At 35.9% G+C, this 144179-nt stretch overlaps 2 protein-coding genes across 2 annotated transcripts; both read left to right on the plus strand.

Moving 5' to 3' along the window:
• Nucleotides 1–20956: 20956 nt before the first annotated feature.
• Nucleotides 20957–24245, plus strand: LOC118194634 (uncharacterized). Its single transcript, XM_085823092.1, has 3 exons — nucleotides 20957–22828; nucleotides 23949–24126; nucleotides 24226–24245. The coding sequence occupies exon 1, from the start codon at nucleotides 21896–21898 to the stop codon at nucleotides 22790–22792; it is 897 nt and encodes a 298-aa protein (XP_085679218.1). The 5' UTR covers nucleotides 20957–21895; the 3' UTR covers nucleotides 22793–22828; nucleotides 23949–24126; nucleotides 24226–24245.
• On the plus strand, nucleotides 23644–75668 carry LOC146999393 (CUB domain-containing protein 2-like). Its single transcript, XM_085823920.1, has 12 exons — nucleotides 23644–23693; nucleotides 23777–23843; nucleotides 23949–24122; nucleotides 24254–24464; nucleotides 35458–35607; nucleotides 40551–40675; nucleotides 42821–43034; nucleotides 44303–44487; nucleotides 48815–48977; nucleotides 51386–51544; nucleotides 71941–72123; nucleotides 74697–75668. Exons 1-12 carry the CDS (start codon nucleotides 23644–23646, stop codon nucleotides 74750–74752), a joined length of 1737 nt encoding a protein of 578 aa, XP_085680046.1. The 3' UTR covers nucleotides 74753–75668.
• Nucleotides 75669–144179: the final 68511 nt, after the last annotated feature.

Genomic DNA, 144179 nt, shown 5'->3' on the forward strand with positions numbered 1-144179 from the left:
CTACTGATATTTCCTTTCACTGTCATGAAAAATCTAAATAATGCGATAAAAAGTATTGTTATTCTTGAATTATACTTTTTATAGAAGCATTGGTTGTGAAGGGTTAGTTTAACAAATATATTTTGTTTTGTTATTAAAAACAATTAAAAAAGAGAATTTTTAAGACATGCAAAGATTTAAATTGTTTGTGACCTCTATAATAGGCAGTTCATGCCACCATTCTTGAGATTAAAAATTCTGTAAAATTTTATTGACCACGCCTCTCGCAGAACCTGCCTTAAGTCTTGTCTTTTCTTCCAAAATTTCTTAATACTGAGCTAATTTCGCCTCCTTCTTCGGTGGGGAAAAGCGAAAATCTTCATCAGATTTCTTTTTTAAATCGTAAGGAATATATGATTAGGAAAACAGTATGTATTTTATAAAAGTAATGTGGCGTAAAGCATACATTCCTAAATTTAAAGAATACCAATACATTATAATAATACCTTTTCTCTTTCAGGTGAGGTTCTTGGTGCACGTTGTGGCAGAACCAGAAGCTCACAAGCTAGTCGCGTTTCAAGTCCACAATTATTAGGTATTTTATTGCGTAATTTTATCTATTTTAATAAAGTTCTTAATTTAGCAATAAAGATCCATGGAAAATAATACGTTATGGGATTAATTTATTATGAATTTTGATTAAAGAACGGTTAAGCTGTTAATAATGAAAGCAAACCTGAAATAAGGAGTTACTTTGAGGCATTTATGTTTACGTTTTACTCTCGGAAAGGCATTTAGGTTAGAGTTAACTTTAAGGTCCCCCTTGTATTAATGCGAAGTTGTTGTTTTATTTATCGCCAAGTTGTTGTTTCGTTTATCGCCAAGTTGTTGTATCATTTATGGTAACCTTAGTAGTTGAATGTTATGGAAACCCTATTTTGACGTAATCGTTTTCATTATTCTGGGAAATTTTGAATCATGAGATATTTTGCAAGGGCTTTTGTGGTGTGTGTTGCTTAGGAAGTACATTGCTTGTTTCGTTGCTTAGACGATACAATGGCTGAATATAGTAGGATTAATTTGAAGTTTCTGTACGATTTGGAACGAAAGGGGAAAAGTGCATTAATTGAGTGAATTAATTGTGTTTTTAAAGAAATTTAATTTTGTGTAAATTTTAATTTGGTGATGTACATAGTTTAAAAAGTAAAGTAATAATGACCCTAAGACGAGATGAAGGTGCTTTATTAGACAGAAGTGTGTTGGATTGACTCTAGCAAGAAAGCGATGCATTAGATGGATTTGGCCGATTAACAGATGCATTCAGGGAGAATGTCGTATCTGATGAAACTGAGTCAGTATTATAATTTTTAGAAGAAATTGAGAAGCAATTTGTTTTGTACGCTGTCGTGGAGTAGCAAGAAGTTGTAAATAGTGATAGTCGTAGCAGTATTAAAATGGCAAGCTTAGAAATTGGTATTAATATTCAGGAAGGCATTAGCAAGCCTTGTCGGTACACCGAGTTGTTCATATAAAGTTTTTATGCAAACTTTGTTAAAACCATTTCCGCCGGTAAGAAGTGGGATGAAATTAGAAACAAAATTATATAGTCAATTTCAAATTACCTAAGTTTATACTAAGAAAAAGGAAATGTAGTAAGTTATTGTACAGGGATGAGCATGAGAATAATATTTTGGAGATAATAGTACCACAGTTACTACCCAGAATACAATATTGTGTAGAATTAAAGAGTCCCCAAACATTAAACGAATTATTTCATTCAGCAACTAAATATGAAAGTAAGCGTATATCGGTCGAATAAAGTCACAGACAAGTTGAATTTCATAGAAATGACGAATATAATGCTGGCGAAGAAGGCAGAAAGTTTTCATCGTTTTTTGAAAATGTTGGAAGTTGCCAAGGAGGCCAAATATTGCAGACAATGTTGTAGACAAATATTGTAGACAAATAACTGCAGACATGACGATTTGAAAACAAAAGATGGTACTGATAAAAACAGGAGAAAAGGTAGGAATACAAACTAAGAATTTACACTAAAATGGAGTGCAGGAAAGAGGAGATCAATAACAAGTCCTCTCAGATAGCGTTGAATATTATTGTACTTAAGAATGCTGAAGTACCTTACTTAACAGCTCGAAGTCAATATCGTATCAACGAGAGCTCTGCTAGATAGGGAAGTAGTGAAAGATGTCTTTTATCTGCCAGATATTTTTATAAGTACTTCCTGAAGTATAGATTATTTGATGTGTACAGTATTCTTGTGAGGCTATTTCTTACGTACAATAAACATATATGTAAGGAATAGCAGCACAGGGTGGACAATGTTCAGTGTATCATAATCTTAAATACAGTACTTATAGTTAAAAATAGAAGATCAAATGACGGTGTTGTTTGGTTTTAAAATTCTTACAAATTGGTGTTATTTTGGTGGGTGAATTTCCTGCAAAAAAGTAAACAACAAATTATCTTTAAAAAATATGACAATACTAACAGTTACAAGTGGGAGGAATATCAAAAATTCACCATTAGGCCCACCGTACTAATTGTGTAGTTCTGTTCCAATTTTAAAGAATTCCTCGGATACAATTTGAGCGTCACCCACCTCTCTTTCCTTACCTTCAAACTTTCGAGCGAACCTTTGGCTCATTGTGTATTCTAAATGTCCACTTGCCACGCGGATACTATATATACCCTTACAAATATCCTTGCTTTCTCCGGGATTTGAAGCCGGGCATATTGATACAGCAGTTAACGTGACTAACCATATATTGGCTCAGCGGTGAAAACTCTAACAATGGGTGAAATAAATGGAGCGCCTAAGGAGGCGCCAAACATAAGTTGAAACACGTGGCGAAAGGACAAAAAAGAAGATGATCCTTATATCTGTGGTTACCGATAAGCCTGGCCTGACCATATTGGAAAACAAAATTGTATTTCCTATATATTTAAAGTATACGCGAGCCCTTCAGTCCTGTGCAGAAAGAAAAACGAATGTCCAGTAACAGATTTTCAATGTTAGAAATTAGCTATTGACTGTCGTAAATTAGATAAAGCTACTAAGTACCCTGTGTATTCATTTAACTATTGTTATGTCGTGGAGCAAAAACACTTTTACTTTACACCTGACTGCCACTGGCTCCGACATAGCAATGTGAATACTCTACATCTAAAATTTTAAAACACCATTCCAGAATTTTAAATGTTTATTTAATAGAATTCTATTCATATATTTGCAAGTTATACATTATAAACACAATAAACAAAATTTGAACTTATCTGCACCAGCGTGAATAATCCTGGCATAATATTCTGAACTCGACGCAACCTTAGGGGGGAAAATACCGCAAATTCAAACACAAGATTTCATCCTTTCCAACGCAGCTAATTTTCTAAATATATTTTACTAATATCCGCAGCGGGACAGCGGATTCATTTCATTCACCCAAAACTCAAATGTTTTAACGCAATAATATCGCAAAGGAAAACATCGACTCAAAATCAAAATATTAAAATCTATAGAATATCATCCGCTGTTGCCATTCCAGCACTGCCAAGTTTTTCTTCCTGCAGCTGTTGCCAGACTTATCCTCGCCGTATGATGAGAGGTACAACATCCTCCCACCCTGATTTTCTCAAAATCAGACATTACATAAAATTTTCTAACATTATGAATAAAACAAAACAGTACTATGTATTAGTTTAGAAAACACATAAAAGAAACTCGGTTAACATACAATATATATGACAGATCATACTAAAAGGAGATCAATAAAGAATAAACTTCTAATTAAAGTCATTGCTAAAGAAAAGAGTCTTGGTAGAACGAACTAAGCGCTCCCACAATCCCCACCACCACGCAGCCGTAGGGGGGTGAATTTCCATTTTATTGGAAAACACTCGTTTTCTGTGATTTTTCTCCAATCCAGGCATCTCAGAGCATTGTCTGCTCCGGTAAAATTGGTTCCGTTATTTGAATACATTGTCGCAGGACGGCCTCGTCTGGCAATGAACCGTCTCAGAGCCTGTAGAAACGTTTCGGTACTCAGAGAGGTGACAGGCTCCAGGTGAATTGCCCAGTATACGGCGCAGGTGAACAAGACGATCCAAGCTTTACTCTTTGGTCTCAGAAGTAAAGGTCCACAGAGATCGACTCCAGTTGTATCAAAGACTGCCGAATCTCTTATTCTGTCAAGGGGTAACTGGATCGGAGGGGTAGATAAAGCCTTAGCGGTAAATCTCCTACATACTACACATCGACTTACGCAAGATCTTATATTACGTTTCGTTACGAAATGATCCAGTATCGCTCTCTTAACTTAGCAGCTAATATCTGCCCTCCCGCATGACAGTTCTTTTCATGATACTCTCTTATGAGGGATTCAGTTAAATAATGCTTGGACGGAAGCAACAGGGGATAAAGGAAGCAGAATTCATCATCACGTTCAATGATTTTAGTTTTAACTCTGAGAATTCCTTCGTTTTCTCTCACTACCAATAATCCATGGACGGAATCTCCTTTCTCTTGAAAGTGCTTCCTTTGCTCTAAACTCCACAAAAATGTTTCGGCGTTAGTTTTTTCTTCTACTGTTAAGGTATCCGAAGAACACGAGGGCTTCTTTAGGAGTTTATTAGTAAAGCGTAGAACCCAGCAGAATACTTGAACTATTTTAGAAAAACTCGAAAAACGTTTGTACCACTCAGAATCTTCTAATTTTATACTCAAACTGACAATCACTCCCTTCTTAATTTCTGCTGCAACAGAATTTTCGTCTGGAGTAAACTCAAAGTCTGGCCATTCTTTCGGAGAGCTTTTCAGAAATTCGGGGCCCTCCCACCAATTGCATTGCCGCAAATGTTCAGGCGTACAGCCACGAGATGCCACATCTGCCGGATTCAATTTCCCAGGGATATGTCTCCAACATTCCTGCTTCGAGAATTTCCGAATCTCCTTTACTCTATTATTCACAAATACTCCCCAGTTTTCCTCTCGTTGTATCCAGCTAAGAGCCACAGTAGCGTCTGTCCAGTAATATATCGGGACATCAACTAAGCACAGGGTTTCAACAGTATACCTTGCTAAGCGTGCACCTAGAACACAGGCTAGCAACTCAAAACGCGGAATAGTTATTTTCTTTAAGGGCGATACCCGTGATTTTGCCATGACGAATTTCACGAAAACTTTGTCTTCTTCCTTACTTCGTAAGTAAATGACAGTTGCATAAGCAGCTTGACTGGCATCACAAAAGACGTGTAGAGTCCATGAATCCTTAATTCCATGACCCATGCGACGAGGTAATTTAAGGCTGGAAAGACTAAACAACCTTTCGTACCATCTCTCAAATCTTGTTTGAAGTTCATCCGGTAATGGCTTATCCCAGGTCGATTTTGTTGCCAAGCCTCTTGAAGAATTAATTTCGCAGGTAATATGACGCGCACAAAGAAACCTAGCGGATCAAAAACAGCATGGATTAGAGACAATAGTCTCCTTTTTGATAAGTCTCTTTTAACGATTTCTCTTTGGACGGATATTGTAAGGCTGTCATCTCGTCGGTCCCACTGCAAGCCTAGAACTGCGGAGACTGGATCACTATCTTCAGCTGCTAGCTCTTGATCATCATATTGATTAAAAGTCCACATTCGAAGATCCATTTTGGCTTCTGCCATAATAGTAATCGACTATCTCATAAAAACCTTTAGCTCTTCGTTATCATCGACTGACGTGACACAATTGTCAACATAAAATGATTTGGCAAGTTTATTCGCAACAGCTTTGAATTCAGGTGAAACGTGGGATAAATGAAATGAAATCACAGCTGCTAATAAATAGGGGCTACTAGTTAACCCAAAAACAACCCTCTTGTGACGAAACACTTCAATTCTATTATTTACCCACCACAAAAACTTTAAGTAATTTTGATCCTCACGCTCTACTTCAATCTGTAAAAAGACCCGCCTAATATCGGATGTTACACCAATTGCCTTTTCCCTAAACCGCATTACAATGGCTGAGATTTCTTCTACAAGGTTTGAACCTTTAATCAAGCAATCATTTAGCGAAAGCGAACCAACGACTTTGCTCGACGCATCGAATACAGGCCTAATCTTGGTAGTGAGGCTACCTAATTTTATTACTGGATGGTGTGGTAAATAATGCCCTCCGTCATTCTTTACTGATTTTGGGACAATTTCTATGACATCTTCCGCTAGCCATTCGTTAAATACTGTACTATACTCATCAAATTTATTTAATTTTCTCAATTTTCTCGTAGTAGCAAAGAGCCTCTTTTCTGCAATATGCCAGTTAGAGGGAATATCAGGAGGGAATTTTAGAGCCCAAGGTAAACTCACGCAATATCTACCATCTCCGGTTCTGCGAAGGCCCCTAAGAAACTGCTCTTTCGCTGCTTGATCTTCTACGACCCTGGAAATGCTTTGCGCATCATCTGCAATGCCGATAGTTTCTAACTTCCACATAAAGGAAGGTTCCATGTCTTGAATAAGAAGATTAGTTACTAACATAGATGGGGTACCCTTAAAACTTTGGATAATCGTTCCTTTCGATTCCCCGCACAGCGTCCATCCCAGTTTAGTATTTATGGCTGTCAAACCACCCTCAAGCTGAATTACTTCACCAGTAAGTATTTGCCCATAAATATCACTCCCTATGAGGATTTCTATTTCCGGGTGACCCTCACCGACATCTGAAATCCAAATTCTGTGTCTTTTTAATTCCTTCAATAACGGTCCTTTAGGTATGCGTGGTATGTCTCCACAAATGGTATTTTGATCCAGAAAACTAAATTGGTACACTTTGTTTTTCCCAACCGGGCTTAGACCTATAGAATATCTCTAGTGAATTTTTGACTCAGTCCTTGTTCCGCCAAATAACGCATGAGTTAAAGTCTCAGAGGAAGTGCTTTTCAGATTTAAAGCTTCAAGTGTGGATTGTAAAACGTAAGATCGTTGGGATCCACAACCCAAGAGGCACCTGACCACCTTCTTTACAGTGCCTACAACTATTTCAACCATTAACGTCATAAGAATGACTTCATTCATACATAAGGGAGAGGACATTGTACTTTGTACCATTACTGACTCGTTTCGGTTTTCCTTATTGTCAGCATTGTTTTCTGATACCTCCGGGCATAAAATTATAGGGTGAGATCGAGCTGTAAAACATTCTTTGCTTTCGTGAGATTTTCCGCAAAAAACACATTTTTGTTCTTTGACAGCAACTAGACTTGCTGCGCTAGCGATTGGTTTTTTGGTCTTAACTTTTACATCTTTAGAATGTTCATTGCGCGAAGTAGAAGGAATTTCAAATCCAGTCCTGGCTAGTTTAACTCTCTGCTCTCCTTCGACCTCTTTACGCAAAAATTCCAGGAGATTTGTGAGACGTGATCCTTCTTTACTGAACAAAACGCTTCTCTGCCATACTCGAAGCATCTCAGCAGACAGACAAGACTCGACCATGGGATATAACCAGGAAACATTAGTATCCAGGGCTAAGCCTAAAGACTCTAGAGATCTGAGATGGGATTCGATTTTGTCAAACAGTGACGCCAGCGGCAACCGATCCTTCCCTTGTAAGCGTACATTTTGGATATTTAATTTTAACAATTCCCTCACATATATCTCAGTTAAAATTTCCTTGTTTCCAAAACGCTCCTCAAACGCAGAAATAGCTTTCGGGTAATTTTCAGCCGTTAAAGGATAACTATCTATCAACTCACTAGCCCGAGTTCCGGGTAACATTGATTGAGCTAAATAATGGAATTTGTCAATGTCATTAAGCTCCTTATCCTCATGGATCTTCTTAAATTGACCCCAAAATGTAAGGTAACTTAATAATTGTCCATCGAATTTTTTAATTTGAATTTTCGGCAACTTCTACCGTTTTCCATTAGAAGCACTTATGCTACTATCCGTGTTAGAACTCGTATTGACACTACGGTCAACCGCATTATCTATATTCTCTTTCACCCGACGATTAAGTGTGATAAACTCATCTGAATATTCTTCGCAGCCTATGAGCTCTGTTTCCAGATCATCTTCAGTGGCTTTTCCCTTAATCATTGAATCTAGTATTTCTGAATCGCAAGATCTCAACTCAGCAATTATCATCTGCAACTTCAAAATTTTGTCTTTCAATACATCTCTATCCGCTTGAACATCTTTACAGTTCGGTTTTTAGAATCTTAGCCGTCCTAGTAAAGGCACTGCGTGCCGTTGCACGCTTTTTCTTCAAAATACCCACATCCATTTTATCTCTAAATGCAGGCCCACTTAAAACTCAAAATCTGTAATGTTATCATCAATCCGACAAATCCTTAAAAACGTCTTTACTCAGCAATTCCAAAAATATAACTCAATATAAAAAAATAAATAACAATATGTCATAACATTCATAATACAGCAAAAATTATTTTTAATTTCACCGCAGAAGATTTAACGCATAAACTTTTCTACGTTTACACTGCAGACGATTTAACGCATAGCATTTCGATTGAAAATTGAAACTAATTCGAATACAAATACGAAATTCAACATTGCAGACGATAAAACGCATTAGGTTTCCAAATAACACTTAAATTAATATTTACTTCTACAATAATATAATATAGGAAACACAATACTTTCTCAACTATATTAATATAATAATCCCAACACATTCGAATCAGGATCGCAATCCTGGCTGGCTCGCCATTTTGTTATGTCGTGGAGCAAAAACACTTTTACTTTACACCTGACTGCCACTGGCTCCGACATAGCAATGTGAATACTCTACATCTAAAATTTTAAAACACCATTCCAGAATTTTATATGTTTATTTAATAGAATTCTATTCATATATTTGCAAGTTATACATTATAAACACAATAAACAAAATTTGAACTTATCTGCACCAGCGTGAATAAGCCTGGCATAATATTCTGAACTCGACGCAACCTTAGGGGGGGGAAATACCGCAAATTGAAACACAAGGTTTCATCCCTTCCAACGCAGCTAATTTTCTAAATATATTTTACTAATATCCGCAGCGAATTCATTTCCTTCACCCAAAACTCAAATGTTTTAACGCAATAATATCGCAAAGGAAAACATCGACTCAAAATCAAAATATTAAAATCTATGGAATATCATCCGCTGTTGCCATTCCAGCACTGCCAAGTTTTTCTTCCTGCAGCTGTTGCCAGACTTATCCTCGCTGTATGATGAGAGGTATACAACAACTATTATAGAAAACAATACGCATAATAAAACACACGCGTACAGGACTGTGTTAGATTTGATCAGCCGATACTTTAAAATAATTGTCAGGCCGAAAGATAGTGTTACTAATTTGGTATTTAAAAAGCTAATGTTGTTCAATTATAAATTAAATGGTTTTATTTCCCGCGCAGTGCAGCGCGTGGCGAATATCAAAAGAAGAAAGCTAAGCCGGAAAATTAAAAATACAAGAGCACGTGCATTTAACATTAAATATATAAATATGTATTTTTGATTTCGAGAAAGTATCAGAAAATTCTCGCACGCGATTTAAAAATCTTATAAAAGGAGGAAAACCTCTCAGTTTGTAGTAGTTACTTAGTTTGTTGTTGTTTAGAAAACTGCTCTTGTTGATTGTATGGAATTCGCGGATTAGCTTTCTTTAGCTGTTTTGAATTAAGTTATTTTGAACGTTTGAGTAGTTAAAAGATAACTACTGTGATATATTGTGATACTGCACGATTATTTGAGGACATTTAATCATATTTGTTGTTATAATAATAAATTTTTGTCCATTTTTCATCGGACTTGTGCATTCATTTCGTAACGAACCCGTACGCACGCATAAAAGCTGTACAAGAAAAGATTGAAGCAAGTCAAGACGAAATGAAAAGAGAAATAACCTGCGTAATAGAAAGTAAATATGAGGCTATGGAAGACAGAATAGCAGCTGTCAAAAATAAAGTCGGGCAAATTGAAGAAAAGGTTTCTTCTGTCAAAGATGAAATAGAAGATAGAGTGTCGACTGTGGAGCAATGAGTCGAAGGAAAAGTATCGGCCTTCCAACAACAAATTGAAGAAAGAGTTTCTGCCGTCCAAGGACATATTGAACAACAAATCGAAGACAGAATTTTTGCTGTCGTCGCCAAAGAAGTTGACACGTTAAAGAAATTCGTAGAGACTTCAGGGAGCACTTCGGATGGTTTAAATTTTCTACCCATGCCTGCTTATCCCTCTCTGAAACCATCGACATATGATGGGAAGACCTCCTGGCAGGTGTATAAGACACAATTTTCTATCGTTGCGGATGCGAATGGATGGAATTCCCAAGCTAAGGCCTGTCATCTCGCCGCTTCTTTAAAAGCAGACGCAGCGGATATCCTTCAGATTCTTCCCAATAACAAAAGGTTAGATTTCGGAGCTCTGACCGGCGCCTTGGAGCTGCGCTTTGGAGCTGAGCTTTGGGGAGAAGTGTTTAAAATACTACGGTAGGCTCCAATTAAAATCTCGTCAACAGAAGCCTACCGAAACACTTCAGGAGCTCGCCACGGATGTTGAAAGGCTGTCCCATCCCGCCTTTTCGGAATGCCCGACAGAAACAAGGGAAATCCTGTCCTTGCCATACTTTATCAATGGCATCCGGGGTCCTGAAATACAGAAAGCTATACGAATGGCGGATGTGAAGGATATAAAAAGTGTTCTGTTGTACACCATGAAATTCGAGGCAGCCCAGCTAGCAACTCATAGGGACCGCTCCCCAGTCAGAGTCCACAAGCCAGTCCATTGAGTCCACAAGCCAGTGGATCAACTGATGGCTCGTTTAGATGATCTATCCAGACAAGTCGACGCTTTGATACGGAGTAGCAGTGAGAACAAAGTGGCTCGAAGGTGTTAGAGATGGGGTTCTGAAGGTCACCTACGACGGCATTGCAGAACACCCCAGGGTATAGATAATAAACGGATGGGTTGACAAGACCAGTGAATGCCTTGAGACGGAATAGTAGTGAAAAGAGACCGACCCTAAAGTGCTGGAACTGAGGTGTTGAAGGCCACCTACGAAGGAACTGCAGAACACCCCAGAGCACGGAAAATAAGGCATACGATTTAAACAGACAATTAAATGCCATGGGAAGGAAAGGAATTGACAAGAAACCAAAGTACTGAAACTGTGGAGCTGAAGGCCACGTACGAAAGAATTGCAGAACACCCCAGGGTACGAACATTGAGACCATTTTTCAGCAACGACGCAGGAAACAAATAAGTGGCCATATCGAGGAACGGAGGTTGCCAGATAATGGAAAACCTTGTTTTAAAGCGCTCAAGATTTCTATAGTGAGTGGCACCAGTAACGGACTGTCTATCAATGGGCACATCGATGGAGTTCCTTGCAATATGATCATTGACACAGGAGCTAATGTTACCATCATTCGGAGAGATTTATCTCAACAGTTTAAAGATAAACTTATTTGGACGCCATCCTGTGTTACCCTTCAGACTGCGTCTGGTGACAAGATCGAGATAGCTGGCAAGTTAAACGTGAACATCACGTTTGGAAGTGCCGCCTACGATCACACGGCATATGTGGCGGATATTAAAGATCCATGCATACTCGGATTGGACTTTTAAGGGAATACAATTTTTGCTTAGACTTCATAAACAACAAACTGCTTTCTGCATCTGCTGACATGACTATCCATGCTCAGAAGGGATCCTCACCTGGAAATGCCGACGCCTTGTCCGAAAAACCCAGCTCAGGAAGCTGCCGAAATCATACTAGGGTGGAAAAGAAACGTAAGACTACCAACTGTTCTCCATCCCCAGATGCTCTTCGGTCGAGACCCTCATCTGCCTTGTGACCGCCTGTTTGGTGTCCCTACGGTTGCACCTTCATCGCCTGAGGAATACATCCAAGATGTCCACGCCCGGTTTGAAGAGATGCACCGTTCCGCACGAAAGCGAGTCAACTTGGCGACGGAGGAAGTGAAGACCAGATACGACACAAGAGCTACTGGACACAGATTCAAAGAAGGAGACAAGGTGTGGTTGTGGAACTCGATTCAACGAAAAGGACTCAGTCCTAAATTACAGCCACCTTCGGATGGTCCATATACAGTGCTGAACACGAATGACGTCATGGTTCGGATCCGTAAGTCTTCGAACTCTAAGCCTAAAGTCGTTCATTACGACACGTTAGCTCATTACTATGACCATAGCACGTAATGTAAATAATTGTAAATAGTATAAGACCATGGTCCTTTTTGTTTTTAAATGTGTATTTGATTCGATTTGTATTTAGTATTTGATTTGTACTTGATAGAATTTGATTTGTTATATTTATTGCATTTATTGTTCATCTTGTTTATTATTGTAATGTAATACTTATTAATGCATTTATGCAACAGTTGTAAGTTTAGCTTCCTGTCCAGGGATTGTACTGCCCGGGACGTGCAGTCCTTGGGAAGGGGGCATCGTTACGAATTTGGTATTTAAAAAGCTAATGTTAGTTCAATTATAAATTAAATGGTTTTATTTCCCGCGCAGTGCAGCGCGTGACGAATATTAAAAGAAGAAAGCTAAGCCGAAAAATTAAAAATACAAGAGCACGTGCATTTAACATTAAATAAATAAGTATGTCTTTTTGATTTCGAGAAAGTACCAGAAAATTCTCGCACGCGATTTAAAAATCTTATAAAAGGAGGAAAACCTCTCAGTTTGTAGTAGTTACTTAGTTTGTTGTTGTTTAGAAAACTGCTCTTGTTGATTGTAGCGAATTCGCGGATTAGCTTTCTTTAGCTGTTTTGAATTAAGTTCTTTTGAACGTTTGAGTAGTTAAAAGATAACTACTGTGATATAGTGTGATACTGCACGATTATTTGAGGACATTTAATCATATTTGTTGTTATAATTATAAATGTTTGTCCATTTTTCATCGGACATGTGCATTCATTTCGTAACGAACCCGTACGCACGCAACAATACTAATAAAACGGATTTCATCACAAAATCAAAGACCTCTGCATATTTACATTTGTTGCTTAGAACATCGAACAGCCCAGAAATTTTTCAGCGGGCAATGGATTTCATTCTTCGGCTTGTCTCTTCAGCTTGTCTCAGGAACTAATTGTTTTGTATACGTATGTAGATGTAAATAAAGAATCAATACAAGAGCATGTATAGGATTTCCATAAAGAATTTTCTGTTTTAAAAGGTGCAAGAATGAAAGTAAATACCGATAAATGTAAATTTGCTCATAAAGAAATAAAATATTTAGGATTTAAGATCACTCAGGAAGGCATTCAGACAGACGAGACGAAATTTCTGGAGATGAAAATCTTTCCCACTCTAAACTGCCAAACATGTTAACATCGTTCCTCAGATTACGTTCGTATTATTTAACGTTTATGAAAATTTTTAGCCGAACTAGAAAGCAAAAAAGGTTAAATATTCTAAGAGGGAATAAAAATCCTACATAGAGCCTAAATCAGGCCTTGATAAACTTTCCAGAGCCTAAAACAGGCTTAAATTACAGCACCAGTTTTAAAAGTACTTGATCCGCGAAGGGCCTTACAATTTTAGGTTAGGTTGGGCTAAGTATAAGTGTAGAGACTACCTATTATTTACTCTTAATAATAAGGCTCCTTATACTAACTTTAATGATTAATATCCTCTTCCTGGAATCCACAGTGCCGTTCTAGTACCGAAGTGCTACTGTTTACTGGCGGTGTTATCAGTTGTTCTTTTTTATATTCGGACTTGGGCAAGAGGGGCATTTACACCGCTGCCTGGTTTATACATTAAACATTGTACACACCAATTCCTAGAGCAGGAATACATTACACTGTTGCTTAAGTATCAAGTTCACCTGCTTGGGCTGGTGGGGCATTTAACTGTGTACGAAATGATTGCATGTTCATCACACATTACCAATTGTTGCGTAGAGATGCGTAAGCTAAGCCCCTTGCACTACTTATGAGTGGCTCACTCTATGGCCTGTTTTAACATGTTAGAGGCATTTATTGCTTTCCTGTGGAATTTCACGGGCAAATATTGTAATCTACATTTAATTGTTTTGTTTCGCTGTTGTTGGAGCACTTTCTTTGGTGGCTAAATAGCGCTGCATAGCTCTTGACTTCTGGCATTTTATTCCATAAGTGCTTATTTTTGATTGCATACCTCAAGAATAAAGATAAATCCTCTTCTAAATTTGACTTCTTTATATGAAGTGGTGTTCTGCTAACAGGTTGGGATAAAGATAATGTTCGGGGTAACCCATTTCTTCGCATTCGTAATAATCTGTTGAAGAGAGATTCCTTGCACAGACTTACGTGGGAAAGTGGCCGTGCTCTAGACAAAGTGTTTTGTCTGGTCTGGTAACATGAATCGGAGAAAGGTTAACTTTGAGGAAGAGGTTGTAAAATCTTCTCCCTGTAATCCCAGTGAATGCTTGTTTTCATGGCATTTATTCCCTGGGCTGCCTCTATAGCTAATAAGTTCGCCTCTTCGTTTCCCTTGTGATCAACATCGGGTTTAATTCCAAGTTACAAAGAAATGTTAGCCTTGGGCACTGGAGGACTTGCTGAAAATTTCTTCAGCTAGTGGTGATTTATTACTTGGGTTCGCGTCTTAGGTATAGCCATTGGGTTAAGGGGCAGAATCTGAAAATACTCTAGACTAACTAGTGGTCGAGCACGTAGTTTGGTAAACATGCTTCGACCTGGTTTTGTAGTTCGACTTGGGTTAAAAAGGTGAACGGGCTGTCAGCGGAGTTCAAGATTTGCATTGTGGTTTTCCTGTAGTAAGTTGACTTTGGAGGAAGTTTTTATCGTTACTTTCGAAATTTTGAATCACAGAAAGACATGTGATATAGCAAAATCGTGGCACATTTGTTGACAGACGTTGTGTGATTGGCAAAATTTTATTCACGTATGTATTATGGTAAGTGCATTTTATTTTATTTGCTTTATTTTGTAGAATGTTATGTTCATTGTTTTTTACTATGAATTTCTGTTGTTATTTGAATTGTTTGTAATTTATTTTAGGTATTTTAGTTTATTTTGTTGATTTGTGCGCAATGCCTAGATTATGCAATTTGTAGATGTTTTTTTTTTAAGTTTAAACAGAATGCTGTGTACATGGTATTTTTTTAATTTTATTGTTGTTATATTAATTTATTAAAGCGAGGTATGCGTAGTTCGTAGATTCTTTCTCTGGCTAGATTGTGCAATACGTAGATGTTTTTTAAGTTTAAACAGAATGCTGTGTGTACATGGTATTTATTGAAATTTATTGTTGTTATGTTAATTTATTAAAGCGAGGTGTGCGTAGTTCGTAGATTCTTTCGCTGCCTAGATTGTGCAATTCGTAGATTTTTTTTCTTCTTATGTTAAAAGATATCACTGTGTACATGGATTCTTGTCAAATATTTTTGGTTAGGAACTTTACGTTTTTGCTACCTAAATTTTTTGTTTTTGTTTCGGATTTTTTGCATTTGCGAAAACCGCACTTTTGGAGACATTTTAGGCTTAAAGTTCGAAATGTAGACAAAAAAATTAGATAGTAATATGTCACCGTGGAGAAATTTGGCGACCTGAAAGCGCATATAAGAGCAGTTCCGCTGCTAAATTACAAAGTGTGAAAAAAAAAAAAAAAAAAAAAAGAGAGAGACTGGTCCAATAAATCATTGTACTTACAGAATCAGTTCTCCGTGCAATCACTTTCGAAGTTGTTCCCTTCAGAATTCGGTGCTGCTATTGCAGGCAAGAGTTCTGAAACGAGGTTTTTGGAATGCCCTTCAGGAGATTCTCCGTTTTGCCTGAACCTCTTCAGCTGAGGTAAAATGGGTTCCCTTTAAGTAAGATTTAACTTTAGAAAATAAAACAAAAGTCGCGTGGACTTAAATCAGGTGACAAAAGGGGGATTCACTGTCACAGTCATGTTTTCGCTGGCCAGAAACTTTTTGACAGATAGGGCTGTGTGGGCGGGTGCATTGTCTTGGTGCAACAGCCATTCATCACTCCACATTTGTGGCCTTTTATTTCCTAATTTTTTCACGAAGTCTTTTTAGTACTTCAATGCAGTAGTGTCGATTAACAGTCTGACCATTGGGAACCCATTCAATCATGATGGGCTCCCAAGAGGGCGCCCAGCACGTTCATCATCTTCCACACTGTCCCATACCCCTGAAAACCCCTTATGCCATTCAAACACTCGTGCATGGGACAAGGTTTCATCTCCGTAGGCCTCGGTTAACATTTGAAATATTTCCTCCGTGGCTGATTTCTTAAGTTACACAAGAAACTTGATGTTGCTTCGCTGTTCGGTTTTTACATTAGACATTTTTCCGGCAGAATGCAGTTGCACGTGTTCACTCAATGACGCAGCACTCCCCACTGGGGTGGTCGGTTAAGTCGAAACTAACAGCATGGATAGAGGAGGTATGTGGCATGACGTTACCAGAACAGTTTTTGGCAACTCCCCACTGTTTTTTAGCTACATACTTGGTCTCTTTTTGTGTGTGTGTGTCACACCTCGTATTTCTTATGCTTATGAAATGTTATGTTAGCTGAATGGCTTATATAATAAATGTAAAATTACTATTAAAAGTTAAAATTTTTTGATAAGAAAAAGTTAAATTTGAACCTTCAGATACCAACTACCAACATTTATATTAATTTTCCGCAGACAAGTTCAAGAATCTCAAGTTAAATTTTTGGTAAAATGCATAATCAATTATAGCAAGTATCTAATCTTAAAGAAGAAAACTTTCGTTTAATCGTTTAATGCACGTTAGTCGATGCTGGAATATATTTCTGAATAAAATTAATAACCAATTTTTAATACTGATATTATTTTCGTTTTCAACCTCACTAGCCAAAACTTATATAACGTTTTTATACCTTGATGTAGACATTAGTCGAATATCCATGATTCCAAACTTATTTAGATATATTTGTCGATTAATAAAAATCCTTTTCAGCTTGTAACGGGCGTTACGAAGACCCCTCGGGGACGATCACTACTCCCAAATATCCAAGTGCCCTTGCTGGTGAAAGGTGTTTGTTTCGAATTACAGCACCCGCAGGGCGAAGCGTTAAGTGACTTTCAATCATTTTAACTTGCCAAGAGATGACACCACCGGCACATGCCTCAGTTACATAAAAGTAAGTCCTATTAACTCGTTAATGTAAAAATGGAGGATTGGAAATACAGACTTTCCTTAGGAAAGAAAAAGAATAGAATTGTAGTTCCCAACCTGCTTTGCTCCAAGTACGCCTTTCACACGTGCTAGAAGTTCATTCCCATCTCCTTTAGAAAACTCGAAAAATGCATATACATTTATTTAGTTTTATATAATTTTTATCATATTTTTATAAATTTCAAAAACTACAGAAAATGTTGATAAATACTAAAACTTGCATAAAATAATTTTTTACGTTCATAAATTAAATCTCTTGGGAAGGTTTTAAATCAAACCTTTTATTAATCATAACTTGAACATAAGGGCACTACTCGTGCTCTCATAAACCATCGCAACTTATGGCGACAAAGCTTAAAGTAACAGCTGAATTTAAAATTTAAAACTAACACTAGTAGCTAAAGGCTACACAAATGATTTAACACGAAGCTGTCTCAAATTTTCACCGGCGTAACAATTTAAATATCGGCAGCATTTAATGCAGACCGAAGAATACAGTCTTATCTATGCTAGCTAAACTCAAATACAACCTCGAGATGGAGAAAGACGCCATGTCATAGAATCTAACAACCCCAGTTTAAATATTCAGTCTAATTCGAATTCTGGGGGGGGGAGAGAAAGGAACAAGTGACAGTAAAGATCCTAAACACAAAATAACTGGTTCATGAAAAATAATAGTAACCTTACAGTCATAAAATTTGTTTTATTATAACATATGAACTTTCATCAAACACTGTATTATGCTTAGTACTAAATAGGTCATATATTGGAGGTTTGGAAACTGAAACCGAATATAATCACATAATTGTCGCTTCCAGGTGTACCGAGATGATAAATGTCGACAAGTTAAATCTTTCTTTTTTTAAAGTTGGTTTAATTAAGTCATGTTAGGTTGCCTGAATATGGCAAAGTACACGTGTGCTACCTACCTAAGAGATATCTTCGTAGAGAAGTTTTACGGAAGTTGGTCTGTATTCACATTACACATGGGCAAAATCACAAAAACCTCAGTTTTGAGTTGAAGACGTTTATTTAATTTTATTTTCTAGTTTATAATTTATAATTGTAGATAGATTATTACCTTACTTTTACGGATTTTTATTTATTTTACAAACGGATCGGACAGGGCTGACCACTTCTGAAGTACTGAAAATGCTACACGAATTGCTATCAGATAGTGAATTTGATACTGATTCCGGTACATGTGCAAAACATGCAATATTGGGTTGTGCTTTTTGAAAGGTGGTGTCAATTTCTTCGAAAAGTACCACCATGAAAAAAAAGACTAAAGTGTAAATATGAAATGTAAATAATGGAAATATCATATACCCAAGTTACTTTTTTTTCATTCATACGCATGTAATCATCATATAACCAAAAAAGAGCTTTTTAGGGATGTGTGTAGAGTAGCAGGTATCTCCCTGGCACATCCTGGGTAATGCTAAAGCTGCTGCGGTATTTAAAATCTAGTGTTTCTTAATCGTAGGCAAAATCTCTTACTCTTTTACGCGCTTCCCAGCAACACTTGTTTCAGCACTCTTTTCGAAGCTTTATTAAATAAGCGTACCCGCTTCGGGCACACCCACAGAATTAAAACAATAAGTGCTATCTTCGCAAAATTTTACTTGTGTACTCCTCTAGGCCTAATTAGACTGCCTACATTTTTTTTTTTTTTCGAAATTCCACATTTGAAAGGTAGCGTGCCGGAAAGGGTTAAAAAAGCATAACCTTGTCTGCGTACTGACCTTAAAATAAACTGCAACACTTTTTAGCCTTGGCCACAGTACAAAACGTACGGATTGCTTTTTGGTGCAGAGCTTATGGAATGCCTTTTATTTTCAAAATCTTATTTTTCCTCTTTACACCCTTAATTTCATCCATTGCCATCTTCTTTATAATTTTATTTGCAATATTTCTTGCTACCATAATAAAAATACATTTTCTTTTACAGTAAGATTAATTCTTAACATACACACTAGCTATCATTCATGAGAATGAAATGAATTTTTTTTATAATATGATGCTTCATGAGATTCAAATGAAATAATAAGACAAATTACTGGAATTCTTGATATCCGTTGTATTTACATTAATAATTAGAAGAGCCTGAACTTCAAAATAATATTTAAGGTGACATAAGATTATAGCAATAGCTAACACATAATTGCCTTAAGTTTGTAAGAACCACTTACTTATCTTATAAGGTATTTCTCCCACCTTCTTGGGATGCCTTTGTGGTGCGGTGGTCTGCACGCTGGGCGCGTATTCCAGAGGTCCGTAGTTCGATTCCCGGCGAAGGCGTTGCTTATTTTTCATCTTACCTGCTTCCGAAAAATACCTAACGTCTCTACAATCTTCTGAGTGACAACTTCACGTGTAGAAAGTACGTGTAGGAACTACAGAGGAGAAGGGTTAAAAGTACGCTTTATTAAACTCTTTAAAATTCATAATGCGTCAAACTTGACGCTAACACACTGAGCCTCACTCGGACGGTAACTCTAACAAGAACTAAACTAAACATTCGAAGATATTGACAAGCAGTAGAAATTACGCTGCAGGGCTCAGATAAATCCTGTTACTTAAAACCACGTCGAAATCCAGTGGCAGCAAAGTAAAAGCTGTTAAGCCACGTTAACCAGCAATAAGTGCAGAAATAGGAGCTCACGCTACGGAGGTAACGGCGATTGTCCAAACTCTCTCACTTTCCTTACTAGAAATCTGTATTTAAAATTTTTCTCCTCAAGGTAAAATTTGCATTACTTCGAGCACGCTACAAAATTTAACTATTCTGGCAATGACAATTAGGGGAATGAAGCCTTATAGGGAAGCTTAAAATTAATCTTAACTTGTTAGTTAAAATGAATAGAAATCCCTCCAAGTTGCTTAGCAAAACAAAATTGCTGTATTTTAAACTAAAAAAGGACACTAAAATAATTCCTAAGTAATTTTTTAATAAATGCCTATTTCAAGCAAGGAATTTAGAATAAGATAGTGTTTTAAAAGGCTACAAAGAACTAAGAAATATAATGAAACGTTACCAAGGAACCTCTTCGTGAAATAATATTGCAATAGCACAAATGATAAAGGCTTTTTTTTTTTTTTTTTAAATACGATAGGCTGCTTGCTTTCTTAAGAATACCATAAGGTAATTCAGTACGTAAAATCATATACTGAAAGGCAACAAATATAATTCAAAAATATGAAAGCAAAATATTTACCACATCAGAGGATTGGATTTGTATTGCTGAAAAAAGGAAATAGGATTGAAATATCAAAGGAGTTTAAATACTGTTAAGGCAAATGGCATATTTCAATAGTTACCAAATATAATATTTAGATTTAAAAATAAATTTTGCAAAGTAACTATTTATTTGTTTTATTGCAAAATATGCAAGAAAGGCTGAGAGTAAATTTTTCTCCTAATAAAACCCTTAAGGGGTCTCATACCTTGTAAATCCATCACAAAAAACGAAAACAAAATTATGACTTAATTTTATTCTGTATTGTATTCTGAACACATTAAAAAAAACCGCATTAAAAAATTCGCAATAGAACCAAAAATATAGCTAAAACAAGTTGACACACTTTACTGATAAGGCAATGTTTACATTGGAGGGGGGCGTGGCCGATGCAGCTGTTTACTACTTTCGCATCTGTTCTATTCAGCTTTATCTGTGAAAAGCGTTATCTTTGCTATGCGAAATGCTAGATAACGAGCCACACAACCATATTATTCTCTTCCCCAGCTCGCTGGAAGGAAGAAAATCCCTCAATTCTGCTTTATTTTGATCGTGAAATAATTTGAATGCTAGAAACGTGCTGATATCTTTGATCAGTATATGCATGTGCTCAGCGATATATTTGATTTTTTGATTGCTTTTTTGTATTATTATCTTTAATTTTTTAATTATTTAAATCCTTTTGAGATGGGTAAAGAGTATAATCGATCTGTCGGCTATAGATGCAAAAAACGCCGATATCATGGCCATAAGAAAAGTGATTCTGTTGTGAATGAAGGCAAGTCAGCATCTGCTAAAAAGCTGAAATTAGAGACTTCTAATCATGTGAATGATGCATATAATCACAGTAATTTGCAGGGATATCGATTTATCGATGTTAGAATTTTATTTGCAGCTCTTGCAACATCATTGTGCTGCAAAATATGCCATTCAGAAGTAAGTTTTACTGAAGAATCAATTCGTGGTAGCTCATCAGTGTTTTCTGTAAACTGTTTGAAGTGCAATTCTGTGTAAAAAATAAACAGTTGCCCTATGCAAGGATATAAGAACAGTGTGCCTGAAATTAACATTAGGTTAGTTTATGGTATGAGGTGCATAGGCCAAGGATTAGCCAGCTTGAAAACATTTTGTGGTGTTATGAATATGTTACCATCAATTGCACAAAAGAGCTTCGATGTCATCACCAAAATAATAAAAAAAGCCACCCACACTGTTGCCATGCGGTCAATGAAAACTGCTGCTGAAGAAGAAAGAGCAATTAGCGGTGCTCATGATATAAGTGTGAGTGGAGATGGTACATGGAAGACTCGTGGGCATACATCATACATCTAAAATTGGAGTATGCAGTGTGATTGGTTTGTAAAGTGGGAAAGTAATTGATGTGGAAATACTCTTTTCGTTTTGCAAAGCATGTAAAAGCTCTGCAGCATCAAATCATGATTGCAAAAAGAATCATGCTGGAGGTTCGGGTTCCATGGAGGTTATAGGTATGAAAAGAATTTTCTTACGTTCCGAAGAACCTAGGAATGTGCGATATGTCAAATATCTCGGTGATGGGGATACCAAAACCTTCATGGAAATAACGAAACTGTGCCCATATGGTAAAATTCCAGTGGAAACACTTGAATGTGTAGGCCATGTGCTAAAGCGAATGAATACACGTTTGAGAAAACCGAAACAACAGTTACGTGGCATAAAGCTGAATGATGGAAAGACTCTTAGTGGAAAAGGTCGTTTGACGGATAGCATAATTGATAAACTTATTGTTTATTATGGGAATGCTATTCCCTTAAATACCCATTCGCTACAGAGCATGAGAGAAGCTGTATGGGTTACATATTGCCATATGTCTTCTACTGATGAAGAGCCCATGCATATGTTTTGCCCACAAGGGGAAAACTCGTGGTGCAAATATGACAAACATGTGGTCTGTTCTGATTCAAATGAAGAGAGTTTCCATCATCAACCTACTGTACCTGTAGAAGTGATGAAAAAAATTAAAACTGTGTATGCAGATTTATCTGCACCATGTTTACTCAAACGGTGTCTCAGCGGTAAGACTCAAAATCAAAATGAGAGTTTCAACTCGATTGTTTGGAAATTTTGTCCGAAAACTTCTGGTTGTGGAAAGACAGTCGCAGAAGTTGCAGTTTTTGAAGCTGTCATAGCATTTAATGATGGATATAGAGGTCGCATGGATACATTAAACGAATTGGGCATAAATCCTGGTACTCTTGCATTTACTGCTTCAAATTTAGCCGAAGTAGAAAGAGTTCGAACTGCTGAAATTCGCAATGATTTCCGAACATTAGAGGCTCGCAGAAAAAAACGCTTGGAACAATTAAAAAAAATGAACAATTATTATCAGTAGAAGGTGTTTACTATCAAGCTGGTGATTTTTAGTCATGTAAGTTTAATTTTAATTTCTTTTTCATAATTATAACTTTAGTGTTTTGAGAAAATGCATCTTAATTTTCATGACGGATCGTGAAGTAAGCTGACATGGAAAGTTCAAACTGCTGAAATTCGTGCTGATTTCTAAACATTAAGGGCTTCCATAAAAAAATACTTAGAACAATTAAGAAAAAATTAACAATTATTATTAGGAGAAGGTGTTTCCTATCAATCTGGCAAATTTTAGGGATGTAAGTTTATTTTGATTTTATTTTTTCCATAACTTAACTTTAAGCTGCGTTTTCTTAAAACACTAATTTTCATGACGATCCGTAAGATTAAAAAAAAACTATTGCACGTATAAGCCCAATTTTTTTCCTGTGTATATATAGTTATATTATCTATAGAATGAATTAATATCATTTAGCTATTTACACATTTAGGTTATTTTTAATGAGTAAATAACTATAAATTTATGATATTTTTCTTTTTTCTTCAAATTTGCATAATTTATAAAACATTCATGTTAAAATAATTTTTTTATTGTTAATTCATTCTATAGAATGTAGTTTTGGGATCATTTTAAAGCAAGTTGTAAGCCAATACCTATATTCTAAATTTAGTTATCTTACGGATCATAAAGTAACATAATTTTTTTTAAAGTTATCTTATATTAAATGTATTATATTATTTTTTGTAATTAAATTAAGGGGATTATTTTATGATTTTCTTAGAATTGAAACATATCTTAAATGGCCTTTAAAGTTTTGTGTAATTTGAAAAAGTATTTAAAATCTTATGATTAGTCGAGACAGACACACTTTCAGCATGCATCACGACTCTTTAGAAGGTATGAGACCCCTTAAGTATCTTGTAATGTAAGTAAGGCAACAGTTAAGAAGTTACATTTAAAATAGTTATAGCTAGTAATTAACTATAAAATGCTTTGATATTCTTACAGGAAAATGAACTTTGTGTTGGGAAATATGGTGCTATCTAAATATATCATAATTCTTTTGTCTCCTCAAGTATTCAATATTCAGAATAATGCATTCCTCAAAAGTGCAGTGTTTTGTTACAATGCATCAAAAACGTAATGTTTTGCTTTATGTTAATCTGCTTTTTAAATACAGGTGCTTTATGCTATGCGTAATTATCGTAAGGAAATTGAAAGTTCTCCTCAGATTTGTGGAAGCTCCCTTCCTCCTGAAATGCGTTCCTATACTGACATCATTCGCATAGAATTTTTCAATCATGGACTTACAGCTGGCGAAGGTTTCTCTTTAACTTATTCAACTGAAGAGAGGGCAAGTAAGTGCTTCTTATACAATAAAAAATAATTTACTATTTGAAATGTATATTGAGTTATTTGTTTATTTGTTTAAAACTACTCTACTTGTATCATTGCAGTTTGCGGAGGAAATCTCCTTTTGCCTAGTGGAAGTATTTCCACTCATCTAGTGGAAGTATTTCCACTCCAGTGTTTCCGTTATTGAAGGATTTTTATGTGCATTGCAAATGGTCTGTGTTTGGAGACAGTTTAGTTAACCGTACTGTTGTGTTCAAATTTGATGTGCTAGATGTTCCAGGTCTCAGAATCAATAGATGTTATCATGGTGGAGTGTATGTGAAACCAGGACGGAGAAGTGGTAAATTAGATTAACTGTTCATTGTCAAAAATTACTAATTCAGTGAGAGTACTTTGAACTAGTCATTTGTTGTACTTTGAACAATAAGTCTTGTTGAAATAATTTTATGAATGAAATTAATTGATACAGTAAGACATGATCACCAGTTCTTTGTTCAGAATTGTATTAAATATAGTGAAGATGCAAAAGAAATTTAAAACCGTTTATATTTTGTAAGGATCTTAAGTTTAACTGACATTTATTTTATTTTAAAACTATGCTAGCCTCTCTTATTTTCCACTTCCGGCCAGAATAAACGCGTTAACTTGTTTATGTAACTTGTACTTGCTAACACTAATGTAGTGGCTTTTTGCCAACAGCAAAGTTAGATGGAGAGAGAGTGAGCCGCCTTGCCACTGCATTTCACGCGAGCTTGCCATCAGTTGCTGTCTTCCGTTAAGGCCAGAAGTTTTATTCCTCTCGAAAGCTTAAGACGTATTGTAGTTTTCCGCAGTTTGCGTTCTACATACGTAATAATTTAAAAGGCCAGTCTTAGTGTTAGTCATTTGTGTAAAGTATTTGTGTATTCAAAGATAGCTTTTATTTAAATTTTAGTTAGTCAGTAGTTCTTATATTTTTACGTTCAGACCACAAGTGGTTGGTCTTTGTATCCCGGAGTATGGGAGCGCCTGCAATATCGTAGAAAATAAAGGGTAATTTAACCCTTCTCATCTTGTCATCTTTGCTACATTCCATAGCACATAGTTTGTAGTCAAACTCACTGTCTAGTAATGACACGTCATGTTCGCCAAACAGATTAGTAGGAACAATAGTCCTGATAATTTTTACAGAGAAATAGATGACAAGGTAAACTATTAGTTATAACATAACTATTTAACTTCTAAATAAAAATTTTTAAATTATAGCCAGATGTAATTTGGTTATTTCTTTATAACTTTGAATCATACAGTTATTCTTAATTATTTAAATTTCTTTTAATATAACACAGGGCGATAACATTAGGTGGCAACAACTTAAAAAGTGAATCGACATTTATAGTGAACCAATGCAATATGACAAAATTAAATTAATAGTCTTTCAGAGCAAATTGCAGTCTTTGAACTAACAATTCAGTAACATTAATAAAAGTGGCATAAAATATATTTTTATACTTTATATCAGTTTTATTAATTTTATTAAATTGTTTTTGTTAGTCCAAGGAGGCTTTGCCCCTAAAAGAATATTGTTTTCGTTTGGCGATTTTGCGTCGAATCACTTTGAATGTCCGTTTCTCTTTTCAAACTGTTGCCACCAAATATTATCGTCCTGTATTACGTTTGAAGAAATTAAATAATGAAGAATCTGCATAAATGTATGTGTATTTCTTGCATTCTGATAAGCAACGGTACCTAGAGCCATCCAATTTTGAATGACGTAATCCTACTGCGAATAAGGGCATCTGGAAGCTCAAATTTGAAATTTGGAATTTGTTTTATTATGGATTTCGTATTTTGTAAACCTTTAACGAATTTTTGATTGACAAACTCAAGGATTTCAAAACGAAAATGGCAACGTTGTACAGAATTTTTTTTTTTTTTTTTTTTTTTTTTTTTTATCTCGAGCGAGGGAGTCTCTGGATCGGAAATTCTAAAGATATGGCTCATTTTAAAATTATTTTGCGATATTGTTGTTGAACTGAGTTTTATGGTATAAGTGCGAAGAATGTGATATTTAAGAAATAAATGTAACACAGAAAATATTTTAAAAAATGCCCCTTTGGACGTAATTTTAAATCTGAAATTTTTCATTTTTCAGATTTTCTTTCTCTCTCTCTCTCTCTCTTTTTTTTTTTTTTTTTTTTTTTTTTTTTTTATGTTTTTAGTCCAGAGGAGCAATTTGTCCTGAAGGACTATTCATTTCGTTTTACCATTTTTCGTCGAAACCTTTAAAAGGCTGCTTCACTTTTCTAATCGTTGCTACCATATAATTATTATTTATTAAATAAAGGTTACACACAAAATGTTAAAAAACGCCCCTTTGGACGCAATTTAAAATCTGAATCCTTTCAGACTTTTTTTTATTTACTTGCTTGCTTATTTTTATTTTTATGTATTTGTTCATATCTTTCGTGTTAAAAATGCCATTTTAATTTCGTTAAAAAATAAATGTATTGCCCTGTCAGCTGCTTGCGGATCTTTCATTCAGCTCGCATGCATTTTGAACTTGAAAACATTGAAATATTTAATTGTTTATAAATATAGGAAAGGTGCCTTTTGCATTTCAACCTGCAGTGAATAGAGGGAAATACTGAGTTTTAATTCTATTGTTCAACTTCGTAATTTCTTAAGATTAATTTCAAACTTTAATGCATTTGTCAGTTCAGAAATATGCTTTTAATTTTACTTCGACACACTTACACGAACCTTTTGATGAAGATCTACCGAGAGATGCAAAATCCATTGGCCTTTATTTTTGCACTTTTCTACTGTGATAATATGTGTATTAATATTCTTTTAAGACAGTTTTTTTCTGGGGATTTTTAAACAAGTCTCATTTACTAGCTATTTTCAAAACATTACGTATTTGCACACGTTTTAGCAACAATTCATTATTCCAATGGTATACGTGACATTAAATTTACTTTTTCTTTATGTTTAAATTCAATAAATACTTAGCATTACATTTTAATGCTACTAATGTTAACCTTCCAGCACGCGCGCTTGGCAATTTTACATGAACACGCGCGCGTCGTATTTTTTAATACATTCGTTATTTTACCGTTTTGGGCACGAAAACGACAGAAATGAGTGAATATTGATAATAAATTTGTTAAGAAATAAAATATTAATCTTATTATTGCAGAATACAAATGATATCACATTCAAATATAAGTATATTATTTTAAGATCTTATGTTAGTGAGATGGAAATGCAATGATGTATTTCATTATAGAAAATTTTAAATTTATTATTTAATAATTATATTTTAAAATCGAAGCTAATTTTAATATTCATCAAAGGCAAGTATAGACAATAAAAGAGGAAAACACTTTGGTTAGGGAAAAGGTAAGTTTAGCATTACTTACTTCTGCAAGGAAATTTACTTCTTACTAGTTACAAAAACGCAATTTAAACTAACTTTAGTATCTTTATCAGGTTCAATGTTTCTTCTAACCTTCTTCGGAAACATACAATGACCTGACTAGAACAGAGAGCTTACTAAAGCTATGTTCACTAATTGTAGTAAGTAGACAGGATACAGACGAAGGGTATACAAAACCCTTTATTTTTTCTTTATATACAATGACTTCCGTACTTCGGAATACAATGACCCTCCACTCGGGGTCTAACTTAAAAGATATCAAAATAAAACTAAACTCTAATTTAACTTTAGAATAAGATTGGCCTTATAATAACAGGAAGCGTATGTAGCACAGAGACTGTGAACACTACAATACGTTTAATTTATCAAGAGGATTAAAACCTCTGGCCTGGAAGGCAAAGTAGCAACTGCGTAACTTCTAAGGTAAGCGGCCTGCTTCGAACTCACGGCTTCCTCTCTTCTGCTTGGCAAAAAGGCCACACTTAAATACTTGGCGTTCGCCAGACAACTTTGCATAAACTCCTTCACGCTTATAATTCTGGCCGGAAGTAGAAAATAAGAAGTGATAGTAAAGATTTAAAATAAAATAAACGTTAGTAAAACTTAAGATCCTTACATACTTCCCGCCAGAGTTAATTAGTTTGAAACTGAGGTCTAAAACGACCTTGTTGAAAACTTTTAGCTCTAGAAACTAACGCGAGGCCAACCTTTTACAATCATAACTTAGCTAGAAACTAGAAAATTTTAAAAGAAAGAAATTTGTTACAATAGCAGCTCCCGGAATATACAACAATCTTTTTTCTTTTTCATCTGTACTGCATCAAAACAGGAGCTTTATTCAATTCTGGTTCCTTCCAGAGATCTGGAAGGAAAACTAGTTTAATGAAATGTTACAGAATGACATTGCAAATAACATATAGAATATACTTTTCTTAACATTCTTATTTCATTCATGACTATTTTAATTATCTCTCCCCGTGCTCTCTGACATGTGTTGTAAAAACACCAAACACGAATGTGTTTCTGTCTATGTGTTCAACACTTCCTCCTACAATCAAAACACTAACGTGTTAAAATTCAACATACCAAGACCTCGTAACACACCCTAATTTCAACTCTAAACCCTGAGGTACTATTCTGAAAGTGGCTAACTCTAAAGTGTAGCGTCAGAGAGCCTAACTACATCATTCAACCTTTAACACATATTCACCATGATTTAATCTTTACAGTCACACGAATAACAAATTTTTTAACATTACTTTCACTTTTACCATATCACGGTATTTCTAAACATTCAAAATAACAGTTCACATGTATACAAGAACATATCAAGATGCTGTTAATTTTACACATTTGAAAACATACATTAGTAGTACATTGTTAACTTCTATTCTTTTCAAAGCAAGTGCCAATTCTTTCTACATTGAAATAATACTACATTTCAAAAAGTCTTTCAGACTAAAACTTCTTTCTTGTTAGAATGTTTTAAATAAAATTTATACAATAACTTTTTACAATATTTAAGTCTTTACACAACGCTATTATACATCAACTTTAGTTTTACGCGCGAGTAATTGAAAAACATAATAAGAAAATCGGTCACAACTCATTTCTCGCCCTTTTGGCGATAAAGGTAGACCTCGCATGAGGTAAAACTTCTTGAAATCTGCCACTTGCAGTAAGAATGAAAGATTAACTTAAGTTTGTAAAGTAACATAAAATTTTACTTATCTTTGTAATATTCAGACATCCTTTTCTGGACCCAGTCTTTAAAGGTGCTGCAGACCGTAGCTTGGTTGATCCTCCTTCTTGTACGGGCTCGCCCTTCAGTGCTTTCATCTGGAAGCTTCCGTTTTTCACCACTACGGCCACCCTTGAACATCTTCCTTCTGTCCTCTGCTTGTGGTCTTGGCCGTTTGAAGGCAGCTGGTCTTGGTGGAACCGGGAAACTTCTGTCGTGATCCTGCTTGGACCTCGTTGTTGGCCGTTCGAATTTTCTTGTACTTTTTCCTCCGCCGCTGATGGCCCTTCCGCAGTTCGGCGACTTTTGCTGCGGAGTGTTCTGTCGGATGAGTCAATCTTCCGTTTCACAGCCGGGTTATAGTTGCCGTCCTTTCTCCCGGTCTTTTCCACATACGTCGTCCTTCTCCCTTCTTCATTCTGGGGGTGTTCGTGAACTCTGTTTTTTGGACGGTGGAACGGCTTCTTTTTCTTTTTACCTTCAGTTTTTCCGCGGGGCAATTTTCTTTTCACTTGCTTCTGTCTCTCATTGGCTTGCCCTTGTACTTGTCGTTTTCCCACCTCTGGAACTTGTACCTGCGGTGTCTGCCGTACCGGATCCTGCAAAAGATCTGAAAAGATTTGCATTTTATTACGATCGAAGTAGGGCTTGATTTGATCCATATTTGCGGAACAGGTTTCACCATTTCTTGCCTTTAACACTACAACAGCGTGAGTTATTTTTTCTATAACATATGGTCCTTCAAAGCGTGGAAAAAATTTGGCAGTTTTATCTTCTGGTGCTGAAGAAAGTGAATGCTTAATTTTTAAAACTTCATCCCCTACTTTATAAGTTACTCCCCGTCGTTTCAAGTCATAATACAATTTTTGTTTTCTTTGTGCTACTTCCGTATTCCTTTTTGCTTCTTTTATTAGTTTTTCTATATCACCCATTTTAAATTCTGGGGCTCTTTGTTGCACATAAAATAGTTTATCTAACGTGTTATAACCTTTCTGCCTAGAAATAACTCAGCAGGAGTTTTGCCCGTTGTATCATGTTTTGCGGTCCTAAGGGCGAAAGCAAATTCATTGACATAGTTATCCCAGCTTTTATGAAAATTTTTAACATAACTACGGATAATTTTCACTATATTTCTGTTGACCCGTTCCGCTATATTTGATTGCGGCCGATACGGGACCATTTTTAAATGACGTATGCCCAGTTTTTGGCACATGTCTTCAAATATATTACTTACTAATTGAGGACCATTATCCGATATAACTTTTAGGGGCGCCCCGTATTTTAAAATATATTTATTTAAAATAGAATCGGTAACTAATTTCGCGGAGGCTCGTTTTAAGGGAACAATTTCGGTCCATTTACTAAAATGATCAACTATAACAAGGAGATAGCGACTTTTGTTTAACTGACTTTTTGGGAAAGGGCCCAATAAATCGATGCCGATTATTTCATTTGGAAATTCGGATTTAATACTATTTAGAAACCCGGCCGGGCGGAAATTAATATAATTAACGGCTTGACATGTTGGGCAGGACTGGACATACGCCCTTGTTAACTTTTGCAGTTCAGGAAAGTAGACTGCCTCGCGTACGCGTTGAGTAGTTTTTCGAATACCAGCATGAGAAGCTAAAGGGCTGTCATGGAGCTCTTGCAGGATATTTAATCTAAGACTAGCTGGGATAACAGGTCGAAATTCGTTGTTGGAATTCGTAGTTTTTGTATAAAATAATAGACCATCTATTAGTTCGTAATGGGCCGCCCTATTTCTTATCGCCACAATATCTTGGTGGCTAAAATTTTCAGGATCCTTCAAATACTCATAAATACTTCCAAACTCAGGATCCTTACCCAGTTCGGTTATTACAGTTTCTCGGGAATTTATTGTACACGCTGTCAGCATTGCAACGTTTACGGTATTACCCTGTTCGTCTAATTTAATTCGTGATAGGGCATCTGCTACGATATTTTCCTTTCCGGGGGTATGCTTGATTACCAGATTATATTCTTGCAGCTTGAGTGCCCATCTTATTAACCTTGGGGATAAATTTTTCCCTGAGTACAATCTAGTTACCGCCGCATGATCAGAATATACTGTTATCGGCGCCTTTCCAAAATAGACTCGGAACTTTTGCACTGCTAACAGAACTGCAAGGGCCTCTCTCTCGGTCGCGGAATAGTTTCTTTGTGTTTGATTTAAAGTTCGGCTAAAAAATGCCACTGGCTGCTGATTTTGCGAAAGTACCGCTCCTACCGCATAATCCGAAGCATCCGCTGAAATTTCTAAATTTTCATCCTTTTCAGGAAATTTCAACACAGGGGCTTGCGTTAATGCTTGTTTTAATTTTTCGAAAGCACTATTGGCTTCGGCCGTCCACGAGAATCTTGCCTTTTTCCTTTTTAATTTTAACAATGGCTCAGCGATAGCCGCAAAATCTTTTATAAAGGACCTATAATATGAACAAAGTCCTAGAAAAGAAGAGAGCTTCTTTGCCGTGTTTGGAGTCGGATACTTTTGTACAGCGATTATTTTTGATTCATCTGTCTCGATCCCTTTTTGCGATATTTTGTAACCTAAATATTTTAATTCAGGGGCTGCAAATTTGCATTTTTCGACATTAACTTTTAGACCGGCCTCATTTAATAAAGAAAACACCTGTCTTAAATCCTGTACATGTTGGTCTAGATTATCACTAGTAATAATGATATCGTCTAAATAGATAAATGTGGACTTTCCGAGAACAGGTCTTAACACAATGTCCATGCATCGCTGAAATGTTGCTGGGGCGCCTGAAAGGCCAAACGGCATTCGCAAAAATGCATAAGTGCCAGACTTGGTTATAAAAGCAGTCTTAGGCACGTCCTCAGGCCTGATCCCTATTTGAAAATAACCATTCGTTAAGTCTAAAATCGTCATAAATTTGGTTGATTTTATGTTCTTTAAAATTTCTTCTATAATCGGTAACGGATATACCGGATATTTCGTTATGGAATTTAATTTACGGTAATCAATAGCGAATCTCCACCTTTTTGGATGCTCCAAAGGATAATCATTATTTTTCTTACATAAAACCACCGGACTAGCATAACTACTTGAGATAGGCGTTATGATCTTTTTACGTAGCATATCGGTAATATGCCATTCTATAATTTTTTCCTTATTCTTATCATACCGGTATGGTTTTTGACGAACCGGCAATGCATCTCCGGTGTCAATACTATGGTTAGTAACCTGGGTAAATCCTGGAATATCACTAAATAAGGAAGCAAATTCACTTACCACTTGTCGGATTCTATCTTGCTCGTCATTAGGCAGGTGGTCGAGATTTAATCTTGGCGGTTCAACCTTTTCTACACGCACTGGTTTCATCGTCAGCTTAAGAGACGCTTCATTAAAATCCAGTGTAGCTTGTGCGTCTGAAAGAAAGTCTATTCCTAGGATTAAGTGTGCTTGCAAATTCTTTACTATAAAAAACATCACCTTTACTTGTTCGTCCTTGATACGGATGTACAAAGGTACTTTACCTACGCACTTACATTGTTCTCCTTGCGCCGCTAATACTGTTGTATTATCCGCATTATATATGCGGTATTTGCGAAAATACTTTCTAAAAAAGACTTCTGCCACACAGGAACACTGCGCGCCGGTATCCAGGAGTGCGGTGGCCGGGATATTATTTACCAATACTTCAATCTTCGGAAGAGTTAAATTTTTCACCATTACTGTATTTAACTTGTAGGAAGAGGGGTTTTCGTGGCCTTCGGATTTCCGCACCCTCTCGTCAGCAGAAATCCGTTTTAGTTTAAATTATTTTTCCTTTCGGTGCTGTCCTTCTTTCTCCACTGGCCTTGAGACTTTTTTCCTGGGTTGCTATTGAACTGTCGACGTTCGCCGGCTGTTTTTGAATGCTCGAGTTTCCTTGCCCACTGATTCGCTTTTTCTCCGTAGCCATGTGCTTGAGTTTGCTGTAGTCTTGGCGTACCAAATTGGTTTCGCTGTTGATATTGGCGTCTTCTTTCGACGTCCGCCGTTCTTCTACTTTCAAACTGGATTGCTAGCTCAAATAACTTTTCCAGTGTAGTCGGATTTCTCAATTCAATAAAGTCTTGCACTTGGGGTAGTAACCTCGGCAAAATCACTTGAATTATTTCAGGTTCCGGACGGTTTCCATACAAGAGCTTGAAAACGTGAATTTTTCTTAAAATAAAACTCGAGAGGTTTTCCATTCTTTGTTGATATATACTTTAAAGTTCTGTTTCTAATTTCGCACGATCCCTTACAACAGGGAAGGCTTTTAGTAGGGCAGTCTTGAAATTTTCGTAGGTATAGGTGGGACTTCCTGCTTGACCCAAGAGACTTCTGCCGATACATTTGAACCAGTTAAGCGCTTGGCCCCTCAAAGCGCTGGTAGCTAAGGTAACTTTTTGAAACTCGTGCACGGGGTAGAGCATGAAGTGGTCATCCAATTTTTCCAAAAAACTGGTTACCTGTGAGTTTCCATTAAACGTTGCTTCTGGTTTCATCGAAGCGCGCATGGTCTGGACAATATACCCAAATCCTTCCAGGGCGGCAGCTGGCATTTCTGGATTCTGAGCTGTTTCTGCAGGCAGCACAGGTTCTTCTTGAAACTCGGCCATGGTTATTCTTCGTCGGGCGCCACTATCAGGTTCAATGTTTCTTCTAACCTTCTTCGGAAACATACAATGACCTGACTAGAACAGAGAGCTTACTAAAGCTATGTTCACTAATTGTAGTAAGTAGACAGGATACAGACGAAGGGTATACAAAACCCTTTATTTTTTCTTTATATACAATGACTTCCGTACTTCGGAATACAATGACCCTCCACTCGGGGTCTAACTTAAAAGATATCAAAATAAAACTAAACTCTAATTTAACTTTAGAATAAGATTGGCCTTATAATAACAGGAAGCGTATGTAGCACAGAGACTGTGAACACTACAATACGTTTAATTTATCAAGAGGATTAAAACCTCTGGCCTGGAAGGCAAAGTAGCAACTGCGTAACTTCTAAGGTAAGCGGCCTGCTTCGAACTCACGGCTTCCTCTCTTCTGCTTGGCAAAAAGGCCACACTTAAATACTTGGCGTTCGCCAGACAACTTTGCATAAACTCCTTCACGCTTATAATTCTGGCCGGAAGTAGAAAATAAGAAGTGATAGTAAAGATTTAAAATAAAATAAACGTTAGTAAAACTTAAGATCCTTACATCTTTATTTATTTCTAAAAAATAGAAATAAGAGAAAATAAGGAATGGAAATCGCTACTGTTCTCCCATCCAAAGGTTTCCTTGTCGTCCTTTTCTTCATCAGATAATTTTTGAAGAATGTGAGCAAAATCAGCGGATTGCACATATGTTTTTGCCATGAAAACCGATATAAAATTTACAGAACCAAATGTATTCAAATTAAAATAATACACGGCAATTAATAACACAAAATTACAAAATATTTGAGAAAAAAATATTTTCCGAATTTTCACCCGCGACCACGCGCGTGTCGTAACTTTTACGAAAAGTCTGCAACGTGGCACAAAAGCCCAGTAAAGAAAAGGCAAATGACTTCCTGTTGGCACATTCCATGATGTGGGGAAGTGTAGAAAGGACTAATAGAAATGGCCTTCAGACGTCTCAGCTTCGATATGCGAAAAATGTGCATTAAAAACTGAATTTGTCGTAAATTTTGCGCATACGTGCGTGCCGGAAGGTTAAGAAAGTATAGATTTCGTAGTATTCAATGATAGCATTTCTGCACCACATTAAAGTCGAAGTTACGTAAATCAAATCATGTATATCAGAAATTCACAGTAATTAAGCTCCCAGTAACCAGGCTGGACTTATTAATTAGTAACTTAATTTAATAAGTCCAGCCGAAAAAAACCTTCGTTTATTATTAGCTGGAAACACCGTCCTCTTTCATCGGCTTACCAACATCACACTCTGCGCATGATTCTCGAGTTTCGTATGGATGATCCCCTTGTCTTAGGGAATTGTCTGATTAGACGAAAATATTGAAGAACTTAGTTTTATTCTAAACTGGAAATTAAGAAACACAAAATATGCACTTTTGAAGACTGAGTTTAAAATTTCCTAATTTTTTTTTAAAAGTGTGTTAAATTGTTTCAAACTGTTGCTTTTTTTTTTTTTCTAAATAGGTGTACACTATCATCTCGAATATGAAATCTTTTGCGGGAACTATACGTCACCAGTAGTATTCACCACACCTTTTCGTTCCACTGATATTCATCTCACTGGCTTATTTGATAAACCCTTCCGTGGTATTCATGGAACCTATTACGTTAACAGTGAGTACACTTTTCCATATGTATTTTTGGTTGTTTTATTAACTCTGTTTTTAAGTTACAAATGTCTTTAGCAAAGTCTGCTATACTCTACTACAAGTTACTTTTTTTTTTTTTTACAAAAGATTGCCACCGTAGCGATGCTGCTTTTGTATACAATGATGATTGAAATCCCATAAGCTAATAGACTTCTGTTACTAATCCCATAAGCTAACAGCATTCCGTTAACAACTAATAACCTTCACCGTTACTAATGGCTAGGCGACCAGGGGATTGATGATTAAGGAATGAATCCCTTAAGTCAATAATAATCACTGGCTTTCACGGTTAATAATAAGCAAGGGTTTGACGATTAAAGGTGATACTACGTTTATGTCAAAGGCGCCTTTCACTTGCATTTAATTTTAACAATTATCTATATTTACTGCATTTTCCTGCGCTGGTGATTGAAAAATCATTAGGTTTTCAATAACCAGTAGTCTTGACGGTTACTGGCGTTCATTGGTTTATTTCATTAAAGACATGGTTGTTCTTCAATTTCATTTAATTCTCACCATTTGTCTAAATTCACTGCACTGTCCCATGTCAGTTACTGTATAACTTGACAATTATAAGTCCATAATTCATTGCTAAATTATGCGTAGATCACCAGTGACCAACAGCTTTGATGAGCTCTGTTGCCCTTCAGTTTAACTGTATTTTTACAATTTATCCCAACTTACTCCACTTTCTCAAGCTAACACTATGCTACCTCCAGTGACCGAATGTAGATTTCCGGAGACAATCTTGAATATTTTGTTTTTATTTTATTTCAAATATGTGTCTAATTTTACTTTTCTATCCTATATCGGTATTCCAGCCGTTGATAGAGTGCTGCAGTAACTGTCATCTCCTATGTTACTAACCACGTCTTTCATGATTGATGATTTTTAGTTGTAGTTCACTGTTGTACATTTTAAGTGGCAATAAGCCAAAATGTTAGTAAATTATTTCGAAATAGATGTTTTGATTATTGCTTCGCAGAAACTCTGAAGAAAAAGAATATTAAGAGTTGATTCTCGTGTGCCTTAATAACCTAAAATAAAAGACTGACGTCGCCTCACTCATGTATAGCAAAACATAAGAACGAGTAATATCTTTCCCTGTGAAACACGTATTTATTCCGAACTTTACTATTGTAATAGAAAATTAGATACACGCTTGGTCACAAGGAACCTACATAACACCAGTCACAAAATAACATTCACGAGTTCGTCATAGAAGAAATCAAAGGAAGTAAAATCTTGAGACTTCGCCTGTCACTGATTAAATTTCAAAGTCATGCTTGCAGAAAACTATAGTACTTAGAAGGAATAAAATATGTCTAGCGATTTTTTTAAACAAAATGCTCTGCTTCGTTGATCAAGTTCACAGGTATAAAAATAAGCTATTATATGAAGAAGCACGAAGGCTTACAGAAGTTGCAGTCTTCATTCACGCGTGCGAACGTACTAAAATACAAGAAAGAAGGAGCGAACGCGAATGCAAATAGAACTTCTTGCTGGTCTGTTGCGCGAATCACAATTTCACCAGCTCAGATGAAATGTGGGTCCTTCGGATTTTGACTTTGGGGACGTGGGGATAGAAACTTTAAAAGATGAAAGGAAAAGTGTGACTCTTTGTCACGGTGTCTGAAAACTTGTAAGAGAGGAAAGTGGTCTCTGAAAGGCAGTCAAGATCGTCTGGTGGAAGGGAGAAACCGCAGGCGTCATGTCACCGTCGTTGAAAACTAGCGAGGTATTCTACTAGAAGCTTAGCGATTAATTCCGGTCTGATCCATGGAAGATTGGACCAGTGAGGATGTTTTGCATGTCAGTGACAGAGGGACAAGAGGAAGAATTACATATTACAGAGTGCCTACGGTTCAAAACCGTTTACCTCCACATAAAAAAATCTTAAAAGTGAGGAAAACTATATGAGAAAGGTTAGATATAGGCAAAATAATTACAATTTCTGCTTCGTCGATCAAGTTCACTATAAAAATAAGCTGTTATATGAAGAAGAACGAAGGCTTACGGAAGTTGCAGCCTTCATTCACGCTTGCGAACGTACTAAAATACGAGGAAGAAGGAGCGAACGCGAATGCGAATCGAACACTTAGTTTCAAGATTTAAAATATTTTTGGTGTTTTATGTGAATGCGAATAGAACACTTATTTTCAAGATTTAAAATATTTTTTGTGTTTTAAATTTTATATATACATATTTTATATTGAGGATCTGTAGATGTGCAAGATAGCAATGATAGCATTTTTAGTTTGCAGCAGGAGTTCCGAGAGTGGCTCCCAGTCTCGGCGGCGCGGTTGCAAGAACTGAAGGGACGGAACTACGGCACTGCCTCTTTGCAGTCTGGCGGATACTGTACTCTCGTAGAATGATGGAGCGAGATCTTTTTAAGAGCTGCGAATAGCAGAACCATATGCAGATAGTTGTTATAATTCGCGGTTATCAATCTATTCAAATTTGGTAAACAAATTTTGATTTTTTTAATTAAAATATCAGTGGGTTTGTTGCGTTTAGTACTAAACGGAGAGTTTTACTTTGAAAGATTTGAATTGTATTGACATGAGTTTTGCTGCAGTAATCTAATTGGTACACGCGTATATAAAAATTTATCTGATAATAGCTGTGTAGAGTTGCGAATAGATGGCTCTTTCTGGCTAAAAGGGGAATAATTGCGATGTGACAGCTTTCATTTTATTGAGTGCAGAATCAATGTGAAGGTGCCAGTATAATTTTGAATTAAGTATCGTTCCTAGATACTTGTATGAGTTTGATCAGGGAACATATGCATAGAAAAACCTTCAAATTAATGGAAGGAGGTGAGAGGGAAGAAAGCATGGCAGCACATTTAGCGACTTTAACTTTGGTTTGCCTAGTAAGGAGCAAGTGTTCAAGGCAAAGGAAATAACTTTGAATATTGTGTAGCAGGCGTTTCAAGTGTTTATATTGTAAGAGAAAGGCCGTGTCATCCGCATAACGTGCCAGAGTGACACTAAGTGTTTTTCGAAAGTCGTTGATGAAAATGTTGAACAAGGTAGGACCAGAAATTACGTCTGTGGCCAAGATTTACCTTGATTTAAATATCCATTGAAATCCTCATTATCGTGCACTGATGACCTGTTGGTTGAGCTCTTGAAATAACTTTCAATATCTTAATTTTAAAATACATCTAAATTTAATACATTATCCCAGGCGAATGAATGATTTATTGGTTAATTCTCAGCAACCATCCATTTTGAAAGGAGACCCATATAAAATATTTCTGCCAGCCAAGGGAGTGTGGAGAAAAGTGAATTGTTATAAAATAAACAATGAATGAGCTTGACAAAGCACTTCTTATGAGCTTCATTCGTGTTGTGATAGCTTTCCTTCATTGGCTTACACGTTTTCTGAATGTTCATTCATCCTAAATCACAACGTTTAAGAGCAGTTTGTATACTTCTTCGCATCGTCGTTTCTTATTTTGAGTGGCGGATACTTAAAGAAGAAACTATGATAGTACAGGCAGTAACTCCATTTATGCATGAAGGAGAATTTTACTGCTTTTCATGAATTATCAATCGTTTTTTTCCCACCTTTCAGAAAGGGAGTTTTATAGGAGTATTATTTGCAAATACAAAATATAATATTTTCCCAAAATATAATATTTTTCCCAAGCAGCAAAATATGTAATTAGTAGAATGCTTTACAAGAAACTTTTACTTTTTTAATCAAGCCCTATATCTGTTCAAAAGTCAGTCGACGTAGCCAAGTAACAAGCATTATGACATTATCTAAGCTCGCAAATTCGTTCTTGAATACCTTCTTGAAGCAAATGTATTGAACATTTCATATTAAAATTCCTCTACATTAAACACGTCTTTGGGTACTTTAAGTTTTGAATTCTAAGGGATTGTTGTGACAGAAGACAAGTTTTGGACTTTTGATCCATTGGGATCAAATTAAAAGTTATATTTTTTACTTACAGAATCTACATATCGACGTGTTGTAACGCTTTACTTAAAATTTTTTTGAAAAGGTAGGTGACTGAGAGCAATTGCTGAAAAATATGCGGCAATTACTCTCAGTTTCACTAGCAATGAGATACATTCTGATGACCTCATTGATCACGTGACTTGTGTATACCTTTTGTAAACAAACAATGCAGATACCCTCAGAAATCACGTGACTTATGTACAGCTAATGCTAATAAGCAACGTCATTCTTCCTCTTCTTTTCTTGCAGAATGTATCTCATTGCAATTTAATTAAATACTATTATAGCTTCTCTTTGATTTATCTTATATATATTAGCTCACTTTAAAATATTAGGCAAATGAGAAGCATGCACAAGAAGTAGGATGATTAGGAATAGAAACTGCGGTTCGTGCCCAATGTGCAAGAACATTTTTATTAGGAATGATTACTCGCACAGAAGCAGCAGGGCTAGTCTGACGCTGTTCAAGTCCTAATGACGTATTTAGCGATCCTTGAACACCTTTATAATTGGCTAAATAACGCCCAAAGCTGTGTATCTTGTTTTAAGAAACTTCTGCTATGATTCATTTGCGAGACATTAATATAAAAAAATGTCACATTTTTTAAAAGTGTCCATTTGCGATACATTAATATCGAAACGTGCCACATCATCAGTGTCACACAGTTTTTTTTTAGTCTTTTCTCTTTAGCTGAAAGCAACAAATCAAATAAAAATTTCGTGGAAGTTCAACTATGTACTTTTATATTCAGTGAAAGCAATAAATCGTTGAAAATTTATCAAATAATTCACACACTATTAGGTGAAATTAGTTTAAAGGAATTATAAAGTACTACAGTTCTAATATATAAAAAAATCAATATTACAGTCCCCTTTTTCGAACATACTGCTACTGAATATTATATAGTTAATCAATAAATTTCACTTTAGACTGCGGTGGGATCATCATTGCAGACAGTAATGCAAACATTACTTCACCCGGGTATCCAGACGGTTACCCACCCAATATGGATTGTCACTGGATCATACTGCCAGGCCGTGGACAGGTAATAACGGTAAGTTTAAATTACTTTTTATCTTGACTTTGCCTATTCAAAATACAAAATATCTGCTCTGTCTAATTTACTTTCGGTTAGCAACGCAGAAGACTTAGTAATTTGCAATATATCCATTTGAAAGATTGGCTTTTCATTGCAAACAGAGTAATTTGGTCTTTAATAGCAATATTCATTAAAATGTGCATTGCGATCTCCGAGATTCATATTCGGCACCTTCCAATTGCTAACCGGACATGCTTTCTAATTACTCCATAATGGCACGTCGCAAGAAGGGAGAAAATATTTTACCTTCTCTCCAGACTAAAGTGCTAAAGGGGAGGCAGGGACCCAATCGCAGAAACTTGCTAAAAAAATTATCGTTCACCACACTTTAGGCCGAACCCAATTTGTAGAACGATTAGATTTTTCATAGCAAGATTCGTGAGAAATTAGAATTATATCACCGGAATTTGAATCCTGATCTTCCGATTGCTAACCGGATATGTGCTCTAATTACATCCCGAAGGTGCTTAGTAAGGAGGGAGAAAATACCTGACAAATCCTCGAAACTTACTATGATCATATTCTTTCTAAACTTAACGGTCACGTTATGAAACTAAGTCACGATATATGTAATCATATTTAAAATGTTTGGAACATTTAAACAGCTATGCTCTTCCCATTAAGTGACACTCTTTGTTATTCGCATGGGTTTTTCACATAGATGTATATCATGATGCATAAAAATTTAAGGGGGTTCAAACTTTCAAAATCATTCGCATCAGGAAAATTATAGTTATTAGATTTATGTTGTGTGACAACTTGAGATAATGTAGTACTACAGTAGAGTTCAACAATCGTTTTTACTGGGAGGGTATAATATAGAGATGCGAGATTTCGGCTGGTACCATAGTGATCAATCAGTTGGCAGCATAGTAGTGTAGCGCTGAAATGTCTCTTCATGTCACACTTCTTAGCAATCGCTATAGTTGCATTGCATAATAAGCGTACACCTTTTCTACAATATATGAAACTAAGTTGTCCTTTCCACTCAACATTAAACTGTTATGTCTTCTGCTTCTTGTTTCCTTTTTCCACGGCGGTATTCTGTTGATCATTCGAAATACAAAATTTGTGAAATAACAATTTATGTACGAACTGAGTTACGGATGTAAAGGGTATATCACCATGGATGAAAAGCGTACGCTAGGATAATAGCGATTAAAATTGTTCACTGTATGCCGAATCCAATGTTTCTAGCAGTCAAAAGTTATTCCATCTAGTCATGTAGTACTGTCTGTAAGATTCAGATTCTGTCAAAAGCTTAATTGTACAATTCATATAATTGTTAAACTGGCAAAGAAAAATGTGAATTTTTGCTAAAATTATTCATGACAATTACGAGTGTTTGTTGTCCAGATGTCTGAAATACAGAATATAGATAAAGTTCCCTTTCTTTTCGTGCAATTCTAATGGCGAGCACCATAAAAATCATTGCATTCAAAAGCCATTTTTCATCGATATAAATGAGATTAATCACCTTGCATACAAAACAGAAGAGGAATTTTTTATTCAGCTAGTCGATTGATTTAAACTTTAAACTTCAATTTCCATAAAACTCCTAGACTGAATCCTTAATCGGAGTTAGTAATTAATTTCCTTCCAATTTCTGAAATTGTATCAAATGTTTTTCTGCCATTTAGCACCACATAAATTATGTCAAACGATGTTTTCAGCTTTGAATGTCATTAAATCCAAATATTGTTCAACGCAGAATAACGCTGAATATGTACTACGTCTAGTAGTGTCAAATATTGTGGCAAGATTTAATTTCTTATTCAGCAATAATTACCAAAAATTGTCTCATTAAAATGTAATTTTCTTTCATTACTTTTTGTATATTTGAAACAAATCTTACAACTACTATTTATAATATGTATATTGTTTGACAAACAAATAAATTATTTTCCATTAAATATATGGGGTCAGCAAAATATCACGATGATAAAAAGGGGTCATAAAGGAAAAAGGTTTAAGAAGCGCTGCTATACAATAAGGTAATAACCAAGCATGTAAAAATCCAAACTCAATCTTATCTTCTTGTTTAGCTATGTTAATTAAATAAAAATAGTTTATGAATATTTTAATCAAACTACTCCTCAGCTAACGACAGTGGACTTTCACCTGGAGAATGATTGCGACAGGGACTATGTTTCAATATCCACCGGTTTAAAGTTTCAAAGGCTGGGCAAATTCTGTGGCGATCATAATCCACATCCAATTACAGCAACGAATGAAGATCTGATTGTAAAATTTCATTCTGATGAGTCTGGGTCTGCCCCTGGCTTTTGGCTGACAACATCAAAGATACAAAGAGGTTTGTTTCAGAAATAATTCACTTCATTTATTCCCAACTTGAAAGTATTTTATTTTCATAAATATGTGACATTATACTTGTGCTTGTATGCACACAAGCATTGTAGTCAAAATTGGCGACTGGCAATGCATTGTGATTAAAATCGGAAGAAACATGGCTTATGACAAACGGGGAAGCGTTACCGCATCTGTGAGCCATAAGACCTGGAGCACCTGAGGTAGAATTCTGACTTTTTTCCAAAGCTTCACCTGCTTGCTTTAGCTGGGCGTATGGAATGCCCTTCACCCCTAGGGTAAACTAAAGAAGATCTAGGCTCCGGACGTTCCTCACCCATTCCACTCACTGACATCCCCTCGCCACGATGGGGCAGGAAAATTAGGCTTAAGAGGCAATTTACATTTGATATAAAATAAACGATTCAACAAAGATATTTTTTATTTTCTTAAGAAATTTGCTCCCAGTTCGCAAGCAACTTCATTTCTGGAGCTACCTTCTCCGGAACTGAGTTCCAATATTCTCTTAGAAATTAGCGATAATCAGTTGGAAGTGAATTTCAAATTATTTAATATGTAGAAAAGAAGGTAAATAATTAAAATTAGCTATAATAACTATTGATATTTTGAATTGGAAAAATAGAAATAAATGCGTGCAATATTTCACATTAAATTACGCAGTTTTTTAACTTGAATGACGACAAAATATAATGGATACATGCGACGCAGTATTGAAAAAAATTAAAATGTATGTAGTATTAATTTTATTTAGCATTTATTTTTCATTACTTATTTTATTAACTTTTTTCAATAACTAGACTTCTGAACATAGCGTAACGTTTCACGAAGTTCCTAACCCGAATGTTACTGCTGATTTGTACTTTTATAATTTATTTAAAGTAAAAGCGTTCATAAATAACATTAGGTCAGCGACTATCAATACTATGAGGTTTTTCAATGGTATTCCCGAGCTAATTTTTATGAATTAATTTAAGCTTCAATAAATTGTTAGATTAGTGACTACACCATGGATGCTGGATTTAGACATCACTGTTTTGAAATTAAATTCCATTCTATGTGCATAAGCCTTCTGAACGTTGTTATGTATGCTTGAGAGTTTTGAATCATTTATCTGAGCCATTCTAGATTAGAATCTATGATCAGTATCCCAATGCTTTATGCGCTGTTACGAGTCCTTACAGTTTATATGTTGCGCAGACTAGTGAACTGATTTTAAAAACCGTTTTCTGATGCCTGACTGATTGCTTATTTTAGGTTGTGGAGGCATAATCAGTATGACAGATGGAACTATCTCATCGCCTAACTACCCATCCCACTACGGAAATAATGAAAAGTGCATCTGGATCATCGAATACTTGCCTGGCGATAATGTAAAGCTCGAATTCCTGAGCCGCTTTGACATCGAAATGAGCAATGTTTGCGATAAGGATTATTTACTGGTGAGTACGGAACATGGAAATCACACTTTGATGAAAATCAAAATATATACATGTAATATATGCATGTATACATGTAAATTCAAAATTGCTAAATTTTAACTTCCTCTTCCTATATCAAAAATGCTAATACGTGAATTAAAAATGCGTCATCTCAAAATTAATCCGTTCCGTGTTTATGTAATCATGCTGAATCGCGACGTTCTTTCAGACAATATTAAAGAAATTTTTGCCTATATCACTGCTGATATTACGTAAGCCGTTTTTCCTTTCACTACTCCGCTCGCTGCTGCTTATACCAGTCGTTTTGCCGCGCTGTTTCTCCACTATCAGTGTAGTGCCTGGTCCTCCTAAACTTTAATCTTAAAATTAAGTAGCGCCTTGTAGGTGGTGGAAAAGCTAGTTGAAAATTAGCTTAGGGAACGTTGAAGAGCAGGACGGAAAGAGATGTTGAAATTAGAGAAAACAAAACTAGAAGTTACAAAAACGTAATTGGAAATTACTAAAAATGTAGCAGAAGCTACAAATTACAACAAAGGTGTGATCGACAAGCTAATTCTAACTCGTTAGAAACCTTTAAAAGGATTAAAATGTTATTCCTAGCAGTACCGATTAAGCCTGAAATGCGGAATTCAATTTTCATCGCACTTTGAAAGAGCGTTTGAAATGAAACAGGTGAAGAAAGACTTAAAACAGAAAATTTTACTTAATTTCTCTGCCAAGGGGCGTTACCAGTTTATCTAAATGCGGTAGAAATGGAAGGCTACCGAGAAGATAAAACGATTGTTAAAGGAATTTCAACCAACCTCGGAAGTTTGTTTAGAGAATTTTCTTTCGACAAAGACGGACGAAAACTGAAAATCATGTACAGTTCGGGAGTAATTGCAAATTGGGGTTTTTATTGTGAGCATAAAAAAAAAAGAGATTTTGAAGTGTTGACTGAATTAATCGTAGCTGAGAAATTGATGCAAATAATTGATCACGAGATAGTCATGCATATAAAAGTAAGACAAAATGATAGTTGGTTAAAGCCCGTGGAAATTGGAAAGGAATTCAAAACGTTCTTGTTGTTTGACTTTTGAATTAGTTCTTTCCTTGCAAAAGAAAATCATTAACTGATTCTGGTAGCTTCTCTCAGAAAGCGCCGAATACTGGAATCAAAAATTTTTACTATGTATCGTTTCTAATGCGAAAGCCGCATGATTTCTCCCAAACGCACAAAAAGTTTTAAAAATTGTTATATTTCTAGATTTCTCCAACATATAAAGTTTATAAGAAAATTTTAAATGTTAAAAATCAAAATAAAACTGATTCTAAAAGTAGCAAGTTGCAGAAAAAATGACGTTGTTGTAGCCAGATCAACACCGAGTACACTGACAAGAAATAAGTCGAAATTCAGCCTCTGCCAATATGTGAAAATACTAGTCCAAAATAAATAAGCAGATGCTCATAAAAATCAGTTTAAATCTACATTCATTTAAGAAATAGAAGTGAAGTTAATAAAGTTATTTATATTGTTGAAAGCTGATAATACCGATATAATAAGTTACTCGGTAACATAATGGTAAACCGCACATTGAGCTGATCAATGTTACGGATTTCGCTTTCTGCGCATGTGCAATTGTGTACCTTTGGCGTGAGAGGAAATACTGGCGATTAAGGGCACAAGCAATCCTACGCAAGCCTATTCTTCATGTAGCTCTTATCGACTGTTTACAATTGTTTACAATTGCAATAGTATGGATATTTGTTTGTGCTTATTGAATTTGCTTTGTTGCACTTCATTTTGGTTTATTTTATTCATAAACATTACATTTATTCAGTTACTTATAATAATTTCTTTGACTTTATTCCAGCATTTTAAACTGGATTTATTTCTTAATTTGTTAAAGTATATACGAATAGAACGTATGGTAAATACTCAGTTGCTTTTATTCCTCAGAAGTATAATCAATAAACATTCAGCCAATACATCTTGTAATGTTTCCTGTTTTGTAATCCTCCTTAATTAAAATTTGCGTAGTTTACAATCGATATTTACACTCCAAGTAATTAAGCAACTTACAACCCAACCAAAATTAAAACCCTAACCTGTTTACGCGCAAATAACACAATAATCAACCAAATACCGTATTTAGCTTCTTTTAAAATTGCGCCAAATTCTCTTCTGGGCATGCGCAGAATGCGAAATTCGTTTAACATTGATCAACTGAATGTGCAGTCTGCCCGGTAGACATTTTGACGGCACTGACTGATTGGTTGAAAGTGAATTGTTTACTACCGGTACAGACCTTCGATTCTTGCGCAACGGATAGCGGTTTTTCAAGGGAAACAAAATTGTAAGGTGAACCGGAGAAATGTTTAGATTACGTAGAGCCAAATGCGCCTGAAATGAATATACCTTCCTCATATGAAGAAACCAAAATGCAAAATGGGGGCGATAAGTATGTCAACACGCATTAAGTTACAGTCCAATACATATGTTGGAAAATGTTCGTCAAAGTGACTTAAAACAGGGAAAAGAATATTTTATGGGAGTTTGTAATCTATTTTTTCATAAGCAATGGGAGATTCAGTTCAGCAACTAGTGATTCCAGAGAGTCGAAGAAAAGATGTTTTAACTTATCACATTAATGTGTTTTTGGGCGTCACATGGGAATAAAGAAAACAAAAAGTGAAGAAGAGATAATAATTTTTACTAATACATTATGGTTAAAACTATTACAGAATATTTCCATTCATGCTAATCGGATGAGTTTAAAAGTATCGAAAAAATGGTTACAGGCGAAAGCATCGTTGTACAATACATTGTAGGAGGAAAAAAAAAAAAAAAAAAAAACAAGGAAAAAATATCGTGGTATAAAACATTGTCGACGAAAATTAAGCTTTTTAAAAACATCGCAGTTTTAAAACTTCGTCGTAGAAAATATCGTGGTAAAAAATAAAGCACCTTTAAATCGCTGCATAACGATAACATCGCAGACTTGTGTTTTTCAGGATTTAAAGGTTATAAATGCATATTCTCATACTGTTTTGTGAGCGCTAGAAGGAATAAGGAATATATTTACTTACATATTTCACATTTTTTAATTAACTAATAAATTTTTGCTGAAAACGCAAGAAGGAAATAAGCATTCAAAAACTGAAAATGATTACTAAATTAATGCTACGCGTAGCAGTTAATAGAACTTATGTAGTTAACTATCAAAGGTTTAATTCATTTCTTTTATGAAGCTGTACTGGAATTTTTCATAAAAAGTAGAGTCTAAATATATCAAATAAACAAAGTGAAAAAAATTATTTTATAATTTGATAATTAATTAAATAGTTTTAATATAGGCAACCCCATTTAGTTAATAATTCTCCCTTTTCTAATCGTTTTTAGACTGTATTTTTTATGAAAACCTACCACAGCTTTATAAAAAAAAGATTAGTTGAATAATGGCTTTAACTACATAAATTTAAAATTCCTTCAACTATTATAACTAGCATTAAATTCGATTCATTTTCAATTTCCTACTGCTTAAGTTTTCTTCTTGTTACTTAACGAAGAAATTAATAAGTTTTTCAAAAATATAAAATATATAGGTTAAAATATTCCTCTTTCCTTCTAGCGCTCACAAACCATTATACGAATATAAATTTACAGCTTGCCTGAAATTAAAACCTGAATTAATTAAATCTTGAAAACACGACTGCTATGTTATCGTAATGGATGATTTGCAAATGCTTTATTTTTTTACCACGATATTTTCTACAACGATATTTAAAAACTGCGAAGTTTTTGAACCGATTTATTTTTGACGACCATGTTTTATACCACGATGTTTTAGAGCTGCGATGTTTTCGCTTTGCTTTCTGTTCTCCCAGGATGTATTGTACCAAGATGTTTCTATCTTGCGTTGTTTTCTCCGCAACGTTTTCTTCCGTGATGTTTTCGGCGTACACCGAAAAAATAACCAATAGAATTTCTATTACCTCAGTTCTACCTCCATTACAAAGAAACCGAACGATCAACAGATCAGTAAAGCCAAATTCTAACTTTTGGCTTAATTAAAGTAAATTTCCCTTTGCAGACTTATATTCTCTAAGGAAAGCATTGCAGGCCAGAGTTCTTTTCTTTAGCACGGAGCATAAATAGGAATCTATTTCATCTTAGCCGGATGTTGATTGTTTCCATGCCGAGCTTCTAAAATCGCTAAAATGTTGTACTTTGTTTTGTCATTTCAGAAGGCATATTTTTTTTACAACACATGACTATTTATTGAAATTCATGTTTAATAGAATACGTTTATTCTGCGATTTTCAATTTTTGTAATATTTATTGCAGATCGAAGACTATGATGATAATAACGAAACGTGGGTATTCAAAGCACGGAAGTGTGGATTAACGCGACCTAATCCTATAGACAGCAAAGGATGGAAGATAAAAATTACTTTCCGTTCCGATTCTGAGATAACTGGCCATGGTTTCAATATTCAGTACTCATCAGGTGAAGATAATTTTGCGATCTTTTAGTTATCCGTTATTTTTTGTTTTTATTGCAGGTTGTACAGACATTTTGATATTAAATATAGATCTAGATAGATAGATAAAGATAGATCTAGATTTAGATCTAGATCTGGCGATGCAAAGAAAGTTTCAGTTAAGGAGTTTATGTTTATGACAGTGCACTGGAAATTCAAAAATAAAAAAGGGATAAATAAAGTGTTAATATCAAACCTTCAGGACAGAATTTAAGCTTGCCATATTAATAGAAGAAATTTTATTTCATACCCTCAAAGATTTTCAAAAAATAAAATTTGACAAAAGCAAAAACACCAATCTACTTCGAAACTGCCACTGCATTCTTTGAAAACGTAATATCCAAAGCAAGAAATGCATATGCACCTCTTTAACATATTCCTAAAAATTCCACTGACTTCAATCTATTGATTATTGTACCTTTGGTCTGCTGACAAAGAGGGTTCTGTGAGAAAACTTATCAAGATAGCTGGATTCTGTAAAATATTTAAGCGGGTAATTAAGGCACTATCCGTTGAAATTTTACTTTATTAATTTTTATGTCCTGGAAAGCACGATGTTAACTTATAATAAAATTATCAAAATGAATATTTCAACAATAAGTTTTTACATTTTAAACATTAGTTAGATGTCCCCGCATTAGGTCTAAAACGTTTTAACAATTTGTATATGCTCACATGCCGAAAAGAGAGTATCGAGGTGATCGAAATAACGAAAGTTCTTCATACTGGCAGATAGTTATAAAATGGTTAGAGCATATCATTTCATGTCATATTACGCAGCAGTTATAGTAGCATATATAGCAGTTATAGTAATAGTTTTTTTTCTATGGTCTCTTATTGTATACGATCGTGTAATGTTTGCACCCTAACTTACCAGATAAAATTTATACAAAAAAAAAAAAAAAAAAAAAAAAAAAAAAAAGGATCCACACAATGTCCGCACCCAAAAAACTAAAGAACTTCATACTTTAAAATATATTTTTTAACATCACCTTTTCCCCTTTAGTCAATAAACATCTTTAAAGAAAGAATATGCATTTGTTTTGTCTTTGGTTGGCGCCAGGATGGAAAGCAGAGACTTTCCTTGCATTCTAATGCAGCTGTTATTCAGTCATAACATCGGCGCCAGCAGTCCACTCGGCAGACGTGATAGTAAATGAAGGCAGTCCAAATAGGTTTTCACCAGACTGGCTTCCAGAAATACTATTTTGTAATGAAGCTACTTTCCTCTTCTTCCTGCTTGGAGCATTCGCATTTTCAAGCTTTCTCTTTTCGTTCAAAGTATCATTTGGAATTCGTAAAAGTTAGCTAGTAGCGTGCTTGAAATGAGAAATACAGCAGCTATACGGCGGCTTTTAAACTGAAAGTCATGGAATTTGCTCAGGAAAATGGGAAAAGAGCAGCAGCAAAAGTATATAAGGTGCACGGAAAGAGTATATAAGTGCACGTGTTGGAGCAAACAACGTGATCAACTGGCAGCAACGAACAAAGCAAGACGTCCGTTTCGTGGTTCGAATGTAAATTTCCGAACTTAGAAAAAAATTTTATTGCGTATGTGCGTGATATGCGGGCTCAAGTGTAGGCAGTAACACGAAAAAATGTGCCAAATAAGAGCGCTTGCTGCGAACCGAGAATACATTCCTACATAGCAATTCAAGGCGAGTAAAGGCTGGTTGCGGCGAATGATAAAACGCAATGGATTTTGATACAGTGCGTCAGAACAGATTCTTTTCTAAAAATAATGTGTGCAAGATATTAAAAGAACCAACGTTTATTTAATTTGTATAAAAGTAAATGTTAAAACTGCAAGTGTTGGTTAATTTTGTGCCTCTATGTTGTCTGTTGTGCTCCTGTGCGAACTAATACGTGCTGACTGTTGATCACATAAACGGGGTAATTTAATGTGGATATATGTGGATATTTAATGTGGATGTATATGTGGATGGGAGAAAGTGAGTTTGTACATTTTAGGTAGCTTATTAGACAACTTTAAATTTTATACTTTTATTACGTATGGCACTTTCTTCCACTTAGAACTTAACTTGACTGTTTGAAATGAAATTAACTCCCAAAATTACTCACGAGAAAAAGCGCGACATTTGAAGGACCCGTGTAATGTCCGCACCTGCATTTTAGCGATGTAATTTTAGTAAAAACGTGCGGACATTACGTGAGCGTATACGGTATTCTGCATTGGACTTTAATTAAGGAGACAAATTTCGTGCATATGTATATTTTTCTAGAAATATTACTCTTGATTATGAAATAAAGACTACAAGACAGAAATAAGTAAAAACGAATTATAAAACACTATATAAGTAAGAATAAAAGCTTTATGGTTTCGTGAAACTAAAATTATATTCTTTTCCTTTAGGCTGCGGGGGTAATTTTACAAAGAGCAGAGGCCAGATATTTTCTCCTTATTATCCTTACATCTACGAAAATGTCATCTGCAATTATACCATTGGGAAAGCTGGGCAGTACATAGGAATACAGTTTGATAATTATATTAGTTCCCATAATGAAGAAAAAGGTAAACATATAATTATTCATTTTTCTGTTGTCTCTTTTCATGTATAAAGCGACTGTACTTTTTATTTTCTTAATTACGTAATTTTTTTGCATACCAATTTGGTTACCAGTTAACAGCTGTTTCTCATTAATATTGTGCATAACTTAAACATACAGTATTCTAATTGCCCAGATAATTACATTAAATGATTCTATCTCCGTCTCTAAACACAACAATCGCAGCACCATTAGCCTTTACGCAGACTCACTGCTTGCTAAAGTTTATAGTCAAGATTGACTTGAGTCTGATTTTAAGAATTAAAAATCAGAACTTTAACACTACGAAGTAAGAACAATAAAATTTGGAAGATGGAATACATCAGCATTATTTTTATATGCAATATTTCTCCATCATTAACTATTTCGCATTTCAGCACTGAGAGCTCACCAGTGGCCGAACAATGAGTGAGTGAGTGAGTGAGGTTATTGGCGCAAAACCAAATATGATTATAACACGCCAAACGCGAGGTGGGATGATCAAAATTGATGAAATTAAAATACAATAAATAAAAGCAGGTGGACAAATGTACCAAATCCAGAGGATGAAGTCATATAAGAACAAGGTAAAACACTAAAATCCAAGACACAGTCTTCAAAACAAATTACATTAGGTAAATTACATTAGTTAAGCCAGTCTCCTTTAAATAATAAAATAAATTACAATTGACCTCTCTTCCGATTAAACGGTCGAGAGGTGAGCCACAGCTATTAAAATATTTCTGACGAAGACTATTAAAACATGGGCACTCAATTAAACTATGACGAACTGTTAGACAAACATTACAATTCAAACAAACAGACTCATTCTCAGCCTTCGAAAGGTAATTACGTGTCACTCTAGTGCAACCAATTCTGAGGCGAGTCAAAAGAACTTCCTCTTTACGATTTCGAGCAAAGTCCTAATGCTCAATTCTAGGGTTTACATTTCTCAACTTGTTGTGAAGCTGAACGTCCCAAATTTGCTGCCATTTTTTTCGTATCTTTCCCTTGATGACAAAGCAGATGTCTCTAAAAGGGATGAGGCGACTGGACAGTTCAACAACAGATTTTGCTGAGATATCTGCAAGCTCATTTCTCTTTATTCCCGCATGCCCAGGAACCCAGCAGTACAGAACTTCATATCCTCGAATCGTGGCCGAACAATAAACTAGCTGTATACTGGTGATTCGACTTGGTCTAAAATCCTGGCAAACAAGCTTGCTGCATGGGAGGTTTTGTGGTTTTTCTCGATGTATAACGTAAATATGATCCAATTTTCCTTAAAAGATGCTCCACGAAAATTCTCCTTAGGTAGATAATCTTAGCTTTTTCGTAATCCAAATGAATAAACTGTTTCAGAGCTGAAGATATAGCAGAGAAATTGTTCAAACTATTGGGAGTTCGTAGATACAAGAAAGCCTAGCTCATTTGTATAAACCTAGCTCCTTTTGAATGGCCTAGCTCATTTGCATCATTTGAATAAACATTTTAGTTCCCAATGTGCTGGTGAAAAAATTTAGAAGCCCGAAGAATTTTCCGAGTTAAAAAAATGTACATTATTTCCTTCATAATAAAGCCACGGATGTATTATTTCAGACAGAATGTGGACATCCTCACATCATGGTATTTTCCATATGCCTGTATTTGTGCATCATTCGTTCTTTTTTTCAGTGAGGTTTCGTAAATACTTATCACTGAATCATCTTTTATTTTCTCGCTTTTCTTACATTCAAAGCACTGCATATTAAAAGCTAAATATCTACATACAGTTTGCAGCAACATTTCGGAAAGCATTCATTTATGCTTCTAACCACATTTCAAAAATTAATTTAAATGCTGATATTAATAAATGATACATTACTTGAATGATAATTTTATAGATATGTAAGGCATTTCTCCCGCCTTCCTAGCGTGCCATCGTGGTGTAGTGGTCAGCACACTGAGTCGGTATTTCAGAGGTCCGTGGTTTGATTCTCGGCGAAGGCGTTGCTAATTTTTCCTCTCTTCTGCTTCCAAAAATTCCCTAATGTCTCTACAGATAGTTCAGAAAATTTTAAAGTTTAATACAACAAACTAATTTTAATATTATATATAAGAAAATGGAAAGAAGCCATAAAGTCAATATGAACGTATTATTTGTATAATATACATATGATTACAACATACATATGATTTCAAACTCAAAGGATAAAAACAAGGTAAATATTACAAAATATCAAATATTTCGCATTATTCATTTAATTTACAACACGTTTCAAATTATGTAATACTTAATAGGAAAATTTTTGTTTTTAGTTGAGAGTGTGTATCGCTTCGGCATAATGACTTCAGTATAAACTTTCATCTTCAGCTAATTCTAATTTTATTTATTGGATTCCTTCAACCTGCGCTTCTCAATACCCTTTTGGTTTACGGCTCATTTTTATGCAAAATGAAATGCTCAACTCCCTGGAAATCCTTAACGATACTAATTTTAAAAGTGTGCAAGAAAATAAACCAATGATGATGACAGTGCGTTATTTGTATATTAATGAAATTAAAAGTAAATACACAGTTTTTAATTAATTATATGAAGGATATGAATACGGACTAAACTAGTAGCAAAATAAATTTAGTGAAAAGGAGAGCTTTACAAATATTACAATTCTTCAAACAAAAACTCGAACAAAAATTTGTGTTCTTTTTTAAAACGTCAAGGAGCCAGTTTGCATCAAAATTTTAAAAATCATTAATTTATTCTTTTTGAATTATTATTTTTAATAAAAGGTTTCCTCTTTTTCAGATATTAAAATTAGAAGAACTATTTTAAATGCTTGCTAAACAAACTGTATATCAGTTTTAACAGAACAGTTTATTAAACCTTAATTCAAATTTAATTCAGCTTTTACAAGTTTGACAGTTTTATACTTAATGGTATTTTAAATTCAATAACATTACTGTGACATTTTACAACTTTTGAACAGTATTACCAGCTGCGACAAACTAGTTATCGAAACCCTATTAACTGTCAGTTCGCTTGTAAGGATCTTAAGTTTTACTAACGTTTATTTTATTTTAAATCTTTACTATCACTTCTTATTTTCTACTTCCGGCCAGAATTATAAGCGTTAAGGTTTTTATGCAAAGTTTGTCTGGCGAACGCCAAGTATTTAAGTTGTGGCCTTTTGCCAAGCGAGAGAGAGGAAGCAGTTGAGTCAAAGCAGGCCGCTTACCTTAGAAGTTACGCAGTTGCTGTTTGCCTTCCAGGCCAGAGGTTTTAATCCTCTTGATAACTTTTAAACGTATTGTAGTGTTCTCAGTTATCTGTACTACATACGCCTTCCTGTTAATATAAGGCCAATCTTCCACGTTTATTATTCTAAAGTTAAATTAGAGTTTAGTTTTATTTTTATACCTTTACGTTAGACCCCGAGTAGCGGGTCGGTGTATCCCGAAGTACGGAAGTTATTGTATATAGAGAAAAATAAAGGGTTTTGTATACCCTTCGTCTGTATCCTGTCTACTTACCACAATTAGTGAACATAGCTTTAGTAAGCTCTCTGTTCCGAGTCAGGTCCTTGTATGTTCCCGAAAAAGGTAAGAAGGAACATTGACCCTGATAGTGGCGCCCAACGAAGAAGAATAACCATAGCCGAGTTTCAAGAAGAACCTGTGCTGCCTGCAGAAACGGCTCAGAATCCAGAAATGCCAGCTGCCGCCCTGGAAGGATTTGGTTACATCGTCCAGACCATGCGCGCTTCGATGAAACCAGAAGCAACATTTAAGGGAAACTCACCGGTAACCAGTTTTTTGGAAAAATTGGATGACCACTTCATGCTCTACCCCGTGCACGAGTTTCAAAAAGTTACCTTAGCTACCAGCGCTTTGAGGGGCCAAGCGCTTAACTGGTTCAAATGTATAGGCAGAAGTCTCTTGGGTCAAGCAGGAAGTCTCACATATACTTACGAAAATTTCAAGACTGCCCTACTAAAAGCCTTCCCTGTTGTAAGGGATCGTGCGAAATTAGAAACGGAACTTTTCAGTATATATCAACAAAGAATCGAAAACCTCTCGAGCTTTATTTTAAGAAAAATTCACGTTTTCAAACTCTTGTATGGAAACCGTCCGGATCCTGAAATAATTCAAGTGATTTTGCCGAGGTTACTGCCCCAAGTGCAAGACTTTATTGAATTAAGAAATCCGACTACACTGGAAAAGTTATTTGAGCTAGCAATCCAGTTTGAAAGTAGAAGAACGGCGGACGTCGAAAGAAGACGCCAGTATCAACAGCGAAACCAATTTCGTACGCCAAGACTACAGCATACTCAACCACATGGCTACGGAGAAAAAGCGAATCAGTGGGCAAGGAAACCCGAGCATTCAAAAACAGCCGGCGAACGTCGACAGTTCAATAGCAACCCAGGAAAAAAGTCTCAAGGCCAGTGGAAAAAGAAGGAAAGCACGGAAAGGAAAAATAATTTAAACTAAAACGGATTTCTGCTGACGAGAGGGTGCGGAAATCCGAAGGCCACGAAAACCCCTCTTCCTACAAGTTAAATACAGTAATGGTGAAAAATTTGACTTCCGAAGATTGAAGTCTTGGTGAATAATATCCCAGCCACCGCACTCCTGGATACCGGCGCGCAGTGTTCCTGTGTGGCAGAAGTTTTTTTTAGGAAGTATTTTCGCAAATACCGCATATATAATGCGGATAATACGACAGTGTTAGCGGCGACAGGAGAAAAATATAAGTGCGTAGGTAAAGTACCTTTGTATATCCGTATCAAGGACGAACAAGTAAAGGTGATGTTTTTTATAGTAAAGAATTTGCAAGCACACTTAATCCTAGGAATAGACTTTCTTTCAGACGCACAAGCTACACTGGATTTTAATGAAGCGTCTCTTAAGCTGACGATGAAACCAGTGCGTGTAGAAAAGGTTGAACCGCCAAGGTTAAATCTCGACCACCTGCCTAATGACGAGCAAGATAGAATCCGACAAGTGGCAAGTGAATTTGCTTCCTTATTTAGTGATATTCCAGGATTTACCCAGGTTACTAACCATAGTATTGACAAAGGAGATGCAATGCCAGTTCGTCAAAAACCATACCGGTATGATAAGAATAAGGAAAAAATTATAGAATGGGATATTACCGATATGTTACGGAAAAAGATCATAACGCCCATCTCAAGTAGTTATGCTAGCCCGGTGGTTTTATGTAAGAAAAATAATGACTATCCTTTGACGCATCCAAAAAGGAGGCGTTTCGCGATTGATTATCGTAAATTAAACTCCATAACTAAATATCCGGTATATCCGTTACCTATTATTCAAGAAATTCTAAGGAACATAACGTCTTATAAATATATGACGACTTTAGACTTAACGACTGGTTATTTTCAAATAGGGGTGAGGCCTGAGGACGTGCCTAAGACTGCTTTTATAACCAAGTCTGGCACTTATGCATTTTTGCGTATGCCGTTTGGCCTTTCAGGGGCCCCGGCAACATTTCAGCGATGCATGGACATTGTGTTAAGACCTGTTCTTGGAAAGTCCACATTTATCTATTTAGACGATATCATTATTACTAGTGATAATCTCGACCAACATGTACAGGATTTAAGACAGGTGTTTTCTTTATTAAATGAGGCCGGTCTAAAAGTTAATGTTGAAAAGTACAAATTTGCAGCCCCTGAATTAAAATATTTAGGTTACAAAATATCTCAAAAAGGAATCGAGACAGACGAATCAAAAATAATCGCTGTACAAAAGTATCCGACTCAAACACGGCAAAGAAGCTCTCTTCTTTTCTAGGACTTTGTTCATATTATAGGTCCTTTATAAAAGATTTTGCGGCTATCGCTGAGCCATTGTTAAAATTAAAAAGGAAAAAGGGCAAGATTCTCGTGGACAGCCGAAGCCAATAGTGCTTTCGAAAAATTAAAACAAGCATTAACGCAAGCCCCTGTGTTGAAATTTCCTGAAAAGGATGAGAATTTAGAAATTTCAGCGGATGCTTCGGATTATGCGGTAGGAGCGGTACTTTCGCAAAATCAGCAGCCCGTGGCATTTTTTAGCCGAACTTTAAATCAAACACAAAGAAACTATTCCGCGACCGAGAGAGAGGCACTTGCAGTTCTGTTAGCAGTGCAAAAGTTCCGAGTCTATTTTGGAAAGGCGCCGATAACAGTGTACTCTGATCATGCGGCGGTAACTAGATTGTACTCAGGGAAAAATTTATCCCCAAGGTTAATAAGATGGGCACTCAAGCTGCAAGAATATAATCTGGTAATCAAGCATACCCCCGGAAAGGAAAATATCGTAGCAGATGCCCTATCAAGAATTAAAATAGACGAACAAGTAATAACCGTAAAGGTGGCAATGCTTACAGCATGTACAATAAATTCCCGAGAAACTGTAATAACCGAAATGGGTAAGGATCCTGAGTTTCGAAGCATTTATGAGTATTTGAAGGATCCTGAAAATTTTAGCCACCACGATATTGTGGCGATAAGAAATAGGGCGGCCCATTACGAACTAATAGATGGTCTATTATTCTATACAAAACTACGAATTCCAACAACGAATTTCGACCTGTTATCCCAGCTAGTCTTAGATTAAATATCCTGCAGGAGCTCCATGACAGCCCTTTAGCTTCTCATGCTGGTATTCGAAAAACTATCCAACGCGTACGCGAGGCAGTCTACTTTCCTGAACTGCAAAAGTTAACAAGGGCGTATGTCCAGTCCTGCCCAACATGTCAAGCAGTTAATTATATTAATTTCCGCCCGGCCGGGTTTCTAAATAGTATTAAATCCGAATTTCCAAATGAAATAATTGGCATCGATTTATTGGGCCCTTTCCCAAAAAGTCAGTTAAATAAAAGTCGGTATCTCCTTGTTATGGTTGATCATTTTAGTAAATGGACCGAAATTGTTCCCTTAAAACGAGCCTCCGCGAAATTAGTTACCGATTCTATTTTAAATAAATATATTTTAAAATACGGGGCGCCCCTAAAAGTTATATAGGATAATGGTCCTCAATTTGTAAGTAATATATTTGAAGACATGTGCCAAAAACTGGGCATACGTCATTTAAAAATGGTCCCGTATCGGCCGCAATCAAATATAGCGGAACGGATCAATAGAAATATAGTGAAAATTATCCGTAGTTATGTTAAAAATTTTCAAAAAAGCTGGGATTACTATGTCAATGAATTTGCTTTCGCCCTTAGGACCGCAAAACATGATACAACGGGCAAAACTCCTGCTGAGTTATTTCTAGGCAGAAAGATTATAACACCGTTAGATAAATTATTTTATGTGCAACAAAGAGCCAAAAAAGAATACGGAAGTAGCACAAAGAAAACAGAAGCTCTATTATGATTTGAAACGACGGGGAGTAACTTATAAAGTAGGAGATGAAGTTTTAAAAATTAAGCATTCACTTTTTTCAGCACCAGAAGATAAAACTGCCAAATTTTTTCCACGATTTGAAAGACCATATGTTATAGAAAAAATAACTCACGCTGTAGTAGTGTTAAAAGCCAGAAATGGTGAAACCTGTTCCGCAAACATTGATCAAATCAAGCCCTACTTCGATCGTAATAAAATGCAAATATTTTCAGATCTTTTGCAGGATCCGGCACGGCAGACACCGCAGGCACAAGCTCCAGAGGTGGAAAAACGATAAATACAAGGGCAAGCCAATAAGAGGCAGGAGCAAGTGAAAAGAAAATTGCCCCGCGGAAAAATTGAAGGTAGCAAGAAAAAGAAGCCCTTCCACCGTCCAGAAAAGAGAGTTCACGAACACCCCCAGAAGGAAGAAGGGAGAAGGACGACGTATGTGAAGAGAACCAGGAGAAATGACGGCAACTATAACCCGGCTCTAAAACGGAAGATCGACTCATCCGACAGGACTCTCTGCAGTAAATGTAGCCGAACTGCGGAAGGGCCATCAGCGGCGAAGGAAAAGTTACAAGGAAAATTTGAACGGCCAACAACGAGGTCCAAACAGGAACACGACAGAAGTTTCCCGGTTCCGCCAAGACCAGCTGCCATCAAACGGCCAAGACCACAAGCAGAGGAGAAAAAGAAGGTATTCAAGGGTGACCGAACTGGTGAAAAAAGGAAGCTTCCAGAGGAAGGCACTGAAGGGCGAGCCCGTACAAGAAGGAGGATAAATCACACAACTATCTGCAATACCTTTAAAGACTGGGCCCAGAAAAGGATGTCCGAATATCACAAAGATAAGTAAAATTTTATGTTACTTTGCAAACTTAAGTTAATCTTTCATTCTTACTGCAAGTAGCAGATTTCAAGAAGTTTTACCTCATGCGAGGTCTACCTTTATTGCCAAAAGGGCGAGAAATGAGTTGTTACCGATTTTCGTATTATGTTTTTAAATTACTCGCGCGTAAAACTAAAGTTGATGTATAATAGCGTTGTGTAAAGACTTAAATATTGTAGAAAGTTATTGTATAAATATTATTTAAAACATTCTGGCAAGAAAGAAGTTTTAGTCTGAAAGACTTTTTGAAATGTATTATTTCAATGTAGAAAGAATTGGCACTTGCTTTGAAAAGAATAGAAGTTAACAATGTACTACTAATGTATGTTTTCAAATGTGTAAAATTAACGGCATGTTAATATGTTCTGATATACAATGTGAACTGTTATTTTAAATGTTAAGAAATACCGTGATATGGTAAAAGTGAAAGTAATGTTAAATTTTTTTTTTATTCGTGTGACTGTAAAAAGACTAAATCATGGTGAATATGTGTTAAAGGTTGAATGATGTAGTTAGGCTCTCTGACGCTGCACTTCAGAGTTAGCCACTTTCAGAATAGTACCTCAGGGTTTAGAGTTGAAATTAGGGTGTGTTACGAGGTCTTGGTATGTTGAATTTTAACACGTTAGTGTTTTGATTGTAGGAGGAAGTGTTGAACACATAGACATAAACACATCCGTGTTTGGTGTTCTTTTACAACACATGTCAGAGAGCACGGGGAGAGATAACTAAAATAGTTATGAATGAAATAAGAATGTTAAGAGAAATATAATTATACATGTTACTTGCCATTTCATTGTGTAACATTTCATTAAACTAGTTTTCCTTCCAGATCTCTGGAAGGAACCAGAATTGAATAAAAGCTCCTGTTTAGATGCAGTACAGATGAAAAAAAAATTGTTGTATATCCTGGGAGCTGCTTGTGTAAAAACAAATTTCTTTCTTTTAAATTTCTAGTTTCTAGCGAAAAAATATTTGTAAAAGATTGCCCTCGCGTTAGATTCTAGAGCTAAAAGTTTTCAACAAGGTCGTTTTAGACCTCAGTTTCAAACTAATTAACTCTGGCGGGAAGTATGTAAGGATCTTAAGTTTTACTAACGTTTATTTTATTTTAAATCTTTACTATCACTTCTTATTTTCTACTTCCGGCCAGAATTATAAGCGTTAAGGTTTTTATGCAAAGTTTGTCTGGCGAACGCCAAGTATTTAAGTTGTGGCCTTTTGCCAAGCGAGAGAGAGGAAGCAGTTGAGTCAAAGCTGGCCGCTTACCTTAGAATTTACGCAGTTGCTGTTTGCCTTATTTACGTTTATTATTCTAAAGTTAAATTAGAGTTTAGTTTTATTTTTATACTTTTACGTTAGACCCCGAGTAGCGGGTCGGTGTATTCCGAAGTACGGAAGTTATTGTATATAGAGAAAAATAAAGGGTTTTGTATACCCTTCGTCTGTATCCTGTCTACTTACCACAATTAGTGAACATAGCTTTAGTAAGCTCTCTGTTCCGAGTCAGGTCCTTGTATGTTCCCGAAGAAGGTAAGAAGGAACATTGACCCTGATACGCTTAAAAATAGAGAAACTGATATCCGCTTTGCTTGTATGCGTGCTCATCACGGTTTCTATGGAAATGAAAGAGCTGGTTTCTTAGCTAAAGATGCCTTAAATTTACCCACTGATATCAACATTAGCATTCCAAAGAGCTACTGGAAGTCCTTTCATAAGAAGCTTTTAGCGAAGTGAAATGAGGAATATATTTCATCTTGTAATGCTGAGGTCACCAGAAAGTTCTTTCCTTCTATTTATCATAGACTGCATTCCGAGTCTTTCCTCTCTATAAATTTTAAGTTTCTCAATTTTTATCTGGTCACGGTAAATTTGCAAGTTACCTGTTTCGTTTTAATCTAAGATACAACAATTTATGTGAATGTTCAAAAAGAGTACCTCAGGATGTGGAACATTTGATTTTTTCATGCATTACATTTGATGTCCCTAGATTATGCTTGCAGAACTATTTGAAAATGTTCGGAGTGATTTGGCCAGTGAACTTATCTGTTTTCGTTAAGGGGGCTCATACACCTTAAAACCCATAAGATCTTCGAATAGGTGACTGTTGCAAGAATTGGGATAACTTATTTATTTTAAAAGCAATTACTTCCAACCTTTTACAGCTGACTACATAATATAGCTGCTTTCTGAAATATATTCATCAGAAAGTTTGTGTTGCCACAAATATTTTTATAATTTAATCCGCTTTGTGACAACATTTTTCGTCATCTTTCCACCTTGTGCGCACAGTTTAAAACATTCTGTTGCATAATTTAATTCCATATTTAATATATAGCTTTTAAAACATTTGGGAACTACTGTGAACCTAAAATTCTAAAAGTTTCATGTTAAATTTTTATTTTATTTTGAGTTGAGTTTATAAAATGTATTTTATTAAAACAATTTTTAATGTTTTTGGGCATAAAATTTTTCAATATTAAAATATTCATCAGATTTTTGGTTCAGTTAGAAAATAGTGCCCATATAAAGAATTCCATCCAATTTCAAGTATGTACCATTAGCCATTTTTAAAATATCATGTGCGCGAAGTGGAAACATGGCGAAATATTTGCTGTTCTCTCCAGATTGCTGTTCTCTCCTTTTGTTTGCTTTACTTATGCATGTAACTTTTAATGTTTCAGTTAACTTACTTAGCCTTCGTTATGCGAAAACAATTAACTAACTTGTAAGCCCCGTGTTGAACATATGAGGTGCACGGGGATTCTGTATGTTTTCAAACAAAAACAAAACAAAAAAAAAAAAACCTACTTTTTTGGTAGTGTAATCGTGATTGGTTTCAATACTGAGTCAAGAGATCGTGAAAAATGATTGACATTTCTTTTAACGATCTTTAGATTTCCAATCATTGAGACTACAAAAATAGACTTATCTTTATTACTCTGTATAGAACAATAGCGATTAAACAGAGTAACACGTCAATTCTTGTATTAATTGTGTAGAGACATTAAGATTTTTGTAAAGCAGAAGATATAAAAAACCAGCAATGGCCTTGCCGGGACTCGAACCACAGATCTGTCGAATACGCGCCGAGCGTGCTGACCGCTACGCCACGAAGGTATGCTAAGAAGGCAGTAGAAATACCTTATATACTCCCGATTTTTAAAGGGCGAATAGGGATTAGGGGACCCAATCGCCAAATCCTGGCAGTGTAGAATCATCAACCACCACCTCATTTAGTTCGGGCGCCATTGTAGAGACATTAGGATTTTTCTGAAAGCAGGAGATGTGAAAAATGAGCAATGCCCTCGCCGGGACTCGAACCATGGACCTCTCAAATACACGCCGAGATTGCTGACCATATATATATATATATATATATATTGAAAAAGAAATTGTAAAGTTAACAAGTAATTAGACGTAAGACCCTATTTTGTCTTAAAAATTTTTGCGCATAATGCTGCAAAAAGATATCTACCTGCTACTATCTACTGCTAAGATATCTACCGCAAAAGTTTCTACCTGCTATTATTATAATATATATATATCCACTCTGTTACTCGGCTCAGTGAGCTCAATTTCTTTATTCTCATATGCTTTATTCTCATATTGTAAATTGGGCATTAATTATTAAATTATGTTGTTCTTATCTTACGGTTAAGCTTTTTATGCCTTTAGTAAATCTGCATGCAGTATTTGTAGAATTATCAACAATTTAAAAGTTGTTTGCATTCCTAGCATGTTTTTTCCATTTTTTATACATATTTCTAAATATCTGCTCTATTTCTGAGAGAATACTGTAAACATAAAAATGCATGTGTTTGGTGTAAGTACGAGAAATTATGTCTAATAATTTTTACGATATCGGTGTCATATTTGTTTACATTTGTAACTTAGTAGAAAAGCGGGTTTGTTGCCAATCTAGAGAAACTAATCTTCGCAACAAAAAAGATAACGCCTTCTTTTATTATTGCGAATTAAATCATGCTTAATCCATTCTGGAGTTTATTCGAGGAAATAAGTGTTTAAGATTTACTTTTAAGGGTTTCAGATTAATTTGCAAATTGTAATATAGATATTTTGAGTTTATGTATTTTTGCCTTGTCGCAAAGGGAGTCTGTTGTGGTTTATGCGCTATCGACTAAGCAGATTTAATTATGTCCAATAAGTTTAAATGAAATGCAAGAAAAAATGCGTATAATTTAATATTCTGTACAAGGAAATCATGTGATGTACACATCTGATATTTTAAGTAAAGCAATAAAAGCTCTTAAATGAGATATTGGGCATATTCTTTTATTTTATATTTTCTTCACACTACTTTCTAGCATGTTTACACCAGTGTTTGTATATATATATATGATGTACCAGCTTTTGTCCTAAATAAATAGATTGCTGAAGAAATACAAATGTAGTCGTAGCTTAAATTATGAGACGATAAGTTTAGAAAACATGATCCATTTATTATTATTCAGGAGAAATAGCAGTTACAGAATCAGATATCCGGAGTAAATAAAAAGAATTACTAATAACTTTTTGTATGAAGTTTACTGCATCGAGACATTTAAGAAAAAGCCCCCGATATTCTTTTGCGAGTCCTTTTATAGCCTCTGGAAAGGCGCAGCTTCCAAGAAATGACGTGAGCCTCGTCAACCAATCCAGTTCGCTTTACATATTTCCAGAACATTCTATAACTGTACGTGTAGAAAAGGCGGGAAAAACAACTTGACTACGGGGATGTGGATTTAATTCCACGTACTTTCAAATAAGAGACCATCGCCATTAAAAAATGAAAAGAACATGCAGTTAGAATTTTAAGTGTATTCTTGACTATGGAATTTTATTATTACATATATATATATATCAATTTTATACCAACTGATCTTTTTACACTTCTATATGCCCTTGGTTATTTCCCTAAAATGTTTTAAATGTCAAGAGTAAAGTTTGCAAATTTCCAAAATTCACTTCATATTACGTTATCAGGTTCAGTGTTCCGCCTTACTTGCTTTGGGAACATTCAAGAACCTTACTCGGAACAGGGAGCTTACTAAAGCTATGTTCAATAAATGTGGGAAGTAGACAAGATACACAGGAAGGGTATACGAAACCCTTTATTTTTCACTCTTTACAATAATTTCCGGACTTCGGAATACAGAGACCAACCACTTGTGGTCTGAACGTAAGAATATAAAAATATTAACTAAAGTCTAACTTAACTTTGGAATAATAAACAAGGGCCTACGTGGAAGATTGGCCGTATATTAACAGGAAGCCGTATGTAGTACAGAGAACTGTTAACACTACAATACATTTAAAATTATTAAGAGGATTAAACCTCTGGCCTGGAAGGCAACAAGCAACCGAGTAAAAACTGCTAAGGCAAGCGGCCTGCTTCGACTAACTCCTTCCTCTCCTTGCTTGGCAAAAAGCCACAACTTAAGTACTTGGCGTTCGCCAGACAAATTTGCATAAATAAGTCAAAGCTTTTAATTCTGGCCGGAAGTAGAAAATAAGAAGTGATAGTAAAGATTTAAAATAAAATAAACGTTAGTAAAACTTAAGATCCTTACATACTTCCCGCCAGAGTTAATTAGTTTGAAACTGAGGTCTAAAACGACCTTGTTGAAAACTTTTAGCTCTAGAATCTAACGCGAGGCCAATCTTTTACAAACATTTCTCACTAGAAACTAGAAATTTAAAAAATTTGTTTTTACATTATCAGGTCCATGGACAATTACTTTTCATCTGTACTGCATCTAAACAGGAGCTTTTAGTTGAAATCTGGTTCCTACCAGATATCTGATAGGAAAACTAGTTTAATGAAATGTTACACAATGAAATGGCAAGTAACATGAATATTTATATTTCTCTTAACATTCTTATTTCATTCATGACTTTATTTTAATTATCTCTCCCCGTGCTCTCTAACATGTGTTGTAAAAGAAAACATCAAACACGAATGTGTTTATGTATACGTGTTCAACACTGCCGCCTACAATCAAAACACTAACGTGTTAAAATTCAACATAACAAGTCCTCGTAACACACCTATCTTCAACTCTAAACCCTGAGGTATTATTCTGAAAGTGGCTAACTCTGAAGTGTAGCGTCAGAGAGCCTAACTACATTCATTCATGACTTTTAACACATATTCACAATACTTTTCTCTCTTTTTTTTTTTTTTTTTTTTTTTCAGTCACACGAATAAGTTTAACATTTTTGGCATTACTCTCACTTTTACCATATCACAGTATTTTTTAACATTTAAAATAACAGTTCACATTGTATATAAGAACATATTAACATGCCGTTAATTTTACGCATTTTAAAACTTACATTAGTAGTACATTGTTAACTTCTATTCTTTTCAAAGCAAGTGCCAATTCTTTCTACATTGAAATACTACATTTCAAAAAGTCTTTCAGACTAAAACTTCTTTCTTGCCAGAATGTTTTAAATAAAATTTATACAATAACTTTTACAATATTCAAGTATTTACACATTCCTATTATACATCAACTTTAGTTTTACTCGCGAGTAATTGAAAAACGTAATACCAAAATAGGTAACAACTCATTTCTCGCCTTTTTGGCGATAAAGGTAGACTTCACATGAGGTAAAACGTCTTGAAATCTGCCACTTGCAGTGAGAATGAAAGATTAACTTAAGTTTGCAATGTAACATAAAGTTTTACTTATCTTTGTGATATTCGGACATTCTTTTCTCTGCCCAGTCCTGGAAGGTAGCGAAGATTCTTGTTTGATTTATCCTTCTACCTCTAGAAGCTTTCTTTTCCCTCCAGTTCGGTCACCCTTGAAGACCTTCTTTTTCGCCTCTGCCTGTGGTCTTGGCCGTTTGATGGCCGCTGGTCTTGGCGGAACCGGGACACTTCTCTCTCGTTCCTGCTTGGACCACGTTGCTGGCCGTTCAAATTTTCCTTGTATCTTCTCCTCCGCCGCTGGTGGTCGTTCCGCAATTCGACGACATTTGCTGCGTAGAGTCCTGTCCGATGAGTATATCTTCCGTTTGGGAGCCGGGTTATAGTTGCCGTTATTTCTCTTGGCTCTCTTTGCATTCGTCGTACTTCTCCCTTTTTCATTCTGGGGGTGGTCGTGAGCTCTCTTTTCTGGACGATGGAACGGCTTCTTTTTCTTGTTACCTTCAATTTTCCAGCGGGGAAACTTTCTTTTCAATTGCTTCTGCCTCCTAATGGCTTGCCCTTGTACTTGTCGTTGTTCCACCTCTGGAGCTTGTGCCTGCCGTGCCGGATCCTGCAAAATATCTTTAAATATATACATTTTATTACGGTCATAGTATGGTTTTATTTAGTCAATATTTGCGGAGCATGTTTCACCATTCCTGGCTTTTAACACCACTACAGCGTGAGTTATTTTTTCTATGACATATGGTCCTTCAAATCGTGGAAAAAATTTGGCGGTTTTGTCTTCTGGTGCTGAAGAAAGAGAATGCTTAATTTTTAATACTTCATCTGCTACTTTTTAAGTTACTCCCCGTCGTTTCAAATCATAATAGAGCTTCTGTTTTCTTTGTGCTACTTCAGTGTTCTTTTTTGCTTCTCTAATTAATTTTTCTATATCACCCATTTTAAATTCTGCGGCTCTTTGTTGAACATAAAATAATTTATCTAACGGCGTTATAATCTTTCTGCCTAAAAATAACTCAGCAGGAGTTTTGCCCGTTGTATCATGTTTTGCGGTCGTAAAGGCGAAAGCAAATTCATTGACATAGTTATCCCAGCTTTTATGAAAATTTTTAACATAACTACGGATAAGTTTCACTATATTTCTATTGACCCGTTCCGCTATATTTGATTGCGGCCGATACGGGACCACTTTTAAATGACGTATGCCCAGTTTTTGGCACATGTCTTCAAATATATTACTTACAAATTGAGGACCACTATCCGATATAACTTTTAGGGGCGCCCCGTATTTTAAAATATATTTTTTTAAAATAGAACCAGTAACTAATATCGCGGAGGCTCGTTTTAAGGGAACAATTTCGGTCCAGTTACTAAAATGTCAACCATAACAAGGAGATACCGACTTTTATTTAACTGACTTTTTGGGAAAGGCCCAATAAATCGATACCAATTATTTCATTTGGAAAATCGGATTTAATACTATTTAGAAACCCGGCCGGGCGGAAATTAATATAATTAACTGCTTGACATGTTGGGCAGGACTGGACATACGCCCTTGTTAACTTTTGCAGTTCAGGAAAATAGACTGCCTCGCGTACGCGTTGGATAGTTTTTCGAATACCAGCATGAGAAGCTAAAGGGCTGTCATGTAACTCCTGCAGGATATTTAATCTAAGACTAGCTGGGATAACAGGTCGAAATTCGTTGTTGGAATTCGTAGTTTTTGTATAGAATAATAGACCATCTATTAGTTCGTAATGGGCCGCCCTATTTCTTATCGCCACAATATCGTGGTGGCTAAAATTTTCAGGATCCTTCAAATACTCATAAATGCTTCGAAACTCAGGATCTTTACCCATTTCGGTTATTACAGTTTCTCGGGAATTTATTGTACATGCTGTAAGCATTGCCACCTTTACGGTTATTACTTGTTCGTCTATTTTAATTCTTGATAGGGCATCTGCTACGATATTTTCCTTTCCGGGGGTATGCTTGATTACCAGATTATATTCTTGCAGCTTGAGTGCCCATCTTATTAACCTTGGGGATAAATTTTTCCCTGAGTACAATCTAGTTACCGCCGCATGATCAGAGTACACTGTTATCGGCGCCTTTCCAAAATAGACTCGGAACTTTTGCACTGCTAACAGAACTGCAAGTGCCTCTCTCTCGGTCGCGGAATAGTTTCTTTGTGTTTGATTTAAAGTTCGGCTAAAAAATGCCACGGGCTGCTGATTTTGCGAAAGTACCGCTCCTACCGCATAATCCGAAGCATCCGCTGAAATTTCTAAATTCTCATCCTTTTCAGGAAATTTCAATAGGCGCTTGCGTTAATGCTTGCTTTAATTTTTCGAAAGCACTATTGGCTTCGGCCGTCCACGAGAATCTTGCCTTTTTTCCTTTTTAATTTTAACAATGGTTCAGCAATAGCTGCAAAATCTTTTATAAAGGTCCTATAATATGAACAAAGTCCTAGAAAAGAAGAGAGCTTCTTCGCGTATTTGGCGGCGGATACTTTTGCACAGCGATTATTTTTGATTTGTCTGTCTCGATTCCTTTCTGAGATATTTTGTAACCTAAATATTTTAATTCAGGGGCTGCAAATTTGCACTTTTCGACATTAACTTTTTGACTGGCCTCATTTAATAATGAAAGCACCTGTCTTAAATCCTGTACATGTTGGTCCAGATTATCACTAGTAATAATGATAACGTCTAAATAGATAAATGTGGACTTTCCAAGAACAGGCCTTAGCACAATGTTCATACATTGCTGAAATGTTGCCGGTGCCCCTGAAAAGCCAAACGGCATACGCAGAAATGCATAAGTGCCAGACGTGGTTATAAAAGCAGTCTTAGGCATGTCCTCCGGTCTAACCCCTATTTGAAAATAACCAGTCGTTAAGTCTAAAGTCGTCATATATTTATAAGACGTTATGTTCCTTAGAATTTCTTGAATAATAGGTAACGGATATACCGGATATTTAGTTATGGAGTTTAATTTACGATAATCAATCGCGAAACGCCTCCTTTTTGGATGTGTTAATGGATAGTCATTGTTTTTCTTACATAAAACCACCAGGCTAGCATAACTACTTGAGATGGGCGTTATGATCTTTTTCCGTAACATATCTCTAATGTGCCATTCTATAATTTTTTCTTTATTCTTATCATACCGGTATGCTTTGCGGCGAACCTGCAATGAATCTCCGGTGTCGATACTATGGTTAGTAACTTCAGTAAATCTTGGAATATCACTAAATAACGAAGCAAATTCACTTACGACTTGTCGGATTCTTTGTTGCTCTTCCTTAGGCCGGTGGTCAAGGTTTAACATTGGCGGTTCCGTTTTTTCTTCTCGAACTGGTTTCATCGTCAGCTTAAGGGACGCTTCATTAAAATCCAGCGTTGCTTCTGCCTCTGAAAGAAAATCTATTCCTAAGATGATATGTGCTTGCAGATTCTTTACTATAAAAAACATAATTTTTACTTCCTAGTCCTTGATACGAACGTATAGCGGTAATTTACCTATGCACTTACATCTTTCTCCCTGCGCAGCTAACACTGTCGTATTATCCGAATTATATATGCGGTATTTCCGAAAATATTTCCTAAAAGAATCTTCTGCCACACAGGAACACTGCGCGCCTGTATCCAGGAGTGCGGTGGCTGGGATGTTATTCACCAACACTTCAATCTTCGGAAGAGTCAAATTTTTCACCATTACTGTATTTAACTTGAAGGAAGAGGGGTTTTCTTGGCCTTCGGATTTCCGCACCCTCCCGTCAGCAGAAATCCGTTTTAGTTTAAATCCTTTTTTCTTTCCATGCTTTCCTTCTTTTTCCACTGGCCTTGAGACTTTTTTCCTGGGTTGCTATTGAACTGTCGACGTTCGCCGGCTGTTTTTGGATGCTCGGGTTTCCTTGCCCACTGGTTCGCTTTGCTTCCGTAGCCGTGTGCTTGACTTTGCTGTGGTCTTGGCTCACCAAATTGGTTTCGTTTTTCATACTGGCGTCTTCTTTCAATGTCCGCCGTTCTTCGACTTTCAAACTGGATTGCTAGCTCAAATAACTTTTCCTGTGTAGTCGGATTCCTTAATTCAATAAAGTCTTGTACTTGGGGAAGTAACCTCGGCAAAATCACTTGAATTATCTCAGGACCCGGACGGTTTCCATACAAGAGTTTGAAGACGTGACTTTTTCTTAAAATAAAGCTTGAGAGATTTTCAATTGGTTTCTGGTATATGCTGAAAAGTTCCGCTTCTAATTTCGCACGATTCCTTACGACAGGGAAGGCTTTTACTAAGGCAGTCTTGAAATTTTCGTAAGTATAGGTGGGACTTCCTGCTTGACCCAAGAGACTTCTGCCTATGCATTTGAACCAATTAAGCGCTTAGCCCCTCAAAGCGCTGGTAGCTAAGGTGACTTTTTGGTACTCATGCACCTAATACATCATGAAGTGGTCATCTAGTTTTTCCAAAAAACTGGTTACCGATGAGTTTCCATTAAATGTTGCTTCTGGTTTCATCGCTGCGCGCATGGTCTGGACGATGTAACCAAATCCTTCTAGGGCGGCAGCTGGCATTTTTGGATTCTGAGCCGCTTCTGCAGGCAGCACAGGTTCTTCTTGAAACTCGGCCATGGTTATTCTTCTTCGTTGGTCGCCACTATCAGGTTCAGTGTTCCGTTTTACTTGCTTTGGGAACATTCAAGAACCTTACTCGGAACAGGGAGCTTACTAAAGCTATGTTCAATAAATGTGGGAAGTAGACAAGATACACAGGAAGGGTATACGAAACCCTTTATTTTTCACTCTTTACAATAATTTCCGGACTTCGGAATACAGAGACCAACCACTTGTGGTCTGAACGTAAGAATATAAAAATATTAACTAAAGTCTAACTTAACTTTGGAATAATAAACAAGGGCCTACGTGGAAGATTGGCTGTATATTAACAGGAAGCCGTATGTAGTACAGAGAACTGTTAACACTACAATACGTTTAAAATTATTAGGAGGATTAAACCTCTGGCCTGGAAGGCAACCAGCAACCGAGTAAAAACTGCTAAGGCAAGCGGCTTGCTTCTACTAACTCCTTCCTCTTCTTGCTTGGCAAAAAGCCACAACTTAAGGACTTGGCGTTCGCCAGACAAATTTGCATAAATAAGTTAAAGCTTTTAATTCTGGCCGGAAGTAGAAAATAAGAAGTGATAGTAAAGATTTAAAATGAAATAAACGTTAGTAAAACTTAAGATCCTTACAACGTGTTCCCTAGAAATTATTATCTCAGATTCCCTAAAAATTAGTTAACTCAACACCTTATAATTATCCTAAAACTGCTCAAGTCCTAAAATAACGATATTTTTTAGGAATAATTATTTTGTTTGCTGGCATTTGTGTTGTAATTTAGCTGATTTAATGCAGAAGTTATTAACTATTTTAATAGATGTCATTTGCACGACCGCTTATTTGGAAATATATGAGGAAGATGTAGCTGAATCTAACAAAAAGGCCAAATACTGCGATGACAACCCACCACCAAGTTATACATTACTTGGACCAGTTACGATAATATTCAAAAATGACAATTCGAGACCGCATGGATTTAAATTTATATACGAAGTTCTAGGTAAGTATAAAATTGCTTTATTCCATTTCAATAATCTAGTTTAATTATGTGTTTTAAAACAGGAACAGCATAAACAATGCTGCAGAAAACTATATGAACAAAATCATACTTTTGCATTCCTAGCATGTTTTTCCATATTTCTAAATATCTGCTCTATTTCTGAGAAAATACTGTAAACATAAAAATGCATGTGTTTGGTGTAAGCACGAGAGATTATGGCGCTGGTTCGAAGTAACGTTAACTAAGCTTACGCCACAAGAGGGTGCTACATTAAATCGAACATTCCGGCCCCTTTTGCAACATGTTTAAATAATTCTATATAAATTTACAATAAAATTCACATTTACATATGTCATTTACATTAGGTATTCTTTGGAATCAGGCAAGATGAAAAATTAGCAACGCCTTCCCCGGGAATCGAACCACGGACCTCTGGAATACCATCCCAGCGTATTACACCACGAAAGAAGAACGTAGAACTACTACACCACGAAAGCACGCTAGGAAGGCGGGAAAAATACCTTATATACTCCCCTAAAGGGTGACTAGGTTTTTTTAGGGAACCCAATCGCCAAATCCTGAGTGTCAGGAATCCTCATTCAACAACCTTTTAGTTCGGGCGCCACTGTAGAGACATTAGGTATTTTATGGAAGCAGGCAAGATGAAAAACTAGCAACGCCTTCGCCGGGAATCGGACCACGATTCGCCAGGATAACTTGTTACGCAGTAAAAATGTGAAAGCTAAATTATTAAAAATGTAAAAATCTGACTTCAGCAAAATGGTCACGTGAAACATCTTGTATCTTAAGCAATACGAATCATGCCATGTTTCATGATACATGAGATAGAATAATAACACATTTCAGTACTTCAGAAGATTTGGAAACATGTATCTGTTAACATTTGCGTTCTGAGATAAGATCTGAAAACGTTCAGGTTCAATTTTTGCAGTCCCTCGACGATCGTCCATGATCATATCCTAGTACATATGATGTTTCTCTGTGTTTTTACCATGACTGGATTGCCCTTTGTAATTTATCAAAAATATTTTACGTCCATGTTTGAAATCGGGGACCAGCATTTAAAAGTTGCAAATAAGAGGGCCTCACATTTCCTACAGTTTTCTTTCAGTAAGTTATTTTGGACAGAAGTACTGAGTCACCACTCTGATCATCTACACTTTTCTCTGATTCATTTTTGACCTGAAAACAGAGGATCCTTTTAACTGTAATGCCCGAAATAATCTCGGGCACAGCACTGGTATTCCAAAATGTCATGCCCGAGTAGAACTGTAGGAAATGTCGGGCTAATATATTTTGAGAGCATCGTATTGATACCCGAATATATATCGTGAGAAGTTTATTTCGGAGTTATTATAGTTCAACAGATGGCAGCATTTTACTGAAGGTTTCAAAGTGCGCAGCATGTTTTTGACTGCGAGGTAAACATTTCATTTTTGAAATTAAAAAAAAAATTGACAATTTATGCACCTAAATCATCAAAATAACTTGACAGTTAAAAGGTTAAGCATGTCAATTTGTAAAATTTCGCATCGTGTATTATAAAATTCTAACCTAGAATTTTACAAAATATCTGCCTAGCGCCATATATTCTCTGCGAGATTTAAAACGTTTCATTCTTGCAACTTTCATTAATAGTAAACACTCATGTATATTAATTATCATACAGAAGGTGTTTCGGGACTACTAATAATATCTTGAACAAGTGCCTGTGGAATCGATCGAAACGAAGAAGCCGATGAACTGGCTATAAAGGAAAGAAATCTCAACAACTCAATCCTCGTCACTCTTGAAGATGCTAATGACATTGCCATATATAAACTCAAAGAGAAATCGATTAAGGAATACCATCAGATATGTGATATTCATGCAAACAGAGAAATTACGAAGACCATTACTAGAATGAGAACTTGCCGTTTTAGAGGAAGGAAAATTAATGAAGACGGTATCAGATCATATAGAACTTATAGAAACTGCCCCGAAACGGAGCTTTCTTCAGAACATATCTTCACCTGTCCGGTAATACTTGCAGCTCTACATAGCTTGAGGAAATTTCCTCTCCAGGGATAGCTGTTTAGTAGAACTGGAAAAGCTGTGATTTTCACTCACGAATCCATTTGACGTCTCAAAGGACACGAGATCAACCAACCAACTATGTGCCTGAGACTCACGGTTCCACCACAACTCAAAGAATAAATTAAGATAATTTTCAGATAATTTTTAATAAACATGTGTGCAATTTGAATTTTTGTATGTTATTCTATGAAGGAATTTTTAATTAATGCTTATTTTACTTAGCCTTTTAAAAGAGAATAATACAAAATGAGGATAAATATCTGGCAAAAATCTCCGTTTACCATTTTCACCATGTTATGCGAAACGCCGATTTCTGAGAAGACCTTTCTTTATAACCTGTAATCATTTGTAATATGAACTGCAGCAGAATGTTTTCATATATATTTGTAATAGCTATTATATTGTTTGTAACTTTTGTTTCATTATGAATTATTAATTTCCTTCTTTTTCTAACATTTTGTTTTTCTTTTTAACAGATCCAGAGGAGGCGTTATCATTGTTTCATTTATATCCTAATGCTAATATAAAATGATAATGGCGCATCATTCATATTACTAAATATATCTGCGAAAATGTGATAATTTTTAAATTAAACATAATTGAATTAGTTATAATTTTCTTTGATATATTGATATATGTTACATGCCTTTGAATCTTCGATTGTCAAGACAGATGCATATATGTATTTTTTATTGTGTAAGCATGTGAATTATTATCATCGGAATACTCTGATTCGATGATAAACACATTTTCATGCGCAAAACTACCGCATTTATGGTAATATTTTAAACTTTAATTTCCTTCCGACATATTTTTCTCTCCTTCTATTACGGGGCCCACCAGCGGCCGAGCGGTAAAGTCGCTGAACACTGGTAGTTCGGTCCGAGGTTCGAATCCCGCGAATGGGCTGGCTGCATGGGCGTTTTCGTGGTTTTCCCCATGTGTAACGTGTATACGAGCCAGTTTCCCTTAGAAAGTCCTCCACGAAAGGCATCCCTCCCCTTAGGCAGATAGCCCTAGTGTGCTTTGCCATAATTAAATACACCATACACCACACCACCTTCTACTACGTCAGTGTTTCTAAAGTTTCGGATTGTTTTAAAACAAATTTTGTAATTTCTTACAACTATAGAAATAAATAAGCAGCGTTCTTAAAACAAGTGCAAGGCTCAAATTTTGCAACGTAATTCTGTATTTAAACTACTTGAGCAGGTAGATATTATATATATCTTTACGAATTTGCTTTGTTTTGTAGATGGACATTGTACACCCATTAAAAAAATTAAAAAACTAAGAATAAAGACGAGTTATGCACAATATAATATCCGTTTATTTATCATTTTTTAATTTTTCTCCATTACAATGTGTTTGCTGTTGTTAAAGGTTAGCACCGAATGATTTCACAGTTGGTTTCATTTTATCGGTGTTAGGTCTCTGTATCAATATCCTTAAACTTCCATACTTCGTAATAAAAATAAAATGCTATAAACATGTAGGCATAACAGAAATTTCCTGTAAAACACAAAGTAAAACAGAGGGTTATGTTTAAAATGTTTAAAAAATACGACCCGAGTTAAAATATTTCATGAAGTTTCGAAAATAAGTAAGTTAAACGGGAAATTCTTTGAACCTTATTTTGTTCGCAGCCTGTCGGATACATCGCTTTGTGTCTCTGTTCATAATTTTGGTAGAAAATCTTAAGAATTTATAAAACTGTTAAGGTTTCGAATTATTTATTTTAAGCAGTGAACTTCGTCTTCGCTGAATTTCTGTTCATCAATATTGGTATTTTGAAATATCTGAAGAAATTGCTTCGCTGTGTTTTATGATACAATCTGCCGCCCTTGGTGGCAATGTTTACAATACTACTCATATAGCAGGAAGATACAATTGAGTAACTGATGTCTCAGCAAGAAGTACTCGTTCTTGCTATTATGCAGCCTTCCAGTTATTACTGCTTGCATCTCCCCATTCTGAAAATTGGAAAATATACTGTGTACTATAGTTTATAAGGTATTTCTCCCACTTTCCTAGCATATCTCCGTGGTGTAGTGGTTCTGCACGCTGGGCGGGTATTCCAGAGGTCCGTAGTTCGATTCCCGGCGAAGGCGATTGCTGATGTTTCATCTTGCCTGCTTTCACACCTAATGTCTCTACAGTGGCTCCCGAACTAAAAGGATGTTGGATGAGAATTCTCCACACCCAAGATTTGGCGAATGGGTCCCCTAAAACCCCAGTCGCCCTATAAAAAGAGAGTATATAAGGTATTCCATCCACTTTCCTAGCGTGCCTTCGTGGTGTAGTGGTTCTGCACGCTAGCCCGTCCAGAGGTCCGTAGTTCGATTCCCGGCGAAGACGTGCAATTGCTAATTTTTCATCTCTTCTGCTTCCAAAAAATCCTAATGCCTCTACAAGTTAATCAGTATGATTGAAGAGATAAAAACATGTATTTCCATAAAACGAAAATCGCCACAAATATTAGACTGTTGTTCAAATGTAAGTATTGTAAATGATTAATTTGTGCTAACTAAGAGCAAATGCTTTCAATTGTTTTGCAGGGATTTTATGCAAAATAGGAGTTATATTTATTTTAGAGCCAATACTCGTTGTAATTCAGATTATTAGAATATTTTCCAAGCTCTATCTTCCTCTATTTAAGTTCTGTCTTGTAATTCTATTGAAATACCTTTCAGAAGGGATGCAAAGCAAAATCATAATTTAACTACTGTGGAGATAAAAATTACGACGGTGAAAGTAAAATGCATAACATGTCAATGATTGTGCTGTTTTATGTAAAAGGAAAGCGAAAATCTTTATTTTCTGACATCAGATCTAGAATGAAAATATGTTCTTGTGTCTATAAAACTAGTTAACGCAGGTCAATATTGTTTTGTTTTTTTACTTCCTTGTACGAAGTAAAAAGGAAGTATTGTAACCTCGAAAGGTTTCAGGCAGCATATTTCAACGAAAATATCTATTTTGACCGTTATCGAATGCAATTTAACGATGTTTTTCCTTGACATCTGTACGTAAGGAGAGAATAAAACACTCTTTTCCTCCAAAAAATTAAAAAACTGCTTTAAAATCAATTCTGAAGAGAATTTTTCGGAGTATACATACGTATACGTACGTACGTATGTATCTTGTATAACTCCAAAAGGAGTAGTCTCAGAACGTTGAAATTTTGTATATAGGACTCCTATAACATGTAGATGTGCACCTCGTATTTTGGTTGCAATCGGCCGCACCAAACGTATATGAATATATTTATATATACATCCACTCTGTTACCCGGCTCAGTTTCTTTACTCTTATATGTTTGTAAATTGTGCAGTTTTTACTTTAAAAATGATTCAATCATATTGCTCTTATCTGCCGGTTAAGGTTTTTATGCTTTAGGAAACCTGCAAGCAATATTTGTAGAATTATCAACAATTTCAAAGCTGTTTAAGTACGGTTAAGCCTAACATTTAAATAACATGGCGGACATTTGAAACAGCAGAATAGTAGATTTGTTGCCAATGTAGAGAGACTAAGCTTCGCAACAATAAAGATAACGCCTTCATTTATTATTGCGAATGAAATCATGCTTAATCCTTTCTTGCGTTGGCCGCAAGAAGGCCTTTGTTCTGGAAGCATATAATAAGTGGGTCGCCGCTGCCTCCTATGAAGAAATGAACAAATTACATCCATGGCATCTCCGGAATTCGAAACCGAGCAGTTTGTGGCAATCAGAGTCCTTATCCATTTTTCCATTCGTGCGGCTACATCTTTTATTTGAGTTACTAATTATTAAATTCCATAGGCCATTTTAGAATATTTTCAAAGAAGAATATTTTCAAAGAACAAGCTTATTTTAAAGAAATTTTAGCAGGTTGAATTTTTTTTCCTATACCTGCTTTTCGGAACAAAATGTAACAAATCGAATTTAAGACAATAGTGTAATAACTATTCTTTTTTCGGAAGTAAAAAAAAATTTTCACTTGCAAATACTTATTATGTGTTCAGAATTAAGAGAATTTCCGTATCATTTCATAAACTGATGGATGCATTTTAACGAAATGTTATAGATTTAATGTAATAATCATGTAAAACTTTCATGATCCATTTCTAAGGCTCATGCGCTATGGAAGTTCTGAAACAGAGCCTTCTATATCGAAGGAAAAAGGAGGCTAAAAGAGGATATGTTCAATTTAACAGTTCTGTAATTCTCACGACCTGACTTCACACACTAGAAATGAGGAAATTTGTGAGACACTACTGGAAATTTCTCTCACTCCTGCAGCAGTGCCGTTTCCAGGTTTTGATGCATTCTGGAAGAGGGCAGGCGAAATGAAACGGCGCCATCAAGAATGTTCCAAATATTTTCTATACGGTTTAAAAAGGTTTAGGTGAGTGAATGAGCGAGTTCACTGCTGATCCAACCACGAAGGTAAACCAAATGAAATTGTTCGCCTACAGGGAAAATATATTGTATGTCGAAACGTGGTCAAAATAATAATAATAATGCAGTAATATACAAATGATCCTAATACTTTGAACACCATAATTTCTATGTGAGAAATCTATAATACAAAAGTTACGTTGCAATATAAATTATACACAGATATCTAATACCACCGTACTAGTGTGTCTACAAACTCCGTTGCAATACATAAGTAAAATCCGCTAATATATTAAATCATATGGTACAATACACTACAAAGCCGCATTGCAAACTAGTTCAGTATGGTACATTTGAAAATGCAAAATAACAGAAAGGAATTAAAAGGAAGAGAAATTAAAGGAAAGACATCTCCATCGCTATAGACTGATAGCTTAAAGGCTGTGTTGTTGATTGTTTCATCGTGTTTGTTGTAGTTTTTCGACGAGTGTAAACGTGTTTTTACAGCTGTACTGAATATACTGGCTGATAAATTGTTTTAATTCTTCATCAAATGTTATCGTCAATCTCTCCAAATCCACGAAACCGTAAGAACCCAACAACTGATATCAGAACAACTCCATAGGCTCACGATCGACTGCTACTCCGCGGACAAGCAGGTTTTATATAGCTTTTAGGCTGCTTTTGAGAACATTCTGGGCCAAACCGGTAAGAAATTTTTCCAGAAGATTCTCCATCCTTCTATGGCATATCGCCAATTTTGCTGCCATATAGGCTTTTCTTGACAAATATGGCAGCCCTGCCTTCCTTTGCCATTTTCTGGCAACCCTAAACCCTCCTTGAGGGGACCGCGACTGAACATTTTGTAATCGTATGCAAATCAGCTCTATTAATTTAATTTAATAATAGCCTGTTAATTCTTCATTCTCAATTTTCTTTCCTCCTTATTCTAAAAATAATAATAACATTTCAGGATTGCTTCATTTCTTGATCAATCTGTGCTACAAAGCTTGCGTAACGCTGATGACATAGTTAATTGAAAACCTAAACTCTTGAGAACTGAAATTTTTGTACACCAAAACCTTCCTCTTTGGTGAGCCGCCATGTTGGATAAATGCTTACTTTCCTCGTATCTCTGTTGCTGCTTAGATGCCATTTCATTTCGCTTTTATTCTCTTCCTATCGCAGTAGTATTGAATAATGGTATATATGCTCTGGAAATAGGCACACGTGACGTGCTAAGTTTTTTGTGGCCGTAACTTGTTTACTGAAAGTAAAATGAAGATTGATTCTGAAATGAAGATTGCATTAGCAGAAATTCTTCCTCTTCAATGGGCCACCTACGTTCTACGCCCTAAAAACATTGCTATATTTTTTCTCTTTTTTCATCACACACACACATATACTCCTTACGTACAGTATGTATATATTTATATATACTTATGTGTATATATACACACACATACACATTGGTATTGCCATTTTCAGTTGGAATTTCAGTTCATATTTTTCTGGGAGTTGTACAACCAGATGTTATAAGCACTCTCATATACAAAATTTCAACGTTCTACGGCTAAGAAAATTCCACTTTTACAATACATTTATGAATAAAGAGTCCTTTATTCTATTCTATCTTTACGTACAGACGTAGAGGAAAAGAAATATTTAAGATGAATTCGAGAACGGTCGAAATAGATATTTCCGTTGAAATTTGATAGACCAAACTTTTCGCGGTTTCAGTACATCCTTTATTTCGTGCAAGGAAGTAAAAACGAAAGCTCAGGGACTTTTTTATGAAATCAGCATCGCATTAGAGATATTTTAATATTTTTCATTGAAATAAAATTGAATAATAAATCAGTCATGTTCATTTTTGTTCTAGATATGAATCATCTTTTGAAAAATCCGAGTAAATATAAAAGAAGTACACTTTAATTTTGATTTGTAAGTTTTTTATTACTTAATGAAGTTTCGGCAACTGTAAAATAAATTTGCTCTATTTAAAAAAAAAACTAATAAATTTACCGCTACAAATGAAGTCATTGAACAGTAACATAGCTTAATTATTTCAGTGTTAGAATGAATTAGACTTTGTGAGTGTAAGACTTTTAACACTAATTAAACCCTCAAGAAACATTGATTTAGATCTTCATAAAATTAGTCAAGTCTTTATATTCAAAACTCTTAATCGACTGGTTTAGTGTATGGACTCTAATGGTAAGACTCGTGGTCAGACTGAGTGAATCAGGCTTCAGACAGACTCGCGGTCAGGCTTCAGTCAGACTGAGTGAATTTATTTCTGCCAACAACCTATATCTTATTAATTAAGATTATGGACCTACGTTTCAGGCAACTCAAGGTTCTAGTTATATTGATGTTACTGTTATTAGTTCAGATCTTCTCCAGGATGTTTCGAGCTGGCGGCTATCTGAAAAAGAATCCCTTTCTGATCACATGATCATTGAATTTGAATTTTGCCTCCCTACGGTCTTACGAGACACCTCAAATGTTCCTTTTAATATCTTAACTACAAAGAAATCAAATTGGGATCGTTTTCGGCAGTTTTGCTCTTCTCGCGTCACCCACTTCATTGATATTCTTAACGATTGTACTGGCTGTTCCTGCCTAAATACTCTTATTGAGGTGTTGAGGATCTTAGTTCTGTTCTTCTCCAAGGCATCTCTAATTTCCATACCTGTTAGGAATCATGACAAGCACAAATATCCTTGGTGGTCTACTGAAACTGGTTGCATGAGAAAGGGGCTTAGTGCCTCTAGGCGTAGATTTTAGAGTTGTAGAAATCCGTCTCTTAGAGAACTGTATAAAGGTAAATATCTCGAATACAGAAAAGTGTACAATCAAATGCTTGCCTATGCTAAATGTCAGTCTTAGAAAACATTTCTTTCGTCCATGATTGTTCAGAGAGGTAAAAAGAAAAACTTGCACACTATTTCGGTCTTTTTGGATATTAAAGGCGCCTTCGACAACGCGTGGTGGCCTTTTATTCTCAATCTTCTCAAAAAAGTGGAACTTCCAATGAATACTTTTTCACTTGCTGCTGACATTTTAAATTATCGGACGGCCAAAGTGCAACTGGGCTCGGCTTCTGCAATCCGTCACTTTGTAAGGGGTTGCCCTCAAGGCTCAGTTTCAGAACTTAACGTTTTGGAATATTATTATTAATGATCTCCTATCAAAGCTGTAAAATCTTGCTTGTTGTGTGTGTCCTTGGCCGATGATGTCTTGCTTTGCTTCCAAGGTAAAGACCTTTCTGATACATTTTTCCAGGCACAAGAGACTTTAGATCTCGCTTCCAACTGGTCAAAAGGTTTTAAATTAGAGTTTAATCCTGATAAAACCAGAGTTATGATTATTGAAATGCGAAACATTTGTTATGATGCATTTCAGTTATTTCTCGACGGCACCCCTTTGACTGTGGTAAAGAAAGGGAAATATCTTGGGGTTTTTCTTGACTGTAAATTTTCTTGGAAGCTACACTTAACTTATGTACAACAGAAATGTGATAAATTACAGCGTGCATTAAGTCGTATTGCACGCGACACATATGGTATTAATTTAAACGTTCATTCGCTCATCTATAAACAAGGAATTGCACCCTTCATTATGCATGGCTCTAGAGTCTGATATATATCGCTTAAGAAGAAGATGAATTATAAATATTTACCATGCGTTCAACGGCGGGTACTTTTTTGGTTCATATGTGGATATCGTACCGTTAGCTGTGAGTCTATTTATGCAATTTCTGGCTTTCCTCCAATCGACATTGCCATTCTTCATTATATTGCCTATAGGGAAAATATTTCTTCTTTCTGCTGTCTCTCAATATGATTGTATTTTACCTCCATCTGATTTTCCTCATCCTTCAGAAAGAAATGCTGTTAATATTATTCAATTTAGCAATAAAATCGTAGATGATTCGCCTGTAACTTGTTATATTGACGGCAGCTAAATTGATTGTAAGGCTGGTCTCGCATTTGTTATCTTCAAAAATGGTCTTGAATTTCAGCACTTTCAATTTAGAATTAGATATGAATGTACCGTTTTCATAGCTGAACTTTTGTGCCTAAACTTCGCCATCAAATGGATTCTGTGAACAAAACAGTGCTGTTTCAGGCTATCTCATTTGTACTGATTCCCTATCATCCTTGGAGATCCTTAAATGTATTTATTCCTCTGATAACATCAATATCGAGATTCAAAAACAACTGAAAAACCTAAAAGATAGTACTATTTCGGTTGCATTTTCGTTTGTTCGTGGTCATACAGGTGTTGTTGGGAACGAACAAGCCGATTTCCTTGCTAAGACTGTGACTAAGGAGAAATTTGACACTTTTGGGCTCAATATCCCTAATTCCTTTTATAAGAACGTCATGTATGAAAGTATTGTGGAGTCGTGGAACCACGAATTCATTAGCTCAAATAAGGGGAACTTAACTAAGAGATTTTTCTCTTCCATCAAAATGAGATTGGTAGTGGTGGTGGTAGTAGATTTATGGCGCAAAGCTCTAATGGCCATATGCGCCAAACACAGCAAAATGAGATTGTCATGTCATCAATTCTTCACAAACTCTAAATCAATCCAATTTCTTACTGGCCATGGAAATTTCAAAAGTTATCTGAACAGATTTCAGTTGAGCTCAGAGTCTGTTTGTGATTGTAGCCTCGGTGGCAAGGAGAATGTTGAATATGTGCTTCTTCTATGTCCTAAATATGAGAGGGAAAGAAAAAGTCTTGAAACTGGGACTGAAAAATTATAATAGTAACTGACTTCCAGAATTTTACCAATTTATTTTTGAGCATATTCAGCAAGCTATGACTTTCAGCACTTGTCAGTACTGTACAGTACGCTATATAATATCATGCAAGCAAAAGTGTGGTCTTTTCATTTTAATTAATTAAAACCTCTTTTTCTTTAAAAACAGTTTTTTCCTCACATTTTCAACATACAGAGCGCATACAATAATTAATTACGTGTACGTAGACCCTTTCTTCGAAAAAAATCCAATTATCCGAATTTTTGGTTATCCGAAAAGGGTGCAGTCCCAACTGATTCGGATATTTTGAGTTCTACTGCAATTTTTTTAAGTACTACTATAGGATTCTTTTATAAATTTAGTATTATATTTAGTACTGCTAAGTCTACCAATTTTTAATTGCTATCTTTATTACAGTTTAACTGAAATTATATTATGAAATATTCGTTAGAACAATCCATGAAAAAACGAATAGTTTAAGCAAAGATTACACAAAATCAATTACTAACCAAAAGGATATTTATACGCGTATTATCATGCATCAATCATGGTGACAATATGCTTTGATGGCGTTATTACTGCAGGGATTACGACAGCATTCGTCAACTATACCTCTTTTACGAACTTCACGTTTTTCAACTGTATGATAGGCAGATAGCCCTAGTGTGCTTTGCCATAATTAAATACACCACACCACCATCAACTGTATGACTTCCACCGAAAAACCATTCCATCACTGGGCCTATTTAATGAAAAAAAAAAAAAACAGAAAAATCAGTTTTACGAATGAAGTTAGAAAATAAGTTGATGATAATTACTCTTAAATACAGATTAAGAGGAAATTATGCTTGAAAAAACAATTTTAAAATTAGAATACATATTAAACCATATCACTAATTGAAGGAATGTAGCCTAGGATCAGCATTTATTTTAAAACATAAATATTACAAAACATAAATTAACATAAATATCATGACATTAACATAAATATCATGACCTCTATATCACCCATATTTTATGTAGAATTCAAATCTAAATTCCAGATAAAATACGGATGTTTGAGATTTTAGGCTATTTTAAGCGACGGTTGTTTAAAATTTATCAGAACGAAAGCCCTCTGAAGTTGGTGCTTCTTAAAGTGGGAAAAGAGACATTCAAGCTTTACATTTCGGGATGTTAATGACTAATCCTAACGTACACCTGCATATATGTACAAGCATGGGCAGTATGCAGGTTATTAAACTGTTTTAATGGTATAATATTTCCTTCCTAATTTTTCCACCCTGGTTCTTTAGTGCATTTGTCCAATAGTTGATTTTTCTTCGTTGTCGATGGATACACAGATGTAAAAGCTAATTAGAGGATTAGCTATCATTCTAGTGGTGTTATAGATAATCTCGTTCAAAACTCGGATAAATCATACAATACTCAGACACTTTGAACATGCATTTTTTTATTACATGAAACTTGAAAAATATATTTTACTGAAATGTTCTGAAATTTTACTGAAAATTAAAAAGTTAGTTTGTAGAGGTATTAGGTTATTTGGAAGCAAGAGATTTGAAAAATGAGCAACACCGTCGCCGGAAATCGAACCGCGGACCTCCGGAATACGCGCCCAGCGTGCAGACCACTACACCACGAAAGCACGCTAAGAAGGCGGGGAGAAATACCTTATAAGCTATTAATAGAGTGTATTTTCCTCTTTTTTCCTTATTAAATATTGAATGATAATTAATTTTTTAATAGTTAATAATGCAAAAGATGCCAAAAATTCTTAAGAAACGTAAAGTTTTCCATCAGAAGAACCGCTGATGAAAGTCATCTTAGTAAGTTCAATTTTACAGTATATTAAGCTAGATTTGATTGTAGAAAAGAATGCAGAGGAATTCTAGTATCTCCAAGTTACTCAAAATTTTAACTAAATAAATTGCTTGCCTTGAAATCGGTTTTTCTTTCCCCTACGCACTAAAAAATTAAACTTGCTGCGAATTTATTTATATATTTAAAATTTTTATCTAAATAATGTAACAATAATAGGTATTGAATTAAAGAACACATTTTTGAAAAGCAATTCATTATGTATTTTAGATAGAAGAATTTGTACAGCACTTAGAATAGACAGGTGACACGACGTCCGGACTCCCTGGCGATTTGCATACACTAATAGGGTATCATCAAGTTCCCGTAACAATCTAAAGTTACACTCCGGAATCAAAATATTACATAGCCATACAATGGCAAAGTATCAGTTTTTTTCTGCATACGGAATTAAACCTTCTGGTTACATCGCATGCTAACACTCTGTTACACATACCCGTTACACTACACTGTTACGAATTTGGTATTTAAAAAGCTAATGTTAGTTCAATTATAAATTAAATGGTTTTATTTCTCGCGCAGTGCAGCGCGTGACGAATATTAAAAGAAAGCTAAGCCGGAAAATTGAAAATACAAGAGTGCGTGCATTAAATAAATAAATATCTCTTTTTGATTTCGAGAAAGTACCAGAAAATTCTAGCGCGTGATTTTAAAATCTTATAAAAGGAGGAAAACATCTCAGTTTGTAGTAGTTGCTTAGTTTGTTGTTTAGAAAACTGCTCTTGCTGATTGTAGCGAATTCGCGGATTAACGTTCTTTAGCTGTTTTGAATTACGTTTTATCGGACATTTGAGTAGTTAAAAGATAACTACTGTGAGATATTGTAATACTGCATGATAATTTGAGAAAATTTAAGCATTTTTGTTGTGATAATAATAAATTTTTGTTCATTTTTCATCGGACTTGTGCATTCATTTCATAACGAACCCGTACGCACGCAACAATTTTTGGTTTCAGAAGTGGGATTTGAATGCCAATAGCAAGAGCGATGGAAGAGCAATTAAGGCAGTTAATATCAGCCTTTGCCTCATTTAAAGAAGAAATTAAAGAGGAAATGAAATTGGGCCAGGAATCCGTTAAGGAAGAAATGAAATCGGGCCAGGAATCCGTTAAGGACGAAATGAAAGCCGTTCAAGCTGGTCAAGAAAAGATTGAAGCATGTCAAGAAGAAATGAAAAGAGAAATTACCTGCATAATAGAAAATAAATTTGAAGCTATGGAAGGCAGAATTGACACAGTTGAAAATAAAGTTGGACAAATTGAAGAAAAGGTTTCTTTCGTAAAAGATCAAATTAAAGAAAGAGTTTCTTCGGTGAAAGAAGAAATAGAAAAAAAGAGTTTCTTCTGTAAAAGAACATATAGAAGGGAGAGTTTCGGCTGTGGAGGAACGAATTGAAGGAAGAGTTTGTGCCGTCCAACAACAAATCGAACAACAAATTGATGAGAGAGTTTCTGCAGTTGCCAAAGAAATGGAAACTTTAAAGAAATTCGTAACGACGGCAGGGAGCAAGAGTGATGATTTTAAATTCTTACCGATGCCTGCTCGTCCATCTCTGAAGCTATCCACATATGATGGGAAGACATCCTGGCAAGTGTACGAGACCCAGTTTTCTATCGTTGCGGATGTGAATGGATGGGATTCCCAAGCTAAGGCCTGTCATCTCGCCGCTTCTTTAAGAGCCGACGCAGCGGATATCCTTCAGACTCTTCCCGAAAACAAAAGGTTAGATTTCGAAGTTCTATCCGGCGCCTTGGAGCTGCGCTTTGGGGAGAAGTGTTTAAAAGACTACAGCAGGCTCCAATTAAAATCCCGTCAACAGAAGCCCACAGAATCACTCCAGGGACTCGCCACCGATGTTGAAAGGCTGTCCCACCTCGCCTTTACGGAGCGTCCGAGAGAAAGGAGGGAAATTCTGTCGCTGCAATATTTCATCGATGGCATCCGGGACCCTGAAATACAGAAAGCACTGCGAATGGCGGATGTTAAAGATTTAAAAAGCGCTTTAGTGTACGCCATGAAGTTCGAGGCAGCCCAGCAAGCAACTAGTAGGGATCGCTACCCAGTTAGCCTGCTCGTCCATCTCTGAAGCTATCCACATATGATGGGAAGACATCCTGGCAAGTGTACAAGACCCAGTTTTCTATCGTTGCGGAAGCGAATGGATGGGATTCCCAAGCTAAGGCCTGTTATCTCGCGCTTCTTTAAGAGCCGACGCAGCGGATATCCTTCAGACTCTTCCCGAAAACAAAAGGTTAGATTTCGAAGTTCTATCCGCCGCCTTGGAGCTGCGCTTTGGGGAGAAGTGTTTAAAAGACTACAGCAGGCTCCAATTAAAATCCCGTCAACAGAAGCCCACAGAATCACTCCAGGAACTAGCCACCAATGTTGAAAGGCTGTCCCACCTCGCCTTTACGGAGTGTACGAGAGAAACGAGGGAAATTCTGTCGCTGCAATATTTCATCGATGGCATCCGGGACCCTGAAATACAGAAAGCTCTTCGAATGGGGATGTTAAAGATTTAAAAAGCGCTTTAGTGTACGCCATGAAGTTCGAGGCAGCCCAGCAAGTTACTAGTAGATATCGCTACCCAGTTAGAGCTGTGCGAGTCCATGAGCCAATGGATCAACTGATGGCTCGTTTGGATGATTTAGCCAGAGAATTCGAGGCTTTGATACGGAGTAGGAGCGAGAAGAAAGTGGGTCGAAGGTGTTGGAGATGTGGTAGTGAAGGTCACCTAAGACGGAATTGCAGAACACCCCAGGGTACGGAATATAAAGCAGATGATTTTACCAGACAAGTCAGTGGCTTGAGACGGAACAGAAGTGAAAAGAAACTAATTCTTAAGTGCTAGAACTGCGGAGTTGAAGGCCACATACGAAGAAACTGCAGAACACCCCGAGGTACGGAAAATAAGACCATTTCCCAGCAACGACGCAGTAAACAAATTAGTGACCATATCGAGGAACGTAGGTTGCCAGATAATGAAAAACCTTGTTTTAAAGAGCTTAAAATTTATACAGTGAGTGGCAACAGTAACGGAATGTCCATTAATGGGAATATCGATGGACTTCCTTGCAATATGATCATTGACACAGAAGCTAATATTACCATCATTAGGAAAGATTTAGCTCAACAGTTTAAAGATAAACTTATTTGGACGCCATCCTGTGTTACCCTTCAGACTGCGTCTGGTGACAAGATCGAGATAGCTGGGAAGTTAAACGTGAACATCACGTTTGGAAGTGCCGCCTACCATCACACGGCATATGTAGCGGATATTACAGATCCATGCATACTCGGATTGGACTTTTTAAGGAAATACAATTTTCCCTTAGACTTCAAAAACAACAAACTGCTTTCAGCATCTGCTGACATGACTATCCATGCTCAGAAGGGATCCTCACCTGGAAATGCCGACGCCTTGTCCGAAAAACCCAGCTCAGGAAGCTGCCGAAATCATACTAGGGTGGAAAAGAAACGTAAGACTACCAACTGTTCTCCATCCCCAGATGCTCTTCGGTCGAGACCCTCATCTGCCTTGTGACCGCCTGTTTGGTCGCCCTACGGATGCGCCTTCATCGCCTGAGGAACACATCCAAGATGTCCAGGCCCGGTTTGAAGGAATGCACCGTTCTGCACGAAAGCGAGTGAACTTGGTCACGAAGAAAGTGAAGACCAGATACAACTCGAGAGCTACTGGACATAGATCCAACAAAGGAGACAAGGCGTGGTTGTTGAACCCGATTCAACGAAAAGGACTCAGGCCTAAATTACAGTCACCTTGGGATGGTCACCACACAGTCCTAAACAGGCTGAAAGGACCTTATAGTTCGGATCCGTAAGTCTTCGAACTCTGATCCTAAAGTCGTTCTTTACGACAGGTTAAGTTAGCTCATTACTATGGCCATAGTGCGTAATGTAAATAATTGTAAATAGTATAAGACCATGGTTCTTTTTGTTTTTAAATGTGTATTTGTTTTGATTTGTATTTAGTATTTGATATGCATTTAGCATTTGATTTGTTTAAGTTAGTTATTGCATTTATTGTTCATGTTGTTTGTTATTGTAATGTAATGTTTATGCCTCAGTTGCATTTATGCCACAGTTGTAAGTTTAGCTTCCTGTCCAGGGATTGTACTGCCCGGGACGTGCAGTCCTTGGGTAGGGGGCAGTGTTACGAATTTGGTATTTAAAAAGCTAATGTTAGTTCAATTATAAATTAAATGGTTTTATTTCTCGCGCAGTGCAGCGCGTGACGAATATTGAAAGAAAGCTAAGCCGGAAAATTGAAAATACAAGAGTGCGTGCATTAAATAAATAAATATCTCTTTTTGATTTCGAGAAAGTACCAGAAAATTCTAGCGCGTGATTTTAAAATCTTATAAAAGGAGGAAAACATCTCAGTTTGTAGTAGTTACTTAGTTTGTTGTTGTTTAGAAAACTGCTCTTGTTGATTGTAGCGAATTCGCGGATTAGCGTTCTTTAGCTGTTTTGAATTACGTTCTATCGGACATTTGAGTAGTTAAAAGATAACTACTGTGAGATATTGTAATACTGCATGATAATTTGAGAAAATTTAAGCATTTTTGTTGTGATAATAATAAATTTTTGTTCATTTTTCATCGGACTTGTGCATTCATTTCATAACGAACCCGTACGCACGCAACAATACATTTTATAATATGCATTGCATTGATCATTGCACTGTACTTAAGGCACATTTACAAAACTCGCTGCTACACTTTGTATACTATCTGTTATATGCTGTATAATATGATCAACATTTCTCTTGACAATTCAGACATAATTTGATTATACAGTACATAACTTTATTATATAGGACATAGTGTTTGATACAACAGGTTAAAATAAAGAGCAAAATTACACATTGCAAACAAATTACACAATTACACGTTAGTTACTTTATGCTGTACTTATAGTACACAAAATACAGGTAACAGATTTGAGGACACAGTGCAGCCCGTGCTACTTTTGATTAAATAACACTATGCTAAAAAATCACTGTCGTATAAAGTTTGCTGTAGTTTGAAAATATACCAAAAATAACTTTGTAATTAAACATTCTCCTACTCGCATTGCAGGTCAACACACTGCTATATAGAAAACACTCAATGCACTATAATTGTTTTAATACATATTACATGGAACACTGCACTGTATTTAAGACACCTTACAAAACTCTTTTCTACACTTACTATACTCTGGGTATTAGCTACATATTACACTGGACATTACTCTTGAATATAACATAGACACTGGTAATAACTCTATTATATACAACATAATTCTTAATACAAAGAGATTTAAGAAACTGTTAAACGTGCACATTGAAAAAAAAATTACAAAATACGAAAACATCCATTCGTTACTTATTGCTGTAAATATAACGTACAAAGTACAGATGTCTTGTATGGCAACCCACAGCATTCAATATATGAAGCACAATACATTCCACACAGAGCAATATTCATAATTGCTTTGCTCAATATCTTTCATAACGTTGCTCTAGATGAACTAGATACATTATAACTGTACTTGCCATACACACTTTACTATTTATATGCTATGCTCATGAATACATTAAGTTGTAGGACTGCAGTTATAGTTACTAACTTTAGTCCTACAACAATCCTACAACTTACATGCTGCTCAAAGCATAGCTCTACATGGTATACGGGCACTTACACATTTTACGACGTACTATACGCAGTGTCCTCTACAATAGACTTCCCTATATGGTGTACAATATTCTATTTATAATATGCACATACTTACATTATTATACCCATATATTTATATACTCATTACAAACATACATAATTAAACCATTTATATTTGGATAATATTATATCATATTTATATTAGTTTTTCGTGTTCCCAGCCTAATGTTACTTTGCGAACTAACTCAAGATGGATTTCTTGCAGAAGCCACTGGAAAACAGTGCACATTGATGCCCTATCTCTGCGAAATAAAGCCAATAAGCTATATTATAGACTGCATAAATCCAGTCCTAGTGCTCTAAGTTTGTTCCTAATGCTTTTGAGCTTTCGAGCTGGGACGGCTGCTTACTGAGCTTTTATGCGCAATGTCAGTATCAGGTAGCCTCATGTGCCCTAACTCCGTGAGAGGGCAAGAACTAACATAATGATTAGGAGTACCTAGTTCATTACAGGCACATTGGTCAGTTCTTGCTATTCTCCTTTTGTAGAAATATTGCGGAAATGGTTTGTGGCCTGTCGTAAAGCGGAAGGATAACGGGCTGAGATGAGTCGATCTTGGGAAACTCTGTGGACAAAGTCCCATTGCGATATAAAGTCCCACCCTTATTGCCCTTATTGCTGAGGTTTAATGCGGCAGACTCGCTTCAGATAAGATTTGGGAAGCGGGATCTGGCAAGCCTGCTCACCGATATTCTTTCCAGCTCCCTTTGGGAGAATGTCTGCATCCTCATTGCCCTTGTGGCCCGCGTGCACTTTAATCCATAAATCTGGATATTGCAGTTAAGCGCATTTTCTTTCAGCAGGCCTTGTATATCTGCTATGATCGGCGATGGATGGAAAGGATCACGAAGAGCAAAGATTGCTGACTAACTATCTGAGGAAACGCAAAAACTTCTTGGTCAACAAAATTCATAGCCAGGAGCAAGGCTACTGCTTCTGCCTTCTGAAGATCTGCTAATTCCAAGCTATCCTTTACGTGTTTCTAAGACTTTATCATGGTGTTGAGTAATAAAAGCGAAGCCTGTCACTTCGTTGATTTTTAAGCCATCAGTGAATATGCTGAAGTCTCCTCTTGCGTCTCTTTCCCATATTTCCTGAGATATAGAGGTATGAGCACGAATGCCCAATCCATAACTAGCAAGATGAACTTTGAGGTGATAATTTTTGTTCTCAAAGTCTCATGGGAGAAATGAAGCTCCTCTAAAGGCTGTTTTGAGGCTGACTTCCTTAGAAGCGGGGCAGTTGAGACATTTGCCTCTTGTAACGCCGCTATTGGCAGGAGAGTAAGACCAACTAGAACCGCTTCCGCTGCTGTGGTCGTTTACCCGTATGTTTCCGTTACAGCAAGGACGTACAGTTGTTGAATGCTATTAAGTAAATTTAATTTCCTCGCAGACAATGGGTAGGACCCAAATAGCTGCCCTATACAAAAACATTTTTTCTACTACTGTCTTGTAAATAGTCTTAAGAATGTGGAGTCGTAATCCCCAATCTTTTGCCCTGCATAATTTTTAATTTAGTCGTATTCTTGTGGCCTTAACCCTTTGGGTTGGCAAATAAGGAATCCAAGTGAAGTTTTGATCCAAGATCAGGCCAAGGAGTTTTAGCTCTTTGACACTCTTGACCGTCACTCCTCTTAGCTTGATGCGCGGGTTCACTATGATAGTTTGTTTGGGATTGTGAAATATTAAGTATTTAGATTTATCCTGTAATATTTTATTGTGTTTTTCAGTGGAGATGTTGTCAAAAAGCGAAAAAGGTTTAAAAAAAGGTTTCTAAAGTAAAGAGATTACCTGAAGAGAATTTCTATACAGATTAGTGCGAAAAATGTTGATCGATATAGTTTGTTTCCGAATGGAGATCACAGAATAATATTGAATTCGTATTCTCGAAAACACTGGCAGGGTTCACCATTGGCTTGTAGCTAACGTAGTAGCACTTGTATTAATTAAGAATCAGAATACGTACTTTAATGAATTTTTTGTACTATTACTAAATTACGATGCAAAAATTATGCAAAACTTCATGAGAATATTAAATATATATTTTTAGATTCCGCAAATTTCTAAATTATTTACGTGAAAAATTCTTTCCGCATACCTTATGCAATAAAGTTATGATATAAAGATACTGATAAAATCATAAAACAGTATCACTGAATGGCATTTAAGAGGGGGGGAATCAAACACGAGTTCTTCTAATTTATATACTAACCGATCTCTGAAGGCAAATTGAATATGATATTAAAAGTCGCAGATTCTAGAATTTAATATCTCTTTTATCTTTTTCGCACAGGTGTCAAATTCTTGTGTGTGCTTATTTTATAAAAATACAAAATTTCCTAAATATATAGGGACCGAAGTTAAATTTCGTAATTTTTACAAAATTGATTTCTTTAAATTTGAAACTGCTCATACAGCATACATGAACCTCTGCCTTATTCAAAACAATTTTGTAACTGGATCATTTATTTTTTAATCACGTCATTCAAATATTTTTGTAATCTTTTTTGTATCTCTACGTCAAAGTTTGGGAAAATAAAGGTCGGGAAAGGACTTTTGTATTCAAGATACATATATATATATGAGCAGTTATTTGTATTCTTATTATGTCTTTTGCTTTCATTAAAGAATGCAGTCCAAAAATAAACTGAACAGAAGTTGTTGGTGACTGATTCTCACTTGTTTAACCTATAGTCAACCCAAGGCTATCAAATTCCTCGTGGCAAGGAGCGCAAGTTTTACGACTGTCGTTGGCAACAGACTTGAGCGCCTTACAGGTAGCAATGTGACTTTGCTCAGTTCCGCCCCCTATTTTTTGATGGACAGCACCTCAGTCCGAGAGTATCCCACCCCTCTTTCCCTATCACTACCTCTCGAGAGGGTTTTCGGCTCACTCCATATTTACCACGCCGCACGTACACTAAACATCCATGCCTTTTACGGGATTCGAACCCGGGTCTTTCGGTACGGCGCGCAGCAACGCGAACCACTATACTGGCTGGGTGGCTTGAGCAGAAGTTGTACGAATATATAAATCCTGCGTTCATCCATGGAATTTTTGTCTTGCAATGTGCAGAATTACTTCAGCTACTCACGTTCATTTAAATCTTTAGTGAAATAACGTTTGCTAAAATAAAGTAAGACAAATGAAAATCTGAGTTTCTTTATTCTTAGCATTCCTTAGGTTATCGAAAGAAAGAGCAACACGATTACTCAGTTTTATTTATTTATTTATTTATTTATTATTATTTTTCCAGCCCAAAGGGCGTTAGCCCAAAAGACTATTATAATCTCGTTTTGGCATTTTGTGTCAACAACTTTCAATGTACGTTCCACTTCTCAAAGTGTTGCCACCAAATATTATATCGCCATGTGTTATATTTAAAGAAATTAAATAATGAAGAATCTGCATAAATGTATGTATGTTTCTCGCATTGTCATAAAACAACGGTACCTAAAGCCATCCAATTTTGAATGTCGTCATCCTCCACCGAATATGAGCACCTGAAACCCCTAATTTGGAATTTTTTTTTATCGAATTCATATTTTGTAAAACTTTAACGAATTTTGGATTAACAAACTCAAGAATTTCAAAGCGAGCAATGGCAACGCTGTACAGAAAAAACATTTTTATCTCCAGCGCGTGAGTCTCTGTATCGGAAAATCTAAAGATATGCTCATTTAAAAATTATTTTGCGATGTTGCTGTTCAATTGAATTGTATGGTTTAAGTGCGAAGAACATAATATTCATTAAATACATTTAACATATAAACCGTTTTAAAAAACGCCCCTTTGGGCATAATATAAAATCTAAAAGCTTTCAGTTTTTAGCCCAAAGGGCGTTAGCCCAGGAGGGCTATTAATTTTGTTTTGACATTTTGCGTTAAAAACTTTAAATGTAGGTTGACTTTTCAAATTGTTGCCACCAAATACTATCACCCTGTATTTTATTTAAAGAAATTAAATAATGAAGAATCCGCATAAATGTATACATTGTTCTCGCATTGTATAAAACAACAGTACCTAGAGTACCTACAGCCATCCAATTGTGAATAACGTACGTTTCCAACTGAATTTGGGCATCTAGAAGCACAAATTTAGAATTTGGAAATTGTTTTATTATCTCTTTCATATTTCGTAAAGCATTTATGAGTTTTTGACTAAGAAACTCAACGATTTCAAAGCGAGCAATGGCAACACTTTACGGGAAAAAAAAAAAAAAAATTATCTCCAGCAGCTCGAGACTGTGTATTGGAAATTCTAATGATATGCTCATTTTAAAATTATTTTGCGATATTGCTGTTGAAATGGCTTTTATAGTTTAAGCGCAAAGAATATGATATTAATAAATAAAGGTAACACACAAAACGTTAAAAAAAAGCCCCTTTGGGCGTAATATAAAATCTGAAAACTTTCAGATTTTTTTTAATATAAGGATGCCCTATCATCGTACTTAATGTGCATTTTTGAGTTCTGCTATTACTGATTTCATATCTTTTATAACTTGTATAAGCGCGTTTCATTCTGTAAAAGAAATACACCGAAAAATACAATATAAACGTTTTGGAAAATATTTTTAATAGTGTTAGGAAATCTTAAATGCCAAATAAAGACTAAAAAAAAAGAAAAAAAAAGGAGGAAATACATTTTAAAAAATCTGAAAGGTTTGAGATTTGAACGGTCTCCCAAAAGGGTTTATTAAGGTTTTTTTACTATGTCTCTAAGCTCGCAATCTACCAGTCTGCTGTTACACTCACCCCCTATTAACACTTTTTTTTTTTTTTTTTTTTTTGTCTTTTTGGCTTTATTATTAAGGAACATTTTCTTTGCACTTACGTTATGTACACTTCAACTGCAAAATTACAACAATTTTAAGATCAGTATAGCAGATGTTTAGAATTCCCGATGCAGCGTTAAGTGTTGCCATACATTTTTCTATTTCTTTTAGTCTTTTCTCAGTTCATCATATCAATGTTCAATTTTATTCTTAAGATGGCTTGCAAAGGTTCATTTTGCCTTTTTATTATTAACGTTTTGTGTGTTTACTTTATTTATTAAATATAACATTCTTGGCGCTTGCGCTATATCAAATTTGATTCAACAGCAAAATCACAAAATATTTAAAAACAGCATATCTTCAGAATTTCTGATAGACAGTCTCGCGCGCTGGAAATAAAAATGTTTATTACTGTACAGTGTTGCCAACTGCTCGCTTTGAAATTGTTGAGTTTGTTAATAAAAAATTTATTAAAACTTTACAAAACTTGAAATAGATAACAAAACAAATTGGAAATTCAAAATTCGGGCTTCGAAGTGCTCACGTTCATGTGGAAGACCACGTTTTTCAAAATTAGATGGCTCTATATACTGTTGTTTGTTTCACAATGCGAGGAACATACCTACATTCACGCAGATTCTTCATTATTTAATTTCTTTAAATATAATACAGGGCGATAATATTTGTTGGCAACAATTTGAAAATTGATACAATGCATTTATGTGTTTCTATGCAAAATACCTTTTCAAGACTATCCGAATCGGGAATAACGTCCCTTTTGTGCTAAATAAAAGGAGAAAGAGATGCTTACCTAGAAAGCGTTTCCGTCTGCCCTGTGAAGGTGAATAATATTTTCCTTGGCAAATCTTTTGTATTCTCTTTTCGAGAGAATACCCACAACTTTGCAGAAGCTCATCATCTGGATCTAAACTGGAAAAAGTTTCTGGAGACGAATTTGGAGCAATGGTAGAACGTACTGGGCATGGATCTGGGGAAAAATTCGAGTTTTCTGGAACAATGCTGGAACTATCACGTTTACCCAAAAGAGCTCCTTCAGTCCATGAGACAAGTAGCATCAGAATTACGATGATTAAAAAAATTGATCTGACTGATGCCTGAAATATTTTAAGAACACTTAATAAATAAAGCTTGCGGTTTCTTAAACATGAAATGTTCTCTAGCAAACACAACTTACTTGGCTATTTATATCAAATTGAATGAGAGAATGAAACAAAAAAACATAAGACATCCATTGCATTTTGTTTTTATTATTATACAGGCAGAAAACTTGTGCAGGTATTATACAGATTTATTAAATAAAGAAATCGAATGGGGTAGACTTTCAAATTGGAGTAATTTCGGTCCATCTAACAAGAAAATTTTATTTGATAAGTTACCGTTTCATTGGTAATATTTTTGACGACGAAAGAGAACTGTTTTTTATACAAAAATGATCCAGTTTAAAACATTATGGAATTTATATGCCTTAAACCTCATTCGGTTGATGAAAAGAAATAGAAGAAGCATCGATTTAGCGATTGTATAAAAACTTGAATTTCGTTAAATACAAAATTTTAATCTCATGTTTTTTACTGATGATAATGATAATAAAAATACAAGTTAATCAATATATTTTCCATGTAAAAGTTGTTTTTTAGAAATTTGTACTCGAAAACGGAATATATATATTTCACCTCAGCAATACCTGCAAAAAGTGCTTAATTTCTTTAACAATGATAACTCGAATAATTTTGATTATATAAAAGCAGAATTTTTCTTTTGTTTGACTAATTCGGCTTGGAAAATAATTCTCATAATATTTTCTTTCCTATGGCCCTCAAATAAAAATGTAATTTTAATGTATTTTTACTAAAATGTCTTTTCATAAGCTTTTTCACGATTTTTCTTTTCTTCCATTTGGTCCACTAACGGCCGAGCGGAACCGTTATTTGCCGGTTCGCTGATTTCGGTTCAAATCCCGCGAACGGGCTGGCTGCATGGTCGTTTTCGTGGTTTTTCTCATGTGTAACGTGCATACGAGCCGGCTTCCCTTAGAAAGTCCTCCACGAAGGCGTCCATCCCCTTCGGCAGATAGCCTTCGGGGCTTTGCTATAATCACGTAAACCAAACCTGTCTTTCTTTTGATTTTGGTGCATGGATGCATGTGAATTATGAGCTAAATTCAAAAATCCTGAAAATTATGCTTTTCATTTTTCAACCACTTCTGAAACTTTTTCATTTTTATATATAGCAAAATTTGAAGCAATTTAAATCCCATATTTTTAAAAATTTTTTTAAAAGCAGAGAAGCAGTGTAAAAGTTTCATAAATGTTGGCTCCACGCTGCGAAATATTTGAGCTGACATAAAAAATTGTCATGAACTTTTATCCGTCTGAATAAATTGTTGCGGAAAAGAGAAAATATGAGCTCGTGTATTAAACCCGTCTTCTTACAAAACGTCTCTTACAAATCGAAAAAAAAAAAAAAAAAAAAAAAAAAAAAAAAAAAAAAACCATCTGTAAATCTTCTGTTTCAATAAAATTTTGTGAACATCTGAATGAGTAATTCCCAAGAAATCCTTGCTATTTAACCTGAACTAAATACAGCTAGTAGAACTGAAAAGGCCTTAGGTACTTTTTTGGAAGCAGGAGAAATGAAAAATGAGCAACGCCTTCGCAGGGAATTGAACCACAGAGCTCTGGAATACGTGCCCAGCGTGCAGATCACCACACCACGAAGGCATGCTAAGAAGGCGGGAGAAATACCTTATAGAACTTACTAGAACATACAGAGATTGGAGAGTCAAATGATTGAACCTGCAGAAAGCACTCTAGATTCTTTGAGCCTTTTGTTCAAAAAAGGCACATTAAATTAGACCCAGTCAGTCAAATATCAGTGTAGACAAAGTTCTTGTATGCATTCTAATGACAAAGTCAGAAATGTATAGTGCAGAAAAATAGATAAAAATACTGTAGTATCATATACAATGTTCCTTTTAATTAATCAGTTATTTTATTACTTTATGTCAACATCTACTAGAGTGCAACTTAGTTTGCAGAGTAGTATTACGTGCGTACGGGTTCCAAATGGATTTAAATGCGCACAGATCCTATGATAGCTTGGTAAAATTTACGAGTATTTTCACAAAAGGAACAATTTATAGTTCTGGTTCTTTCCGCTAAAGTACTGGTACACTTCTTGTCAGTATGACAGAGCACATTCAGTAGTTACCATTTTAAACTACTAAGACAGGCGCATGTTAAAAGTGAAGCTCGCGCAATGCTCGCTCAAAAAAAAAAAAATTAATTAAGCAACAGAGAACAACTTTTCGGTCTTGTATAGTTTTCTCCTAGCCGCCAAGAAATTCCCAGAACCTTCAAATTCTTGAATTTGCTGTAAGGTATAGTTATAATTATAGGGCTCGATTCAGTTTACAGTTACATAGGAATTAGACCAGTTACCGTTATATAGGATCTAACGAGAATGTCGACAAATGATCCCCCAGTTGGGCGACGTTTGGTAATTTTTCGCCACATTTAGCGACAAAATTAGCCGCCAAAACCGTCGCCAGCTTGGCGCTTTATCTTGCCAAATATTAAATGGATTAGCCTTTGTAACATTATCTGATACTGTTCTGTTATCAGGACCAGATTCAGGAAATGTATGGATTGATGTAATCATGGATGTGTCCATGTATGCTTGTATCTATATGAGTACGAATACATAACACATAAACGCACATACATACGTACATACGGGCAGACATTCATACATGTCTGAATTCGGTTCCGATAACTGAACAGTACTCATTACTTTTCAGGCGGAGCTTCGCTTTTGAGCTATTTAATGTTGCATTGTGCTACTATTTTCACATATAATTTCACTAAAATTATCTATACATATAATAAAAGAAAGAGTCTGTCTGTGTTTCTGTGTGTGTGTGTCTTTCGTTCGCACTGCGCGTAAGCTAATAGACCCATGGCTACGAAATTTGGTACATAGGCTAGACGAGAGCCTGTGCACCTCGAAGCGATTTTTACGAAATTCGAATTTGAATTTTTTACTTCCTTGCACGAAGTAAAAAGGAAGTATTGTAATCGCGAAAAGTTTCAGGCAGCATATTTCAACGAAAATATCCATTTTGACCGCTATCGAATACAATTTAACGATGTTTTTGCGTGATATCTGTACGTAAGGACAGAAATACTCTTTTCCTTCAAAAAAATTATAAAACTGCTTTAAAATTAATTCTGAAGAGAATTTTTAGTGGCGTCTGTATGAGCGTATGTACGTACGTGCGTACGTACGTACGTATCTCGCATAACTCAAAAACTAAAAGCCTCAGAACGTTGAAATTTGTATATAGGACTGCTATAACATGTAGATGTGCACCTCGTATTTTGGTTGCAATCGGCCTCACCAAACGTATATAAATATATTTATATATATATCCACTCTGTTACCCGGCTCAGTGATCTCAGTTTCTTTACTCTTATATGTTTGTAAATTGTACATTTTGTGCTTTAAAAATGATAGTATTATGTTGTTTTTAACTTCCGGTTAAGGTTTTTATGCCTTTAGTAAATCTGTATGCAGTATTTTTAGAATAATCAACAATTTTAAAGTTGTCTAAGTGCCGCTAAGCCTTTTTTTTTTATGGCGGCCATTGATGTTTACATTTGAAACAGGAGACTAGTGGATTTGTTGCTAATCTAGACAAACTTAGCTTCGCAACAACAAAGATAATGCATTCATTTATTATTGCCAATTAAATCATGCTTAATTCTTTCTGGAATTTTTTCGAGGAAATAAGTGTTTAAGATTTACTTCGTAATTTCTAATATAGATATTTGGAATTTTTATGTATTTTTGCCTTCTCACGAAGTGAGAACTGAATTAATTAAATGAGAAATACTCAATCGTCTGTGAAAAACTGTTTCTTTTTTGTTTTGTTTACTTAATTTCTTTTATACATCATTCTAGCTTTATTATAGTATTTGAATAGAACATGTGGCAACGATTAGATAATTCTATTCTTTAAATAAAATAAATTTTGTGCATTATGAGTTATAATATGAACGAAATATATAAGTTAACTGTTATATAATTTTTGGATTATAAAACAGTTAGCTTCCGTTATGTAATTATTATATAAGTTAACTGTTATATAATTATTAATACTGTTAAGTGAATCTAGCGCCAGAGTGTCGCTATGGTAAACAAATACTGGAGTGAATTTTAAAGAATGCATTTATTCTATTGTGGTTTATGCGCTGTCGGCGAAGTAGATTAAATTCAATCCAATAAGTTTAAATGAAATGCAAGAAAAAGTGTGTATAATTTAATATTCTTTCCAAGGAAGTCATGTGGTGTACATATCAGATTTTTTTATTTTATGTTTTGTGACGAAAGCGCGTCATTTTGAGACATAATGAGCTATAGGAAAGCGAGATTTTTACTCTACACACTCCATTTTCACATCGTCATGAAGCGTAGGTACTTAGCTATTTTACGAGCTTAAAATAAATTTCGTGTTTCAATAAATCGATTAAATACGAATTTAACAATGTGAGCTTAACACCTTTTCAACGGAATTTTTTCTAAAAACGTTTATTTTTAAAAATGTACAGTTTATTTTTCTTTGATTTTTGGGTACGTTAAATTTTCATCCTTGCTACTGCTTTTACAAAAATAATTTTGGAAAAATGATAATATTTTGTATTTTTTAAAAATTTTTAAATGATGCTTCCGAGTACACTTCTCCCATCTCACATCTTTAAAAATGTGATTTTGGCAACGATTTTCCTTTCTTATTGTTGTTGATAGATTTTTGATGAAATCGCATCATTTTGAATAGTTTCATTCTTTTAGAAATATGGGTTTGGCAATAATTTTTCATCGTACTTATGTCACTGTTTTTGAGAGATTGGCATATTTCATTGTCATTTTTTTATATATATAATACATTTTTATTGATTTTTTTTTGATAGAGTTGTTCTGCAGAGTAAAATTCTGCGCGGATTTTTTTGTTTTTTTGAGTTTCTTTCATGCTATTTTTTGCTTATTTCACTGTTTGTAAGATATTGAAAAGTTTCGTATGATTTTTTTTTCTTCAACGGAAAGTTGGTTAATTTTTTATATGTAATATATATTTTAAAAATTTGTGTTTTTTATAGAGTAAAATTCTACTCAGTTTTTTAAATTTAACATTTGGTGTTTCCTTCAGACATTTTTACGGTACCTTTAAAAGCTAGACGAAGGCTGGCAGCGTAGCTGCTAGTTTACATATATGCAAAATTCGAGTTTACATATATGCAAAAATTTGTTTTCAAAATTCATCGGAAGGAAACTTGTAGAGACATTAGGATTTTTCGGAAGCAGGCAAGAGGAAAAATTAGCAATCGCTTTCGCCGGGAATCAAACCTCGGACCTCTGGAATACCGGCTCAGCGTGCAGAACCACTACACAACGAAGGCACGCTAGAAAGGCGGGAGAAATACCTTATAAGTTTAGGGTCACTCATCCTAGTATTTCTGCAGTTTTCATTAGTTTCCCAGTAAAGAATTGCTTACTGTGATTTCTGTTAATTTGAGTCTATGTTACCGTCAGTTCGAGATGTTAGTAAACAATTTTATTTGTATTTTGCTTTAGTTGGGATACTTATACCTAAGACGTCAGATGGAAAGAAAATTCGTCTAATAATTTTTCCTCCATGAACAGACAGTTTTGCGGCGTTTGACAATCATTTAGTAGTCGCTTGTTTTAGATACAACAGCTTAACCATATAATCAAACCTTTATTTTCCATAGCATCTCGAAATTTCTTCGAAGATTTTAACATGTGCGCAATTAATTAAAGCATATCTCTTTGTAACAGTTACAAAAAAATGTTAATGTGTACATCAAATCGTGCGTAGTCTTTTCCGAAGACTATATTTGAACGCCAGCTCATAAAAAAGTGCTAAGAAGCTGGTTTCGCTGACGAATTCGTCTACTTCTATTACTTAACCACTTTTTTTCGGTGATGAACTCATCTATTTTGTTACTACTATGTTAACTTACTCGAAATACTATAAAAGGAAAATTTTGACGTTATTTCAAAACTAATGGCAACTAATGTACGCGTTTGTGCATTTCCTATTTTAAATTTAGAATTGAGTAAATGTAACGCATTGAATTTAACTACTTTAAAATTATTATGCACGAATAATAGATTTTAGAAATTAATGTAAGGAACTATGTGTTACTGATACCGCAGTAAAAGCTAAACATGTATCGTTAATGAAAATTAGTAAGATGTTATCCTCTCCAGTTAACAGTTTAAATGTAGAACACTAGGCATGGATTTTCACATAGGATGTCGTTGAGGTCTGGTGCATCTAAGAATTCAGCCATGTAAAATTTCGTTTAACCCTTTCCAGCACCTTTTCCACCTTTTAAAGTCGGAGTTGTGATATAAAAAAAGGGTAGTCAGTCTATTTAAGCGTAGAGGAGTACACAGGTAAAATTTTGTGAAGATAGCACTTATCGGGTTAATTCTGTGGGTGTGCCCAAAGTGGCACTCTGATAGAACTTGAATAGAACTTCCAAAAGAGTGCTGAAACGAGCATTGTTGTCAATGAACTTATCAGGTTTAATGTTCCGTCTTACCTTCTTCGGGAACATGCAAGGACCTGACTCGGAACAGAGAGCTTACTAAAGCTATGTTCAATCACTGTAGTAGGAAGTAGACAGGATACACAAGAAGGGTATACAAAACCCTTTATTTTTCTCTATTTACAATAACTTCCGCACTTCGGAATACACAAACCCGCTACTTGTGGTCTAATGTAAAAATATAAAAATAAAACTAAACTCTAATTTAACTTTAAAATAATAAACGTGGAAGATTGGCCTTATATTAACAGGAAGCCGTATGTAGTACAGAGAACTGTGAACACTACAATACGTTTAAAATTATCAAGAGGATTAAACCTCTGGCCTGCAAGGCAACCAGCAACTGAGTAAAACTTCTAAGGTAAGCGGCCTGCTTCGACTAACTGCTTCCTCTCTCTCGCTTGGCAAAAAGCCACAACTTAAATACTTGGCGTTCGCCAGACAAACTTTGCATAAATACTTTAACGCTTATAATTCTGGCCGGAAGTAGAAAATAAGAAGTGAGAGTAAAGATTTAAAATAAAATAAACGTTAGTAAAACTTAAGATCCTTACATACTTCCCGCCAGAGTTAATTAGTTTGAAACTGAGGTCTAAAACGACCTTGTTGAAAACTTTTAGCTCTAGAATCTAACGCGAGGCCAATCTTTTACAAACATTTTTCACTAGAAACTAGAAATTTAAAAGAAAGACATTTGTTTTTACAATAGCAGATCCCAGGACACACAATTTTTTTCATCTGCACTGCATCTAAACAGGAGCTTTTATTCAAATCTGGTTCCTTCCAGAGATCTGGAAGGAAAACTAGTTTAATGAAATGTTACACAATGAAATGGCAAGTAACATGTATAATTATATTTCTCTTAACATTCTTATTTCATTCATAACTATTTTAGTTATCTCTCCCCGTGCTCTCTGACATGTGTTGTAAAAGAACACCAAACACGAATGTGTTTATGTCTATGTGTTCAACACTTCGGTTCACACTCGAGGTGGGAATATTTATATTCAGAACCTATCACATTACCATAATTAAAAAATGTAATTCAACATTCACTGCGATCACTCCATACCGAAACGCTCCATTCAGTTGTCAAACCGAAAAATGCTGAACACTTGCTGTTAAAACAAAGAAGCTGAACTCATTGTATTTTTTTCCATCGCAATTGTTTGAAGACGGCATATGTTGACAGGCAACAAGAAACATCAGCAAGTGGCTTTAAACTTTAATTAGATATATATGTGAAAATGAAGATACTTTTGATCATTAAAAAGCATACTAGGATGTTCGTTATTCAGGTTTACTTAAAACTATGCATATGTTAAGTGAAAATATATTAGTTTAGTTTGTATACTTGTGAGACTGTCAATTTTACTTACATATACTCGTATGCAATAATTTGTTAATTGAAATTACATACATGTAATAATCAAACATGTAGCCGATAAAATAATAGTAAATTGTATATTGCGAAGCTTTGTATCGTTCTCTGTTGTGATTGGAAGCTAAAGGCCTGCAGACCCTCAAAGACAAATAGAGTTATCGCTACGTTTTTAAACTCACAAAATACTGATCCTTTTTGTGTCGGTTGTTTTTATTTAGAAGCCATTTTTGTCCGCCAGAATTTAACTAGCCATAAACAAAGGTCTTGACGACCTTGAACATTTTAAAATTCTAATATCTAATAGTATGAGCCAGCCTTTTCTACCACCTAGAAATCATTTGAGGATAATTATTAGCTTCCTGACAGTAACTCTGTGTTGAATCATTCACATTCAATAGACATTTTGGTTCTGTGCATTCCTTTTTTTTATAATTTTCTAAAGAAATCGGTTCGTATTGTTTTGTCAGTGAATACTTTAACAAAACAAAAGAATTATATATGCACGGGTAAGTCTAGATTCAGTATTCCCCCAAAAAGTCATAAAAATTGAAATCGCGCAATTCATGTCTAAAAATTCTCAATGAAAAAAAATTTCAAATGTAATAAATTTAAAATATCTATTCGAAACATTGTTATTTATTTTTGTAAAGTAATCATTTACATACAAAAATGTGCTAAAATATAAATGTAAATACAAGTAATTTACATACAAAGTTTTAAATAAAAATACATAAGTTCAACAAGATTCTAAGTAGTGTATATATGCCGGAGCTGGCGCAGAGCCATTTACCCTCCCATAAAAATCCCACCCACTTTTAGAAATGTAATGGCTCTGTTTCACCCATATAATTTTTTAAAACAATGGCTCTCAAAGCCCCCATTAAAACCGCACCCACTTTTAGAAAACAATGGCTCTCCAACCCTCCATTAAAAATCGAACCCACTTTTAGAAAACGCCGCTTTTACAAACGCCACTTTTCCTCTTCATCGCATGCTTCTTTTGCAAGGGGCATTCGTCCCCCCACATAATCCACTGGCATGGTATATTTAGTGAGGGTATTAATTTATACCATCAGTGCACCATTATGTATGGCTTCTAGAGCGTCAAAGGAGAGACAATGGGTAATTGATTAATAATACCTAGTGAATAATAAAAGCATTTAAAGAGAAGGTTTGCAGTATATAGAAAGACAAAATGGATTTTCAATCAAAAACAGTTCGACAGTTACAAGATTACTGTCGAGAAAATGATATTCGAGGATACTCGAAACTTAAAAAGGTGGAACTGATCGCCCTCATTCAATACCACAACGGCTTTTCCAGGTTCCACAATCACTTGTTTATCAAGCGAAAGAAGAAGAGGGAGCTAAAAATCAGGTGTTGCGGAAAGTTAATAAAGGAATCTAGCATAAATAAGCACTTACAAACTAAAGCTCATCAAAACTATAAGCCTAAGAAGGCCAGCCAGGAGGTTCACAGAGATGATTTTGACAATATGCAGGGGCTGCATCATATGACCATTAACCAACTACGTGAATTTTGTCGAACGCATGGTATTGCGGGCTATTCCAAGCTAGGAAGGAAGGCGGACATCATAGCATACATAGAAAGCGTATTGTTTAACCGTCACTTCGCATTTGACTCCGACCTGTTTTCAGATTCACGAGAGAGAAGGCTATATACCCCCCATGAAGTTGAGACAGCCTATGAATCTCGTTTGAAGACGTATGATATCCAAAACGAACACAATCTGATGCTTCCCAAAGACTTTCTGAACGATGTTTCATCACAGGTCCGGGGTCTGATCGCTAAACATCTGAAAAGACTGCATGGTCTCAAGGTTAATTTCCAGTTCCTCTGCGACTATCAAAAAGGGGAAGATGGAATGAGGGAAGAAATGGAGATGAACTTTAAAACAATAAATGAAGTCATCTTAGAGTCAACTGATTTGGTAGCTTATTACAGATCGGTTATCCAAAAGTTATTGACAGAAATGGAGGAGTTTGTTGCAAGGGGTTCAGGCTGGACGCTTGCCAGAATTAAAAGCCTTGAGGTGAGGATCAATAAATACAACCCACTGAGAGGCTCATCCTACATTGATTTACCGAAAAGAATTAAAGCTAAAAAAGCCGTCATAAACGTACAAAATGAGGATAATAAGTGTTTCATGTGGGCAATACTCTCTGCACTGCACCCTATGGAAAAAGATGCCCAAAGAGTCACCAAATATAAACCGTATGAGAATGAGCTAAAGTTCGAAGGCATTGAATGAAGAAGTTGAATGACATATCGGTGAGCATATACTCATACGAAGGTAATGACATTTACCCATTGAGAATCACTAAAAATAAGGAAGACAAACACGTCAATTTGCTGTACACAAGGAATAAAGAAGGAAACAGTCATTACTGTTGGATAAAAGACATGTCGAAATTAATAAGTGCTCAATTAACTAAACATGAGAAAAGAGTATATCCCTGTGAAAGGTGCCTGTTATTTTATCACTCTGAGGAGGACCTTCAAGTTCATGAGACGGATTGTAGGAAGAACACGCCAGTAAAGATTGTAATGCCTAAGGAAGACGAATCTCTGAGGTTCAAAAACTACCAAAGGTCATTGCGAGTACCCTTTGTGATGTATGGAGACTTCGAGTGCTTGACAAACAAGATAAACAGCTGTCATCCCAATGAAGACGCATCCTTCTTGCATAAGTATCAAAAGCACGAGCCTATGAGCTTCACTGTCTACATCAAGTATAAACATGCAGACTACAAGGCACCAATCACGTACAGAGGACCCAATGCCACCAAACTGTTCTTTGATACAGTGAAGGCTGAGGCGCTAGCGATAAAGAACATTTATGATAAGAAGCAACCCATTAAAATGACCACCGAAGATGAAGAGCACTTCCAAAGGACCCATGTTTGCCATATCTGTGGCGGAGACATCAGGAAGAAACCCTCCCCCTATTCACCCAAGGATGAACCAGACTTCCGAAAGGTCAGAGATTATGACCATCTTCTTGATCCGGCGAAATGTGAATCGAACTACAGAGGGCCTGCTCACAACCTTTGCAACCTAAAGTACCAAGAGCCTTCGTTCATTCCGGTGTTTATCCACAACCTCTCTGGCTACGACGCCCATCTCTTCATAAAGGAGCTCGGTGGGGAGAAAGGAGACATTGATGTCATTCCGAACAACGAGGAGAGGTACATTTCATTCAGCAAGGAGGTCGGGGCAAAGATGTTAGATGTAGGCGATGGGAAGAAAGTAAAGTTGCCTGGCATAAAGTTGAGGTTTGTCGACTCGTTCAAGTTCATGGCTGCTAGCCTAGACAGTCTTGCGAAGAACGTAAAGGAGTTCAGGGAGACAGCCAAGTACTTCCCCAAGGACAAGCTAGACCTAGTCACCCGAAAAGGCGTCTATCCATACGATTACATGGACTCGTGGGACAAATGCGAAGAGACCAAGCTGCCCCCACAAGAAGACTTTTACAACCAATTGAATGAGTCTCACATAAAGGATGAGGACTACGAGCACGCCAAAAGGGTATGGAGGGCCTTCAACATTAGGACATTGGGTGGATATTCCGATTTGTATGTGAAGACTGATGTACTCATCCTTGCCGACATCATGGAGCACTTTCGAGATGTCTGTCTAAAGACCTATAAGTTGGATCCTGCATGGTACTTCACCGCACCTGGACTCTCCTGGGATGCCATGCTCAAAACCACAGAGGTCGAGTTAGAGCTGTTGACAGACTATGACATGATACTCATGCTAGAAAAGGGGACCAGAGGAGGTGTCTCTCAGTGTTGTAACCGATATGGGAGGGCGAACAACAAGTACATGAAGGACTATGACGAGAACAAGAAGTCCAATTACCTGATGTACCTTGACGCCAACAACCTTTACGGGTGGGCCATGAGTCAATACCTACCGCATGGTGGCTTCAAGTGGAGCACTGTGTCAGATGTGACCCAAGTAGCGGATGACTCAGACACAGGATACATCGTCGATTGCGACCTACAGTACCCAGCCCATCTGCACAACCTCCATTCAGACCTACCTCTAGCACCTGAGAGCAGGATGCCCGATGGCTCAAAACAACCAAAACTACTGACGACCCTCTATGACAAAGAACATTATGTGGTTCATTACAGGGTTTTGAAGCAACTGTTGCAGTTGGGGATGAAGCTCAAAAAGGTGCACAAAGTGTTGGAGTTTCAGCAGTCTCCCTGGTTGAAGAGATACATAGACCTGAACACTGAAATGAGGACCAAGGCAACCAATAACTTTGAGAAAGACTTCTTCAAACTCATGAACAACTCGGTCTTTGGCAAGACGATGGAAAATATCAGGAAGCGACTCGATATCAGACTAGTATGTGATCCCAAGAAAGCGGAGAAGCTCATTGCTAAGCCCAACTTCAAGGGGAGGACCATTTTCGACGAAAGGTTAGCCGCCGTGCATATGAACAAGACGAAAGTGATCTTTAATAAGCCAATATACGTCGGCATGAGTATATTAGATCTATCGAAGCATCTGATGTACGACTTCCATTATAATCTTATGAAGCCTAAATACGGGGACGATATCAAGCTATTGTACATGGACACTGACAGTTACATCTATGACATACAGACCGAGGACTTTTATGAGGATATGAAAGGAATGATTGACTACTTTGATACATCTGACTATGCAGAAGGTAACAGGTATGGAATACCGCGAGTCAATAAAAAGGTATTGGGGAAGATGAAGGATGAAAATGCAGGGAAGATCTTGGAAGAGTTCGTTGGCTTAAGATCTAAGATGTATGCTTGTAAAACTGAAAAAGAGCTAATTAAAAAGTCTAAGGGTGTTAAGAAATGTGTAGTGAAAAATAGGATATCTTTCTGGGACTATAAAAGCTGTTTGTTCTCACAGGAAGTACAGTACAGGACCATGAATCTCATCAGGAGCACAAAGCATGAGATTCATTCCATACAAGTAAATAAGATTGCCCTTTCAGGAGATGATGACAAGCGGCACATATTACCAGATGGTATCCATACCTTGGCTCACGGTCACTATGCGATAAAGAGCAACCTCAAAAGTCACCTGTACAGACGCCAGGCGAAGGATCAGCATTTTGGTAAGGCCCCCAAGAAACCTCTCCTCTATAATAGCTCGGCTACGTACTGAACATTTCAAGGGTATCACCAACTGGTCCTATCCCAACTGCTGTCCTGAATCCCTCATGCCTCTTCGAACTCCGCCAATAGAGATCCGCCCAAGAAACCTCTCCTTTATAATAGCTCGGCTACGTACTGAACATTTCAAGGGTATCACCAACTGGTCCTATCCCAACTGCTGTCCTGAATCCCTCATGCCTCTTCGAACTCCGCCAATAGAGATCCGCCCAAGAAACCTCTCCTCTATAATAGCTCGGCTACGTACTGAACATTTCAAGGGTATCACCAACTGGTCCTATCCCAACTGCTGTCCTGAATCCCTCATGCCTCTTCGAACTCCGCCAATAGAGATCCGCCCAAGAAACCTCTCCTCTATAATAGCTCGGCTACGTACTGAACATTTCAAGGGTATCACCAACTGGTCCTATCCCAACTGCTGTCCTGAATCCCTCATGCCTCTTCGAACTCCGCCAATAGAGATCCGCCCAAGAAACCTCTCCTCTATAATAGCTCGGCTACGTACTGAACATTTCAAGGGTATCACCAACTGGTCCTATCCCAACTGCTGTCCTGAATCCCTCATGCCTCTTCGAACTCCGCCAATAGAGATCCGCCCAAGAAACCTCTCCTCTATAATAGCTCGGCTACGTACTGAACATTTCAAGGGTATCACCAACTGGTCCTATCCCAACTGCTGTCCTGAATCCCTCATGCCTCTTCGAACTCCGCCAATAGAGATCCGCCCAAGAAACCTCTCCTCTATAATAGCTCGGCTACGTACTGAACATTTCAAGGGTATCACCAACTGGTCCTATCCCAACTGCTGTCCTGAATCCCTCATGCCTCTTCGAACTCCGCCAATAGAGATCCGCCCAAGAAACCTCTCCTCTATAATAGCTCGGCTACGTACTGAACATTTCAAGGGTATCACCAACTGGTCCTATCCCAACTGCTGTCCTGAATCCCTCATGCCTCTTCGAACTCCGCCAATAGAGATCCGCCCAAGAAACCTCTCCTCTATAATAGCTCGGCTACGTACTGAACATTTCAAGGGTATCACCAACTGGTCCTATCCCAACTGCTGTCCTGAATCCCTCATGCCTCTTCGAACTCCGCCAATAGAGATCCGCCCAAGAAACCTCTCCTCTATAATAGCTCGGCTACGTACTGAACATTTCAAGGGTATCACCAACTGGTCCTATCCCAACTGCTGTCCTGAATCCCTCATGCCTCTTCGAACTCCGCCAATAGAGATCCGCCCAAGAAACCTCTCCTCTATAATAGCTCGGCTACGTACTGAACATTTCAAGGGTATCACCAACTGGTCCTATCCCAACTGCTGTCCTGAATCCCTCATGCCTCTTCGAACTCCGCCAATAGAGATCCGCCCAAGAAACCTCTCCTCTATAATAGCTCGGCTACGTACTGAACATTTCAAGGGTATCACCAACTGGTCCTATCCCAACTGCTGTCCTGAATCCCTCATGCCTCTTCGAACTCCGCCAATAGAGATCCGCCCAAGAAACCTCTCCTCTATAATAGCTCGGCTACGTACTGAACATTTCAAGGGTATCACCAACTGGTCCTATCCCAACTGCTGTCCTGAATCCCTCATGCCTCTTCGAACTCCGCCAATAGAGATCCGCCCAAGAAACCTCTCCTCTATAATAGCTCGGCTACGTACTGAACATTTCAAGGGTATCACCAACTGGTCCTATCCCAACTGCTGTCCTGAATCCCTCATGCCTCTTCGAACTCCGCCAATAGAGATCCGCCCAAGAAACCTCTCCTCTATAATAGCTCGGCTACGTACTGAACATTTCAAGGGTATCACCAACTGGTCCTATCCCAACTGCTGTCCTGAATCCCTCATGCCTCTTCGAACTCCGCCAATAGAGATCCGCCCAAGAAACCTCTCCTCTATAATAGCTCGGCTACGTACTGAACATTTCAAGGGTATCACCAACTGGTCCTATCCCAACTGCTGTCCTGAATCCCTCATGCCTCTTCGAACTCCGCCAATAGAGATCCGCCCAAGAAACCTCTCCTCTATAATAGCTCGGCTACGTACTGAACATTTCAAGGGTATCACCAACTGGTCCTATCCCAACTGCTGTCCTGAATCCCTCATGCCTCTTCGAACTCCGCCAATAGAGATCCGCCCAAGAAACCTCTCCTCTATAATAGCTCGGCTACGTACTGAACATTTCAAGGGTATCACCAACTGGTCCTATCCCAACTGCTGTCCTGAATCCCTCATGCCTCTTCGAACTCCGCCAATAGAGATCCGCCCAAGAAACCTCTCCTCTATAATAGCTCGGCTACGTACTGAACATTTCAAGGGTATCACCAACTGGTCCTATCCCAACTGCTGTCCTGAATCCCTCATGCCTCTTCGAACTCCGCCAATAGAGATCCGCCTCCAGAACTGGCAGCACCAAGACTTTTTGATTTTTGCACCTCATGCACTTATGTATAGACATGACAACAACATTATCAATCAATTTAAAAGGGGTTAAAAGGAAGACTTATTAAAATAAATATGGACATGACGGAAGAAATGGAGGAAATAATGAGATTGTTTAGTCCAGACACAGAAGTTTCTTCAGACTTGAAAACTAAAGAGTGTGAACACAAATATGTAATTGGTGATGACTGGTACAATTGCCAAGCATGTGGTGAAGAACTGAGATATAATCCAAATAAACCCCCTATCAAATTAGAAGATTTATATTTCGAAAAGGCGCAGACAGCTAGAATGAAAAGCAGAATGACAAATCTTTATAAATGGATAAGTAAGTATAACTTTCCTTTCGAAGAAGAGCTTATGATTGATTTGTCATCTTTTATCTCTAAATACATATAGTTGTATCCGAAGCGTAAGAACTTAATTAGCAAAGACTATATTTTATACCAAATGTTACGGAAAAGAGGTGGTTATGAGGTCCCACTTAAGCTACCTAAACTGATGACAACGCTAGCTCAGAATGAAGAAATCTGCAGAACCATCTTCGATGCATTAAATTGGAGCACAAATATGGGTGCGATGACCCCAATGAGTGAATTATAATTTTTAATAGCTTTCGTCGGCTATTAAAAATAAACTAAATCCTTCTTATCAATCCAGCTAGTCTCAGGATAGCCTAACCATTTTACTAGATATTTGTCCCCTTTCTTTTTGATGACTTTTTCAATCTTATATACGTTGTCTTTCTTATCATACTTTACCAATTCATTTTCATAAAAAGTACCTTTAACCTCTTCATTATTTAAATCCTGAACTCTATAAGTGATTGGATCAGTTTCTAATACTTCAGAAATGACAAATATTTCTTCTGTAAAAGTTGCTTGATAACCTCTTCTGAAGGCAGACTTATATATTGATATTCTTACTTTATCTCCTACTTGGTATTTAGGTTTATGTATGACCTTTTCTTTAAACAAATTGTGATACACATCACCACTGTTTTCTTTTAGACTGGCTTCAACAGGTGTCATTTTGATACTTCTGTGGTAGGAATTGTTATAATTTTTTACTAACTGACTCAATACATCTATGTATCTTTTTGTATTGTTTGCTGCTAAATATTTTCTAATTTTACCGTTTAAAGTTCTGTTGAACCTTTCCACTATGGAGCACTTGATTTCGACATTTTCAGTAGTAAACCAGTGAATATTATTCTCTTTAAACAGTTGTTGCGTCTCTTTGTTAATGAACTCGGTCCCCTTGTCTGTCTGAATTTTTTGAGGAATTCTTTCCTTAAAGATCTTTTTAAACGCTATAGTAACTTCTTCTCCCGTTTTTCTGCGAACTGGTATAGCCCAAGCATATTTGCTAAAAATGTCTATGACTGTTAGTAAGTAGTTGTTACCATCATTAGAACTTGATAATGGTTTTAAAAATAGCAAGTCTGCTTGCCATTGGTCGTCAACGTGTGATACGTAAGTTCTCCTTCTTTTGAATTTACGGATAAGTGGTTTGTGTTTGGTATAAACATCTTGCTGGTGTAAGAACTCTTCGATATCCTTTCTAGGAACATGCACCTTCCTCTGAAGCTCCTTGATGCCGCAATATCCAGTTTCAGGATCATAGTATACATCTCTCAGTCTAGGGGTGTTCTGAGTTACCCCGTCAACTTTAAAAAAGAACTTTTCCTTGATCCACACTTTTCACACTTTCCTTTCATAATAGGCCTTCCGTTGCTTGTTACCGAATTTTCAACATTTAGTGTACCTGTCTTCTTTTTACAAATCAAGCAATATGTCACAATAGCACCTAGTCCAAAAACTCTTGGTTTTTATGATAGGTCGGATGATAGCCCTAGCTTGTTTTTCTCCGAGTAGATAAAATCCGCTGTTTGGGTTTTCAATGGCATCTAAATCCTTTAAAAGCTCTTCATCTGCAACATGTCTCTGTCTAGTGTCTTTTGTTTGACTGTATGCTATGTCATGCTTCTTACATGCTTTATCTACTCTGTTAACTCCTGGATCCCCTCTAGTCAATCTTTTAGAAAGCTTTGTAAAAGGTCCACAGTACTGATAACCAGGAAGATGCATTTCTGGTGGATTGAGCTTATCTTGCATCCAACCGACTAAATCTCCACCTTTAATCTTTCTATCTTGTTTGCTCATTTATTAAGAATAGAAAATTATTTTTCGTACCCGTTCAAACCTTTCTCCTTTAAATATTTTTCCATGGGGAAGTACTTCAAGTCCTTAATAAATTCTTGCTCTTTAATCAAAGCTTCCTCCTCCGAAATAGTCTTTGCTCTCAAGCAATTTAGTAAAGACTTATAAAACTTGTAGGCAAACTTGTATTCTTCTTTCCTTTCTGCGACATGCAAGGATTTATCAATAATCTCTATGACACTGGCCACGATGCTCAAGGATGCTAAGGGAAGCAGAGCGAAAGCTGTCAAACTCGAAGTACCAAACAAGAACTTCGCAATTGTCAGAGACAGACTAACATCACTGTAGAATTTGTAGCTTTTTCTGTATACGTACAAGCATGACTCTAATTTTTGTTCCATGTTTTATTTAAAGAAGAAAAACATTTCCTATACCTCATTTCAGGGTTAACTAAATCAAGCATGAAAAAATCATGAGGTTTCGTGACACACTTTTTGTACATACTATCGAACTCCTCGCTGGTGAGACTACCATCGATTTCCCTCAGGATTTGTTTAACCTCTCTTGGTTGGAGTCTAAAGAAGATAAAGTAGTTACAGTTCTTGCGTATGTTGATGGGTGTTGAGTAATATGATTGAGATATATAGATGATGGACGCATTTTTCTTCCTACCTCTTATGAATAGGTCCTCTATGACTTTTTGCTTCTTTTCTGTCACGCAGTCATCGAATACAACTAGATTCTTAACGTTAGGATCAAGTTCATCTACTGTTATAAAATCGCCCAACTCTGACGTGAATAATGTTTCCTTCTTGAATTTGTGAAACATTTCTAAAACTTTTTCTTTATCAACCTTCTTAACTTTTTTAAGGTTATGAATATCATCTTCCTCTATATCATTAAACTGCGTGTATGTTTCTTGTAGAGATGAATACTTGGGCTCAAAGATGTCTTTAGCACATACGTAGAGATTGTCAAACTTCAACCAATCGTAGATGAAGTTAAGAAGCAAGTTCGTCTTACCACACCCTGAAGGTCCGGTGATTAAAAATCTGAAGGGATGTTTGGGTAGCAAAGGATGCTGATCAGCATAGGCAAACTCTTCAGGTTGCGTGTAATTCTTTATTCGAATCATATCTTTATTTAAGGTGAAAATATTTGCTTTAAGGCAAAAAATATTTACTTTAAGGCAAAAAATATTTACTTTAAGGCAAAAACATTTACTTTAAGGCAAAACTTTATTTGCTAAGTAATAAAGATGAATCAATTAGAAAAGGAACGCATTGAAAAGATAAAGGGGCAGATACTAGCCCAAAAAAGATTGGGTGAGTTACAAAAAGATCTTAGAAGAAAAAACGAGCAGCAGCTTCAAGAAAAATTAGGTGTTCGAGAAATGTTAACAGAGTTTCATAAGCCTGTGACAGAAGAGATGACTAAGCAGGAAGTATCTAGAAACAAACACCTTAAAGCTCTTCAGGATGCAATACAGGAAATATCCTCTCCATCGTTAGAGTCCACAACAATTCCAGAATTGGATTATGGAATAAAAGATTTGGAGCGCAGGATTTATAATTTAAACTTAAATAAGGATATCGACGAGTCTTTCATTCGGGAAGAGGGTTTTGAACTACCATCGGAATTAGTGAACAAAAGTGAGGGCGAGCTGAATGAAATCATAAAACGCGCCAACGACAGAAATAAAGAATTCGGAACTAGAAAAGGGCCTATGAAAAAAGAATGGAAGAACAGTGCAGAAGATAATGAAGATAGGAAAAACTATTTAAGAAAAGAGTTGGACAAGTTCGACTACAAAATTCAAATGATGAGGAACTATACAAAAGCACTCAAAACACTCAGGGATGGAAATTATTATTCAGGCGAGGGTATCGATAGGGTGGAGCTGCTTTCGCGACTGACGGATAAAAGATGTGGAGGGAATAAAAGTAAAACGCTCTACAATAAAATCGTTACTCTGTTGGATGCGCTTTTGAAAAAGGGTGAGCTAACTAATGATTTTGTAAAAAGCTACTACGCAAAGTTTTTGAGCTAACTAAAATTTTCTCTACATATAATAAATGAGTAACTACATTAAAACAAAAGTGCATCTGACTGATCATCAGATCAACAAGTTAAAGACTGCACACAAGAAAAAAGAGGAGGTCACTCTACAGATCAATACCTCCAAGGCGCCAAATCATGATCTATATCTTACACAAACACAGATCGAGCAACTAAAGAAGGGCAAACGCATAAAGATCAGCAAAACACAACTGGAGACAAATGGTGGATTCTTGCCTTTTCTTCTTCCCATTCTTACTACTTTAGCTACCGGTGCTCTTTCGGGGGCAGCTGGATGGGGAGCCAAAAAGATTATGGATAAAGTAAGCGGATCCGGTTGCGGGGGAAAGAAAAAAAAGGGGAAAGGCGTTCTACAAAACTGGGAATCTCGAACAAAATGATTGAGGAATGCATGAATGGTGAGAGAGGATTTCGTGGCGTCTTCACATCAGACTTGCTACCCAAAAAGATGAGAAAGTTTGAAAGTGGAATTATTAATTTAGACTTGTCGACAGGGCCTGGAACACATTGGGTGGCTTACTACAACGATCCAAAAAATAATTTTGTAGAATATTTTGATTCATTCGGAGACTACAAATATAAAGGTACTACTTTAAAGGATGACACTATCCCGGCAAACATATTTCATTACCTGAGAACATCAAACAAAGAAGTTCGGTACAATTCAAGCTTCCTGCAGAAACCCACATCTGAGCGTTGTGGCTACTTCAGTATGACATACATAAAAAAGAGAAATAGAGGACACCCTCCTTGGGACATCTTATACTCCCTAACTCAAGAACCAAGTGATCATAATGAGAAGAAAGTGCTACTTTAATGAAACATGTGTGTTATTTTAATAGGTAAAAGCCCATTAAAATAAAAAAAATAAAATGCTTATAATAAAATGACTCTGCTTATATTAAACTCAAAAGACTACCCGAAGTCAGAAGACTTTACTGTCGAATACGCTACGCCTCTGAGAATCAAGAGGGTTGCTTTGCAATCATTTTCCTTATGGGTTTCATGGTACAACATTTGCAAGGCCTATGAGAACAACATGCTTTCATTCTATGATGGAAGCCTTTGGTATGATCTAACTATTCCGGATGGAAATTATACTCTGGGGGAGCTAAACGATTACATGATGCAGTACTTCAAGGACGAAAGTCCTCCCATACAGTTTGGCGTGATATTCGCTCGACAGAGATTTGTGATAAAACTGAAAGAACACTACAAGCTTGATTTATCAAAGAGTAAGCTTCATGAGATTTTAGGATTTGAACCAAAGATTTACGAAGAAGTGAAACAAGAAGCCAAGTATGTGGCTAATATTTCTCGAAGCATCGATGATATTCATATCCATTGTGATATAATAGAGGGAGCTTATTTGAACCAATTTGCATCAGAAGTTATCCATTCTTTCACACCGGCTCAAGAGCCAGGCAGTTTGCTCTCTAAAGATTTTGACAGACCTATCTTTTTTAAGACAAAGAGTAACCACATATATAGGATCAGGATGCGTCTGACCAATCAGGATGGTGAACCTATTGAGCTCAATAATCAAAGGGTACTTTACAGGTTGCTGGTGGAGTGAAGAAAATTTTTGTACTTACAATAAATGAACAGACATAGACTTTACGGAGCAAGCAAGAGGATACAAGGGCGAGGTTTCTTTGGGAGAAAGCTTTTGAACCTAGCTAAGAAAGAGGTTGAACAAGAGGTGCAGCAAGCAGTGAATAGTAAATTGGAGTCAATCCTTAATAAAACGATTAAAAGAGGCACAGGTTTAAAAGTAGTGAACGAAGCTAAATTAGAAGCTATCCTTGGAAAGAATATGAAACGAAAATAATTTTACTGCATATAATAAAGATGAACAATATTTGGGAGTTGAAACAAACGTCAGAAGACGTCATCAGAGATATAGAAAGTTTTGAGTATAGAGAAATCAAAGAAACGCACAACACTCAAGATACGAGTGAAGATGCCACGTATAACTTTCACATACTCGATACAAACGCTAAAATTCTCTACTCCAAAGGATATATTCACCAAGAACTCAGAGTCCTAAAAGCAAATGGAGATTCTGTAGGGGAAGAGAACGTGACATTGGTGAATGGTGGAGGTTTACTCAGGAGAAGTATCATGACCATCGGTGCCTATGAGATAGATTCAGATGTGCATGACACATCCTTGATGTTACAGGTTATGGGTTTAATTAACTTCACACCTGATTATGCAACTTCGGAAGCGACCAATATGTTTTACTATATAGATACCTCCGATTCTACCGAGAGAGGATCGTTCAAGTTTAACGGTGCCCTTACCGACGCTACAACAATGACAAATTTTTTCACTAACTTAAGAGTGAATGATGACCATAACGAAGGTTTTACCAAAAGATGGATGTATACCCGAGATAGTCAGTCTGTGCACATATTTATACCGCTCAAATACATTTTCGGCTTCCTCAATGATTATGAAAAAGTCATTACAGGCTTTGATGTAAAATTTCAGTTTCAAAGAAACAGTCATAGGAACATGTTGTATACAAATGTACCTAATCCTAAATATAAAGTACAAGTCAAGAAACTTTCGCTTTGGCTACCTTATGTTAAATTCAATTCTTCTGTTGATGGTCAGTTTACAAAACTGATTCTGTCGGACCAATCCATCGACATTAACTGGAGGCAACCTAGAGTAGTCAAGTCCAACATTTTAGAAAATAGCAGCGGATCATGCAACATACCCGCCACTACTGATGAAGTGATGAGCCTTTACGTTGTGCCCCAATATGATAAAAGAAACGAAAACTTTTCTCAAAACAACATGCTGTTCGATAACTTAAACATGATTGATTGCTGGCTTATGGTCAATAACGTGAGGGTGCCAAACATCAATTATACTATGGACTTTGAGAAAAAAGATTATTCGAGACTCTACGCCGCTCTCTTAGATGCAGGGCTTAACAATATCACTTCCGAAGCCGGATGTCTGATCAACTATGAAACCTTTAGAAGTCTCTATCCAATCATATGCTTCAACTTATCTTTTCACGAGCCGTACGTAAATGTTAGCAACCTGATGATTGAATTTCACTGGAGACTGAAGAGCAGCCCTGATGATAAGTATGTATTTTACTTTGTTTTGAATGAGAGAAAGAGATGCAAACTCAATATGGCAGAAAAGAAGATCATAGTGTTGAATACTTTAAGGATGTAATATTTAGAGATTATTTTTAGATTTTAATAGATTGTAATCTATTAAAAACTTATTTATATAATAATAAAGATGGCTTGGTATCCTTTTGGAATATACTATCCCAGAAAAGCGGTGGGTCTTCGCGGTCCACCTGGAATAGGGTTTAAACTCACAAACGATGGGAATTATGATATGGAATACAAGGTGCTGAAAAACTGTAAAGATCCAGTAGACGCCAACGATGTCACCACGAAGTCCTTCGTTTCCGGAGAATTGGAGGATTTAAAGCTGGAAATTAGGACACTTTATGATGTTATGACCAACAGAATAGAGGAATTAAAGCTGGAAGCTAGGAGAAGTAATGATGCTATGGTAAACAGCTTTAAAAATTATTCGTCAGAGACTTCGAAGAAGCTTAAAAGCTTGGAAATAGGATTCAAGCATACTGAAGAAAAATTACAGGAATATACTCAAAGTGTTTATATATGCGCAGATCCTCCTGAAAGCGGGTACAGCAGCTCAAAATTTCAGAAGGTGACATTTACTTCGTTCAGTAATAATTTACTGAATGGAGCACTCATGACATTGAATGAAAGTGTAAAGGCTAAAATAACCTTCTTCGCACTCATAGATAATAATGGTACTTATCTTGAAAGTGTGGTTGAAGCTCAAATTTTAAACGGTAATAAGATGCTGCGGGAGTTCAATTATAACACCGAACAGGTATCATTTATAAACTATATTAAGAAAGATAAAGAGATACAAGTATTCGTTAAGACTAAGGACCTAAAAACTTATGTATACTTGAAAGTAGAAATTCTTTTGTGTTTATAATAAATGGCTGACGTAAATTGGAACGATATTTCGAAGACCGGTTTGTTGGAAGGACAAATCAGGGCATTACAACAGAATATAAGTTGGTCGCTCGTGAGTCGATACTCGACTCTTTCGGAGGAGTTCATCGAAGAATTCTCAAATCAGGTGAACTGGAAGGTCATTTGTCAGTATCAGACGTTATCAGAACCATTTATAGAAAAACATGAAGGTTTAGTTGAATGGTATGAAATCTCCAAATACCAGAAATTGTCGGAACCCTTCATGGACAAATATGCCTATAGTTTAGACTGGGAACAAGCTTGCAGGTACCAAAAGATGACAGAACCTTTCCTCGATAAACATATAACAAAAGTGCATTGGATAACAGTTTCCCACTACCAAGTACTGAGCATAGACTTCATGCGGAAGCACAAAGACTATATCGATATGGTTCTTATCTCTTCCCAACAAACACTCACTGAAGATTTCATGAGGGAATTCGCAGAACAGCTGGAATGGGAACGAATTGTCAGATATCAAACCTTTAGCGAAGAGTTTATCTTAGAACACCAGGATAAGATAGACTTTTGTCATCTGATGACTTATAAACACCATTTACTATCGAATGCCTTTTACGAGATGCACTATAAAAAACTAATTTGCATCCTTCTAACTAACATATGCAACAGAAATTTATATAGATATAGCAGCGAAAATGAACCTTAAACCTAGTAATTTTTAATGCTGTGTAGCATTAAAAATAAAATAACTACCCGCAATTTGTTATGATCGTGTTTCCGTTTTCAACGTCCCGCGTGGGGAAAAAAAAAAATCGAAGCGAACGCTGATGAAATGACCTTGGAGTGAAACGTGTTCCTAGCTTGAGGAAATGATAAGTGCTTTTTTTTTTTTTTTATTCTATCGTATACGTCACGACCTTGACTGCGTCTAAATGCGTAGTATTAGAAAGTGACAACAGATGGCAGCACCTCACAAAACATGTTTGATATGTTACATTTATAAGACAGTTAGCAATTATTGAATACGGGTACCCTGGCTGAACGGTTAGCGCGCAGGACTACTAACATCAAAGTCCCAAGTTCAAACCCCGACCTCTCCCGGATTGATGTCATTCAATCCGGATTGATGGTCTTAACCTAGCCAAAAAGACATGTCAGCTTACTCTCGCCGTTGAACCAATAGAGTAGCATTCACCGTTATTCCAGCTTACTCTCGCCGTTGAACCAATAGAGTAGCATTCACCGTTATTCATAAGTGGGATCCCCGACGCTAAAGCGTCAGAGTCTTACAGTGTATGTCCTCTATGTTGTCCTATATATGTTGTATATATGTCCTATATATGTTGTATATATGTATGTCCTATATATGTTGTGCGAGAGGTGGCCTGTGAGCCCTGTGAGTCCAGTCAGACCACAACTCCAGGTGACTGAGAAAAAGTTGGAGGGCGCTGCGCCCTCCAACCTCTACATTGGGAAAAAGTATGATAGCTTATCTTATCATGATGGTAAGGCCGTCTATATTTACTGTGTATGTGCGTGTTGTAATGGCTGTTCGCTCAAAGTTTAGTCCAATGGGGGAGAGTGTCCGCGGGGTCCTTCGGTCATGCTTCCGGGGCCTTCCTGGCTTTGTTCTCGGTACCTCGGCGAGCGAGTCCTTGGTATCGTTGGTGAGTGTCATCATAGTTAATTACTACAGCTTATGAATATACTGATCTCAGAGTCATTTCAAACGAAGGTTTCGTAAAATTTCGAGGGGTCTGATGAAACCTAGTGAATAATAAAAGCATTTAAAGAGATGGATTCTATATGTAAAGATGGCAAATATTTATGACTTATTCGGTGATATTAGAGCTTTATATAGCTCAAGTAATAACAGCAGAATGTGCGGCCTTGCTAGAATGTGTCAGCATTTACTGACTGCTGTTGAAGAAGAAACAGATATGAATAATAATTATCCTGAAATTCATTCGCTAATTTTAAAATATATTTTTCAAATGTATCAAATACTACACGAAGAAAAGAATAGTAAGGTACAGAATATGGGTTATGACACTCTATCAAAAATGACCAGATTTCTTTTGTGTAACTAAGCCTACTTTATTTTTTAATGACTCTAAAACCATTAAAAAAAAGTTATTGCTCAAATTTAAACATGTTTCCAGGTTGGGCTTTCCCGACATCTTTACTTCCTAAATAAACAAAATAAAGAGGTTTAATGCTATTGAGCTTTAAATAATCAGATGCTTTGTTATCACATCGCTTCGGTAAAGATACAACACACTCAGGTAAATGGACTATTATTTTTTTACCATACTTTGTGTTTATTTCTCTAATTTCTGTAACCGGATACTTTTCATTGATATTAAGTTCGCTCATTTTCTTGAACTCATTGAGAGAACTAAATGTGTTTAATTCTTGTAACAATTCCATCTTTACATATAGAATCCATCTCTTTAAATGCTTTTATTATTCACTAGGTATTATTAATCAATTACCCATTGTCTCTCCTTTGACGCTCTAGAAGCCATACATAATGGTGCACTGATGGTATAAATTAATACCCTCACTAAATATACCATGCCAGTGGATTATGTGGGGGGACGAATGCCCCTTGCAAAAGAAGCATGCGATGAAGAGGAAAAGTGGCGTTTGTAAAAGCGGCGTTTTCTAAAAGTGGGTTCGATTTTTAATGGAGGGTTGGAGAGCCATTGTTTTCTAAAAGTGGGTGCGGTTTTAATGGGGGCTTTGAGAGCCATTGTTTTCTAAAAGTGGGTGCGGTTTTAATGGGGGCTTTGAGAGCCATTGTTTTAAAAAATTATATGGGTGAAACAGAGCCATTACATTTCTAAAAGTGGGTGGGATTTTTATGGGAGGGTAAATGGCTCTGCGCCAGCTCCGGCATATATACACTACTATTCTATACTTAAAATAATTTTAAAGAATTTAAAATTAAAAACAATGTTTTTATTTCATCTTCACTTTGTCAGGATTTATTTATTTATTTTGACTAGTAATTAATTTTTGGTTAAAACAAAAACCTACGCTTTTTTAACCTACGCTTTCCTACTGGAATGTAAATTAAATAGTGCTTGGTTATTCAGATTAAGAGAGAAAGAAATACTATTTAAGAGAAGGTTTCAGAAGTTGATTTTAGAGCGTGTTACGCCTGTTTGTAGGCCCCGCTGTTATTTTGACTTGCTTGCGATTTCATTCTATGGCGCTGAGTGTTTATAGCCATAAGGCTTGTCCCGCCGGTTTCTATGAACTAGAACATTCCCTCGCATTTAAATAATCCTGTGCTAGTTTAATTACACTTTAAGTTCATCATTACTTAAGCCAGAAGTGTTGGATTATGTAAACACAAGCGGGATTGTCTGTGAACTCTTTGTCATTGAATAAAAGGCTTATTTTGACCCTTCTTCTTATTTTGTCTGTCTGTTGTCCATAGGATAATTCCTCTACGGTTCTTTCCAGAGCTCCATACTATATGTTACCAAAGAATACGAGACTCAATAACTTGTTTATAACACGGTAGTCCTTCATTTGTTTCTTGGTGGGTCTTTAGACTACTTCTACAGCTGTCAATTTACGTAAAGTCATGGTTTTTTCCTAATTTATTTTCCTGGGGTATGGAAGGCCTGTTTTAATAAAATCCACAATTAAGAAAATTTCCAAATATTTAATGAGCTCCTTCTCGATTTCCTGATATAGAACCTAGCAGTTACTCAATTTCCTACCAGATTTGAAACATCTTTCCATGTTCGTATGATTCTCAACGAAGCCAAATTTTCAGTTTCGCAAAAATTTTAATTTTTTTTTAAACTTTCGCATTTACGACTACAATGTATCATGTCAATATATTTTTTTTTCTCTTTTGCCTTACTAGTGGCAGAGGGGTTAAGACAAACTTGGTGACTCCATGGCTGGTTTTAATGATTCTCCTCATGTGTAATGTAAATACGAGCTAGTTTCCCTCAGAAAATCTTCCTGGGAAGCTTCTCTTTTCTTAGATAGATAACTTTCGAGGCTTTTCATGTCCAGGGAACCCTCTTTTTCTCTTATTTGTTTATAGCTTGTAGGGAGTTCAGTTTCTTTTGCTAAGAGTTATTTTTATTTCTGAGCAAGCCTTTCTTTATACCTTCTTAATTTTCCAAGTACGTTTACCTTTTCCTACCAGAATGAATTTCCAATATTACGCTTTATACAAGTAAGGTACATGGTTAGTTGGTTGCTTGGGTTTTTGGCACACAACCTAAAAGGTTATTTGCGCCAGACATATGTCAAATATTTCCAAACACAAGTTAAAACCAGGACATTAAACAAAACACACTGAGGTGAAATGTATATAAAAATGAGAAGATTACAGATGTGAACATGAGGTACATTAATACACACAGTGTTAAAATGCGAAACAATAATCTAACACATGACTAGTAAAACCCTGACTCTTGCATGTAATGAAACAAATTACTGTTGACCTCTTTTCCAATTATTTGGTCAAGAGGTAAGTCACAATTGTTAAATTGCTTCATACGAAATCTGCTAAGATAAGAACACGAGTTAAAAAGTAAAACACAGATAAAACAACATTACAATTGCAACACATAGGTTCACTTTCCCCTTTCAAAAGATGGGTAACGCGGCAATGACCAATTCTAAGGCGAGTTAAAATTACCTCCTCCCTTCGGTTTCTAGCAGCCTTCCAATACTCGACTTTATTCTTGATGCTTCGTAACTTGTTGCTCACTTGAAGGTTCTAAAAGTGATGCCATTTATCTAAGATCTTGTTTTTGATGGTCATATCGATATCTCTAACTGGAACAAACCTTGCAGAGAACCCCACAGCAGATTTTGCAGTAACGCCTGCCAGTTCGTTCCCCTTAATACCTATAATGCCAGGGGCCCAGCAGGAAAGAATCCGATATCCACGAACAGATAAATTTAAATGCAGTCTTAAAATATCAACAATTAGACGATTGCGAGTATCATAAAATGTCTCTAAATCTTTAAGTACACTGTACGAGTCAGAGTAAATGATAAACTTTTTCTGAGTTTGCTTTGATATATATAAAAGGGCATTGTAGGCAGCAGTCAGCTCTGAATTAAACACCGAGCAAGCCTCATGCATTGCAATCCTTCTTTATGATTTCCCATTACAAAAGATGCTCCAACATGATTGGCCACTTTTGAGCCATTAGTATATATAGGAATGTAAACACTGTATCTATCTCTGTGCTCAAGAAAAAGCTGTCTGTAGATGATGTCACTCGTATTGCTTTTATTCAAATGATCGAAAATAACCAAGCAGCTGGATTTGTGCATTTTCCCAAGATGCGATATCAAAATGCTTCACTGTCTGGGAATTCAAGTTAGTTAAAAGATGTTCTTCAAGCAGTGGCCGAACTCTTAGGAGGGAAGGAGGCACGCAAGATATTCGAGCTTCAAACAAGCAAGTAAGGTAGAAACTGGTATTTAAGTTGAACTCTGGGTTACTTCAGTAGGACAGCATGTTCTGCCGTTTGGCCACTTTGTTGCTATTAGTTAAAGCTTGTTATTATACGGCCGTACTTAATACGTGCCTGTTAGTATACGCTGGTGATCCTAAACCAATAACGCGAATTTGATTCTGTGCCGCTTCAGCTGATTAATTGTGTTTATTATTAGTTAGTCTTATATTTTCTATTTTGAGTTAAAGCCCAAGTGGAGCCTTCTTGCACCCCAAGACGGGCCATCTGTAAAGTTGTTCTGATTTTAAATAAAAGCGTATTTTAATCCTTCTCTAGAACTGTTAAGAGGTTATCACATCTACCGACGGTCCCTGCTAGACGGGACTTTTCTGAGAAACAAGATTCTGGTAACGGGAGGATTCCTAAAAAAACAGCTCCACTGGAAGCGAAGTCCCACCTAACTCCGGAAACGATGTACTGGCTAAGCGGGAATTTTTGAAACATAATGTTTAATGATAAATGTTTCGGCTGGAGCTCTGTCTCGGGTATAGATCAACCAATCAGACGAAAGTTCTGCTTCTGAAGGATCACGTTATCGCAATCTGAGCGATAATCGATTACTGTTTGGTGTTCAAGTCTTTGTAGTAAATGAAAATGGTAACCTAGCAGGAATCCGTCCTTAGAACCTTCACATAAACTCATAGTTATTTTTTGTGGAAAATTGAAGTTTTCTGAAATTTTTTAGTTACCAAAATATGATCTCAAGGAAACATGTATCGATATATCATTATTAGTTGCCATCATAAACTCTTGTTAATCAGAGTAATTTAATATTTTATGAATTACTTATTCAGGTTGAACTACGGCTTTTTCGTAGACATAACAATGTTTATAGGGCTACGTATAAAATATCATGCTTTTTAAGATAATTTTATCACATCTGTCAATACCGTATTAGGTTACCTTATTATAATGTACAGCATGACATATGAATGAATTACTCCCCTTTTTTCATGTTTTTGAAAACAGTCGCTGATTCTGTTCAGCCTGAACAGCTGCTTTCCTTTGCTTAACACATACTTCTTAATCAAAATCAGATGTCTAGTATGCAAAAAAAAATTCGATTTTTCATCATTGTCATTTATCTTTTCTTTCACTTATTATATAAAAAAATATTAATAAATGACTTAAACAGGTGTAAGTAAAAAATATTCAAGCAGTTCTTTTCATATATATACATCGTATTAAATTCATGCTAAAAATAACTAAGCGTATAATTTTAATACACATGTATTTGCATTGGACCACCAATAGCGAAATCACGGCAAAAACAATTCGTGCAACAGCAATTAAATTATTGTTTTTAAAAACAACAACTAAACTTTCTCTTAATCCCTTTACGAATATTGGAATAAAAAAATTAGCTCTTAATCCAAATCTGGTATTTGATCTAGAACTAATTTAATTAATTACAAAGATTTTAAATAAGTTCAATTCATTTAATTTTACACTCGTTAAATCAGTATCTACAAATTCAAGTAAAATAAAACGTTTCTTTTTCTCTAGTGCTTGAGAATAAAAGTAAATCAAATAATATATAAACTCCATTGATTATGAAATTATATGTGAGTTACGAAATTCAGAATTATGCTTCACTTAAATAAAAAAAAATTGAAAGTAACGAGTTGTTGTATATAAAATTTAATAAAAGCGATAAGTTTTAATAATCAGGAAATTTTTCAGTTACAGAAACGTAGAGAAATAGTCGTTGTTGGAGTGGGAGATATTTGAACATTTGTTTTGACTGTAAAAAAGAGCAGATCTTGAATTACAGATTGTCAGTTGTTGCCGAAAGAAGGAAAGCAGTTTTGCGTCATTTTTCGCAATTAAATTTGAGAGTTTCGAATGTGCATTTATCTGTAGTGGACAGAAGTTACACAAGTTTTCTAGATTTATTGCTTGTTTCCATCAGAAGAATTATTCAGAGTTTGATAATTTGGCGTATGAAAAAACTTGGAGCCTTTAAAGATAATGTATAATATCATTTAAGTTCTTTTACCCATTATTTTATGCTAATATCCTTTTATATCAGTCTCGTTTCCATTTCCCTGCTGGAATGTAAATTTCTAGCTTGCGTGATATTTAAATGAGGTAGGAAGCAAAGATTACCTAAAGGGGAGTTTTAGAGGGTAAAAACAGAACTTCACATAAGTGAGTCGAGTAAGAACTTCCCATTGGAATACCATCAGTGTTAAAGAGTGTTTGCATGTTAGTAAAAGTTATTAACTTCTTCGCGTGCCATTTACCTCGACGAAACTTGGGCCCAAGTGTTATGGGTCAACGAGTGGTAAACAACCCAGACTGATGCTTGAGAACAGTCACAATACAAGCCAAAACGTAAATGCCTTTGTTATAGTCAGTTTTGCGCGATACTGCTGGTAAATTTAATCCTTCTGGCTTTCGTAGATATTATATTTTGTAATAAATAACAGTTTCAAAATTATATTTCATAAATAAACAACACTTCAAGTAATTAAACTGTAATTCTTTGTGGAAGTAAATTTTAATCCTTCTACCTTTTGCAGATATTATAAATATATTTTAATATATAATTTTAATAAATATTATATAATTTATATAAATATTGTATAATAAATGTTATATAATAAAGAATCGTGACTAACTCTTGTGGTGTACTGATAGGAACTAACGTACGATTACGACCGCGTGTTGGATGTATATTTAATGTTTGCATTTTTTTTTTGGCCTTATTTATTTTCTCACTGTTTAATTTTATGTTATGATTTTTACAATAATATGGTTACTGGCAAGTTCATATTATAAATCACAACTTCTCAATAATTCAAAAACACTTATAAAGTATAGGACTTTAGCTTTTATTTCATGTCTCTGTAATTACTTTACACTTTCGCCACAAAGGAGGGAACTGTCACTTCTCCGAAGCGAGAGCACATTCTGAGTTTTCCATTTTTGCACAGCACTGACCTTTGGAGGCACTTTCTACATTTTGGAGTTCATATATCAAAGAGGTAAGATTGAACATCCTCCCGCCCATTGAAATTGCAAATTTCAATAAGAGAATATCAAAACAACTTTTAAAAGTTGAATAACAATAATACATAATAATAAAACACATATTACAATAACACTGTAATGAAAATAATTATAAATGAAAATAATTATAATATAATGAATACAACACAATTGCAACAATAACACCATATAATATAATTATTGATTTGTAAAGATACATATGGGACGACTACATCTTTTAAGAAATTGTCCATCTGGTAACCGTAAATTGACACCTCTTACCTTTCCGTCCTTGCCTGGAAATATCTCAGCAATTCTAGCAACCAACCATTTGGTTGCTGGAAGATTCTCATCTTTTATAAGCACAACAGTTCCAATATTAACATTATTTTTATCAAACTGCCACTTTGATCTTTGATGTAAGTTACTAAGATAATCTTATCGTCACAACTGCCACATTTTTTGTACATAATTAGTTATTTTTTGCCACTTGGAAAGTCTGTTTTTGAGGATTCTGTTAAATTAGGCTCAAGTATAGAGGTGATTTCTGTGCCGATCATAAAGTTATAACGTTGCGCGCCTCCAACTTGCACGCAACCAAGAGGTGACTGTGAAAACGTGTATAAAAGATAGAAGCTTGTGAAGGGTTTAAGTCCCTTTTTATTCAACGTAATAAATTACAATTGCGTTCTCTTGACGCTTACAGACGGTGCCAACTTGGCAGTCAAATAAAAATAATAACCTGAAAAGAAAATAAAGACAAGATTCTAACTACGAGGCTCTCTAAAATAACGAACTCACCGCGTTTTACAATACCGCTGCTAATTCAGCAGACTTGAAGCTCACTGGAACGATGACCACTACTTCCCGCCAAGCACATAGGCCGCAACGCGGGGTTCTTCAATTCTCGCTAACTACCTCCACGCTCGCTAAGTAAGAGAATCTCTCACACCGAACTTGTTTCCTTCCTATTTAAATCAGAATACTTCCGCTGATAACTTGAATCCTTGCGCGTTCTACTCAAATTTACATATTCTGGCATTGGCAATTCCAGGGGAAAGTAAGGCTTGACAGGAAAGATAGTTTAAACTTAAAATAAATGTTAGTTGAAATAAATATAAACCCTACATTTGCCGCTGCCAGAATTTGGAAAACTTGGAAGCAGGTCCTACAAACGACCTGTTGTAAGTTTATCTAATTCTGAACTAACTGGGGAGAACCTCGTTTACACACACAAAAAAAAAAAAAAAAAAAAAAAAAAATCTCATGTAACAATTATACTAAAATTCTGTTGCTCGTTACAAAGCTTTCTTCTTACAGCAACTTTTCCTGGACTTCATCAATCAATCTTGGTCTTTCCTTCCAGCATCTGGAAGGAATAAGTATCAGTATCTTTCTAAATACATTATAATTTACACTTTCTTGACACAATAAATTTTTGTTTTTAAACGATTCGTTTTTCTTAGTTATTGCTTACTTCACATTCATTCAATTTTTCAAGCATTAATTTAACTTTACCCTGGCTCTCCACCGTGTGTGGTATCAAACGGGAATATTCGTGTTTTAGTCTTACAACACTTCCCCTAACCACCATGATTTGTTAGAATTCAACAACCAAATAGACACACCTTACTCGACATTCTACAACTCAATGAGCTACTTTAATATTCTTAAAAATTCAAATGTAGGTGGAGAACCCTACAAAACACATTCATTCTAACTTCCCCCTCATTCATCTTTAAACATGCAGGCTTTCGCTCTAAAGCATGACTTTATCTACAATTTAATACTTAAATTTTGACTTCACTGCTTTTAAGCATTCACTTTTAGCATCTACAATTTTATGCTTCTAGACTAAATTCTACTTTTACATTCAAGTATTTACGTACATTTACAAAATTTTAATACATATGATTTTTACAATTTACCATAAAATGAATAAGAGAAAATAAATTTTTACTTTACTCATTCTTCGCCAAGCTGGCGGCACTGAAACTAAAATTCTTATTAGTACAAGAATACGAAGTTGTTTTTATCTTCGGCCAAATTTTGGCTTTAACATAACAGAATTAATCTTTCGACCAACAGAAAATGCTTGTTTTTAGCTTTTACACTTAAAGAAAATAATACTTTTGCCTTAGCTAAATAAAGTAAAACAAAACTAAGTCTCAACCGAGACATATTGACTTTCGTCAAAACATAGAACTTCGTACTTATGCATAACATTTCGGAACAAAAGAGAAAAAAAAAATTATAGAAGGTTTTAACTTATCTTTGAGTTTTCGATGCTTGAAACTCCGTCATTCGTTTTTGGCAAAATTGGTCCCAAGTTAGAGGTTTCATGGATGTCAATCTTCTCCTTATTGCCCTCCGAGTATCGTCCACATTATGCTTTCTTTTGCGTCCTCTACATGCTGGCCTCTTGACGGAGTAATCATCTGGTTGTCGGCCTTTGCGTTTCTGCCTGGGACGGCTGGTCTTGACGTCCTCTGGTCTGGAGTCCTTCTTGAATTTCTTCTGTTCCTCGTATTTTTGTGCCTCCTGCTGGCGTTTCAGTTTCCGGAACGGCGGCCTTGCTGGCACCTGACTCTGTGGCCGTGTGCGCGTTCTCCTTGATGTGTAATTTCTCCTGCCATCCTTTGTAGGTGGTGTTTTCGTCTTTACCACGGTTTCTTTACCCGGTTCATCTGTATTTTTGTTTTTCTTAAACGGAGTTTGAAAATCATTTTTTCTTTTTGATACCGACGTCCGGGTTGTTGAAGTGCTAGGTCTCTCTTCAGTTCTCCGTTTCTTGGGTGGTGGAATAGTTGTTGCAGTCTCTGGCCCTTCTATTTCGTTTAGACTGGAGTCCTGCAAGAAACTTTTAAGGATTTCAAAATCATTTGGATTATAGTATTTTTTCACCTGGTCGGGACTTGCTTTACAGATTTCCCCTCTCTCGTTTTTAAGATATCAGACTACTCCTTTGATTTCCTGAATTACATAGGGACCTTCAAACTTTGGAGCTAGCTTTGCCATAAAATTGTCTGGGGCACTTGATAAAGAAAATTTCCGCTTCAATACTTTATCCCCAACTTTAAAATCTGCTTCACGGCGTTTTCTATCATAATATAACTTTTGTCTATTTCTTGCCGTATCCGAGGTTTTAAGCGCCTGATCAATCAACTTTTGCACATCTTGTTGTTTAAACTCCTGCTCTCTTTGTTGCACAAAGAATAATTTATCTAAAGGCGTAATTAACTTTCTGCCTAAAAATAATTCTGCTGGAGTTTTCCCCGTAGTATCATGATGTGCCGCTCTTAAAGCATAAGCTAATTCATTTATGTAGCCATCCCAGCGCTTGTGATGTGTGCTAACGTAACTGCGAATTATTTTTACAATGTTTTTATTAACTCTTTCTGCTATGTTAGCCTGTGGTCTATACGGAACCATTTTGATATGGCGTATGCCAAGTCCATTGCATGTGTTTTCAAATATTTGACTAATGAATTGTTTTCCGTTATCGCTAATGGCTTTTATCGGTGCACCGTATTTTAAAATGTATCTGTGTAAGAATGCATCTGCGACTGTTTTGGCTGACGCGCGTTTAAGAGGAACAATTTCTATCCATTTTGAAAAATGATCTACTATTACTAAAAGAAAACGAATTTTATTTAACTCGCTCTGGGGGAAGGGACCAAGGAGATCTATTCCTAAAATTTCATTCGGAAATGTAGCGCGAATGCTATTTAAGTACCCGGCCGGGCTGTAATTAATATCATTTATTAACTGACATTGATTGCAGGACCTGACATACGCCGTTACTATTTTGTATAATTGCGGGAAATATACCGCCTCGCGTACCCTTTTTATAGTCTTTCTGACCCCGAGGTGGCCCGCTGTTTTTTTTTCGTGCAACTCCCTCAAAATGCATAATCGAAGCGAGGCTGGGATGACTGGCTTATACTCAAGATTTTCGTTTGTTGTTTTCGTATAGAATAATAAATTATCTATTATTTCATAGTTTTTTGCTCTATTTCTTATCGCATCGATATCTGTGTGCTCAAAGCTTTCGGGGTCTTTCAAATAAGCATAGATATTTCCAAATTCAGGATCAGCTTTCAGTTCAGTAATAACCGTATCTCTAGAATCTAAAATTTTTGAAGTCAACACAGCGCATTTAAGTTCATTTCCTTCGTCGTCCAGTTTCATACGAGAAAGTGCGTCAGCTGCATTGTTTTCCTTACCCGGTTTATATTTTATTGTGATATTATATTCTTGGAGTTTTAAAGCCCATCTTATTAACCTGGGCGTTAGGTTTTTTTCCCGAGTAAAGTCTACCAACAGCCGCATGATCCGAAAAGACTGTTACTGGCGATTTGCCGAAATAAACTCGAAATTTGTGTACAGCCTTTAATACGGCTAATGTTTCTCTTTCTGTAGCTGTATAATTCCTTTTTGTCTGATTCAATGTTTTACTAAAAAATGCCAGCGGATGGTTATTTTGCATAAGAACCGCACCCACCGCATAGTCTGACGCATCTGCCGCAATTTCCAGGTTTTCGTCCCCCTCAGGGAATTTTAAAACAGGGGCATTAATAAGCGCTTCTTTTAATCTTTCAAAAGCTGTGTTAGCTTCAGTTGTCCACGTAAATTTACTCTTTTTTCGTTTGATTACTAAGAGTGGTTCAACAATATTAGCGAAATCTTTTATGAAAGATCGATAGTAAGAACATAATCCAAGGAAAGACGAAAGTTTCTTGGCGGTGTTGGGCGGTGGGAAATTCTTAATAGCTTTTATTTTTGAATCTTGCGTTTCTATACCCTTTTGCGAAATTTTATAACCGAGATATTTAAGTTCTTTAGTTGCGAACTTGCATTTTGAGGCGTTAATTGTAAGACCGGCCTCTTTTAATAATTTAAAAACTTGTTCGAGGTCATTAATGTGTTGTTCCAACGTACTACTCGTTATAATTATATCATCTAGATAAATTAAAGTTGATTTTCCTAGGACAGGCTTTAGAACAATGTCCATAGCTCTCTGGAATGTTGATGGGGCCCCACACAACCCAAAGGGCATGCGTAAAAATGCATAAGTGCCCGATTTTGTTATAAACGCGGTTTTGTGTATATCTTCGGGTCTCATAGTTATTTGATAGTAGTCAGACGTTAAGTCCAAAGTAGACATATATCTTGTCGATTTGATATGTCTAATGATCTCGTCTATAACCGGCAAAGGTTTACCCTCTGGAAATTTAGTAATGCCATTTAGTTTTCTGTAATCGATAGCAAACCTCCAAGCCCTTTTATCCGAAGGAGGAAACTCGTTCTTTTTCCTACATAGTACGACTGGACTCGCGTACTCACTATTTATGGGCGTTATTATTTTATTCTTTAACATCTCCTGAATATGTTCTTCGATGATTAATCTTTTTGTTTATCATAGCGATACGGTTTAGTCCTACTAGGTTTTTCGGCATTTAATTGAATCTTGTGAGTCACGATTTGACAGTTTCCTGGTTTTTCTGAAAACAAATGAGAAAAATTACTCACCACTTGCTGTATTGCTTTACTTTCCTGGTCATTCAAATGGCTAAGGTCCAATTCAGGTGTCTCCACCACCCTCTGGTCCATCTCCAGCACCACGGAACTATCTTGAAAATTTAATTTGGCCCTCGCGGCCCTTAAAAAGTCCATACCTAAAATAAGAGAGTGTTGCAGGTGTTTCACCACAAAAATTAATACTTTGAGATTTTCCTCTTTTTCCTGTACGTTTAATGATACTTTCCCGATGCAGTGACATGTTTTTCCTTGCGCCGCTATAATTTCCGTATTTCTGGTTTTAAATAGTCGTATCCTATAAAAATTCTTTTTGAAGAACTTTTCACTCATGAAATTTCCTTCTGCACCTGTATCGATGAGGGCTTCTACTGGTACATCGCCAACCAGGACTTGTATAATTGGTAGCTGTGAGTCTTTTACGATGACTGTATTTAAATGTCTATTTGAGGGTTTTTTTAAAACTTCCGGGGTCTGGACTCTCCCTTTCACAGGCCCCTCTAGTCGTTTAAAGCTTTCCTTTCAATCTGTGTCTTCTGGGTACGCGGATGCTTATTTTCAAATTTTCTTTTTGGGCCTTGACCTTCGAGTTTCGATGCGTTAGCTTGATAGTTCTTTCCCCCATATGAGCGATTTCCATTTCTGGTTTCCTCCTTCCTTCGGGTATGTTGAGAATATGTTTCCCCTCTCGCTTTTTCCGCTATTCTGCGATTTTGAAACTTCACCGCCAATTCGAAAAGTTCCTGCAATGTGTTTGGGTTTCTAATTTCAAAGTAGTCTTGGACAGCGGGTAACAATCTTGGTAATATTATTTAAATTATCTCCGCATCGGGTTTTTTCTCATACAGCATATCCGTTAGCTTCATTTTTCGTAAAATAAAGTCCGTCAATTCTGCTGTATCCCGTTGATAGAAACTATATAGTTCGGCTTCCAGCCGTGCGCGATCTTTTACTATGGGGAAGGCCTTTACTAACGATTTTTTGAAATTTTCAAATGTATACGTCGGGCTTCCAAATTCACCTAGAAGAAATTTGCCTATATTTTTCCACCATAGCGCGGCCTGTCCTCTTAGTGCTGATGTGGCGATGGCAACTTTTTGTCTTTCAGGCACAGGGTAGAGCTGAAAGTGGTTTTCTATACCTTCTAAAAATACGGACACCGAATTTTTTCCGTCGAAATAGACGTTTGGCTTGATTGATGCTCTCAAAGTCTGGACCAGGTATCCAAATCCTTCTAACTGCGTTGTCATTTCTTGGTGTTGTCCAGCGGCTTCCATCCAGTTTTCGGCCATTTCAGTTCGATAAGTGTTCGGGCGCCAATATAACGTTGCGCGCCTCCAACTTGCACGCAACCAAGAGGTGACTGTGAAAACTTGTATAAAAGATAGAAGCTTGTGAAGGGTTTAAGTCCCTTTTTATTCAACATAATAAATTACAATTGCGTTCTCTTGACGCTTACAGACGGTACCAACTTGGCAGTCAAATAAAAATAATAACCTGAAAAGAAAATAAAGACAAGATTCTAACTACGAGGCTCTCTAAAATAACGAACTCACCGCGTTTTACAATACCGCTGCTAATTCAGCAGACTTGAAGCTCACTGGAACGATGACCACTACTTCCCGCCAAGCACATAGGCCGCAACGCGGGGTTCTTCAATTCTCGCTAACTACCTCCACGCTCGCTAAGTAAGAGAATCTCTCACACCGAACTTGTTTCCTTCCTATTTAAATCAGAATACTTCCGCTGATAATTTGAATCCCGCTGATAATTTGAACTCAAATTTACATATTCTGGCATTAGCAATTCCAGGGGAAAGTAAGGCTTGACAGGAAAGATAGTTTAAACTTAAAATAAATGTTAGTTGAAATAAATATAAACCCTACAAAGTGTCCTGGAGACAAAACTCTAAAATCATTAGGATCGGAAGACATAGGAGAAAGAGGGCGTGAATTCAAATGCCCTTCGATTTGTATCACAATGGTTAAAAACTCCTCTATACTTAAATTAGTATTTACCACGACGCGTTTCAAATGGTATTTGAATGACTTTACGCCAGCCACCCAAAGATCGCCAAAATTGGGATCCTTCGGAGGGATGAACTTCCAGTCAACACCTTCAGAAGATAAATATCCTCCAAGATCATCAGGAAAATTCACCATATTAAACTCCTTAACTCTGCTGCCGCACCTACAAATGTTTGTGCGTTATGCGTAAAAAGCTTTCTAGATTTGCCTCTTCGAGAAAAAAAACTTTTAAGACAAGAAATAAAAGTTTGTGTCGTTAGATCTGTTACGATTTCCAAATGAATTGCACGGGTTGCGAGGCAAACAAATACGGCAACATAAACTTTATTAAATACACCTTTACGCTGGATTTTGTACTTCACAAGAAAGGGTCCACAAAAATCGATTCCTGAATCATTGAATACAAAATTTTCATTAACACGCTCTGGTGGCAGATTTCCCATTAACTGAGAAGAATTAGAAGGATTTGCCTTAAAACAAACAACGCACTGATGCTAATCTTTCTCCCATTTTTGGGCCAGTATTTTTCTCTCACATAATATAATAAAGTTTGCGGTCCCACATGAAAGAAAGTTTGGGGAAAATACATTACAATTTATTCTGTTAAATGATTTTTGGTGGAAGCACCACAGGAGGTTTTTTTACAGAACTCAAAATTAGAATTTTGGAGGCGACCACCAACTCTAATAATATAATTTTTATGGATAAAAGGGGCTAAACCTTTTAGCTTACTGTTGGGGGCTACTGTTTCACTTTTGTATAAACTTTTCGGCTCTGCCGAAAATTCTTGAGCTTGTACCTGTCTGTTTAAGAAAATCTGTGCTTGGTCTACTTCAGCAGCGGTTACATATCCTGACCTTTTGGTACTCGGGTTTCTTATATTATAGATGAACCTGAAAAAAAAAAGCTTAAAACACGTAAAATATGCATAAAATCCTTACTCAAGTCATAAATACGATTTAGAAAGTTAAAGTCCTTTGTTATACTAAAAGGTTTCAAAGAGTCAATATTATCAAAGTCTTTTTTTCAGTTCATTAAAATACTCATCCTCTGTGACACTAAGTTCTGGAGGCTCAGGAATAAATTTCTTTAAGAAGGCAGGTGCAGTCCACCAATTTGAATTATTTAGAAGAGAATCAATACTTGCACGACGGGTAAGTAAATCAGCTGGATTAGCCTTATCTGGACAATAATGCCAGTTTTCAAGCTTTGTATCTCTTTCACACGGTTTGATACAAATTGTTTCCTCTTTTTGCTTGGACTTTGAATCCAGCATAAGGTGACTTTCGAGTCACTCCAAAAAAACTTTTGATATATGTTTTTTGTCAATAATTGGTTTCAGTTCACTAGCTAGCCTTGCCGAAAGTAAAGCACCCGTAAGCTCAAGTCTTGGCAAAGACAGCTTCTTTAACGAAGCTACTCTGGATTTTGAAGCTACAAGATTGACTAAGATTTCGTTCTTATACTTAACGTAAACAACTGCTCTATAGGCCTTAATACTAGCATCCGAAAATGTATGAATTTCCAGTTCCGTATCTTGATCAGTAAGAGAACCAAGTATATATTTCGGTACTTTTAAGTTTTTAAGTTGTGGAACTTCTTAACATTACCTCATCCACTTCTCGCTTATATCAGGAGGTAAAGCTTCATCCCAAGAAAGTTTTCTCTGTCAGATCTCCTGGAACAGACTTGAAACGGATAGTAAAAGGAGTCACAAGACCCATCGGGTCGAAGATTCTTCCAGCAGCCACTATTAGAAACCGTTTGGTGTTCCTTTTTTGTTGGAGAAATTATAGCAAACTATTAATTTCAAAGGACAGGTAATCACTACCTGAACCCCATAAGAGACCAAGAACTCTGCGTAATTTATCCTTTAAATCTTCTAGACATAACTGCTCAAATCCCATAGCTTTTCACTCCTTTATTAACTTTTTAGAATTTGAAATCCACTTCCTTAAGGGCATCCCAGCATCTCTCATTATTTTTCGGCACTTTTCGAAATTTCAAAAGCAGATGGAATGTCGTCATTACCTGTGACATGGTCATCTACATAAAAACAGGTATCAAGCGTTTGTACTGTAGCAATAAAGTCCTTTCTGTACTTCTCTATATGGTTTCTAATAGTTACTTCCAATAAAAAAGGGACTTACGTTTACCCCAAAAATTATCCTTTTGAATTTATATACACATACAATATTCATATTGTCAATGAAAAGAAATCTCACTGCATCTCTGTCTCTTTTACGTAAAGAAAGTTTCAAGAAAGCCGTCTCTATATCTACCAAGAAGACAATCTGCTTCTTCGATATCGTCCGTCTTTAAAACATGCTGTTTCATTGTACATCTCTAAGGACTTATCTTCCTCATTTCTCAATTCGGTATCTTTAATACCAAGTGATATTTACTCCCAAAAGTTCGCTAATTCATTATCTAAATGTTCGAAATTGTTTGCTAATCCCCAATGATAACTCTTTTGTTTACTTAAATTCATAGACCCACTCACTACCCAACCAAACACTGTTTCTTGCAACAGGGTAGATTCCTCTTGTAATCTTATTTGATTTGGTTTGAGCAGCAGGTAAAATATATCAGCTCCCAGAAGAGCACCAATCTTCGTTGGTCTATAAAAATTTGGGCCAGCGTAACACACATTTGTTGGAAAACAAATTTTCTTAACATCTAATTGTTTCGAAAGAGTAAGATCAGTAATATTATCTACAATTAAACTTTTAGCAATAGTTTAATGCATTCTGGGAATTTGCCGAGGTCATAAAACCTTAGAATTCTAACAGCCCTGACACTGTGATCTCTGCCCGTCCAGCATAATATATTTTGACTTTTGTTTTACATTTGTCAATGGACGCAATACGTAAACGCAACTATTAGGGCTCATCGAAGAACACAACTTGAATATTTGGTAGTGTGATACGGTAGCTTCCTTTCCTTTGCCTTAGCAGTGTTATTATTAATCAATATTATTTATCCTCAGTGACCACTTTGGGTTTCAATTTTTCTTGTGTTTAAAATTCAAGTACCTGTTCTTTGTTTTAAATCAAATTGCTTTTCTTACATATCTATTTAGTACTTGATAAGTGAGCATTCTCGACAACAGATCTCTAAACTGAGGTTATTACACTGAGAGAAAAGTAAGGGACAGTTTCACAAATATATTTAGGAATAGCAATAATTCTATTTAAATTAAGATTTCAGTATTTAAACCGTAATAAATATATTGTAAATTTAACAGACTTCTTGTAATTTGAATATATTTTTATTAGATTTTAATACACTTGTATTGGTGTGTCAGATCGTAGTATGCAGTATTGTTATCATTTCTCTCAATGTAACGGAGATAATAGCCGCAGTTCATGATTTTTGAATTTTCTAGAACAATATTTAATTCAGTATTTATTCTTTAAATTGTCATATTTCTTTGCATTTTAGTATTCCCATGATGAACATAGTAGTAAACCGAGGAAATCGAAAACTTATCACTTCAATGAGGAATGGAAACTCGATTACTTTTTTACAATGTTGAATGATAAATGTGTAGAGACATTAGAATATTTTTGAAAGCAAGAGTTGCTACAAAATGAGCAATGGACTCGAACCACGGACCTCTCGAACCCGCGTCGAGCGTGCTGACCACTGAGCCACGAAGGCATGCTAAGAAGTCGGGAAAACCTTATAAATGTTATTTAATATACCTTACCTTAGTAGCCATTGCTAAAAAGGGTAAAATCTGGAGAAACATTTTTTAGCCTTACATTGCAAGTGTCAAACAGATTATCCACCAAATTCTGAACTTAGAAAATATAAAGTTAAGGTTCTTAAAACTCAATTAACAAATCAACAAAACGTTTTTAAAAAGCCAAGGTTTAAGTCACAAGCAGTAACTACTTCATCATTCAAAGTAAGCTATCTCTTAGCAAAACCATATGAAGTGAATTTGTAAAGGAAATTTTTTGAAAAATGCCAGATTCAATTTTTAACGATTTTAAGAGCAAGAGTGAAATTGTTGCTGCCATTCAAGATCTACAATTGTCTCAAAACACAGTGATGCGACGAATTGAAAGGATGAATGGGAATGCAAAACAGTAGCTATATAATGATATTAATGCATGTTCTTGTTTTCCCTCCATTGTCACAAATCGACAGATATAAGTGATACGGCGCACAATTACTTCTTTTCGTTGGTATGGATTTTAAGGATTTCACATCTAAAGAAGAATTGTTGGGTATGATTACTTTGAAGGAAAGGATTAGAGGACGAACACAATGGAAGCTGTGAAAATTTAAATGATGAAACTTGGCTTGGTGACTTCGCATTTCTTACTGATTTTATTTCAATATTAAGTCATTAAAATTTAGAATTAGAATGTAAAAATAAAACCGTAATTGATATGATCAGCTGCATAGACGCATATAAAAGAAAATTTATTTTGCTAATAGAAGATCTGTAACAAAATATTATAAATCATTTTCCTAATATGGCGAATAACCTACAAAAACATAAAAATATTAATTATAAGATCGACAAATATGTCGCGGAAATCCAAAAAGTAATTGTAGATTTTGAGATAAGATTCCAGGATTTTGAAAAAATTACAGAAGTTCTGGAATTCTTTATTTTATTCTTTATTTATTCTTTTATTTTTTTTAAAAAAGATTTTAAATGTGAAACACATTAGCCAAAAAATTTCAGACATATTTCATGTGGATCAAAAAGCATTAGAAAATGAAATTATAATTTTACAAACTGAATCTTACAAGACCGAAACTTTTAATAAGATTTTTGGAAATATGTCAACCGAGAAAAATATCCCAGTATCACCAAAGGTAGCGAATATATCTATTCTTGTTTCGGTTCTACATAACTAAGCAAATTGGCATTTTCATACTTGAAACTAACGAAGACTAAAAAACGTTATGTCGGGACTGATTCCCATACCGAAGAATCATTATTATTATCTTTGTCAAGTTATAAACCTAATTATGATTTCTTGGTTAGGAACAGGTAAGCTCAGTCTTCCCACTGGCGTTAAGGCAACTAAGTAAATTCTAAATCTGTCTTTATCTGTAGCTACTTTGAATTAATAAACATTGTTAATAATTCTCCATGTTCTTTTTTCACCCTCTGGCATGAGTGTTTGGGATCTTTAAATAATTATTGTTATTGTTTTTACGTAAGCTGATAAACCTCATATCGATATTTCAGTACGAGGTACAGCGAGCTATTGATAGATTAGTAAAACGTAAGCCATGTTATTCTTTCACAATAAATTCTTCTGGCCCAAAAAAATGCGAAAGTGAAATATTGAAATCAAATTATCAGCAGTACTGTGCATTTTTATAACAACATTTTCATATTAACGAACAAATAGTACAACAACTTAATCATGGCGGTAAATTAAAAAAATAAATTGCATTTTAAGTTAGTAAAAATCTAGCTTGAAGAAGTGTAAGAAAATCGAATTTTTAAGGTATCGCATGTACGTAATGCTGCTGTTAAAAGCTGGGTTTAGAAATTTATTTTCTTCATGAGCCTATATCTCGAAAACTTAATAAATGATTTAAAAAACAAAAATATTTTTTTTATATTTTTCTTATGTACCCATACCTCGCTGGAACGCACCTTATACTGAAACACAGTGCCACAAACATTGTATGTATTTTACACCCTTCTCCCTCCTTAGACTACACCTACGACAACAAGTCGATCGCGACACACTTTTAAGATAAAAAGTAGATCTTATATACAAAAAAGTGGCCATCCCTGGTATACAGGATGACAGTTCAGTTATAGAAATTGAACAGAAATATCATTCAAGTTCATTGGCTCAGTGGTCTCTAACTCCATATGTTATGCTAAGATATGCTTATAGTGTGCTCGTTCTCCTATTATTGAGTTCATATCTGACTTTCACAGCCTTTATTTAGAATACAGAAATGAGAATGAAAATAAAAGGAAAGTAACACAAGAGTGTTTTGTATTTTTTACGAATTGAATGGGGATTCTAACATTCAGCACGTGGATGATATTAAGGATCATTAATTGTATTGTTTAAACTTACAAAAACTCGAAAAAATGTGAAAAGCCAAAAAGAGTTTCAATCGAGGATATTCATTTTTTCTTTATACCCGATTTTCGTATCTTTGGAGATTTGCTGTAACAATGTAAAATAACATTAACTGCAGAGGAAATCAAACGGAACCAAAAGATTTGTTCTTAGATCCCCGGGTTGCATAATAAGTCAGTTTTGGCACATAGAGGGCACATCAGCAGCTGAGTGATAAAGTCGCTGAACTCTGGTAGTTTGATGTGAGTTCGATTCTAGGCGAATGGGCTTCTACATGAGCGTTTCTGTGTTTTCCTCATGTGTGACGTGAATATGGGCCTGTTTTCCTTAGAAAGTCCTCTACGAAGGCATTCATCCCCTTAAGCAGATAGCCCTCACGTGCTTTCTCTTAATGAAATAAACCGAATCGCTACAGCAGGGTTCGACTGGGATGCATCTAATCTACGATTCTTGAACTTGGATATCTTCTTTGATTTCTAAGTTGCCGATTGGAAAAACTAAATTATAGTTTATTTTATTATATTGTTGCGTGCGAACGGGTTCGTAATGGTTTGAATGCACATGTCTGATAAAAAGTTAATAACATTTATTCTTATCACAAGAAATAAAACAAATTGTTAAATTTTTTCCTCACAGATATTCGTACAATATCACACAGTAGTTATATTTTAAACTACTAAAACGTTAAATAGAACGCAATCCGAAGCGCAGAAAAAGCTAATCCAATCTCATCCGTTAATTCGCTATAATCAATAACAACTTAATAAACAACTGAACAGAGATGTTTCTCTCCGGCTTTTTAATCCTGCACAAGAATATTCTGGTAATTTCTGTTTTCTAGATGTTTCTGGAGAGCAAAAGCGTAGAATTACGGTCACGGCTAACACAGTAGTCAATTACATTTATTCAGTTTAAATATAAATTACGAGATATCTATTTATTAAATGCTCGTGCTCCTGTATTTTTACTTTTCGGCGTAGCTTTCTCTTAAAACTCGCCACGCGCTGCATTGCACGGGAAAGTAAAACAATTTTATGTACAATTCTACTAAGATAGCTAACTAAACACAAAATTCGTAACAATATCATTAATAATAAATTAATTAATATGATATTAATAAAGAAAACCTTCTTTATATATGAAATGTAAATTTATGTAAATATTTAAATTAAATAAATTAAGCCTTCAAGAAAAATTATCATTTTAAACATTTTTAATATTTCCTTGTCAGTCAAATATGTCAGCAATGGCTTTACTAAATATGACTATTTTTTTAATTTTCTCCATTCCATTTAATTCATTTCATTCAT

This window comes from Stegodyphus dumicola, chromosome 1, assembly GCF_044657685.1.
Source record: "Stegodyphus dumicola isolate Sdum_Otavi_A_Nest chromosome 1, ASM4465768v1".
Taxonomy (NCBI): Eukaryota; Metazoa; Arthropoda; class Arachnida; order Araneae; family Eresidae; genus Stegodyphus; species Stegodyphus dumicola.

What these genes read in the sequence shown, in the direction of transcription:
- LOC118194634 (XM_085823092.1), top strand. Translation starts at nt 21,896, where the DNA reads ATGGAGGTTATAGGTATGAAAAGAATTTTCTTACGTTCCGAAGAACCT.
- LOC146999393 (XM_085823920.1), top strand. Translation starts at nt 23,644, where the DNA reads ATGCATCACGACTCTTTAGAAGGTATGAGACCCCTTAAGTATCTTGTA. An exon ending in TAATTCTTTTGTCTCCTCAA is followed by an intron (nt 23,844 to 23,948) that starts GTATTCAATATT and finishes TTTTAAATACAG; the next exon opens with GTGCTTTATGCTATGCGTAA. An exon ending in AACATCAAAGATACAAAGAG is followed by an intron (nt 43,035 to 44,302) that starts GTTTGTTTCAGA and finishes TGCTTATTTTAG; the next exon opens with GTTGTGGAGGCATAATCAGT.